We start from the raw sequence: 144,179 nt of genomic DNA, 5'->3' as shown, positions 1-144,179 counted from the left end.
AGAATGGGCGAGGGTGAAAGTACTGGTGGCTTCGACAATTTCTTCGATGTATGCGACCGTTGTTTCTTTGTTCACATGTTTGTACTCAATGCTGAAATTCGTGAGCATAACCGTTGCTTTGCCTCCCCGCAGCTCTGCAATTCCTCTTGCGACGCAAATATTTCGGGTGACCAACAGATACTGACTGCCTTCAACGACGCCTTCCAAGTCAGGTGATTTAGGAGCGGCGATTGAAATAATGACGCTTGAGTGAGGCGGAATGGTGACTTGTTCTTCTAGCACATTCAAGGCATGGTTTCCGGACGGCGTGCGTGGCGGTAGTGCTTCTTCTGTGGATAACGTTATCGACTTTGTTTTTATGTTGATGACAGCACCATGGAGGCATAAGAAGTCCATGCCAAGGATGACATCTCTCGAGCAACGCTGTAGGACTACGAAGTCTGTAGGATAAATACGGCCGTTAATGGTGACTCTCGCTGTGCAGATTACTGCAGGTGTTACGAGTTGACCTCCGGCTGTGCGGATTTCAGGGCCTTCCCAAGCTGTCCTAACTTTCTTTAACTTCGCGGCGAACGACTCACTGATGACGGAATAGTCGGCTCCAGTATCGACGAGAGCGGTCACACTGTGGCCGTCAATAAGAACGTCGAGGTCGCTAGTTCGCCGTCTCGCATTACAGTTAGGGCGTGGTGTCGGGTAACGGCTGCGTCGGCTTGTTCTGCTGCTTCCATGTTGCGTCGTCAGGCCACCTTCCGTAATTGAGCTTTCGCCGTCAGGGCTTTGCCTGGTTGGCGTTGTGTTCAGAAAGCTCCGTCGCGGCGGCGTCGTCGGAGGATCTTCCGTAGTTCGTCGCACAGCAACCGCACCTCCATCGGTTGCTGCCCTTAGTTTCCCGGATACGGGCTAAGAGATCGGCCCTGCGCTAGGCCAGAGTACTGCCGGTGATGCGGTGACGTGTGGCGGCTGGGCGACGGCTAGTGAGAAGGTCTTCGTGGTTTCCATTGAGTTCCTGTTAGGTAGTCGGCGATGTCACGTGGCTGTTCTCCTGGCTGTGGACGCGGTGTATTGACGGCGAAGCCACGCAGTCCCATCTGTCGGTACCGGCAACGGTGGTATGTGTGTCCAGCCTCGCCGCAGTGGTAGCGGAGCGGGCGGTGGTCAGGGGTGCGCCAGACGTCAGTCTTCCTCGGCGCACTGCGCTGGGCCGCTGGCGAACGGTAGGACGTCGGTGGGGGTGGTGGCGGCGGTGGCGTCTGGCGACGGAAGTGCGATGGGGCAGCGTTTTGGCGTGTTTGTGTAGGAAGGGCGTGGCGGCGGGCTGCAGAAGCATAGCTCATGGCTTGAAGCTGAGGCTCTTAAGACTGAGGAACGCTCAGTGATTGCTGGATCTCCTGGCGTACGACGTACGCGATGGATTCCACGTGAGGCTGCGCTGAAGGAAGTAATTTTCGCAGCTCCTCTTGCACGATCGCTCGGATTGTCTCATGCAAGTCAGTGGTTCCTAGCGCTTGAATGCCGGTGTAGCTTGTAGACGAGAAGCTACGGGTATATTGCCGCGTGCGCATCTCGAGCGTCTTCTCTATCGTAGATACTTCTGAAATGAATTCGGCGACCATCTTTGGCGGGTTTCTGATCAGGCCGGCGAAGAGTTCCTGCTTTACTCCTCGCATGAGCAGACGGACCTTCTTCTCCTCGGACATGTCGGAGTTCGCGTGGCGGAAAAGTTTTATCATGTCTTCCGTGAATAGCGCCACGTTTTCTTTTGGCATCTGCATGCGGGTTTCGAGAAGAGCTGCGGCCTTCTCCTTGCGCACCACACTTGCGAAAGTGGTGAGGAACCTGGCACGAAAAACGTCCCACGTTGTAAGGCTTCGCTCTTGATTCTCGAACCAGGTCCGAGCAGCATCTTCTAAGGTGAAATACACATGCCAGAGTTTGTCATCGTCTGTCCAGTCATTGGAGGCGGCGACGCAGTCGAACCTTTCGATCCAGCTTTCCGGGTCTTCCAGTGGCGAACCGCGGAAACTTGGCGGCTCTTTAGGTTGTCGGAGCAGGAGTGCTGCAGGCTGCACGGGGGCGGTCATGGTTGCAGTAGCTGATGTTGCGATCCGGGTCTGCCTGGCTGCTTCAGGAAGGGGCCCGTACTCTGGTTGTAGTCCCCTCTGCCAGCGGCTTGTTCGCTGTTCAGGGTTAGCGTCCGTGTCTTCTTTGCCGCTTGAGCTGGGGTCGCGGCTTGAAGGGGGCGTCCGGAACATCAAAGAAACAGCACCCCCACCAGATGTCACGGGGTCGTGACGTGGCCGAAGACAGGAGACTTTGTGTTGGAATCAACTGTTTACTTGGGCGAACTTGTGTCCGGTAAACGGAAAGTCCGATTACAGTAGCAGTCTTGGACTGATAGCGGCGAACGGAGCGTCGGCCGTGGATCAACTACTGACAAGCGGCGAAGCGCGTCGGCATTTATACTCTTGCCATCGAACGTTCTAGCGTTATCGCTGGCGGTGGCGTAGGTTCCAGAATAATCTGTACAGTTCGCAGAGTGGGCGTGATCTTGTCGAAATGATCTACTACAGTCCGGAAGCTTCTTGAAAACTGCAGGCGCGGTTTGCGCTGAGAATTGTGTAGTGTTTTGGGACGATAACAAAACTTGGGAAATGGAACGTGACATTGCCCCCCTCTGGAAAAGGCATCGTCCCGATGCTTTAACTAAAGATGAAGGTACAACAATAATGCAAGAAAGTACAATGAATAAATTACGATACAATAATACAAAAAACACTGTTTCAGCTTGTTAACGCGCATGAAACGGCTTGAGGCGCGTTAAGATATATATATATATATATATATATATATATATATATATATATATATATATATATATATATATATATATATATATATATATATATATATATATATTCCTTTCAGAATGCTAGACTCGAATTGTGAAATACTAGCATTAGACTTGTGTCTCCCCGGATACCACCCTTTTTTAGTTATAAATTGTTTCTCTCCCTCCGGTGTGCAAAGTACGAGTTATCTTGACGGTGTTTCGGTTGTACTCACAGGAGACCTTAATTCACATCATTTGTTTTGGGGCCTAAGGACAGATTCTTGTGGGCGACTGTGTGAATAGACTATTGATCACAACCTCTCGTGTCTGAATAAAGGTCATGTAACATTTATCCGAGGTCAGACTTGCTCAGTATTAGATTTAATGTTTTGCTCCAATACAATCAAGGTTTCGTCATAAGCTGTTCTGGATTCGGCAACTAACAGCGACCATCTTCCTTTAGTTTTTATATTACGTGTCCAACAATAACTTAAGATCAGCCAAAATGCACATACATCAACCATAGCAAATTTCAAGCCTGCCTCCGTTCTGTTATTTCTAAGTTTGGAAATGCCAGTACTAAGGAGATTGCATCTACCATTGGTTTTATGCTGGAGGGATCTAGAAAAAATTACGAATTTTCTATTCCATTGAATAAACTATCCTCATCTCGTTGGTGGAACGATGAGTGTATGCACGATTATAGAAGACGAAAAGCCGCTTGGAAAAAACTTCTTCATAATTAAAGCCCAACAAACTGGAAGGACTATCTATTCCTTGCTGGCGTATTTAAGCGTACACTCTAAGAAAAAAGGGTGTAGTACTTGCCAACTTTTGGGTAATAATGGTTTGTCACATATGTTACAACCCTGGTAGCAAGCGCAGTTGGTAACGGTGAAGGTGGTAACAGTTACTACCTCTGCTGTTACTACCAGCATTTAGTAATTGTTACTACCCTAGCCATTAACATCCATGGGTAGTAACTTTTAGAGGTTTCAAGAAAAAAGTAGTAACCTATACTACCTTGTTCATACGTTTTGACATATTATTTCTCCACTGATAATGTTGGCCAATCAATGTTTCATTCTGCTAGAACTAGTGAATTATTCGTTAGGGAACGCATGGATACCTCTAAAATATAAACTTGCCAAAATTTTATTGTTGCTCAAAAATAAAAATGGAGCATACATGTTGAATAAACATAAAGCAAATTGCTTTGACAACAAGTTTAGTGAAATTGGTTGAGAGAATCATTAATATACGTATTAATGAACTTATTACCGAGAGGTCATCAATTCCAAGCCCCTGTCAAATTAGGTTCAGGGCTGGTTGTTCAATTTGCAATGCCCACGTTGATTTAGAAAGTAGGCTTCAATCAGCTCGGCTACATAACAACTATGCAGCTTCAGTTACCTTAGGCGTCAGTAAAGCATATGATACCGTGGAGCACTGTATTTTGATGGATCGATTAGAATACCTTGATTTTCCATCAGACATAGTAGCGTGGGTTCACAATTTTCTTGCAGACAGAAAATTTTATTTTCCCGTGGGTTTTCATCATCTACTCATTGTTGTGGCTCTCGGCGCTGTTCGATGGTCATAACATCATACACAAACGAGGGGAGTACCGCAAGGCTCAGTGCTTTCCCTGGTGCTATCCAATTTGCTAATAAGCACCATTCCACGTAAACAAGACATAACAACGTATGTTTATGCTGACAATATCACGTTTTTTGCAATGGCAGATAACATTCAGACCTTATATGAACGGCTGCAGACTTACTCTAATATATTGGAGAGCTGGCTTGATGGCAACTGCTTTCTACTTAATCCGAGTAAATGTGCCCTTCTTGTTTTCCCTCTGCAATATCCCCTTCACATCTACCTGTCTTACCATCATGAGGATATACTACAGGTGGAAACTGTTTAATAGATTGGAGTAATAATATATATCACACATCGCTTAACTGGTGACCTCATATCAAATACATTGCCGGAAAGGGTGCGCGGACCATTGGCATATTACGTATGCCAAGCAACTACCGCGTATATGTATGAGAACAGACACACTGGTAATGATATATCACATGTACGTTCGTCCTATTTTGGAATTTGGTTGCGCACTTTTCTCTGGAGTTCCAGCTTACAAGTGGCTGCCTCTAGTTCTTCTGGAAAGAGAAGATTTGCACTTACGCCTTGGCTTGCCTAAAACAGTTGCTAACAATGTGTTGTATCTCGAATCAAGGGTCCCTCCTCTTTCCTGTACACTTCGCTTTCTGGCTGTTCAGATAATTTTAATAATTTATGAATCATCATTACAACATTCAGAAACAGCCTTTATTTCCACCCGGGAATCATTTTTCAGTACTAGATGGCCGCAATTTCACTCCCCACAAATTATATTTCTACAAAATTTACTGGAGCCTCTGAACGTATGTATATGCGACATTATGCCGAGTCGTGATAATTCATACCCTGTGGAACTTCAATCTGACGATATTTTTAAATAACACCAAATTACTTCCACATAATATTATGAATGATTTACTACAACATTACCTGCGCAGTATTACAACAAACGTTATTATTGCTACAGACGCATCGCAATGTGACGAAAAGTCAGGGGTTAATTTGGTATTTTCAGTCCGATTTCAGATTGATTTTATTCCCTTCGACTACCCGATTTCGTACCCGTTTTTGTGGCTGAATTTCTGGCAGTAGTGCTTGCCTTAGGCAAGTTAGATGCAGCAATCCCATCAGCTGTCATAATAACAGGTTCTCTATCTCTCTGTGCGCGGCACTTTCTGTTGGTGTTGATAATCAACTAACAAAGACATTCTGTGCACTAGTGCCTGCGCATTTAAAAAAAGTCCGATTAGTTTGGGTGCCTGGATGTAAAGGCTTATTTCTAAATGAAAAAAAAACAATTTCTTAGCTAACTTGTCAATTTGCGGACCGATTCTACCGCACTGTCCATCATCCGCTTATGTCCCTGCTGCTCGATTCCGCAGACGTAAGTCTTTAGAGGTACAGCACTAACAAAACTCTACCGAATATCGCCATTTATTATATCTCTGGCGAAGAGACTTTTGCCGCACTCGTAAACAAGAAGTAGCTATCACAAGGCTGCGTTGCCGGGTACCAAATCTAAATTTCTATAAACACAGGTCTGCTCAGGCACCTTCACCACAGTGCGCGTTCTGTGATGAACTTGAAACAATAGATCATTTCCTTTTGACCTGCAGGTGGTGTAACACATTACGAAAAACCCTTTCAGTAATACCTTTACGTATTGTATGAATTTATCTGTGCCTGTAATTTTGTCTTTTGGAGCTTCCCTTTCTGGGTTCTCTGATGCGACAATATGCGCGGACGTCCGGGACTATATTGATGAAACTAATATGTTGTCTAATTAATCTGTTTCATTATCATAACATGTTTACAAAATTACATAAGTACAAAAATCGTATTATTGCTCCATTCAAAGAATAAATTTGTTTCTTTATTTAAATATTTGTATGCATTAGATCAAGCACCACAATATCCTAGGTCATCGGTAATCTTTCTATTATATATCCATTATTCTAAACATGAACAATAATTTTTAAAACCACTCAATTCTTGGCCAATCCCCCATAGTAGGTAGGCGCCACGAACAATAGGTGAACAAGAACAATAACAAGCTGGGAAAGCAGCCTTTCGGAGCCTCTTCTAAACGCTCTTTGGGAAACTGCCACAGGCACACTTGATGGGTGCCCACTAATAGAGCAAAAATCGGCCCAAACTTCCCAAGAACTTCATGCTGCGGCCCGCCCGAGCCCAACCCGGTGTTTTTAAATACGGCCCGTACCCGACCCGGTACCGAAAGGTCTGGGCCCGGCTCGTTTCAGCCAGTTATGACTTGAACATATATGAAGCACCGCCCATTCTTCGGTTATCGCGAATGTACTTGCTCACACAAAATAAATTCTAGTAAGTGTTTTGGAACTTCTTTCTGTGTCACGACTTTATCTGGTGCACTCTGTGTTATTTCAGATAATTACGCCCGTAACACTTTTGCGAAATAATTGCAAAGTAATATATATATAATATATTTGTAGTCATAGCCGGCTGTCTCATGTACGCAGTGCCAACCACAGAATCTTATTTTTGCAGTTCAAAAAACTACTATGAAATATACTATACATAATGTGGGAAGAAATGACAGACACTAATAGTATGAGTCTACATAAATTGCATGAGAGCTGTGTTTGTGGAGTAAAAGTAACACTTCTCCTACAAACGTTATGTATTATGGCTATTTTCGTGCAACATACACGTGGACAAGAAGAGACAGACACCACGGGCACAATTTATTGCACCATGCAATAAAAAAAAAAAATTGGCCCCGCATCTGCATTTTATCTGCAAATGTCGTCGAAAGACGATAGTCTTGCGTGTAGAGAGAGTGAACAAAACATTTATTTGATGCTCTGCGCAAGCAATTTGTGAATGATATTCTGGAGGCGCTGTGTTAGAGCATGCAGCGGAGGCGAACGAGCGCATCAACTCACGTCTCACGTGAGACATGAGCGCTTTCTGGCAGTTTTCCTGAAAAACGTAGCGCATGGCGCACGCCCGCCTCAGAGGTGATAAGGTGTAGAACGCAAGGCGACGGGTAGGTGCCACCACAGTCTTGTCTTAGCAAAGCGTTGGAAACACTCGCCTTTTCGTACAAGCGTTGCATCGTTAGCGCAGCGTGGGGACTCGCTCGCTGGATTCCGTGCCGACTGGTTGTGCCCTCACGATCTCCGACGTCAGCGTAGCTCTGGCCGACTGGGCTGGCCCTACGCCATCTCCTGACGACGACAAGAGCTCTCGCAAGTGGTGCGCCGTCCTCGGACTCCTGTGAACGTGTTTCCATCTTTCCTATCTCTCCTATCCCCTCGATATGTCCTCGGTCGCTGGCTTAGCGCATCTTTCCCTCTCTCTATACCTTTAATCCTATTCTTTTAATCCCTCCTCAACTTCATCCCCTGTGAGCTACTGCTGAGGTGTCGCACTATTATGCAGACAGTTACGGGGCTCACTTTTCTCTTCGTTTCCCTCTTAGAACCACTTGGAGACTGCAGCGTGATAGGCGCTACGGTCCTTATAGAATTACTTATGTATGCCTTTTCTAGTAAAAGACGCACCTACAGAATATATACGTGTTGTTGTGGTGCCTCAGATATGCGCATTAATTGCTTTTTAATTGACAATCGCACAAGTACGAACGCTAAATCTTGAGCGACATTGGTGGGTGCTGCGGATGGGGTTAGCCGTTCGGAGTATCGGCTGGTCCGTTCAGGGTACCCGGTACCGTTAAGCGTGGACAAACAGACAAATGTACAGACAGACAGACAGACAGACAGACAGACAGACAGACAGACAGACCAAATTTTTCGCAACGAAGGTCCCCAAGAAAGACTATCCACGGAGTCACTGATGATGAGTGGGGCGAAGCGTCCGTGCGTTTATTCGTCCATGCGCTCATTGGCCCATCCACCCGGGCATCCATTCGCCCGTCCATTCGTCCATCCGTCTGTCCATGCATGCGTGCGTCCGTCCACCCGTCTGTTCGTCCGTGCGTCCATGCATCCATCCATCCGTTCGTGCGTGCATCCGTCTGTCTATCCATCCCACGCGTCCATGCATCCGTCCATGCATCCGTCTGTCCTATTGCACACAGTTCTATTGGACCAGCGCCATCTAGGAAATGAGTCGAGAAATGGTGATGAGACTGCGTCATCTTTTATACTATTTGGTAGAATGTGCCGGTTACGCCTGACGCAGGACAAGGTTAGACTAAGAGGAGCTTCGCCCCTAAAAACATGCTCTAGCTACTTCTGGGAGGGATACACTAAGCTGGGCAGCGTTACAAAAATTAAAGCTGTCGTGTTGACTCCTTGGCTGTCTCCAAGGTATACTATGTTTTAGAGCTCGAAATAAGAAGGTTATTACCCCACCCTTCTTCCTGAGTAGCCGCCACCACCGTTCCATAACAAGTCAAAGTGAGCTACACCTATTAGTAAGCGTGCCACCGTCCTCGTTTTAGGGACGAAGCTCCTTGGGGTGTGGGTCGTTTCCTCTTCTGTAGTAGTAGTTGTTGTTGTACTAGTCTTAGTAGTAGTGATAGTGATAGTAAACGCAGTAACTGGTATGTAGCCACTTTTAGTTTTTGAATTGCTCAATAGACGGCGTTGTACGTATATGGCCTTGGAAATATTATCACTAGATGGCGTTCGTTAGTGGTTTTCGTATAGTTGACGATTTCGTATAGTTGGCGTACAGACAGACAGACAGACAGACAGACAGACAGACAGACAGACAGACAGACAGACGGACGGACGGACGGACGGACGGACGGACGGACGGACGGATGGACGGACGGACGGACGGACGGACGGATGGATGGATGGATGGATGGATGGATGGATGGATGGATGGATGGATGGATGGATGGATGACGGATGAATGGATGGATGGATGGACGCTTCGCCCAATTTATCATTATTGAACTCCGTGGATATGCTGTCAATTTTTTCCCTGAAGATTCCTATCGCGTCGTCTTCTTGTGACGGCCTTAGATCTTTGAAAGTGTTATGTTTTTGCGGCAAAATGTCTCTGGGGCCTTTAGTGGCGCTCAACACAGTGCCGTCTACAACAGGGCGTACGTTCGAACAGTCCAAGAACAAACAAGCGTCTGCCCACTACCCTTCTTCGTTTCTTCAATCCATGCAACGCGCAATTTTTTCATCCTTCACCCCAATAATTTCGCTATTCTTTTCTTATCCACAGGCAGCTTTTTACAGTCCGTATCTACCTTCCACAAATCCTCCACACAATAAATGACGCTTACATACAATTTTTACATAATTTTCATGAGTGTAGAGAAGTCCTAAAACAATGTTTCTTCAGTATGCAGTTGTCTCAAAAGCAGGACGCAGATGTGACTGCTCGCCTGATGTCCAACTTGTTCCTCGACGGATGATGGTCCTTGCAGAGTCGAATGGCGATTAACGCTCTGTGATCCGACACCTAACGGACTCCGCTGTTCTTTGGCATTACTTTTCCCAATCGACCCGATCCAATCAGAAGACTTGCTTCGAATTCGCAGATGGCGCTTGGGAAAGCAACTGCATCCGACAAGGTTTAGTTTCTGCAATGATTACTTCGCGAAGATTATTCGTCTTTGATGATTCAATAATGTCGCTGCAGATGAAAGGAATGACGACAGCTTCTATCTGCACTAATTACGACAGTAATTACAGAATTTAAAACAATAAATCTTTTATCCACTGGAAATAGCCGGTCGAGTCAAATGGACGAATGAAAGTCCTTCCTACGATCAGTCTATGGCCACTTTAAAATTTTCGAAAGGTGGCCACTGGTAATCACCACGGAGGGATGAAATCTGGCTGATTTAGCTGGTGAAACCAAAACTGGCACACCAGACAGCCCATCTGTCATTCACTTCAAAAGCACCCTCGATGATAATTTAACGGTTTTAAATTGCGCAGAAAGTTGAATGTTCAATTTATTTATTTACTGCCATAAATAATGTTTGTGCACATCTGAATATGCCTTCTGCCAAAGTAAAGGGAATACCGCAGGCAGCATGCGAATGTCTTCTTTCTGTAATTTCTTCAAGCACCCGGTATATGAGACCCGGGCCTAATACGCGCCTGCCTCAGGCCTGGCTCGACCCGAGACTGAAGCTAATAGGCCCGAGCCCGGCCCGGGCCCGATCCAACAATGTATTACCCGGCCCAGCCTGACCCGCGGGCCCGGTCGGGGCCCTGGCTTTCAGGCCGGCCAGGCCCGTGCAGGGCTCTAACCCCTACGCCTTAAATAATCATAAATTATGTGTAGTAGGCCGGCATTCACTATTCTTTCCTTCATAATTCTTCGGAGAAGCGTGGTATCCGCTAAACACTTGTAACGAATTTTGTGCAAACTTTTTACGCAGTGGCTGACCACGATGAAGAATTAGGTCTGAAGTGGGTATGTGCCACAGTTAATAGGTGATCAAGAACAACCTTTTGCAATGCGTTGGAGCATATAGATGGCCCACTCGTTATGCAATTCGTATTTTGTGACGTCTAGTTGTTCCTTTGCTGTTCTAAAACGCTTTATTACTCATACTAACGTGATTCCTTTCGCGACATCAAGCCTGCCTAAGGCAAATTTGCAAACGAGTTTCAACTTCAAGCACCGGCAGCAATAAACGAAAAAAAAAGTGTGGTTGAGGGATGGAATACTGGGCTAAATCTCAGGGGACCCGAGTTCAAGCCCTGCTGCTTTTTTGGTCTTTTTATTTGCTGAGGTTTTTTTTCTTATTTCATGCGATAGTGGTTACGGACGGCAGTGACGGCGGCGGACTACGATGCTGCACGTGACCCTTAATGCGATCTGAAAACTGCTTTCAGTGTAAAACCCGTAAGTTTGCTCATGGGCAAATTGATTGATGGATTGATTGATCGATCGATTGATTGATTGCGACGGGATATGTTTCACACTCTCTCGGCATCCCCTAACACCCCGCCATGTAATCCGGACACCCTCAGAGAATCATCATTCCGGACCAATACACTCTCTTTCCACCTTACCATTCAGGTGACAATTGGCTTAGCCGGCGTGGGTGGAGGGGTGAACTCTTCTCTCTTCTGAATTACTTTTTTTTTCAGTTTAGCATGTCTATATATATATATATGAAAATAAGAGAAAGAAGTGTATACCTAAGGGCTCGTTTTTCCGTGTTTTAACACAATAATAATGAGATCTAACTGACAGTAATGCCAAGTAATGTACAGGGGAAGTTATTAGAACCAATGGAATGTAAATAAGAAGAAAGAAAAGTGGATGAAAAAATTACCAGCTGTGAGCAGGAATCGAACCTACGACCTTCGAATAACGCGTTCGATGCTCTAACCACTGAGCTACCACAGCGGCCTTCCCTCCATCCACTTTTTTGGCTTTATATGTGAATTTAGAAGTAGGAGTGACAGTCAGCGCCATCTATAAGCCAAACGACGAGTGTGAAAACACTCTTATTCGCATGTTTGGCGTCACGTAGCACGTGAACTTATTATGAGCGGGCAGCTAATTAATTGTCCCTCTTATACAACCTAAACATACCAAGTCTGCCAGTACGAGACCCTCGTTCAATGAAATAAGGGAAAGAAGTGTATACCTAAGGGCTCGTTTTTCCGTGTTTTAACACAATAATAATGAGATCTAACTGACAGTAATGCCAAGTAATGTACAGGGGAAGTTATTAGAACCAATGGAATGTAAATAAGAAGAAAGAAAAGTGGATGAAAAAATTACCAGCTGTGAGCAGGAATCGAACCTACGACCTTCGAATAACGCGTTCGATGCTCTAACCACTGAGCTACCACAGCGGCCTTCCCTCCATCCACTTTTTTGGCTTTATATGTGAATTTAGAAGTAGGAGTGACAGTCAGCGCCATCTATAAGCCAAACGACGAGTGTGAAAACACTCTTATTCGCATGTTTGGCGTCACGTAGCACGTGAACTTATTATGAGCGGGCAGCTAATTAATTGTCCCTCTTATACAACCTAAACACACCAAGTCTGCCAGTACGAGACCTTCGTTCAATGAAATAAGGGAAAGAAGTGTATACATAAGGGCTGGTTTTTCCGTGTTTTAACACAATATTATAGAGATCTAACAGACAGTAATGCCAAGGAATGTACAGGGGTAGTTATTAGAACCAATGGAATGTAAATAAGAAGAAAGGAAAGTGGATGAAAAAATTACCAGCTGTGAGCAGGAATCGAACCTACGACCTTCGAATAACGCCTTCGATGCTCTAACCACTGAGCTACCACAGCGGCCTTCCCTCCATCCACTTTTTTGGCGTTATATGTGAATTTAGAAGTGGATAGATGGATGGATATGGCTGTACCCTTTAGATCGGGCGGTGGCTAGCGCCACCAAGCCGTAATACTTAATGAACCCAAAACTATATTTATTTTTTTTCCTTAGAAAGTGAGTTTGAGGATTCGTACTTTGCAGTGAAGAGTTTAATTTTCACTCGTGCCTTGACTTTAGCCACCAATCAGATAACCTCCTTTTAGTTAAGTCTACTTGCTTAAAGTCTATTTTGCCCTCCCGGTCCCTAAACCCCAGTGCTTTGAAAAACTCTGCGCCAAAATCCTGAACTATAGGGTGAAGCCTTTTACAGAACATTATCAAGTGTTCGGCAGTTTCTTCTTCCTCTCCACACGCACTGCATACTGTGTCTACCCCTTCGTATTTGGCCCGATATGTCTTGGTTCGCAGTACTCCCGTCCTTGCCTCAAAAAGTAGAGAACTACCCCGAGTATTATCATAGATCCTTTCCTTGGCAATTTCCTGCTTAAAAGTTCGATAGATCTCTAGTGCGGACTTCTTAATCATGCCAATTCTCCACATGTCAGTCTCCATTTCCTTCACTTTCTTCTTAACCGATAGTTCTTTTTCGTTTAGCCACCTGCTGTTTTCTAAGTATTTACCAGTCAATTTCCTGGTTCGCTTCCTCCATTCTGTATCGACATTATTCATGTACAAGTAGCTGAAAACCTTCCTAGCCCAACGCTCCTCCCCCATTTCTCGCAATCCCTTCTCAAACTTTATCTTGCTGCTAGCTATCCTGCCCTCAAATGATGTCCATCCCATATCACCTTGTACTCCCTGATTTGGTGTATTCCCTTGAGCTCCTAAAGCAAGCCTACCTAATCCACGTTGCTTAATTTCTAATCTTGCTTGAACTTCTGATCTCATGCACAAGACCGCATTGCCGAACGTCAGCCCAGGAACCATGACCCCTTTCCATATTCCTCTCACAACATCATACCTATTGTAATTACACAGTGCTCTATTTTTCATCACTGCTGCATTCCTGTTACCTTTAGTCGTCACGTATATTTCGTGTTCCCTCAGGTACTCGGTCCCATTGCTTATCCATACGCCCAGATATTTGTATTTATCTGTTATCTCTAGCGTGACCTCCTGTATCCTAAGCTCACTACCTTCGTTGTCATTGAAAATCATGACTGCTGATTTTTCCTTACTGAATCTAAAATCTAACCTATCTCCCTCATTACCGCAGATGCCCATCAATCTCTGCAAATCTTCCTTGTTGTTGGCAATTAGCACTATATCATCTGCGTACATTAATGCTGGTAGTGCCTGCAGTGAAAGTAGGAGTGAAAGTCAGCGCCATCTATAAGCCAAACGACGAGTGTGAAAACACTCTTATTCGCATGTTTGGCGTCACGTAGCACGTGAACTTATTATGAGCGGGCAGCTGATTAATTGTCCCTCTTATACAACCTAAACATACCAAGTCTGCCAGTACGAGACCCTCGTTCAATGAAATAAGGGAAAGAAGTGTATACCTAAGGGCTCGTTTTTCCATGTTTTAACACAATATTAATGAGATCTAACAGACAGTAATGCCAAGGAATGTACAGGGGAAGTTATTAGAACCAATGGAATGTAAATAAGAAGAAAGAAAAGTGCATGAAAAAATTACCAGCTGTGAGCAGGAATCGAACCTACGACCTTCGAATAACGCATTCGATGCTCTAACCTCTGAGCTACCACAGCGGCCTTCTCTCCATCCACTTTTTTGGCTTTGTATGTGAATTTAGGAGTGACAGTCAGCGCCATCTATAAGCCAAACGACGAGTGTGAAAACACTCTTATTCGCATGTTTGGCGTCACGTAGCACATGAACTTATTATGAGCGGGCAGCTGATTAATTGTCCCTCTTATACAACCTAAACACACCAAGTCTGCCAGTACGAGACCCTCGTTCAATGAAATATGGGAAAGAAGTGTATACCTAAGGGCTCGTTTTTCCGTGTTTTAACACAATATTAATGAGATCTAACAGACAGTAATGCCAAGGAATGTACAGGGGAAGTTATTAGAACCAATGGAATGTAAATAAGAAGAAAGAAGAAAGAAAAGTGGATGAAAATATTACCAGCTGTGAGCAGGAATCGAACCTACGACCTTCGAATAACGCGTTCGATGCTCTAACCACTGAGCTACCACAGCGGCCTTCCCCCCATCCACTTTTTTAGCTGGTGGTTTGACTGCCATATGGCCAAGGGGCGAAATTGGTTGGGATGCCTTATCTACACTCAGTGGCAGATCTACCGTCGCCCCCCCCCCCCCGTAAATATATTATAGCCACTCCCCCCTATCTTCGCTTCTCACTTGACCCAAAGCCGTTTTCAGAAAGCAGAAAGTAGAATTTTTTTTTTCAGGTGACCACTGTGTCCATCCCATTCCGACACTATACGAAAGCACCCTTCACCACAGCCCAGCATTAGCCGTTTCTTCTGCGTCCTGCATCTTTCAAATACACGCATGAATGTGTGGTTGAAGGAAAGGAAAAAGGCACTATCTTCTGCAGTCCTTGCGGGAGCAAGGCTCAGCACACCGTCTAGCACATGCCTCAACTACTTCGCTCTTCAGCACAGGAAGGGAGGGGGGGGGATCCATTCTCCTTTCCTTTTCTCAGAGGCAGGTACGTGTCTGTACTGTGCCAATCAAACTGGCATATCTTTATTCCCTATGGTACTATCGAGCGCGACTCTAAAAGCTGTTTGACCTTCCTCAAGCTACGGAGAGTAGAAAGGGAATTTTTTGGCATTACGACCGACCGGAAACATTTGCGAGAAAAAAAAAAGAAAAAAAGTGAGAGGTCGAAAGCATTTTATTTCATGCCCTTTGGTGTGACTAAAACGTTGTCACGTTGCGCCTGCACTGCCGTCTCGTCATTTGTGCGTCCCATTCCTTGTGCACATTTTTTCTGTTATGATACCAAGAAACCCGCCATTTCAGTTTCCTAAAGAGAAAAAAAAAAAAGGTAGGGGGGTTGCCTTTTTCTATTTCACTCCCTTCATTCCATAGACATTATTCCTGTTCTCCAATAATGGGTCGTGGACACCACAAAATAATCAGGTGACACTCCCCCTGGAAAATTCTTTTGTTAAGATCTTCGAATCAGGCCAAACTGGCTGCAACATTGACAGTCTTTTGCAATGGTCCGCTAAGTGTAAGTATTCATTTTTAGCTGGTAGCTGTTCATGCTCTTTCAACCAGCTTTAACCGGGTTTCGCCACTAAATGTAACAAATAACTGGTTTCGCAGACGTTATATAAAGTCGACCCGTTTATTGATCATGGAGACCGAAAACTGCTTTCTAGCCCGTGCCTTCTTCCACATCTGTTCTTCTCGATAGTCTTGCATGCGCGTCGATGGTCTGTCCCTGGACATTTAGCAACATCCTCTGGGGTGGCCCAAGATTAATCGGATGCTTCCAGGGCGCAGTTTTTGCACCGGGCGATTCACCGTTGTACCTTAGAGGCGCACTGAGCAAGCGCGCACTACACCGTCCCTTCCTGGCAGTAAAATGATCACTCGGCATAACTTCGAGTTCGTTGCGTGTGTGTTGTCCTCTAATACTAGCACCACATCACCAATCTGTAGCTTCGTTGATGAACGATTTGAGCAGTTATGAGCTGACCGCAGTAGTAGCAGGTAGGCTCGCTTCTATCGTCTCCAAAGTTATTCTGTTAGATGCTGTAGCGATGACGTACCTTCCTCTTCAAGTCAACTGCTGTCGAAAGCTCCGAGACCCAAAAGCGTTGCGGCAGTGAAAGGCTCCGCTTGCCTAACAGGAAATGCGATGAAGTTAATGGCTGGAGTTCGTCGGGCTCGCTCCCAAGATACGTTAGTGGGCTGCTGTTGAACAGTGTTGATCGCTGCTTCGAACTCGCCCAGCATATGCCACGTCGAGACAGCTGCGTCCCAGTCTCTATTTCAAAGAGTTTTTGGTTGAGCGAAATAGCGCTCCCACCATCCACCCCGTGCACCGCGGAGCTCTTCCTATGATGAACTTCCAATGGATCCATAACTCAGCAGCGTACTCCCGAAGCACTTGTAGTGCAGATGCAAATGTTTTAGTGCAGCTACGGAAATTGTGAGCGTTGTCGGAGTATACCATTGTTAGGAATGAAGTGCTGAGACATCCCACCACGTCCATGACTGTGGAGACTCTGCGTGGCGTGGTCCTGACTGGAGCCATCCGAGTCTCAGGAAAAGACGAGTAGAGGAGTTGGTAAAAGGAAGCGTTTATGCACAGTATTTACATAGAGTAACGTGAAACAACATCAAACAGATGAAGCACTCCTGAGCGTCTCTGAGCTCGCGAGTCACGTTTTATATCCTCCATATTCCCATAATTCCTTGCAAGAGAAAACAATTGAGTCTAGGGGGTGGAGTGAAGGACGACGATCCTCCAATAGGATCGTCGTCCTTCACTCCACCCCCGAAGAGGCAGTCAAACCTCGCCTCCTTATTACAGCGTACTGTTGCACTGGATTCAATTCAATTCAGTTCAATTTTATTTCATCCCAAGAATTGAGGGCAGGCTCGGGAGAAAAGTGACGTTTTGTCTCTTGAGGAGAACCTGAGCCTCCCTAATACATGGCAAGCAACGTAGACATGGGTGAAGAAACATAGGCCATGAACATATAGGCAATGAACATAGGCCATGAGATGTTTGGCGCAGTACAAGTCGAAAGATGCACGTACAGTAATGCTATGTACAGAGACTAATATGCTTAAGTAGTTTCTTTCGGCACAAATTCCGAAACACAATGCAAAATATGACAGAATACAAAATACTATATATATGACAACAATGCTATGCATAGAAATTGCGTGATATATATATATATATATATATATATATATATATATATATATATATATATATATATATATATATATATATATATATATATATATATATATATATATATATATATATACAGTTCCATGAATGCCTGGACCACCATCCACCATTTTCTCAATTTTCACGATAAGAGCACTTCCCTAATGTCACGTGCACTGCATTTCTCAAGGATTATTTTTGCTTCCAGTAATTTATTTAATAACAAAGGAACACTCAAACACAACATTTGTCGCCCAAAATTTGTTCTACAGAATGGAAGGTTCCAGTGTTGTTGGTGACGAGTAGGGTACGGAATAGCATGCGTTTCCAGTACAAAGATATCTAAGAAGGCACGATTGTTATGAAAAAGAGATTGCTTATATCTTATTGCTAGGGAATAATCGTAAAGTATGTGAATCGGGACAATATTATAGCGCTGAAACAGTTCATCAGTGTGTGCATAGTAGTCGACATTTGCTCTAAACCTGATCGCTTTTTTTGTAGTCTGTATATTTTACTTGTGTTGGTTGCTGTCGTACTTACTTGCCCATACCAAAAGACAATAATTTACATGCGACAAAAACAAGCTGTTATAAAGTGTTAGTTTAACGGAAACTGGAAGAAAAGAACGCATTCGTGCAAGTATGCCCACACATTTTGATAGGTTGGTAATTAGAATATTAATCTGAGGATTCCACGACATAGTGCAATTAAAAAGTACTCCTAAAGTTTGAACGGTTTCTACAATTTTAACAGCCGCGCTACCTATGCGTAATCTATTGTCTAAGGAAGTCTGTCTTTGTGAATGAAAAACTACAGCTTTTGTTTTTGTTGCATTAATGAGTAATGAATTTCATTCACTTCATGTGTTTAAGCTTTCTAACGTAGTGTTTATAAGTGTGGTCATGGCAGTCATGTCGTTACCTGTAAAGAAAATGCTGGTGTCATCCGCATATATTATGTATTTAGGTTTGTCACTGACCTTAACAATGTCATTTATGTATAGGTTAAAAAGCAGCGTTCCTAGAATGCTACCTTGCGGAGCCCCTGTGGTTATTGCCTGGAGAGAAGAAAATGAATCCTTAATTTTTACACATTGTGAGCGGTACTTAAAGTAAGATTTCAAGAGCGAAAGTGGAATGCCGCGAACACCATATATTTCTAATTTTTCAAATAAAGTATGATGACAGAGACGGTCGAAAGCCTTAGAAAAATCTATGAAAACACCAATGCAAAGTTCTTTACTCTCAAACGATTTAAGGATTATTTCTTTCTGAACTAATAAAGCAGTCTCCGTCGACCTACCCTTCAAAAAACCATGTTGAGATTGGGATATTATGTTAAGCTTCATACAAAAATTCATGAGTCTTTTAAAAATAATTTTCTCCAAGCCTTTTGAAAATATGGGTAATATGGAAATTGGCCGATAGTTCGTCAGATCATTCTTGTCTCCTTTCTTATATAACACACTGACAACGGACGTTTGCATTTGTTTTGGGAAACAGCCTGTTGATAGGGACAAATTATAAATGTGAGAGAGCATGGGAGCTATGATATCGATTGCATGTTTGATCGGGGAAATCTGAATACCATCTATGTCACCAGCGCTGCTCTGTTTTAGCGTGGAAAAAATTGAAACTATTTCTCGATCATCGGTTGGTCGAAGAAAGATGTTCTTTGTCTGTATTGTCATTGCATCCGTTATAGCTGTCTGCGCTGTTTGCGACGGCTGTGCAACGTTTGTGAGAAAATGATTAAATCTTTCTGCGAACTCTAAATCTGTAACCGCTCGACCATCTATATTTATTTCAGTAACCCCAGGAGAGATCGGTGTCCTGTGAAGCAAAGCGTTAAGTTTCTTCCACAGTTCTGCACTCCCTTTGCAGTTGTCTGCATGGAATTGTTGATTTAAGTAATTTCAGTTTTCTTTCTTGATAAAGGCGTTTGCCTTATTGCGGTATTCTTTAAATGCGGTTAAGTCTGACGCATCCTTAGTTTTTAAAAACCTTCTGAATAACTGGTTTCTTTTTGATCATTCTTAAACACTCGCGATTCATCCATGGTTTGCGACTTTTACGGCATTTCTGTAGAACTTTTTCTTTAAAGTGTCTAAAATAGACTTTTTTAAATATAATCAAGAATGTTTCATAGACTAAACCTGCAGTTTCTGAGTGGTATACCGCACTCCAGTCTGTTTGGGAAAGGCTTGTGCTGAATGCTGTTGAAGTGTGAGGTGTGATATTTTGAACTGTTCTAGCGGGCAGTGTTTGGAACTTCTTGATTGCACTCTCCGTAACAAAGTAGAGTGCAAAGTGGTCGCTGACGTCACAACATATTACACCAGTCTCTACGTTATCTTTGTTTACGTTAATAATAAATAGATCGATTCACGTTTCTGAGGTAGGTGCGATACATGTGGGAGTTTCCGTTACTATATCGTAGCCACTCGACTCGACCGCAGACACATAATTGCGAAAGCAGACGACTCCAGTATGTTGATATTAAGGTCACCGCCAAGAATAAGTTTTAAATTGTTGTCATTTACATAATTTAATAATTCTTCAAGGCTACCGATAAATGTATTCACAGATGAATTGGGTGGTCTGTACATGACAGCATATACATAATTACGTGTAGTCAAAGTTAAGCACTCAATGTCAGCACTGACATAAGAAAACTGTGGTATTATTTGAGCGTCTATGCAGTTTTTCACTAGAACCATGAGGCCACTGCCTTTTTTCTTTGTTCGGTTAAGAAAGAAAGTATTATAACCATCTCGCTTGTGAATCTCGTCGTCTGAAGTATACCAAGTTTTCGTAATCATTATTACGTCGAAAGAAAAAGAAAACGTATCTAGAAAAATAGATAGATCATCTTCCTTGTTCCGTGCTGAACGAATGTTTAGATGAAGGCAGCACAGACTATCGCTACACTGATTTCCTACAAGATTATTGACGTCATAAGGTGATACCGCCACGGTGAAACAGAAGCTGCACTGCATTCCGGATAGCGTTTTCAGGCAATCTTTTCAATGTCGCTTGCGTCGCGAATGTGCAATACATGTGAGCCTTCATCTTTTCGCGCGAGAATACGCCCATCATTCGTCCACACGAACCTCCAGTTCGCTGCTTTCTTTTTAGCTATTGCCGCTCCAAGAAGCTGCTTTAGGACTGGGCATAAGTGTTCATTGATGAACACAGGTGTGTTAGAGGCGTGACCGAGGTCCTATGTCGAGATACGCGTCTTCTTTGCTTTCTGCAGCACCAAATTACGTTTTGAATGGCTGCGGAATCGGACTATTATGTTCGGTATTGAACTGGCATTCTTTGCTGGTACACGGTGACATATTTCAACGTCATCTTTAGTTACAGGCACATTCAGCAGTCCGCCGATCCTATGAAGGGTATTTCCAAGATCTTCCTCAGCAAGTTTGGGTATTCCCTTAATCTCAAGGTTACATTTGCGGGAGTATTGCTCAGATGCAGTTATCCTCTGCTCTTGTTGAGACATTTGTTTCTTGAAAGCTTCGCACTCGGTTCTCAACTGCTCATTAGCGCTTCTGAGTGACTTGTTATCCCCCACAAGATCCGCATTCTCTTTCTTTATTTTTTCAACTTCGTCATTCAAAAAGCTCACACTGTTTTTCAGGTCTCTTATTTCCTTTCTTAGCTCTCTTTCAATTGACGATTTGAATTCAATCATCTCCTTTCTCATTTCTTCTCGCAACTCAGTCAATTCACTCATGACTACAGCAATACTTCACACAAGAAATGTATCACCACTTTGGCAGCAGAAAGGCAGCAAAAAGAATAACCTTTGTTTAGTAGGTAAAAAAAATGAATGCAAACCTGAAATAATCGAACACAGGCGTGTGAGGAACAAGCTTTCGCTGCCCCCGCTGCTGCCAAGTGAAGTGCAGGCCTCCGCTGTTACTGGTTTTAAAGACGGTTCCCCTGGTGTTGCTCTACGGCGGTAGCTTTTTCGCTTCGTCAGGGCTTGCCTCCCGAAACGTGTGACGCAGTCAGCGATGCGTGGCAGCACAGCATGTGACGATGAACCGAGGAAATGGGGAAAGGCACGCACAGCTCGTGGTACAGTGAGGGGCAATACAGCACAACTGGCACAGTGCGATGACATGCAACCCCATGCATAGAGTCGACTCATTCGGTTGGCAAGATTCAGGGTTGACTCATCCACAGCTGCTAGCTCCTGGCAGGCCGCGAAGACAAGAATGCACCAAGGATCGTGGAAAACGTTCACGCGGACCAAGCCCAGACGCTTGGCACATTGTCCGGTGTGACTCGAGGCCCGAGCAACGCAGAGGAGGCGACAGCTCAGATTGTAATCGCCCCTTCGGGGCAGTCCATCGGTCAGGCGTGACGAGCGGGCCGACGGCCTCGTGTCTTTCGTGTCCTTCTTGTCTCTGTGTCGTTTTGTTCTCGCGCTATCGTCTTGCCATACCAACTAGCCCAAGCTGCCACACTTCTAAGGCCTAGCAGAATTCGCCGCAGTACTACTGTGTTGAAGCCGCTTCCGAATGTCGCATTACGCAGAACGACAATTTCCGGTAGCAACCGGTAAGGCCGCGGGCCCGCGACACAACACCATCGAAGGAACTCCGCGCCGTGCGACGGAAAGGCGGAAGGCTAGTAATGTTGTGGTGGTCAAGGAGGATACATAAAGCAAGTTTTATGTATCCTCCTTGGTGGTCATGCCTGAGGTGAGCTCTGGATGGATGGCGCGTGTGACGGTGCATGAAAGGACCAGTGGCGCAGCCGAGGTGGGGAGATGCAAACATTTTTTTATCTTTTCGCGCAACCCCCCCCCCCTCCCACCACCTACCTACCTTTTTGTTTTTTTTTAGAGGCAAAGCTCCTTATGGCGTGCCTTGTGCGTCCCCCGTTGTCTTTGTGCGTAAACGCCCGTGGCACATACCCTAGAAGGGGTCCACATGGGATAGACTGGTATGTGCCACGGGGGAAGGAGGGAAGGAGAAAGACGATCGCGCGACTGCGATCGCGATGAAAAGATGCGAGATGGCGGTATTTGGAGTGTTCACTAGGTAGACGGACGGACGAAAGGACGGATGCACGGACGAACGCAGGGACGGATGCACAGACGGGCGGACAGGCGCCCGGACGGACGGAAGCACGGACGGACTGACGGATGCTTCGCCGCACTCATCATCATTCACTCCGTGGATATGCTTTGATCTTTTTTCTTTGTTTATTTCGTCGCTTCGCGCTGACATGATTTAGAAATGAAGTGGTGGTACTATCACAATGTCATTCCTGGGCGCTTTCACAGTGAATAATGTCGGCATACGGAAAAACGTGACGCGGTCTTTGTCAAGGCTTTGGCGCTCTGAAATTTCGGGCAGCAATCTCGGCCGCCAGCGTTTTAAGTTGGCTCGGCGACGGGATTAATGCTGCAGATGTGGTCCTACTTGTACCCGTCGGGACAGACCTTGCCGGAGTCAATCACTACGATAATTTCCACAAGGCGAGGTTCGCTTCAATGGTAAAAGACAGACACAGTTCCACGGTTTGATGGGCCCCGTTCAAGCATATTACAGTGCGACCCTTAGTACGTGTGCTGAGATTTACTCCAGCCAGAGAGAAACATTTATATTGAACCCTCACGCGTTCTACCAACACACACACACACACACACACACACACACACACACACACACACACACACACACACACACACACACACACACACACACACACACACACACACACACACACACACACACACACACACACACACACACACACACACACACGCGCGCGCGCGCGGCAGAATATTTGGCTCATCCACCGAACTTCGCTTGAATGCGAGTGCACAATATAATGATCCACATCTTTACCATGCCATAACGGCTAAAGGCACTACGAAGTGTTGTCTAGTGACGAAGATGGAACACAGGCAAACGTGCAGGCCAATCAAAACTTTAGATGGCCAGCTAAAACACTCATCAAGTAACTTCAGCTGATAAATGAAAAGATGCTGGTCATAAGTCTAAAGCAGCGTAGAGAAATGCTGAGCGGACAAGTGTAGTGAGCGGAAGTTTTATTGTTCATCAGTGAGGCGAACAGCGCAAGAATAAGGTACATAAAACTGTAAAATGCACGACAATTTATATATATATATATATATATATATATATATATATATATATATATATATATATATATATATATATATATATATATATATATATATATATATATATATATATATATATATATATATATATATATATATATATATATATATATATAAATATATATATATATATATATAAATATATATATATATATATACATATATATATGCAAGAAAGAGACGACGAAACTTTCCCGGAAGCGTCTTTACTAAACGTTTTCAGCTGGTGGACCAGCCTTCGTCTGCAGAGTCTGACGAAGGCTGGTCCACCAGCTGAAAACGTTTAGTAAAGACGCTTCCGGGAAGTTTCGTCGCGTCTTTCTTGCATACAATACGTCGGGTCCAGCGTGAATGACGTTCGAAGAATCTGGTATATATATATATATATATATATATATATATATATATAGAGAGAGAGAGAGAGAGAGACAGACAGATTTTTATCATCTGTTCGTCCATTGACATGGTTGGAAGGGTACAACGAGCGGTTTCTCTGCAACTATAACGACACAACGCACAACAAGAAATGCGAAGAAAGAAACATGAGTGGATATGTTTATCATCTAAAATTAAGAACCATATACATAGTAACCTTAACTTTTACAAGGAATGAAATAAAATCTCTGCAAGCAATGTTTCACGCAGCAAACAGAACAGATACCATAGCAGAATACTGTTATCTTTTTCAATTGACGCGAAGATTACCCTGCCCATTGCACGTCATATTATATGTCCCACATGTTAGACAAAATTTGCGAGAATTGTTACATGAAAACTTGGGTTGTTGCATGCCGTTCACACCTTTCGTATCCGCGAACAACGTCGGCAAGTGAAAGGTGCCACCGAAAGGCAAGGAGTAGGCAACGGGTAAAAAGTGGAATCATTCTGCCATGGTGTGAAAGCGATTTTCAGCAATATATCTCGATCGGTTGAACTTGCCGTCTTACAGGTGGACGAAAAGTGGCGCGTATGGGATTTTACCAAAACCGTTTTTTTATTACCCGCCATGGTGATCCAGTGGTTAATGGTGCTTCATTGCTGACCAGCCGGTCGCTAGCATCAAATCCCTGTCGTATTTTCGATGTCGGCGAAAACGTTCGAGGACCAAGCACTTTGATTTAGGTGCAGTTTTAAGACCCAAAGTGGTAAAATTTCCCGAGCACCCCACTACGGCGTCTCTCATAATCATTTTGTGGTTTTGGGATGTTAAACTCTATGAATTGATCGTTAACAACTACGTTTTTTTTACGGCTGTTAAAAAAATCTCATTCCAAGGTAAACTTCTGTTAACTTTTTTCCTTGATTTTCCGCAGTCACCTGCGGTTGATATTACACATTCAGCTGAAGCTGTCTACGTTCCCTTTAAAGAACAGAGAGAATGTCTTCCAGATGGACTTACATTTAACGGTGTATGTTTGAAAGAGCGATGCCAACCTATCTTTCATTTGTTGTTGTATAGCTCTCAGGTACATTTTTGGGCATCTCAGCGATGAAAAAGAGCGTTCCGCTTCAGCTGTGCTCACGGGCATGCAGAATTGCTAGAATCTTTAGAATATTCTAGAATCTAGAATCTTTAGGCAAGATGCGTTCTGTCTTGAGAAGTTTCGGTGGTGCTGGATGCCCTTTTTTTTCTTTGTCTTTTGCCGGTACATGATGGCGGGATCTTCTGGCAGACATGGCATCAGGACACAGTTTAACACCACGGTGTACTGGTCTGGCGAAACCCCGAAGCCGTCTGAGGCGTTGACGTGAAACGACATTGTCGTGCCGGAGACGCCTTAGGATTTGAGCTCTTCACGGGGCTTAGCGCGAGAAGATCATCAACGTGTTGATTCACAAGGAGATGCCGGCGTCCGAAGTGGTCCGTGCGTGTCTTGATCGCAAGGTCGTAGTTCTGTTCGGCTAAGCGGATACCTTCGATAGCGCGCTTCTCGCTACCGGTTAAGTAGGTGAGCAGGTATTTGAATTTTTGAATGCGTGGCAGCTCAGTGTTCTTGTAGATTATGGCATCAAAATGGTACCAAAAAGACTGCCATTCACGGAGACTACCATCGAAAGTTGGCATTTGTAGCTTCGGTAGTTGAACAGAACGCTGACGGTGCTCTCCCTCACCTGACCCGCTGCGTCACCGGAGTTCTAAAATTCGATGTATAGCTAGCTATGCCCGGACTCAGCTGCTTCAGCCGGCGTTCCGGTAGTCCTTTCACGTTCTTGAAGCCTTAACTAGGCGTGTGACCGTGACCGCGTTGAAAATCTCGTATTCCTCGCCGTTCGTATACTTCCTGGTCGACGTTTTCTTCGTCGATGGTCGCAACGATGATGCCATCGAGCTTCGACAGTGCTGCCTCTTTGTCCCCGAGGAAATCAATGTAGCCGTTGATCTGGGAGGCGTCAGAATCCGGTTGCCGCAGCAGGTTCGTTAGAAGCGTCAGCGCTCTCGTGACGCCGGTCCTGGGGGCACCACGCTTCTTGCGTAGATGGCCCAAGTTTGCCATGGCTGTGACGTCAAGGGAAGACTCCGAAGGTGTGGATCCCGGGTTTCGGCACAAAATGTAACGGATAGCTGGTTCCACAGAGTTTAGATAGAGTCCACCCCTTTATTGATCATGGAGACCAAAAACTGCCTTCCAGCTCGTGTTCGTTTGTTTGTTTCCCTGGGATGATGGCTCATACACACTCAGGGGGATTGGCCAAGAAAGTGTAGTGCAGTTTTCTGTGATTGTTTTAACTATGTGTAATGAATTGGTATTATGATAAGACTATTGTAAAAAACATCATAAAAGAGCAATCGAAAAAAAAAAGTCAAGTTGAGCGATTTTGAGATTTGAGGCGTTATGATTACCACTCAGCTGCGTTTACTTCACTCTGCCCTGGGGAGTAATAAATAATAATTTTTTGATTGAAGATCACAAAGGTATACGCTTGGTTGCCTGAATATAATCGCAAACGGCATTGAAAGCATCCCTGTGGCAATGTCCCAAAACTGAGGCACCAAAGCTTAGCGCCGTTTCCGCCATCAATCTAACGCCTATTTTCCGAAACGGCATAACTAGTAACCTTTTTCGAAGTATAGCATAGCGGCGACAATACAAAAAATAATGATCTAGTGATTCCATTTCTCCGCAGAATGCGCAGAGGGGTGATGTTGTCTGACCAGCTCTGTGTAAATACAGGTTTAGGGGGGGGGGGGGGGGGGGGAGGGACACGACATCGAAATTTAGTAATTAAGACTTCGAGCTTTCTGGACTGGCTCCAGTGGGGTTGCCATGGAAACATGAGGTGGTTATATTCTGTCCATGTAGTTACTTTTTCTATCGTATCAGTGGAGATTGAAAATTTTCGATATCTTATTGCTGTGATATATTCAACATCTGGCAGTATGGACAAAACTGGCCCATCAAGTGCGGATCGTGCTAAGGAATCGGCCAATTAATTTAATCTTAATCCACAGTGTCCCGGAACCCATAGAAACCTCAGGAGTCTCAACTGCGGGGGTACTAATGTTTTGAATGTGCTTAGAATTCGAGAGTTCTCTGAAGCTGTCAGAGCTGCACAAACTGAAAGAGAATCCGTCATTATGACTGCGTTGTTTTGATTTGATGGAAGTTTTCGAAGAGCTAAAATAATCGCCACAATCTCCGCTTCAAAAACTGAAGTAAAATCAGGCAGTATCACTGAAAAGGACCAGTCAAGCGAATCAGAGGCAATGCCTACACCTGCCTTTTGATTATTTACGGAAGCATCTGTGGCTATTATATTTTTAGTTTCTGCATGCTCCAAGTAATCTAATAATATGTTATTTAAAAATTTGAGAGATTGTAACTTGTCGTTTTTGGGGAATATATCATCATACTCAATAATAACATGACAATTCGAGTCATTAGTCTCAATTACATTTCTAATGTTCACATTTATACTTTGTAGATTCTTTTGTACAAACATTATCTGAGGTGTGTGAAACCGTGGCTAATGAGCAAGAAAGAAGGCGTCTGGGTTTGCGATAAAGCATATTGAGATCTTCTTGCTGGTAAGCTATAAAATTTTAAAAATGCTTGTACGGTCAAAATTCGAAATCGACAAAGTAGTGTAGGCAGGCGCGCTTCCTGGTACAGTACGTTGATAGCCACAAATCTAGGGAGTCCCAGACACATTCGCAGTGCTTCTCGCTCCAAGACAACTAGAGGTTTCGTTTGATAAGCAGGGCCTTCCGAGAATAATATGCAGCCGAATTCCATGATGGGGCGCATATAAATCTTGTACAACGTTATCAAGGTGTGCCTCCGTAACCCATATTTCCGGTTACGTAGCTTGTGTAGTAAGCCTGAAGCCCGCTGTGGTTTGGTAGTTATATACTCTATGTGTGGACTGCAGTTAAGTTTGTCATTATAAATGATTCCCAAATATTTTATAGAGTCTACTTGCTGGATGGGTTCCTGTTTATATAGAATTGAAATTGAAATTGGTTCTACAAGAGGAAACGCCATGAGCGCACTTTTGTTGACATTTAAAGATAACGAAATCGATTGCAACCAAATTTCTAACATGTTAATATATCTTTGTAATTTAAGTTGTAGTGAGTAAATATCACAGTCAGCAGCAAAGAATGCGATGTCATCAGCATAAATGTAGACAGTAACTTCTTGATCTGTTGGAATTGTGCTCATTAAAGCATTAAATAATACTGGAGATAAGACTGCTCCTTGGGGAACTCCACGCGTTTGTTTAAATCTAGATGAGGAACATCCATCCTTGATGCAGTAGAATTCTCTTGATTTTAAGAATTTTGCCACCCACTCAATAAAATATTGTGGGAAATTCAATCTCTTTAGCGTATTTAACAATATGAAGTGCTCCACACTGTCATACGCCTTAGCTATGTCAAGCGTTACTAAAACAGCGTATTGCCTTCTTTTTCGCGCGAGCTGTATTCGGCTCTCTAAATCAGCATGGGCACACCAAATAGAGAAACCACTACGAAAGCCGATTTGGTTCGGTTTTATTACTAAATTGTCTGCCATCCAGATACTTATTCGGCTATGTAGGACCCTCTCTACTAGTTTGACCATGTTAGATGTTAGAGAGATTGGTCTGATATTATCGACTGTTAATCCTACACCCGTATTTTTTAGTATACATGGGAATCACCTTTGCTATCCTCCAATCCTGCTGCACCCATGAGTTTTTTAAGGAGTAGTTAATAACATTGGCGACGTCTCGAGGCGATAAATTGAACAGAATTTTAATCATGGGTACTGTGATTCCATCTGGGCCAGGAGACGCACGGGGTAAATGTTTAATCACGTTGGATACTTCAGTCTGTGTCACTTCGTCAAAATCAGACTTTGTCGTAGACTCGTGCCAGTTGTTTGGCACTACTGAAGTAAATCTGCTTTCCAGACCTTTACCGATTGCCTCTAAGGTAGTGGTCATTTCTTGCGCCGACAGATTATCACAAGCTGCATTAACTGGTGATGGCAAGATTTTCCGAGCTCTCATATATCGGAACAGTGGTTTCATATGTTTAGGCTTCGACAGGTTTCATAATGTCTTCTGTCATATTCTTGTTTAGCTTGAGCTACCGTTTTCTTAAAGCTCGCAGCAATGAATTTATAATCGGCCCAGTTTTGGGGGGATTGATTATGTAAGAGCTGCTTCCAAGCTGCCTGACGTCGTCGGTGCTCCCTTGTACAATCATCATTCCACCAACGGCAGGCAATATACCCTTTTTGTGGATTCAACAGTAAATTCGGCTCTTTCGTAGGATCCTTTAATGACTGCATTTATCTTCAGTGCTTTTGTATCATCGCTCTCTTCCGAGGGAAAAGCCAATGCTGACTTCAGATCATTCTTAAATTTAGTGTAATTTACAAATACTCTTACATTTGAACAAGATGGAATTATCGGGCAAGAAACTTCAAAACTTATCGGTAAGTGGTCACTGTTGGTGCCACAGCCCAGCGCTTTCCAAGAAGAAGTAGTAATGGCCAAACTGACAAAACTTAAATCTAAGGCCGGCCTGGAGTGATTACGAATAAATGTGGTGGTTCTGACGTTGAGGCACGTCAGGTCATTAGCCATTGTCCACTCCCACAAGCGTTTCCCACTCAGATCAGTTCTAAAACCCCAACCCATGTGGTGGGAATTAAAGTCTCCAACTAACACTTTGTCTTTGCACCACGACTTTGTAGCTAGATCCAAACTTCGTGTGTCTTGAACTCCATCCGGAAAATACATATTAACTAAAGTGAAAGGAGTGCAGTTGGGCAGTGTAATGTCTACTGCCAAAATTTCGCATTCTGGCGACATATGTTTGTATGAGCATTTGACTTTCATACTAATTTTATTATTAATAAAGAAAGCTAGACCCCCACCTCCCGATGGACGGTCCAGTCGAAAAGATCTGAAGTTATTTAAATGAAACAAATTATGTACAGATAGCCATGTCTCTTGTAATGCTATAGTATCAGGAGCGAATTTAGAAGTCAAGTATACCAAATCCGTAGATGCAGAATGAATTGATCGGTAATTCCAATGGAGAATCTTAAGTGATCCTATGGTTTCGAAAGAGCTGCTTCCTCTATAGCTTTCTCTAGAATGCTTTCTTTCAAGAAATCTCTCTTTGAAAGGCTCTCCTTTTCCTTCAGATACGTTTTGTTCTTTGTTTGTTTCGGTGAGTTAGTTTTCCTTGACACAGGGGATCTAGATCGCTTCAGGGACCTAGGGTCCAAATCCATGTCATCGGAATCTATTGTATATGCAGCTTTGTCATCACTTAGACTCTGTATATCTACTGCAGAGGGTGCTGCAGACGGAGAATACGATGGTGTGGTTTCAAATTCCTCATTTTGGCCGTGGACGCCTATTGCAGAGGCTCCTGCGGGCGGATAATACTATGGCGCAGTTTCAGATTCACTCTCAGCTATTGGTCGTGAACTCTCAACATGTTGGGATACTAGGCCTGACTCTCCCGTTGTACCAAATATGCGAGTCATCTGGTTAGCCAAAATTTGAGATAGAGAATCGCAAAGGTTAGAAGTCAGTCATTCCATGGCTTTTTTTCTAGAGCCTTTTCTACGACCTCCGCTATATTCAGGGAAATCGACCCATTTATTTCCGAGAGATGTCGTGCTGCAACACTGGCATACCCCTGAGTTCTAGCCTGTATTTTCGCTATGGCTTCTCGTCGAGAACAGCGCCTACACCCTATAATTTCAAGAATTTGCATTTCTCGAGCCTTAGCTGAGCAATCAGGACTATCTGCACAGTGTTGTTCGTTGCAGAAATAACATTTTTCTTCTTTAGCTTTGCAGTCATTTGTTTTGTGGTTGTCACCACACACCCGGCATCTGAGTTCTGACCTGCATCCTTTAATAGTGTGACCGTATCGCCAGCACTTCGTACACAGGAGTGGTCGCGGTGATAGCGGTTCCACTCTGTATATTAGTGGCCATGCCTTGATTTCGTTTGAGAGATTCGCTCCAGCAAAGGTTACAATTACCGACTCAGTCGGCATCTTCTGCTTCTCTACCAGTCGTGCACACCTATAAACGGAAATAGCACCAGTCACGGCAGACATCTCTAATACCCCAGACGAGGTCAAGTTTACATCGACACCGCGAACAATACCTTTCAAACATGCCAGATGTGGGGGAATAAAGGCGCTCACCGGATTGTTTGCGAAACTCGAGCACTTCAATAGGTCTTGGACACAGAGCTTATCAGATGAAAAACATAGAATACCACCTCTGCCGAACTGGCGGACCTCTGTGATGCTGTGAAAGTGAGACGTCGCCGCTCTAAGCTCCGCCTGGACCACTTTCGGATTCTTCATCCGAATGAAGCCGTCATTGCTAGGGACGAGGGCCACAGGAACTGCGGGAATGCCGTTGCGCAGAAACTGATCCACTGGTATTTCCTGTGGCGGAAGTGAAGCAGACCAGAGGCAAGCCCCTGGTCCAGATGAAGAAAACGGCATCTAAGTGCACTTTCTAGTGCTAAAAGCGCTTACTTAGCTGTAAAAGCACTATAGGAACACCTAATAAAGACAAAGAAACCACAGCCACTACACAAACTTAGACCGAAACCCCAGAGCAAGCACGACCAGCTACTTGCGTGTTCGAGCGGCTTCGAAGCTGATGCTGATGACCTTTGATGGATGGCGCTTACCCACAAAGGGGGATGGGCCAAGAACCGGGCGGCAGGATACTTAAATGAAACTAAACTGGAAATGAAGCCAATCTGAAAGTAGCTTAAAATAATATTACCAAAAAACAAAAATGTGTGCTGAGCAAGCGGTCAAACCATCTTTTGTTTTTGAAAGACATAACTACGAATTATAAACTAAAGATCTGAAAAGGTAGTGGTTCACTAGCATGGTAATCTTTTAGTTGCGTTGATGTAATCAAACACAGCGGAGCATACATCCCTGTGGCAGTAACCAAATGAAGTTCCGCCAAGTGATAAAATTACTGGTAAATTTACTTGTATTCCTAGCTTTTGTAATGGGGCTACTAAGAATCTTTTTCTCTGATAAGAATAACGATGACAGAATAAAAAGAAATGTTCAATTGTTTCAATTTCGTTGCACCAAATGCATAGCGGTGACGTCTTGAGCTGAGCTTTATTAAGGTAACAATTTAGTTGTGGAACTGCACAGCGCAATCTGGTATAAGTGACCTCTAACTGGCGAGATACACACCACTGTTTATTCCAGCAATAGCTCAAATGCTCGAAATCTTTGAATTTATCCAAATTACCTTTTCCCCATTGCAGGCAAGCATTTCGGAACCTTAGCGTGGTTACGTAAGCCGTATCTGGCAAAACTGGGATGGTGGGCCCAGCTGCTGCCACGCTTCTAGCTCGTGCCCGTGCCTTCTTCCACTTTCTCTTCTCGATGGTCTTACACGCGCCTTGATGCCCTGTCTATGGGCATTTAGCGACAAAGCTGTTAATATAGCAGCCGGTCTAAGCGACGTAAGCCTAATCGTAAGTAAGGGCTACATGTAAATTTCACCTACACTGCACTTAAGCTTAATACCTTTTTTTAAAGACATACAATTTTAGTCATTAGCATTTGTAATTATTTTATCGCTCGCATGCCAGACTCGTTTGAAGTATTCGGCAGCATTAAAAAAAACGCTAATGCCGAAATGATTGGTCAAACGGTTATTGTACTCGACCTGCATGTCACGGGATCGAATACCGGCCGCGGCGGCCACATTTTTGAGGAAGGCGAAAATGCTTGTGGCTTTTTTTAATTGATTCTTAAAAGAATGCAAATAAAATAAAAGTGAGCTCCGTAACTGTCTTCATCATTGTGCGGCACCTCATCAGTGGATCACGGGGGGGAGAAGATAAGAAGGAATTAAAAGGGATGGTGATAGGAAAGGCACATGTATAGAGATGAGGACTCTCATGCACAGAAGTAAAGAGAAGATAGGGAAAGATGCATGGGGACACGGTCCAAGGAGTCCGAGGACGGGGCACCCCTCGGCGAGAGCGCTTGTCGGCGTCAGGAGATGGCGTAGAGGGGAGCCCAGTCGGCCAGAGCTGCGCTGTCGTCGGAGATCGCGGGGGCACAACCGGTCGGCACGGAATCCAGTGAGTGACTTCGGTGCACGTTGAAGAACCCCAGGTAGTCGAAATTTTCGGAGCCCTTCCCCGGTGTTGGCGATAGCGCGTTACAAGTAACGTCGTTACTGGTAACGCGTTACTTTTTTCGGTAACTTAGTAACGTACTGATTACAATTTCAGAACTGTAGCAAGTAGCTTACTTACGTTACAATTTTTTGGTAATGTGTAGTGTCACGTTACTCGTTACTTTTTCATTCCGAAGATGCCACAGTCCCAGAACGCGATCGCCCCGACAAATTCCTGTGTTGCAGCGTCGCACCACTGTCGCCTACCAGGCATTGACAAAGAAAGCGTGGACTGAATTTGAGGAGTTTGGGGGGGGGGGGGGTATCGTTAGCAGGCACCAATTCCCTGCGCGGACATAAGACGGTATAGCGCACTGTGGTTCGTCTTGGAAAGGCTGGCTATCCTGAGACGTTGCCGGTTGGTGTGGCCGAAAGCATCTACAGAGCTCAGGGGCACGTACGACGGGTTGCAGATGATGGCGTACAGGAAGGCATGGGGAGACGCGAAAAAGTCATGGTCATTTCTTACAAACATCAGCTTTGTCCACACAGGTTGAAAAAGATCGGCCGGCACGTTGGTGTAAATGCGGTTTTTTTGGCCCCACACAAGTTAGCCTCGCTCTCACAGAGGAGAAGTCTGGTCACGAGACGCGAAGTTGGATGCCTAAGGCATCTTAATTGGTTTCTGGAATGTGTGCGTTGGGTAGTATATACAGAATGGAGCCTGCCACATCGGCCAGACAAGCAGGTGTCTCAATGACCGTCTCCGAGAGCACGACAATAATGTTCGGAACAAGACCGACGGCTTTCTGGCTATTCATTATGATTGCTGCGGCTGCCGCCCAGCGCTCGACAGCACCACAACTCTGTACCGGCACAGAGACGAAAGAAATCGCGTCATCGTAGAAGCTGCTCACAGGAAACGTGAGGGTCGCCCCTGCGTGAGCAAGCCCTCAGCTTCACTAGAGAGTTTGCTGGGTACGCAGGCGGCCTGCGTACCCAGGAGGGGGGCGGTATTGCGCATGCGCGACGCCCCAAGCAGCCTAAAACGAGCTTGCGGACAACAAGACTCTGCGTACAGCGACACGCCTGAGCTCCAGCTCGACGGAAGAGGATTTCTTTGGTAGTGGCTGTACGACGTCGTCACCGACTGACGAAGAACTCTCTCGGTACCATTTAGAAACCCGAGACATCGTGCTGAGTGGACTCAAGGAAAACTTTTCACGCAGCTCTCCCTAAAAGTGAACACAGGAGTTCTATCTAGTGCGTTTGTCGAGCGATGTTGCGCATCTCCGTATTGCGCGCATCACACCCAGACCCACGTGTGGCCACGGGAAACCCCCCACGATCGCTGCCGATATATATATATATATAAGAAGAAAAGAAGAGAAAAGTGCCGACCCGTAACTGTATCTCCTTACAAGGACACCTCAACAGGTGAGCACAGGAATGGGGTATGGAGAATAAAAGATATAGGGAGGGTAAGATTGGAGAAAAAAAAAAGAGAGAGGCGAGGGTCATTTGATCGGCTTCCCGCAACCGACTCACAAGCCCCGGCGCGACATGCGCGGCTGATTAGGAAAGCTCCCAAGGGCCGGAGAGGTATCGTCATCGAGAGGAGGACAACGGGTTGGATTGGCACGTCGTAGAAAGCGCGTGAAGCACTCGCCGAAGCGCGTAATCTCTGTACGGAAAAAAATTGTGGTCCGTAGTACAGGACCGGCATCGGCCGGCGTGCTCGTGCCTTCCTGCTCCTGCTTCGCACTGACTGTTCCCGCTCCGCTGAGAGGCACTTTCGCTTCACCAACAGCGGGAGCCCTTCGTGTGCCGAATGCCCGGCGGTGGAGACCACCGAGCACATCCTGCTGCAGTGCCCTGGCTACGCCGAACAACGCCGGCGGCTCTTCGGCGCCTACGGTCGTCTAGAACTGCCACACGTTAGCCTCGACCACTTGCGGTTTTCTCAGGCCTCTCGCTCAAAGCTCGTGCTGGCCTTCGAGGCCCTGCTTCGGTTCTTCGGCGATCACGCGCCTCTAGCGAGGCCCGTAGGTGGTGGTGGTGGAAACATATTTATTTATTTAATTACATGAAATTTTCTGCGGAGAAGCTCCGAGTAGTCGGACATGCTTGGCTTGCGGTGGGGGGGCCCTTAGTCCAGGGCTCCGCTTGCAGCAGCCGCTCTGCGGGCCCGGTTGATCAGACTCAATTGATCTTCCAGGTTCTCGCTGGCCAGCAGCTCCTCCCATCGCTCCGCTGTTGGATTTTGTACTGGTTGTAAGGCTGTAATGGCCTGACACTCCCACGTGACGTGGTACAGAGTGGCTTTAGCTGAACACCATGGGCAGAGAGGAGAGTATGCCGAGGGGTGCATTTTACTCAGGATGTGCAAATTTGGAAACGTGCCGGTTTGAATTTGCCTCCAGCTGACCGATTCCTCTTTATTTAGTGTTCGGTGTGGTAGCGAATAAGCTTTCCTAAGTCCTCTGTAATGTAGTTCAGTAGGGTTGAGAGCTGGGCTAGTTGGTGAGACATCATTTAACCATATGGTGTAGTAATGGTTAAATGGTTAATGGTTTAACCATATGGTCCTCTGTAATGGTTAGCGAGGCCCGTACTCACGTGTTTGTTTACATCCGTGGTTGCGCCCGCTCCCTCTGACGCTCGTCACGTGGTGCTCCCAGTCCCCGCCCCGTGCACTGCTTTCTCTTTCCCGGCGGCAGCGCGCACCCGCGCGACACAATCAAATGCGCCTTTTCCTATTCTCTTCTCCTCCTTCTTTCACTCCCCCTCCCCGCTCGGAACCGTGAAGGCGACGTCATATTGAAAGACAGCAAGAGTTCCGCGCTTTTTTCTTCATTTTTTCCCTTCAAGAACCTCTACAGCGGCTATTCAGTTTAGGTGCGGACGTATTCACCAAGAAGCGAGGCAAGCCGTCTGATGACAACTTTGAAATGCAGCTGTTGCTTAAATTCAATGTCAAGTTGTAAATATCATGTGTCTTATGAACTTTGTTTAGAAAATAAATTGTGCTTCTTTCTCTCTGCAAGTGGGGCTACGTTTCCAATTAAAAAGCTCTTGAGCGAGCGAGGCTGATTTCGAACACGTTCACATAAACGCGCCCAATGTTTGCGGTAGGTGAACTGGTTAAAAAAAAATGTTTATGCACAAATATATTCCCAGACGACAAGGCCATTTAAACAATTCCTTACTACTACAAATTTCGTGCGTTTGTTTTTCCAGAAGCATGCTGAAAGTATTGCCGTAAATTTGTTGAGAATCCGGTGATGCGTCCTTAGCGGAGCGAGAACAGACAACAGGGCTAGTTTGTGGGAATTCATGTTAAGGCGTTGATGATTGAATCTCGTATTGTGTATGGTGGGACGTTGAGATAAATAGCTTCAGCACGTGCTAGAGTATGAAGCCATCGCATGCAACTATAGAGGCAACTAACGTAAAGCTCTATGGCATTGCTAATGCTCAGTGCATTTGTATAAGCAATTCTAATTAAATCAACATTTTGGTAAAATCATCGTTTGACTTGGAAGTTTTGTGTGAAAAATAAGTGAGACCTTTAAAACATCCTTACCGGGAGTTCCTGCAACAAAAACAAACTGATTATTATTTATTATTGCTGAGTAACGGCAGAGGTAACGTCCGTTACTTTTTTTCGGTAACTGTAACGGTAACGCGTTACATTTATTTGTTGGTAACGTGGGGCGTTAAGGCGTTCCTTTTTTTTTTGTTGGTGCAACGAGTAACGTATGTAGTTACTTTTTTTTTGGTAAGGGATACAACACTGCCCTTCCCTACAGCGTCTCTCATAATCATGTGGTGGTTTATGGACGTTAAGCCCGATGAATTCTAATTATTGCTTTCGCCTTCTCACGTCGCGCATTCAGTGTTGCAGAACGTACTCACGTGAAGGAAAAGCGGTCACCACAATTCGGCTTTTGCCCGAAACAATCTTGCGGATAGATAGCTGCGGCGCGTTTTTTCGAGGCGGTGCGAGAAGGGCCAAGATTTTTAACCATTTCATGCCAATGCTATTGCTTTTTACAGAGCGGCGGCCCTGGCGATCTGGCCGCGTTATCAGTGCGATCAGCCTGCCGCAGCGGCGCAGCACACAGAGCCCGTGTTGTAGTGAACTAGCACTACACCCGTGCCCACCCCCAACCCCGTGAATTTTTTTTTCTCTCGTCATAGCACAGAGAGCAAGAAATGAACTTTTCCAAGGGTGCCCCCCTCCCCCTCCCCATAAAACAACAACAACAAATAAAAAAGATTCTGGCAACCCGCCTGACCTGCCGCGGTAGAAGAATGTCCTGGACGAAATCGCACCACTATCGCGTGTGCATGCTGCTGTTGGAGCTCATTCTGCGTCATAATCATTTTGACGCGCTGTCTCAGGCGGCGAGCGACAGGCAAAGCGGTCGGTTACTTGCAGTCGACTTTGAACACCCGAAAAAAAAAAAAAAAAGACATGAACAGTACGCTATTGAAAGCACTGCCGTTAGATATCTTGCAGACAAAAAAAAGGGGGGGGGGCAAATTTGGGGCGTCTTTTTGCTACACAACCGTGATCTATCTTGCGTGCTTTCCTACCGAGATAACCACGCATCTTGAGGCATACTTCTCGGTCACGATCGGCTCTGAGCGTGGCATAGCACTCTTGATAGGAAAGCGGTGAGCTCCCAATTTCAGAGCAAGGCTAGCGATTCAGATGATTATCGAAGGCGTCCTAAATATTCTCGTTTGCCTTAGAGTGTTAGAAATGGCTAGAGTTGCCGCACCGGGTTATCGATATAAATAGAACCGCGCGTTTCGAGTTGTACAATTTATTATAAATAATTGAACGTCACGAACGGTAAAACTACAGGCGGCAACATCACAGCGAAGGGAAACGAACAGGCGGAATAATTTCAAACGATGGCCACGCTCTACCATGTTGCTCGAGGTAACCGACGTAAAAGAACACTTCAAACGTATGCAGTGTTATGTATTCGCGAAGCCCCAATTTTGTACGGTAGTCGTTGGAAGTCCCGACGGTCTGGCGGGACTGACACCTGAGCGGCCACTCACTCAAAACTACTTGCAACACGGAAGCGCGTGGCCTGACCAGCTCAAAGGTTGAGCATGGCTTCGAGTTTTCATTTCAGCAACTAAATATTATTTTTTTTTATTTGAGATCATACCCAAGTGTGAGAAACGCGTTTACTGATGGGAATAAGAGCTCGTGTAAGCCATGCGCAGTCTTTGACTTCGTGAAGTCTCGCGCACATTTATTTAGCCAACGCATAACCGAGAATGCCAGCAACAAGCGTTTGACCCCCGTATTCTACAACGTCCCTTCACTCAACCTTTTCACTTGAGAAAGCCGATGGGAGCGCCTTCTCTAGGCACGTCACTGCATATCAGCGATAAATTGCTGCAATTCTTGATTTGATTGATTTGTGGGGTTTAACGTCCCAAAACCACCATATGATTATGAGAGACGCCGTAGTGGAGGGCTCCGGAAATTTCGACCACCTGGGGTTCTTTAACGTGCACTCAAATCTGAGCACACGGGCCTACAACATTTCCGCCTCCATCGGAAATGCAGCCGCCACAGCCGGGATTCGATCCCGTGACCTGCGGGTCAGCAGCCGAGTACCTTAGCCACTAGACCACCGCGGCGATGCTTGCTGCGATTCTTAAAAGCGCAGCGTCATTTTCACCCGCGCGGTGGCGCATTGTTGAACTTGGCGCATTGCTGAAGTGAAGGGTGGAAGTCGAGGGGCGTTTGTGAATACGGGGGTGAGACCCCTAGCCCCGACAACGTGGCCTTTGTTAGGCGGCGTATCCTCGATGAGAGAGCGATGGGATACGGAAAGAGGGAGGGAAGAGTGGGGATGGCTCAGCCCCCGCTACTCGCATAGGGCAGCCTAACTAGCGATGATAAAAGCTCCGCGAATCACGACGATCTAAAAGGGCGCCGATGTCTTCAGAATCAGGCCTTTTATTTACTGCGACATGATCATGTATGTACAAGCACACCCAATGTACTTGAAAAGGAAAATTAACGTAGCACACTTTTTTCACGGCAAGAAAAAAAAAATGCCGCGTGTAAGATAGAGGTCACATATGCGGCACTTATACAAGATGTCCAAAAGATTTAATAACGCAGCCTCGAAAACGTTTATTGTTGTCTGAGGCTAACGTAAAAAAAAAAAAAACATCCCCGTAGGCACATACAAAAAAAAAATACAGAATGCATATTTATGTGAAGCCCATGCTTTGAACACAAACGATGTTCTGGAAAGTTTTATATTAGCGACGCTGTGCTGTCACCTTGAAAAAAAAAAAAAAGGATAACCAAGTTTTCACGTTCATATAGTAATCATAATGACTGTGATCGGCAGGCGGGCGGGCAGCTGCGCCTGCGTATGGGCGTTCTAAATTGTGCAAAGCCTCGCACCGCGTCTGCGGGGTTTCTAGTATTGTGCAAACAAATCCATCACTTGCCGACAAATAATACATGATACTATGGCTCGCAACATCGAAGCAATGTGAATACAGCTAAGCATGCTAATCAATGATAGCAGACCCCCCCCCCCCCAAAAAAAAAAAAACAACACACAAAAACCACGCGCTATCATAAAACAAGTGTACACATATGTGTATATAAATGTGCATATAAATGTGCATAATGATGTGGGCCACCAGTATGCCAGCGCGGATGCTCTGGTAACGGCGCCATGCGGGCTAATTTAAACGATAACGACGATTACCAGCAGCGCTGTGGTGTCGCCCGGGGGAATATGCATGCATAAGTAAAAACATAGATCACAAATACAACCTCATTGGAAATAGTACACAGTAGGGAGTTTTAGAATACCGTTTGCAAGCGCTGCGGGGCGTAGCGGGTGTCATACGAGTTTTAGAATAGTGTTTGCCCTGCTGCAAACCGCAACGCACGGTCGCAGGGACACCGTAGCCTCGAAAAGTGCGCTTGCGGGCTACATGCGGGCCGCCAGACTCGCGTTACGACGCGTGCGCAGTGGCAGCGACCGCCCCGCAAGGACTTGCAGTGCGCTATTCTAAAACTCCCTAGTGAAACCACGCGGTCTGGCTTGCTTCTTTAAAGTGAAATAAAAATAAAGCAAGTAATCAGAAAAAGAACAACAAAACAAACTAGATTAATATGCATAAAAATAAGGAGGAGCCACCAGTATCCTAGTACGCTTGCCTAGAGTTACTGTTCATGTTAACAGTAACTCTACGCACGCCCTAGTTACGGCGCTATAAAGACGAAGTATCATACGAACCATAACTCAGCAAAGTTACTAGCCAGCGGCACTCTGCTGTCGCCATGGGACGTAGTACGTTCACTTACTTGTAAATCTTGCAAAATTAAACCGCGCACTCTCGCTCGCAACTTGGAATAACAAAGAAAAAAAAGGGGAGGGGGAAATGCGCCAACGTTATCAAGAAACGAGTAATGAAAAACCCAGCGCGCATGCGGACAAGTGTCACATGCACACGGGACGTTGAATGGTGACGTCTCGAAAGTAGCGATGACTGAGCGCTCTCTTGGCTGGCACACGGGCCTCCGGGTCGGTGACGAGTAGCTGCAGGATGAGGTCTTCCCCGTCGGGGTCTAGGCCATTGATAACGTTCGCCAGCGACTGCGGCTCCCAGCGCGGGAAAGTGGCTTTGTAGTCGGGAAGGTTGGTCACGCCGGGCCAAGAGCTCTCGTCGGGTGTGCCGAGAGTGCGGAAGATGCGGAAAAGCTGGTCTATCTCCGAGTCACCCGCGAATAATGCCTTCAGCGTAAGCATTTCGGCGAAAATGCAGCCGATGCTCCAGACGTCGACAGATGTCGAGTAGAAGCGTGAGCCGAGGAGGATTTCTGGCGCCCGGTACCACAGCGTCACCACTTCGTGCGTATACGCGCGTAGAGGCAGTCCGAAGGCCCGCGCAAGGCCGAAATCGGCTAACTTGATGTTACCCTCGAGATCGATGAGGAGGTTCTGCGGTTTCAAGTCCCTGTGCAAGATGCGATGAGAGTGGCAGTACGCGATGCCTTGCAACAGCTGCCACAGATAGCTTTTCACAAGGTTCACGGCAAGCGAGCTTTTGCACGACGCCGCTCTATCTATGTGTTTCTTGAGGTCCTCCGCCATGTACTCGAATACGAGGTACAGCTTTTGGTCGCATGGGACGACATCGAGGAGGCGCACAACATTTGGGTGGCGAAGCTCTTTCAAAAGGGCGATTTCTCGTATGGCAGTGCTTGGTACACCTTCGACCTCGTTCTCAAGACGGATCTTCTTTAAGGCAATGAATCGTCCGGTGGCCCGGTCGCGGGCTTTGTACACCACACCGTAGGTCCCCTCGCCAATTTTCTCGATTTTCTGGAACTTCGCACTGAGCGCGTCGTCCATGAAGACTCGATCACTTGAATAGAATCACAAGGCTTGACCGCACACGCAACGAACGCAGACGCGCGCGAAACTGGCGGTCTTCGCGGGTCTTTGCCGCCCGCTGCTCATGGTGGCTGCTCAATTTACTGAAATCAAGCCAAAAAACGTGTTTACCAAAAAACATACGTATTTCAATATAAAATCAACTTAAACTATAATAAATAAATAATTTACAAAAAATAACTTATATTTATTAGTAACAAAAACTTTTATATGATTTTTGAACCATATTTAAGTTTTGAAGGATCTATTACATTAGGGCATCTCAGCCAAGCCAAAACAGAGAAGCGGCCACGAAGATGCCACTGCTGTGAGCAGTGCATTTGAATGGTTTCTGATCGCATGCTTCGCGACCACCGCTGTAATTATGCTGCTTCTAGCATCGTCACTGCATCTTGGCAAGAGATCTGCCGCATCTAGATGTGCTGCAATGGCTGCTGTCGGAAAGTGCTAAACCGTTCAGTGCAGGACTCTAGCAGAGATTGTCCGCCGTAGCTCTTGCGGTGATCGTACGTTCGCGTGTCCTTCATTATACTGGTGACCGCTCGCATCGCATTCGCTGTATGGTACAAAGATGTACCGCTCGGTATTATTGACAGTTGCCTTAGGCATTGCTGTATGTGGTGTCTGCCTGTTTTGTTGCGGCTTCCTGCTACAGAGGCAAGCTATCGAAAAGCACAGTGAATGCTCCGACATCGCGGGCTTCTACCGATCCACCAACAAATCCACGGCTGCTCTACCCAGCCCACGGTGCTGGTATCCGGCGAAATTTAAAAAAGTCGTAATTTTGCTAATAGACGCCTTGAAGTTGGAGTTTGCTCAGTATGGACCCCCGTGGGATGAAAACGAGCATTATCGGAACAAGATGCCGGTTTTCTCAGAGTTGTCTGCTAGTACTGGCGCTCAGCGCACTGTGTTGCTCAAGTTTGTCGCGGACGCTCCGACTACAACAGTGCAGAGGTTGAAGGCATTGATGACTGGAGGACTACCGACTTTTATTGACGCTGGTACTAATTTTTATCAGAGTGAGGTGCGGGAAGACAATTTGATCAATCAGATGTTCAAGATGGGCAAGAAGGTTGTGTTCATGGGCGACGACGCCTGGGTCAACCTTTTCCCTGGCAAATTCGCCCGTGCGTACGCGTACCCCTCATTTGTTGTAAAGGTAAGGTATTGGCAGTTTTATGCTTTTGCTGTCAGTGCCGCGAGCTTAGTCTGCAATTATTGCGTATTCTAGGTGTGCCTTAAGTTTCGGTTATCATTCACTGCATATTTGTGGCGGTATTCTTTTTTTTTCTTCGGAGAAAACGTAATTGTCTGAAATGATTCTAGGGTCAAATAACTTGCTTGATCTCCTTTACTTTTGTAATATCGTCGAAGCTTGTACAGAAGCTCGTTCTGAGAATTGTGAGCATTAAAGAGCTGAAATTCAGGTGTGCTGTTAAAGGGCTGTCTAAGTTTGTTAGAAACAAGCTTACTTCCTTTTACACTTTCTGTGGACAGGCCTTATAAGTGTTAGATTTACTAACTAAGCATAATTTGAAGTGTAATTCAAAGATTGACATACACTAGCCGCCAGAAGTTTAAACACGCACACACACACACACACACACACACACACACACACACACACACACACACACACACACACACACACACACACACACACACACACACTGGTTTAGAATAGAACAAAAACAAACAAAACTTGCAGCCTTTGTGCTTAGGTTATTTGCACTCCACTAGGATGGTAAATCTCTCTACTGTGTCTCTGTTTACAGATGGCTGTATTAGGGACTTAAGTATTGTAATATATTTTCAAGAACGAGCTATATAATAAATGTAATAAATAAGAGCACATGCTGGGCAGTGATATACTGCATCAAGCCTGTATGACCACTATCAGCACACGAAAGCATCGTGTGAGTACAGAAATGTGAGCTCACAGTTGCTAGTGGTTTCGTCATTCGTCCTTCATTGGCTGGTATAAAAACAGGGTGAAAAAGGTGTGTGCACACATATGTGACGCATGCTGTGCAAAGCAAAATATTGAAAAATGATATTGCAATAAAGTTGTGTAATACATTTGAAACAGAATGCAGTTAGTGGGCTTTTATTGTGCATAGAGGTCATTGTTTTGGTATGCTGCAGGATTTACACACAGTCGACAGTGCTGTGCTACAACACCTTTATCCAGAGCTGGACAATCCAAATAGATGGGATGTTCTGGTGGCCCACTTCCTCGGCGTTGACCACTGTGGTCATTGGCTTGGCCGTAATCATCCAGCCATGGCTGCCAAGCTCACTCAACTTGACCAGGCGATAAGGTGGGAAGGCAGTAACAGCCTTGCATTCGCATGATGCTTCTCGTATTTTTAAAAAAGTGCACTTCAAGTCATCTGTGACCAGTTGTCTGTAATTGACTGCTGACTAAGCAAAAATTGTCATGAAGTACAGCAACTGATTTCATAATTTCTGTGGAAAAAAAAATCTTAGCTGTCATTGTGCAGTGTTTATATCAAAAGCTTTTTTCTGATATCTTGTTGCCACCATGCCAATATGTGTGGGACTGGTTTATTTTTTACTCTGCCCCTCAACCACATGGATGAGAATTTGTGGTACAATACCTGGACACCAGGGATAGAGCTTGCGATAGCAGAGAGCTTCTTAGATAGTAGTGAGCATCCGTGTTTAGAAGACTGCGCACACAAACACTGACGATAGAGAGAACTCACAACGGCATAAATGCCAGCATTTGTGTTGTCTTTACGTCTTTCTTGTGTTTGTGCTTGCATGCCCACTCCTTTAAATGGGAATAGATGACAGTATAGGCTAGTCTGCACTGCCTGCATATTTGATCACTCATAGAACTGCGGCTTGAAATACCTACATTGGCACACTGAACTCGAATTTGTCTAACTGTGCAGAACTGATGGTACAAGCACGTGCATGTAGGCTTTTGGTGCATAAGTGTCTATTAAGTACCCTTTAATCTTTCATCACAGTGACAAGACTGCTCAGTATTCAGGGGAAAGAATAAAGGATATAGGAAGCACACAAAATGAGCCTCTTGTGCCGATCTTTTTTGGGCTCCAGCGCTCAGTATGACCAACCTTTGTTGTCACATTCAGCAAGGTGTGCCATGTCGCCGCTTTGATATAGTTGTCATGACATCATTGGACAGCATCTGCCAATGTGCATGTACATCTATCCTATCTCGGGGGGGGGGGGGGGGGGGTTGTAATGCATTGCAGAAGAGACAGTGCCATTATACACTAGGTGCTGTACAATATTTGAAAATTCAATGTCAGTTTATTAGGAAACCCTGTTATTAACCTATCACATGTTTTATTTCCTTATTTATCATGGAAATGTTTCTATATACTGCTATTTTTATTTAATTTAAACAATAATCATGCCTTAACCTAAAATACTTATTTCAAGATAGGTTCTTTGAAACTACTACATCTCTGGGAGTTCTTGGCCAAAGACACTTGAAGTGTTTCAGAATACTGGTACAATGTCTGATTAAGCTAGCTTAACGCTGACATTTTTCCATGTCATATCTATTAGTGCTAATTGGTAGAGCATGCTTTTGGAGGTTATTACTGTGGCAGTGGAAAATTGTAATGCTGGCTCTATTGTTGTGAACTTCATTATCTCATCTTTGCACTTCTTCTCTGCCTTGATGTTTGCTAGATCAGTGGTTTCCAAAATCACTGACGACACACTGCTCCTGGTGATGAGTGATCACGGAATGACCATTGATGGTGACCATGGGGGAGAAACAGAAGATGAAGTAGAAGCAGTCTTGTTTCTTCATGCCAAGAAACCTTTTCTGTCACCCCTGAACAACGAAGGTTCGGTGGTAAGCGCTTGGGTAGCCAACCTGATAATACTCACGGTGACAACCCAACTTACAGTTTAGATAACTAGCTCAAGGCACTAATGTACTCCAACAAAATGCATGGTTTTGCGGTGCAGCAAGGTTATGTTGCCTATGTGCCACTCTGTACAGTTTGGCGGCTTCTGACCATTGGCATGAATGGTGGCTCCTGGTTTGCTCACATGTTGTTCAGCTTCATATAGAGCTGTCCGCATATTGCGCAGGCTGTGCCAAACCACACTAAAATCACCTGCTCCAGCCAGCTTGAGGAGCTGCTTCACGGCTTTACGACAGGCTGCATTGCATGCCCTTTGTATTATTACGTATGCGTTTCTGCAACTCCAGCTGCTACGTAATGCTGAAACAAGTTTGACTGTAGGGCAGCTAAGCTTCTGCTCGTTGCTGCATCCCTCATTTGACTTGACAAGAATGCAACCACCGCATGTGCATACTCCAGGAACATCAGAGTATAATGTAGCCTTTAGAGAACATTGTATGCATATGACTAGCCATGGAGCATGTGCACTAAACATGACACATAGTGCTCTTTCAGCTCACTCACATCTATTGGGTGTCCAGTGACTGTGCGATCATTTTTACAACAGTAAAGGCTATTAAATGTCCACTTGTGCCATTTTTGTGTGTCTGTGCTTGTGAACACAAGCATCTTTAGTGTCAGCAGTAAAGATACACAAGATGTAACAAGAGCAGGCAAATGCCAGTGTGCAAATAATGCCCTAAATGGACAATAGTAATATGCATGAAGTACAGTGTAGGGCATTGTAGTGTCCTAGATGTGGTACTAGTGAAATAACAGCGTGTGTTTTAAAAGGCCTCTCAACAGGTGTGGCCACAGCAAACAGAACATTATGGTGTTTAGATTGCATGGTGATAATGTAGTTTGCAAACAATTGTGCCAGTGTGCACTGTGAGTAGGAATTTTTCTCTGGATCCTTCTCAAAGAATATTTTTTTCCCCGCAGCAGATATTCTATGTGTGTCGCACTTACATGTCACTTATTAGCAGCAGTGCAGACAACTTGTACCTTCTGGTGAATTGTACAGCGTGGGGTAGCCTACCGGGGCTCAGCCCTGGTTAACCTCACCTTTCTTTTTATTCTCCCTCTCTTTTGCAGAGAGAAATTTCACATCCACCTTCCATAGCCCAGGTGGATCTTGTGCCTACTTTAGCAATGCTATTTGATGTGCCCATTCCATATTCCAACCTCGGCGCTCTACTGCTAAAAGCTTTTCCGGGCATTGACGGGGACCACGCTGACCCAGGGCAGCTGCTTCCACTTTGGCTGAATGTTCAACAGGTAAATGCTTAAGCTCAGAATAGACATGTTCATTTAGTCTGATATTTACACCATTCTAGCTACTTGCATTCTCATATTTACCTTTCCATCATGATGATGGCCGACTCTTTGAGAGTATTTGTTTATTATGGCTTTGTTTAGCAGGTGAAATTCTGCATGATTGCGGGCCTCTATTTATAGCTTTTAACTGTTCTGAGGTCTAAAAGGCATGTTGCAACTTGGGTATCCATCACCATGCCTCTTTGCTATGAACTAGAATATTACTCTTCAATACACTTTTGTCAATATTGACCCTTGTTGCCAGTTGTCTGTACAGCCCACTCTGAGCTGCCAATTTGATGACAAAGCAGGCCGTGGCAAAGTTATGGTGACTGGACAGTAGTGGCAAGCATGCTCTTAGAACAGGCAGGGCATTGTTGCAATGGTTATTTTTTTCTTTCCACCGGTCCCTAGAGGTTCCAGCAGTGAAAGTTGACTCTCTAGAAATAATGGACATCCTGGTATATGTTCAGCTCTAAAAGTGAAATGCTATGGTTGTTCAATTTATGGCTGCATGTTCCACTCTTAGAAAGGACAGTTTTAATAGAACAAGTGTAGAGTTAAAGTTACTGATTGAATGTTTGCATCTCTATGTACTACAAAAACTTTATTGTCATCACATAAATTACTTTATAACTTTTTCTTGCTGTTTCTTTAGAAGTACAGAACCTGCATTGGCTTATAAGGCTACAGAATTATTCAGTGTGAAAACTCTCGATGTGCAAGTGTGAAACCCAAGACTTACGAAATAGTTGAAAGCAGACACTTCTGTCTGTTACTTTTTATTTGTTTTTCATTTTTGACCTCCTTCTGTTTTTTTTTTTTTTTTCATTGTGAATCATATCTCTCAGGTGTCATCTAGCCCAGTTACTTGTCCTGTTATTATTGAAAAAGCCAAGGGGGTGCAATTAGGGAACATTGCCAGGAGAGGATTGTGTCATGTAACAAACAGAATTGATTCCATGCATGAGTCATCATCATCATCCTGCCTGACTACGTCCACTGCAGGACAAAGGCCTCTCCCATGTTCCGCCAGTTAACCCGGTCCTGTGCTTGCTGCTGCCAATTTAAACCCGTAAATTTCTTAATCTCATCTGCCCACCTAACCTTCTGTCTCCCCCTAACCCGCTTGCGTTCTCTGGGAATCCAGTTAGTTACTCTTAATGGCCAGCGGTTATCCTGTCTATGTGCTACATGCCAGGCCCATCTCCATTTCTTCTTCTTGATTTCAACTATGATATCCTTAACCCCTGTTTGTTCCCTAATCCACTCTGCTCTCTTCTTGTCTCTTAAGGTTACACCTACCATTTTTCCTTCCATTGCTCACTGCATCGTCCTTAATTTAAGCTGAACCCTCTTTGTAAGTCTCCAGGTTTCTGCTCCATAGCTAAGTACCGGCAAGATACAGCTCTTATATACCTTACTCTTGAGGGATAGGGGCAATCTACCTGTCTTGATTTGAGAGTGCTTGCCAAATGTGCTCCATCCCATTTTTATTCTTTTAGTTACTTCAGTCTCGTGGTTCAGCTCCGCGGTTATTACCTGCGCTAAGTAGACATAGTCTTTTACAATTTGAAGTGCACTATTACCTATCTTGAAGTGCTGCTCTCTTCCGAGGTTGTTGTACATTACTTTCGTCTTCTGCAGATTAATTTTAAGACCCACCTTTCTGCTCTCCTTGTCTAACTTCGTAGTCATGAGTTGCAATTCGTCCCCTGAGTTACTCAGCAATGTAATGTCATCGGCGAAGCGAAGGTTACTAAGGTACTCTCCATTAACTCTTATCCCTAACTGTTCCTATTCTAAGCCTCTGAAAACCTCTTGTAAGCATGCGGTAAATAGCGTTGGGGAAATTGTGTCTCTCTGCCTTACACCCTTTTTGATTGGTATTCTGTTGCTTTCTTTATGAAGCACTATGGTAGAAGTTGATCCCCTGTAGATTTCTTCCAGGATGTTTATATATACTTCATCGACGCCCTGATTACGCAGTGTCTGCATGACGGCTGATATTTCTACTGAATCAAACGCCTTCTCGTAATCTATGAAGGCTATGTATAGTGGTTGGTTATATTCTGAGCATTTCTCTATTACCTAATTGATAGTATGAATGTGGTCGATTCTTGAGTAGCCTGTTCGAAATCCTGCTTGTTTCTTTGGTTGATTGAATTCTAATGTTTTCTTTACTCTGTTAGCAATTACCTTTGTAAATAGTTTGTATACTGCAAAGAGCAAGCTGATAGGCCTGTAATTCTTCAAATCCTTGTCATCTCCTTTCTTATGTATTAAAATGATGTTAGCACTCTTCCAAGACTCTGGTACTCTTCCCGTCAGGAGACACCTCGTAAACAGGGTGGCTAGTTTTTCTAACACAATCTGTCCTCCATCTTTCAGCAGATCTGATGTTACCTGATCCTCACCAGCAGCTTTGCCTCTTTGCATGCTTTCCAAAGCTTTTCTGACTTCTTCTATCATTACTGGTAAGGTGTCATCTGGGTTAATGCTAGTTCTTATAGTATTGAGGTCGTGGTTGTCCTGGCTACTGTACAGATTTCTGTAAAACTCCTCCGCTATTTTAACAATCCTATCCATATTTTGCCTTCTTTGTCCCTTAGTGCATACATCCGATTTTTGCCTATCCCAAGTTTCCTCTTCAATGCTTTGACGCTTCCTCCATTTTTCAAAGCGTGTTCAATTCGCTCCATGTTATACCTTCTTACATTGCATACCCTACGCCTATTAATCAACTTTGAAAGCTCTGCCAGTTCTATTTTGTCTGTTGTACTTGAGACTTTCATGATTTGATGCTTCTTAATGAGATTCTTCGTTTCGTGGGAAATCTTGAGTAGTTATGTCTATAGTAAGGGTGATGGCACTCGAAAAAGGTGAATTATTGTCCAGGTTGCACGTTACTTGGACAAGGTTCCTAACACCCCCTTGCATCCGGAACTGAGGATGCAGAAGCTGCAACAGCTGTGGGACCAATGTCTTCATAGACAAGGAAGTGTTGAAGCAGCCAGGAATTTCATTAATGCCTCTGTGGCGTTCCTGCAGGATGCAAGACATGCAGCCCGGGAGGCAAGTTCTCAACACTACATGCACTAATGCTCTCCACAGTTTTTGTACAGTATATAAAAATGTGCAGTTTTTATGTGACTAGGATAATTAATATTAAAAAATAGCAATCTTGATAAGGGGACTGTTTCATTGGTGATATTCCATCTGTGATGACAATCTCACGGGGCCTGGTATGTATAGTAATTAGTCACTAATTAACAAACATAACTACAGCTAACTTGAATTTAACATACTCGCTGTAATTGGTAAGTGAGGCCTTGTAAAAGCCACATCAACTTATGGATCCAAAAAAATGAGATTATTGGCAGAAATGTGGCAAGCTGAATACCAGATTGTGAAGTTCGTTAAACAAAAATTAGGAAAAAAACTTGTAGAGTGTGTGGCTGCAATTCTTGAGGTGATGTTTTTTTTCATACCTTCAATGAACTGTAGATATTGTCATGTGGTGGCTCATTCAGTATCGCTTGGCTCATTCATCACCAGCATAGAGCTGCATGGCTGCTTGCCGGTTCATGTGAGCAGTATTGTCACCTCGATGGAGGTAGCCAGGGAATCCCTTCAGCTGCCTAGTTTTGGTTGTGCATGCTCCAAGAGACTGAATTTGTTACACCATTTTGTGAGTAGTACTCCCATTTTTGCAAATACAAAAGCTGATTTGAATTTTGAAGAGGGCTTGCTACAGTTTCCCAGTGATGAGCCTGCTGAAGTTAATAGTGTAAAAGTTAATTATTTGATTTCGATTGATGACTGCCCAACTTTCCCATATAGTCGAAATACTTGTAAGTTTCAATAAAGTGAAATTCACGTGTTGGCACATTATTGAAACTTTACTTTTGCTGAATCATTAGTTAGAGAGACACTAACAAAAATGGTAAGCTAAACTATAGAAGTTGACGACACACTTTTGAAATGTATGTGACGTCTAGGCGGAGGCTTAGCCTTGTATTGTAAAGTGTTCATTCTCTCAACACTTCACCTTGACTTGAGAAAGTCAATGGCAGCAGCGCTCTTGACAGAAGTGGTCACTGCAGTTCATAGACACACCAGAAAACCATATAAGCCTGTCTTTTCCAGTCATGGAGCGGTGTTGTGCACAGCTTGGTAGAGGAAAGGACAAACTTCAAGTACAGGGTCATATGAGCACACAAGGGTTAGTGTGTTTTAAACAATGCAAAAGTGGAAAAGTGTTACACCGCCTTGACCCTGTACTGCCGAGTGTAGCGAATTCGCTACATACCAAAAAACTTCAAGCCAGCTAGTCATGAAATGTGTGCTGTCTTTAATGTCGGCTGTCAATTACTCACAGTAAATGCAGCTTTCAGCATAAAAAATCAAGCGCCGTCTCGTCAAAGGTATTTTATGCTAGAACCAATTGCTTTATAGCTAATGGTGGAGAGCATGAAGCGCATGAGATAGCTCTCAATTCTTTGTTATTTCTCACCTGTGTGACGTAAATTATGTTTTCAATAATTTTGTTTATTTGGTGTGTACAAACCCAAGAGATGGCACATGACATGTTATGTAGTTCTGAAGTATGTTTTTTTTTGCAAGTTCCTCACTTTTGTGGCATATGGAGAATTCGTGACATAAATAGAAGTATGTATTAAAGTGGCAATTTATATAACTTAACTGCAGAATCACTTAAAGATTGCTATTTAAAGCTGGAAAAGGAAAATAATTTTTATTTTCTTCAGGAGTTTCATAATTCAGGCATTAAAAGGTTAAAGGGGCACCATTTTTTTTACTAGTGGCTTGTGTAGATTGAAGTTTGGACTGGTTAGTGCAGCAAAAACGGCAGCGATAGCAGCACACAGTCTGAAGTTATTTGGTGAAGAATATTCAAAATACAGTATAGACTGCTTATAACGTAAGTCGCTGGAGTCACAAATATCCGCACTATAACCAAAACAACCTTTTTCAAGGGCCGCACTTGCGCAAAACGTGTTTAGCATGCAGCTTCACGTGTCCGAGAATCGAAACATGCTATGCGTGCTTGTTATCATTGAATTTCTGAATGGTAAAAGAATTTAACATCCAAGGACACCAATGAAATGAACGCGAAGGGGGGGTTAACAAATGAAAGCACCATCGCGGAAATTCGCCGACTACCAGACCGCCTCAATTATGCGCATTACACAGAAACGATGTCGAATCACTTCCATATTTCACGCGTTGAAAGATGCCAACCATTCGATTTCACGGGCATGTACAAGAAATCGCAATCGAATCACGAGCCACTATTTAAGCACTACACGTGCCGCCCTCGTTTTTATTAACGATATGTACCTCTTCCCGTCAAGGGCGGCCACCGCAAAGAGTTTCGTTGACTTGGTACCAAACCGCACCTTAGATTCACGCGACCGCTACCGATCAAAGCACAACCAACGCCGATTAGGCCTAGCTTGCCGTTTGGTATGTTGTCGCCGAAAGTTTGTCGAAAACATGAAGATTCAGTGTCAAAAAGATTGCACTAGCAGTGAACCAAGAACAGCGTGAGTGATACGAAGTTCGCGTTCGCGGCTGGGAGATCAGCAACGATGACAACTCGCTAAGGTTGCGTACAACAGGGCACTGGCAGCAAAAATGAAAGCACGCATGATAAAACCGTAAAAGGTTTTCAATTTACGAACGAGGAAGCAAATGCGATATTTGTTGCAAGCTCGATAATGACGATGCCTTTCCCGACTAGAAACTGTTAAGCGCATGCAGTTGATAAGGACGGGATCGCACATGCCACGTTTAGCAGCACGCGGCCGAAGCCACGCTAATGATGTAGTACGCTGTAGCCACCTCAGCGCCGGTGCAAAGGCTTGTCAGTCACCGAGGCAACTGTTCTCCTCTTTTACTTGGCGACCCCGCGCATACATACTACCTCAGGGCTAACGCAGACGAGGAATATCCCACTCACTCCTCAATTGATGATTTGTCGAATTCCAGTACTTTATTCTACAACCGTCCTTCGCTGGGACAGCCCTACTCACTCCGTGTGAGGAGGCTCACTCAGGAAACAGCCGTGCCACTTGTAGAACGCTGTTTGATGGCTCCAACGGTATATCTGCCACCGTGGCAATGGCAGGTTATAGACTCCGTTCTATCTTTCGTGGAGGTGACTAAACAGGCACCTACTGCACATATACTCACGCACTTGCTCAAACTCCAACACAAGTATACTTGCCCAGAATTTTTTACGGATGCTTCGAACTATCACACTGGTGTGTTCTATGCAGCTGTTGGCCAATCTTTTTCAAATTTTGGTATGCTGCACCCCCAAACAAGCATTTTCACCGCAAAAGCCCATGCGGTATCTGTGGCTGTCAGGCATATTAAGGAATTACAACTACTGCACGCGATTGTATACACAGATTCGCTGAGCATTCTGACAGCTTTTAAAACATTAAAAACATAAAAATCCTGTAATTGTGTTGCTTTACTATCTTTTATGCAGTACCTATGCCCTCAAACGACATGTTGTTGTGTGCTGGGTGCCAGGGCACCGTGAGATCGCTGGAAACGTGGCAGCAGATCAGCTAGCTGTGTCCGCGCATGACTACGCACCCGCCAATACACCCATGGCCATCCTTTCACTTGACATGAAACCTTTCTTTCGACGGGAGCTCAGGGCGTGCTGGCAGCGCCTATGAGATAGACAAGCAGACAACAAACTACATGTTATGAAACCGATACTTGGAAATTGGCCACCAGTATCCAGATTACGCTACACACAAGTTACACTTATAAGGCTGAAGATAGGACACACACACACTGTACACATTCATACCTTTTGTCTGATGATGACCAACCTATCTGTGAGAGGTGTGGAGATCCACTTACGGTACTCCACATCCTAGTTCAGTGTAGTGATTTAGATGATTTAAGGAAAAAACACTTTTTATTGCCCTACTGACAGCAGCTACCACTACATCCTGTCATACTCATCGGTAGGGATCCGCTTTTTAAACTTCAATCACTTTTATGTTTTTAAAAGATGTACATAGTTTTCACCCCATATACTGAGGTGATTCGTAGCTCGACTCCTGTACAGAGGTCGCGGCTGCGGTGCCCCTTACCACAACACTGCCATTTATTCCAGCGCCACGCGTTTCACGTCACCACCATGATATTTATATTCTTGAGTTCTAACTTGCCTTTGGCGCGAAATTTCAGGCCTCTTTACAGCAGCGCAACACTATCATTGTTCGTATCCTGTTCATATCACTTCAATAGCTACCATTGTTTTTCGGTCATCATAGTTCATGGCGATCTTTGGCCATCACATAACCTTTGCGCCAATAAACACCATATATCATCATTATCGACGAGCCCGCACAGTTTCCCGCGGTCTTTTTGCATTTTCTTTGTCTTCCCTCTGCCCTTCGTTCATTCACTGCGTGTTCCCTCACCCTCTGCAATGACCTCGTCGTTTGCTCCCCAGCGGCGCACTCAGCGCACTTTCTTTAAGGAGGGCATTCGCTACCGCGTTTGTCACAAACAATTTCCGGCAACTGCATTATAACTGGTCTTTCATTTTGGGGGGACTGCACAATAAGCGGGATGCGTATACATGGGGTTCTATGGGAGGGTAAACGGGAGTAAAAAAATACCGCATTGTAAACGCTTCTGCACTATATAGGTTACGTTATAAGTGTTCTATACTGTAATACAAGAAAAAAATGCCTATTTTTGACTTGATATTCATGGGGTCATGTAACCACACTTCACTTGCCCTGTGAGATTTTAGGTCGCCCTAATGAAACGAGCAGAAAGCTTCTACGTAGGGCAAGCGTGTAAACTATTGTTGCTTCACCTTTCCAATGTATTGTTGACATCATTGCCATATTAACAAACATGGTGCCTATGCATGAATGCTCATAACTTGAGTGGATGCTACTATTTTGAAGCGAAGCCTTGTCTGCTGTTTCTTACAGTTACAATTCATGTCATTTCCTCCTCTCATTCAGAGAAGGAAATTTGTGCAATGGCAAGGGCGGTGAAGCATGGTCTCCCCTATGCGGGTTGTTCAGTAAGCCGCCCGACGTACTATAAGGGTGTAGCGGCATCAGTTCAATGAGGACGACTACCTGCACCACTTATAGTCCAACAATAAGAGTCTATGGCACATGCAGAAGGAGGCAGCTCTCAAATGTACAGAAGGAAAAGGAGGCGAGGGAGAGAAGCCTTGTGAAGGTCCGACTCTTGCAGGCGAAAAATTCAGAGGCGAAGTGGCAGGCAGCGCCTCTGTCGTGCTTTGTGGTTGTGATCTTTTTTTATTGTGACAGTGCTTACTTGGGGTTCAATCGAAATGCACAGAAAAGAATAATGAAACACACGAGTGATCTCAGTTTTGATGCCACGTCATGATCGCTTGTAACGTTGCATTTATCCGATCATAGGCTGGCTCTCTGAGCCGTCATTTTTGCCCGCAGTAGTTCAGGCAAGTGCTACCATGCACTAATGAAGTTGGCATGAATGTAGCGATTTTATCGCTTTATTGAAACACTAAATCATTTTATACTGGTGCTTACACCTATGCTAAAATTACCCCCTGCCATCATTCTACAAAAACTACAAATGAAAAAGATAGGTGCTTCAAAAGTGTTGGTGGGCCCCTTCAAGCAATATCTTTATGTACAGCTATCTCCCTTTGTTTTTTGGATGCCAAAGGCAAAAATGAAACCCTCTTAGAGTTCTTGCATTTGCTCCCCATGGCATATAGATTGGCTAACCTAAACTAGCCAACTATTGAGCAATTAAAAACCGATTAGATTACAAAAAAAAAATTCAGAGACAATTTGTCAAACAATCTGGTAGCTTTTGTGGACCTCTTTATGTGAAATAGGTAGTTAGGACATCGAATTGGAGTGGAGAAATTTAATCATTATTTTTTATAGTAGTGTTTACTAACACAGATTTAGCTTTGTGAAAACATACAGAGTTCTAAAAAAGTATAACTTAATTGTCTGGGCTGGTTTACAGTTACCTTCTGGTTACCATTGACATAAATTCAAATGCAAACAAGTTGGAATGAATCAATATACTATCTTGCATTTTCTAGGTCACCTACACTCATAGCAAGGGCTACACTCATCGTGGCTCTTAAATCTGAATTAGTCACCACAGCATGTCTAGACGCTGGCTATGGATTGATTAAATATTGCTCTCCCACCAAATTATGTGTAAAAGGCATTGTTTTCAGACATTTTGGTGTTCACATTTTGATTTATGGTGATGGTACAACTAACATGTCAACCTTCTTGTTCTTACTTCCAAATAGTTTCTATTGATTTACACTGAAATCAGTTCATAGAATTGGCAAGCAACTCATACTAACTGCCAGAAATGGGATTTTGCTTTTTCTGGAGAATTTTGATCTTGTGCAGGATTGAGTAATGTTATTGTACTTCACTGTTGTCTGAACACTATAAAAGTCTGCTGAGGCCCCTTTTGCTTGCTTTTAAATGGAATACACATTGCATTCTCCAACACGTTTTCTGTACCTCTCTGGCTGACAAGCTGAAGAATGTTTTAGCGGGGCTATTCTTGTGGTGATGTGAAGCAAAAATAAATCGATGCCGGCATCTCCAATAAGTCTACTGTATTGCCTTACTTAGTTTCTGATAACTTATCAATGATAGTGGCAGTTTCCAGGGAGGAATTAGCCCATTAGCCCTCTAGTGATTCTTGGTGACCTCAGTTTTGTTACATCTTGCTATTACTTTTTTGCTTATGATGAGCAAAGGTTTTCAAAGCTCCTTTTTTTTTCATTTAGTACATGGATTTGCATACACAGGTTTATATAATAATGAATAATTATACCTTGCCTCATAATCTTTGCATAGTCAGTCTTGTGTTTTAATCAAGCTATTGAAACATTCTGTCATAAAAACATTAAGCCATATGTTAGGTCTACTTAGAAAAAAAACTTTTTAGGAGTCACAAATTCTTTTAAGGAGAATTCTCAGCAGAGAAGAGCAGGCGGAGCACTGTTGCATGTGTGCCGAAAAAGCTCAACAAAGTTACATTGTCATATGAAATTTTAATCATATGTGAAGAAATCATACATTTTTGGCTGGTGGCTTCAAGCAGCCAACACCAGTTATCGGCAAGCTATTCCAAAATGCTTAGCTTTGTTGATCATAAGTCATGTTTAATGCACATGCATTGCTTTAACATAGCAAATTTTTGTGGTTTTGTGATGTCGTGTGACAGACAGGCAAAGTGGGTACAGCGTGGAAAATTTTGACCAGTGGCATAGGGCCAATGATGAGAAGGGCACAGATTTGAAAATAACTTTTTTATTTTTGCTCTGGTCACGCTAATCATGGGAAAGCAGTGTGTGCATTTTATCTAAAGTTAAGATGCTTTGTTACTATGTCTCACGTTTTTTTTTTCATTAAATTTTTCTTCCAGTTGGCTTTTTTAAATCTAAAACATGCACTTAGGGCATCATTTTATCGATGCTTATTCCTTTATTGGCTTGAGTCGGTGAAACTCTGGTGGCACAGAATTTACCTGAAATTTACTTTTTGTTGTTGCTTCCTCAAGTCAAAGATGGAAGTCTAAAAAAGTATTTTTGTCATATCTTGTGACAGGCAGGTGAAGTGGGCTGATACAAAAAAAAATTTCACTGAACAATGAAGCCCTATTAATACATATGAAATAAAAATCAATTTCAATAGCTTTACATTGTAGTGACCTTGGTCTTAATTTAGGGAGTGATTCCAGTGCATTATATAAACATTTTGGCGAACCACAATAGCCCTAGTACTCTTCTAGCTGCATTAATTTAAACATAATTGATGGTGTTCAGTATCCTGAGCTTCGCTCTCTTTAAAGGGATACTGGCTTTAGATCATTTTTAACCACCTGTCTCCTTTAACCTGTGTCAGTACAAAGGTGCTTTTACACTCTGCTTCTACAGGAGTGTAGCTGCCATGGCCTTAACTTGCCCATTTTATGCACTCACTAAATTTGCGTATTTGTGCTTTAGGTCTGGGCCACATTCGACATCCCTCGTATGTATACTGGCCTAGCAATGGCTGTACTTGGAACACTTTTGCTGCTATGCTGCTGCTGTTATCAGCTTGGAGAAGGAAGTGCATCGGATGTACTGAAGAGTCCTACAAGTGTTTGTGCTGTTTTTTGGCTCCTTATGCCATTCTCTAACAGCTTTTCTGTAGCTGAAAACAAGGTTGGTGATTTTATAAGCTTCGCATGGTTATGGGCAGGAGATGCTGTTATAGTACTTCATGGGCAGCAGTACCATGCTCAAGTCAACATGTAAAATAGCAATCCCAAAAAGTCTGAATTGAAAAATCGCCGCTTTTTAGAACTAGTGAAGGAAGCCGAACTCTGTTTTGTAGTACCCTTAAGTGTCAAAAGAACAAAGCTAGCAGGCTGCATACCCAACTATTTTGGTCTGCTAGCAAGTTACAAGGAGTGAAAATGTTTTTATTTTCTACTCTGCATCTTGGCTGCCAATCCTGCTGTTTAGGAAACCTATTGAGATTCTTGTTCTGTGTGAAAGATTACTTCTTTTTTAGTGCACCAGCACTAGGGCTTTTAATCGGGTGAAAAGCCATTACAGTAAGCTCTCGTTAAATGAGGAAAATGAGTTCCGTTTAACATGTGTTCTGTTTACGGAGAGGGGTACAGGGGGAAGAATTCAAGTGCAAAACCAATCTTGTTAGAGGCAGTTGTTCCATTTAAGCAGCATTTACATTGAAGAGATTTCAGTTTAATGAGAGTCTACTGTACCTGGGTCTTTTCATACTCTGCTTGAGCTTGAAGAGCCAACAGCAACACCCAGTAGAGCGAAAACATGTGGTGGGGACCTCGTGTGTTCGAGGAGACCTTTAGCTAATGATGCGTTCCAGCCTTGCATAGTGCAAGCAGTCAGAATGTGTGCCGTACGGCAGCTGCAGGCAATAAGGAGCCATGCTCAGTAGATGCTGCACACATTTCTCCTTGTCTCAGTGATAGTTTAGCAGCGTGTCATAATGAGTTGTGTTGCAGTTCTTTGAAGATGGGTGCTGCATCAGGTGCTGAATCGATTTGGGTTGGTCGATGCAGAGCACTGGGCTTGGCGGAAAATACATAGCTACAGCTGAACTGACCATTTGAAAATGTGTTGGCCAATTCTGCCATTCTAGGTGAATCTCAGAAGTGGTTGGAGGCAGGCAGGTTGAGGAAATGTCATGAACATGTGAAGGAAACACCTGCACAGAGAGTGCCTTTGGAATGCTCATGCCACTATCACGAGAAACACACAGGCTAGCCTAACTCCCAAACAGACAATGTGACAGATACCAACATTCAAGCTATGAGGACTGAACGGCCAGAGTGCATGCTATGCACTTGGAAGCACACCCTTGATAAACACACAACTAATGTGAAAGTTGGGTTAACTGTGTCAGTGCACAATAGTTCATGCTTAGTCAGAAGTAATCCATTAGTCAGGTTTTCTGTTTCTTCAGCTCTGAATTAACTGTCACACATACTTTTTGTTCAGTAGGTTTAATCAGCAAGGAAAAGAAAACTTTTGAGAAGAGCAGCATGCAAGAAAAGCAATGTTTTATGGTGCCCTTGTTTGACTGAATATTACAAAGCATTTGCTTAACTTGTTGCAGGTGTCTTTATACCTCTTTCAAACATTGCTGGCTGCATCCATCTTTTGCAAGGGCCCCATCACATTGAGCACTAGTCGGGGTTGTGCCTTGATTTTCTGCCTGGTGAGCATACTGACAGCTACAAGGTATGCAGGAGTCACTGCAATTCACATGCTGTGTTTAACAAGATATCATTACAGCAGCATGAATATGATGTTTCTTGGCCTTTGAAGGCTGGCTGAGAAATATGACTCCTTTTTTGCATGCTTGAATAGATTTCATATTTCAATTATTATGATATTATGGTAAAGTCAAAACTCATTAGGAAGTCACGTCTGACACAAACACACACTCGCTATATCTTTATCAGGGATAAGGCATATATGTATTCATTGCTCACATATATCTCTGCAAAACATCTTAAGTTCACTCTGCTATATTTGTCATTACTTTACCAAGGTTTGACTGTATTACAGTAAGATATTTGTTGTACCATAAGAGAAAAGAACTGGGTGTGAAATATCAATTACCACTGCTTTTCTTCTAATATATATCACGAGCTGTTGGATCGAAAATGTGAGAAGGTGCATCTTAATTGCTACTCATGGTGCAATTCCCTTCAGTTCTGTCTGCTATCCTACAACGTCCTTCACTTCTCTTTCTTAGCTTGAACATTATGCTCTGTGGCATGAGGAGTACTTACTCAAAAAGTGTGCACGAGTTTGTCTTCTGTAAAAATGGAAATCATGGCTTTAGAACTTAGTGGACACAAGCCAACACATGTTTGGTCAGTTTGTAACTTTGCAGTGAGAATTTTCTCTTTGTTGTTCACGTTCTTTGGCAGAACTGCAGCAAAGGGTGAATCTGTGCTGTTGTCTTTTGAAAAAAAAAAAGAAACTAGTGCGAGTAACACCTCTTTTTAGCACTCATGGGAGACCAGCACTGGATAGCTGGCGCGCCGAAAAAGAGCATCTGGCCGAGAGTCGCAACACAACTCAGCTGCTCGTGCCCAGACGATCGGCCGCAGTGTACCACTCTGAGAGCACGTGTGTTTGCCGCTGCCGTGCTTCATTTTGGAATGAACAACTCAAAAAGCCAATTATGACAGTAATAGTGCTCTGTGGTTTAGAAAAATAACCTTGTCCGTAGGCTACTCTCACATAAAAGCACTAAAAAATGGAGAAAAGCCCTGCAAAGTCGACTGCGACTATGCTTATAGTATCGAAGGGACAGTACTGTGCCCTGATGGCAACTTCGTCGTCCTGATTTTCTGGTTGCGTGCTGGGTTTTGGGCTTATGCTAGTGCTGGCTGACATGCCCCTATTGGTAAGTCCGTGCTGCGATGATACCACGCTGTCAACATCTGCTGTAAAACAAAACAAAAACAAAAGCAGAGTAAGTGGTAGCTGCGTCAATTTTTTTTTTCTGGCATCGTTTGTACGCCCTGCCCGCATTATGTATGCACAGGGACGTTGATCAAGCAAACCATCGTGGCAGCATAGCACATGTGGTATCGTGCTGCTATTCTTGAGGGCGCGGGATAGATTAGCGACCACGGTGGCCGCATTTCAATGGAAGTGAAATATAACAAGAACAACCGTGAACCAAGATATATGTGCTATTGAAGTTGAGGTCTTACCAACCACTCAGGTCTTCTCGCTGCCAGGCAGGCTGTCACAAACCTTGCCTTCTCGAAGGGCTGCTGTTGGAGGGAACCAGACTGAAGAGCCGAAGAAGAGTACGACAGGTTTACTTACATATTTACAGAAGAGAATTTGAAACATAAATTGACGTCAGGCATTCGCCTGCCGCTTTTTGTCCTTTCACAGTTCCTAGACGCCAGGCCTAGGGAAACGGGGAAAGTCGTTTTCACCCAATCAGGTTACGACTGTTGAGGGTCATTTTGCCGGCACGGCCCCCAATATATACACACACACAGACACACACACACAGACACACACACACAACACAAAACGTGTATTGTTCCGGCCACGCTGTCGCATCCGGGGAAGCATGCCGCCAGCAAACGAGATGCAACGAGTCTGTCGTGTCACTGCTCGGGCCGACCACCCACACTGTCGAATGGTGGTCGCAGGCCAGGCAACTCCAATGGCATGTGTTTGCACATCTGGTGTTGATTTGAGTGCCAGTGACTTCTCAGCCAGAGACACAAAGCGTGGTGGTCCCAGTTTCATCTTTAGCGGAAACTCGGCGTCGCGGCCTCGGTGTACAAAGGCACCACTTGTCGCATTTCCGCACTGGCACAAGCGACTGTATACTGCTGCGTGGAGTAATGGCAACCACGCACCTCCCAGTACATGAGAAACAGCCGGGCGTCTTCATGCTCCTTAACGAGGCGGCTGCCTTCTTCTGTCACGGCGCTCGCCGCGAAGGGTTGGCTCGCCGATTGAAACAGTGTGCATTAGAGAACCCAAGCGGTCACAATCTTGATACGCACACTACAGCGTGCCTCAAAATATTTTTTTTGGCACATGAAAGCATAGGAAATATCGATATTGAACAGGCACCTTCATTTTAGGCCGACACAGACAAGCAGAAAAACTGAAACTGTGTGTTAGGCTAAGTAAACTATGAGTAAAAATCAAAGACATTTGCTATTTCTCTAGCAAGGCATCAATTTCGATGTTACTTAGCCACGGCAGTCAGTGAGAAAAACGCTTATCGCATTGGCTGACTCCAGAAAGCTAAGCTTTGAGTAGTCCGCTCCTTTGTTCTTAACAAGAACCCTGTCTTTTGCCAAAATTAAGTTAAACAGAGGCATCTCGGCATCGAGTGTTCACCACAAGATTATCTTTTATAACAGCTCAGAGGCATAGGCGAACGTGGCCCCGCACAAGTCTTATAGACAAGGCAGCTTTCCTTTACACAACTGTTTAAAAAAAAACGACATTCTGTCTATCGTATTATTTCTTTTACGCGGTGGCATCAGATAGAGTTTGGTCGTGGTGGTCAAATGGATGGACGCATAGAAACTTTGTTAGTCCTGAAGTGCACGACTCAACGCTCAGCGGGTCAGATAAAAAAAAAGTTTACATATATTGTATGTTGCATAATACGCTCGCTTTATTTCCGGCAAAATGCCATTTAAACTCGACTGTTTGGCCCTGGTTTCCACTGGTGGCTGTCTTCACTATCGAATAAATATAGCCGACACGCACCATTCAGTTTAGAAATGAGCCCAACAGGACTAAACAGGAGAGTGAGAGCGAAATTTTGCTCGAATGTAAACATTCGACAGAAATCTGTCTAGTTGGGTATGAAACAGGGAGATGATTTAGACTCCAACCAAAAGTTTTGAAGAAACCCAACGTTTCGAAACCGACTAGGTTCCTTCCTCGCCTGACTGCTTGGATGCAACGCCACCTCCTTTTTCTATCCCCTCCCTTTCCTCAATACGTCCTCCCTCTTTTTATATATTGCTGCACTTGAATACGCAGCAGCACCACCAGTGTCCTTTGGCTTTGTTATGGCCATGCGCGCGTGCACTGCCTCTACCAGTCGCCACTCTCGTCTGCGGGAGCAGCTACGAAGTGCGCGCTTTCACAGCCAGAGTAGTCGTGGAAACTCCAGTGCTGGTTCCCTATAGGGCTGAAGGAAAGCTGAAACAGTTAAGAAAGTTACGCATAACAATTTTTTTGGTTCGGTTGAAAGGAAGATACAATAGCTTCAGCTCTTTTTGGCATGCATTCTTCAGGGTATTTATAATTTGTAATAAAAATGGAGCTAAAGGAACTGTAGACTGGTTAGACGAATTGCTATTGGTGGTCAGCTATTATACTTTGCTAAATGCTATCTTAGAGTATGCCAGAGTAGCAGTAGGTGCCTCTTTTAAGTTTTTGTTATTGCATAAGAGACAACACGTCCACCAAAACAAATGGCGCTGGACGTTCTTGAGCTGTATGCATTAATTTAATCAAAAGTCGAGTATTTCATCACAGCATGCAGGTAGTTACTCTAATGAGTTCACTGATCTTTGTGACGCGTTCTTTCTCTCTTTTTTTTTTTAACTAACAACCTCAGGATATCCTGTAAAATCAGTATTAAAAGGGACACTAAAGGCAAATATTAAGTCGATGTTGATTGCTGAAATAGCGGTTCAGAAACCTGGTAGTGCTATTTTTGTGCCAAGGAAGTGCTTATTTTGAAATAAAACCATGTTTAGTGGTCTGAATCACATTAGTGGACTTCAGATCCCCTGTCTGAAAGTGGCCATCTCGCATCACTGTTGCCGTGCACAACGTTGCCCGGCTTTACTGCGCAGCCTCCAACGCTAGTAGCAGGAGAGCGAAAGTAGCGGGAGCCACAGCATCAACAACAGCCATCGAACAGTTTTTAACCATGGCCTCTGAGATGGTAGGCGTTCTTGGTTCAACTGGGCCCCTCTAGATGGCACAGCCTGTCCAGTTTAACCAGCAAAAATTGAACTTTCAAACAACTCGGGCCATTCCCCATAGAAACGTCCGGCAGTTTTTTTTCCATGAATCAAACAGAAACAAACAAGCAGCATTTTATTACATCCCTTAATGCACGGAAGGTTCATATTTATTTTGGTGCAGCTAGTTAGATTACTAATGATTAATTGTAGGTGGTTAGTCTGATGTCATTGGAATCATTTTGCGAATGTCCTACTCGTGGTGCATGTGTTCTTGTGCATTTACCTTAATTTCTCAATAAGTAGGGCACTGCTGTTGATAATATTGTCATTTTAAACGTACTCCTACATTGAGCTTTCACTCTGACATAAATTGTTATTTGACTTTACTGTTTCTTTAATGTCATCATTTTTGTATTTCTTCTGAGACTACTAGACTTTGTTCTAGAGCTGCGTGAACAGAGTGAGCAAGCCTATGGACTTTTGTGCGCAGGCTTTCAGCACTGTTCTGGCGCTGCCGGGAAGAGCACCTGGGTCAGCCATGTGAGGAGAGCCTGCTACAAAAAAACCCCTCCGACCCGGAGTCGTGGGGCCTTGAGCGAGTTTTGGTTGCAAGTGGCTGTGCCTTACTGCTCACTTGGTGTGCTTGGCCACCACGGTCTTCCAATGGCCTTGCTGGTGCTTTGACAAGGGTGGGCCTAATGGTTGCTACTGGTGCTTTGCTGGCACACTGGTTTGTTCAGCTCAAGCCACCTGCCACCATCCAGAATGTGCTCGGCTCTCACCAGGTACACTTTGCTCTTCAAACATGGCCGTGGGGAAAGAATGTGTGGATGGGTGAACTTAACACTGTCACAACCACATGCGAACATTCTGATACTGTCTTATTTACAGAAGTGTGGAGGGGAGGCCTAAACATTCAGCGCGTCGTGTCACAAAGCACAAGTGTCCACTGCTGTCATTACAAAATCAATAGATGCCATCGTGTTGTTTGGCTCTGATGCTTGGAGCAGTTGTGGCTTTTTGCAACACTACATAGATAAGTTGGTTTCTCTTCCTGTATTTTTCTTGCTCCATGGTCGCTGTGTTCCATGTCAGTAAACGCCTTAACTTTGGACAGTTATAGCAGGATAAAATGTTCAGGAAAGCGGGATACTTGGTGACCATAGTGCTTAGTATGACAGATGTGTTGTGCTGGGGCCATGTTTTGTGAGGCTGCAGGGTTGTGCGCAGTACGTAGTTTCTCAATGTACTACAGTCAAACTCACTTACGATACCAGTTTTATCGCTATGTCAGTTTTAACAATGAGAGACTGCTGCACTGTCAACTTTTATATGTTTTCTATGGTGAAACAACCCACTTACACTAATGCTTGCTTGCTGCGTGATTCATTAGTACTATGAATTCGGGTGGCTGGGTGTCCATGCCGCAAGGTAATACAACGCTAAATCCCGAAAAAGAAACACGAAAATGAAAAATTCATTTTGGTAGAAACAGCACACGCAACAAGACTATAAATATACAGATAACACCTCGTCTAAACTTGTTTTACCACAATGTTCATCCCCGCAAGGGCGCCTGCGCAAGTAGGCGTTTGGTGTGTAGCGACACCACGGACCCGAGCTAATGGGGGAGTTTCTACTCCCTCCTACGCCTAGCCGTGCACGGCTTTGCCGTGTCCGGGGAAAGGGGGATCCTGGGGATTGAGCCGACGCTGGGTGATTGGACCTTTAAGGCCCCCCGGCAGAGGCAACACACCCCTTCGGTCCCGGCTTCACGTAGACGGCACCCCTGGGCTGACCCACCCAGGGGAAATCGGCAGTCGCCTTTTCCTATCTCTCTCTCCCTACATCTTCGTCTTTATCTCTCACTATTTATCTGTCCTGTCTTCTACTCTCTTCTGTCTACTTCCAAACTTCCTGGTGGCTAGGGTTAACCCTGTGAAAATAGCCTACCTTGGTCTAGGTGCATTGGGTTATTGTAGCGTTGTACGGCTGGCGTCTGCAGGTTTTAGCATCCGCAAACTTGTAGCGTCCCCTCGTTGGGCTCCGTGGTGGGTGGCCATCAACGCTTTTGAAGAAAATTAAACTGGCATGCATAGAGCGTTTCCCTTATTAAGTCATCGTACCGCCTTAAAGCGCGTACGCACCGAAGACTTAGGCTTTTTTAACCGATCAAATGAAAACTTCCCCCATTTTCATGTTATGCATAGTGAGATAAGTAGCAAGCAAGCCAGAACTGTATCCCCCTTTGTAGTAGCCAGATGTCTCACAGAAACTCTTGGAGCGGGTACAAAGTTACCAAAATGGCCAACGGAGACCTCCTCCTTGAAGTTCGAGAAAAAGAACAGTTTAAGAAGCTACAGAATCTTTCAACTTTTGGTGACACTCCGATCACTGTAACGCCACACAGATCTATGAACACAACCCGTGGAGTAGTATCTGATGCTGATTTGCTCGGCTTGACCGAAGAGGAACTTCTGGAGGGGTGGAAGAGTCAGAATGTGACCAATGTACAAAGGATCATCATTAGAAGAGACAACAAGGTAACACCAACAAAACACCTAATACTCGCGTTCGCTTCCAGTAATCTGGCAGAAAGTATTCAAACAGGGTACACGAAGACGTCGATCAGACCATACATACCTAATCCACGTCGTTGTTTTAAATGCCAGAGGTATAGCCACGGCTCACAAAGCTGTCGTGGTCACCAAACTTGTGCACAATGTGGAGTGTCGGGCCACAATTCTGACAATTGCGAAGAACCATCACACTGTGTGAACTGTGGCGGAAATCATGCCGCATACTCACGGTCTTGTTCATTTTGGCAAAAAGAAAAAGAAATAATCACATTGAAAATTAAGGAAAATATCACATTCAAAGAAGCAAGACGAAGAGTGTCGCCATTTTATGGCGCTACATATGCTGATGCGGCGCGTCAGGGGGCAACGCCACACCAGCCCTCGCCACTCCTTCGGCCAGCGCAGAGCGAGCCGTCGGCTGTGGCGCCTGCCCCCAAGGCGGCAGTAGTTAAGTCTACTCCGCCTCCTAGCGAATTGAGGCCGGAGACTCCAGGGTCCTCTGGTCTCAAGGCCTCCCCTCACCAGGCGAGGCCTAAAATCCGAACCACCAGCTCGCATGTGCGGGTACCCAGTTCCTCTGAGGAGGCTATGGATACAACGGTACCCTTGGTACCAAAAGTGTGGCGTGGCTCCTTGGAGCGTGCCAAGAAAAATAAAAAACCAATAACGGGGCCGGATGACCGTCCTGCCACCTGAATTAACGAGCTCACTCCAACACAGGATACTCTTTGTACACACAGCAGCATCTCTCTTGTTTAAATATGCAGACAGAAATATTACAGTGGAACATCCGAGGCCTTCTTCGAAACCTCGATGACTTACAAGAACTCCTCCATGAACACAATCTTAGAGTGCTGTGTGTACAAGAGACACACTTAAAACGAACAAACAGAAACTTTTTACGTAACTATGTAATCTTCCGAAAGGATAGAGATGATGCCATGCCACCATCCGGTGGTGTAGCGGTTATAGTTAGTCAAGGTATAGCATGTACACAATTACCCCTTCAAACTTCCCTTGAGGCGGTGGCTGTCCGAGCAGTTATTCTAAACAAACTCGTCACAGTCTGCTCTTTGTACATACCTCCGCACCACCATGTTGAAAAACTTCAATTCCAGTCTTTAATAGATGAACTACCTGAACCTCATCTGGTCCTTGGGGACCTGAACGCACATAATGGTCTGTGGGGTGACTCTCGCTGTGATGCACGAGGTCGTCTCATTGAACAATTCCTCATTTCATCAGGTGCTTGTCTGTTGAATAGGAAAGAGGCAACATACTATAACGTTGCCAACAAAACTTACCCTTCTATAGACCTCTGTATCGCATCTCCTTCATTTGTACCATTACTTCAGTGGAAAGTCATAAATAATCCATACGGAAGTGACTATTTTCCTTTAGTTTTGAGTACACCAATAATATATGAATGTCCTCCACATGTTCCCAAATGGCTGGTAAACAAAGCCGACTGGGAACAATTTCAAAAGATTACTCACTTAAGTTGGACTGACATATGCGGATTAGGCATAGATGAAGCTGTGCAGTACTTCACGGCTTTTTTTATTGACGCAGCAGCCAAGTGCATTCCACAAACATCTGGACTGCCCTGCAAACGACACATCCCATAGTGGAACACTGAGTGTCAGCATGCACGAAAGGAACAGAACAGGGCATGGAGGTTGCTTCGGAACTCGCTGACAGCGGAAAACCTTGAGAGCTTTAACCTAGCAACCTAGCAATGTGTGAGCGGCAGGTTCAGTTAGGTTTAAACAAGGTCTCCAAATGGGCAGAGGAAAACGGATTCCGGCTGAACCCTGAAAAAAGCACGTGTGTCTTGTTCTCCCTAAAGAGAGGCCTGCACTCACAACCTGACATTGAACTGAACGGTCAACGTCTGTCTGTCAATGCGGAGCATAAATTCTTAGGCTTAATCTTGGACAACAAGTTGATCTTCGTACCACACATCAAGTATTTAAAAACAAAATGTTTAAAAGCCATGAATGTTATAAATGTGTTGTCACGTACTACGTGGAGTAGTGACAGGCAATGTCTCATGTACCTGTATAGAAGCCTCATTCGCACCCGCTTAGATTATGGGGCCGTTGTTTATCAGTCTGCAACTCGAAGTGCTTTGAAGATGCTGGATCCCGTGCACCATTTTGGCATCCGCCTTTCCACGGGTGCTTTTCGCACCAGCCCTGTAGAAAGCCTTTACGTTGAGTCAAATAAATGGTCGCTTCATCTACAAAGAACTTACATATCTTTTGTATATTTTCTTAAGGTGAAAGCAGACAAAAAGCACCCCTCATACTCCACTATTAATGATTTGTCGAGCTCTATTCTGTTTCGAAACAGGCCTTCGATGAGGCAGCCCTTCTCAGTTCGCCTGAAGGGTCTAGCTGAGGAAACTGGAGTGTCACTTGAACATAGTTTAATGGCTCCTGTAGTATACCCGCCACCGTGGCAGTGGGAGATTATAGACTGCGATGTGTCTTTCCTAGAAGTTACAAAACATGCACCTATTGCCCATATCCGAAACTACTTCCTGGAACTTCAACACAAATACACACGTCCTGAGTTCTTTACAGATGCCTCCAAGTCTAACTCCTCCGTGTCCTACGCTGCTGTCGGCCCATCCTTTTCAGATGCTGGCCCTCTACATCCAGGCACAAGTATCTTCACAGCGGAAGCTTACGCGATACTTGTGGCGGCTAAACACATCAAGCAATCACAAATACAAAAAGCAGTAATTTATACAGACTCCCTCAGTATGGTTACGGCTCTGCACAGTCTTAAAAAACAAAAAAAAAAACCCCTGTCCTCGTCTCACTTTACTCTATTTTATGCACACTCTACACACTCAAACAACATGTTGTAGTGTGCTGGGTGCCAGGCCACCGTGAGATCCAAGGCAACGTGATGGCGGATCAGCTTGCGGCATCTGTCCACGAAATCAGTGCCACTACACCCATATCGATCCCGCCCCTTGATCTTAAGCCATCTCTCAAACGAAAGCTCAGGGACTACTGGCAGAGCAAGTGGGATAGACACACACAAAACAGGCTACACGTTATCAAGCCACACCTTGGCCAATTGCCACCAGTATCAAAATAACGTCTAACAGAGGTAACACTAACAAGGCTCAGGATAGGACACACATACATGACACACTCATATCTTTTGTCCGGTGGCGATCCACCATTGTGTGACAGATGTGGTGAGGCATTAACAGTTCTTCACGTTTTAATTCAGTGTAAACAATTAGACACTCTAAGAAGACAACACTTTCTATTACCCTACCGACAACATATACCATTACACCCCGCAATGTTTGTCGGTAGGGAACCACTTTTCACCCATAAATCATTGCTAGCTTTTTTAAGAGATGTCGGTTTTTACCATGTAATATACCTAGGCATTGCATAGCGTGATCTCTCAAGAGAAGTTGCTGCTGCAGTGGCTACATTGAGAAGCACTTGCCTCTCGGCCCTTGGACACTAGGGCGCTGATGAGGCATTTGTGCTAGTGCCAAAAAAATTTTACACATGCTTTTATTATCGAAACCTTTTGTCACTCATTTTTACTATCCATATCATGCCATTGTCATGATTTTATTAGTTATGTTTTTACCCGCGTTAGCACGAGGAATTTTAAGGCCCCTATACAGCCACACACCATATCATTGTCCACATATTTAGTCACTGAAATGGCGCTTTTTGGCCACCAATTGGCCCTTGCACCATTAAGCCCTACACATCATCATCATCATCATCATCATCACATCCACAATGTTCGTGAACGAACTAGCCCACCTAAGAACCCTTGAGAAATTCAAGCTGCTTAACCACCGCCGAAAAGCCCCAAAGTCTACTGTGCCTTCATACAGTACAATACAATCTGTTTTGTATTGTAGCCTTCTTTATATTGTCAAGCATGCATGTCCCTTCAAATTCACTTTATCCTTAACCGCATAGCGGTGCAGCATTGAGGCAAAGCTGATTATTAAAATCCGCCATGTCGTGGGAGCGGCGTTAGCTTCTCGTAATGCACTTTTGGACATGCATTATGAGCAAAAAAGCTGATACTTCGAAGAGTTTCAGCATCCTAAACTTTAGACGTTCTCATACATTGACTCTGTCGGACTTGTGGCAGAGCTGTGAAAGCATCCGAATTTTCAAGCAAGTCAGAAAAGTTGTCAGCGTTATCACACTTATCACTGATGTATGTTGGCATATCCCATCCAATATTATAGTTTTCTCACAACAGCTTGCCATCTCCTTATTTCACTTTTTTTGTGCAACCCCTTAATAGTAGGCTTGTGGAAATAGTAAATTTTAGGTACGAAGTGATTAGTGCTTGGTTGAATAATTTGTAAATAATCTCAAATAATATATATTACATATTACAGTTAAACCTGCTTATGATGAACCTCCATATAACGAATTCTTTGATATAACAAAGTTTTTCTATTCCCCGCTGTAGCTCCATAGAAGCACATGTATTTGTGGCCTCTATAAAGCAAAGTAACAGCGGGATACTACCTTGATATAGCGAATTTTCTCCATGGACAATCTAGGAATTTTGCTCCGTGTTTTGTTATTTTGGTACCAGCATGCATCTTCAGCGGCTGCCCCGCTGCCGACAAAGCGCGAAGCGGCGACGGCGCGCACGGTGCACCAGGCGAGAGCGAGTGCTCGTTATTGCGTGCGGGTGGTGCGTGTGAGCGCGAGGCGGGCAGGCGAGCCTGCACACCATGAGCTGGCGTAGCCGCCGTTCTCACCGCTGCAGGCGGCTGCGCGGGAATATCCCTCCCCTCCTACTTCAAACAAACAAAAAAAAAACTACTTTTGCACTTTGGCAGTGCCACGCTTTTAGTTAGCACCACATATGGGGGGGAGGGGGGGATGCTGCTGCATATGGAGGGCGAATGGGGGGAGGGGGGTTTAGATGCTTGCACACGCGCTTATTTCTTCAGTGGGGAGAATCGCACGCCTTCAACTTTGACAAGAACAATTGTGTTTAGTTGCCAGGCTCACAAAGATCACCTCGCTCGCTGGACAGACGCTGTTCGTGAAAAGAGTGCACTTTTCAAACACAGCGAAGTAACAACTAGGGCATTTGTTAGTTCGCACTCATATCTCTACCTGTGATTAGGTTTCGTCCTTGGTTTTTGTTTAAACATCGTGTTAAGTGTCAAGCAATAAACATTATTTCCCTCTCGTATTGTGCATGTTGTTTTCGTGCATTATTTGTGCATGAGCAGCGTGCTGCACGTTACGGTAGCATTATATTCCAAGTTGTTGCTATTGCATTTATTGCTTCGCCTTCGCGGCAAAACTGTGACTTTCTTTTTCTTAATTTTGGACAACTGTGTCATCACCAACAAGGGGATGTCAGATTAGGTGCTGATGAAAACTTTCCGAGACCATGGTGATGAAGGACCTTCAGAGGTTGACTCGTAACTTGCTTCCGTCTTGCGCCGCACTGCGAGTTCACAAGCTGGTTGCGATTAGGTCTGGCAACACGACAGCACATTGATGCAATGCAATGAACGCGATAGCGAAAAATTGAAATGTTATAAGAAGTAAGGCTGGCAGCCAACTCTTTTGGATCCGATATCACGGAACTCGTACTAGCGCTAGCAAAGACAGCCGCTCCAGGGAGAAGTGCGCTTTCAGACAGTCACTTCGCGTTGAAACCGCACTGATACTTACTGACATAGCAAGTGCGCCAGCGATCGCAACCGCTCCTAAAATCTAAATTCACTATTGCTACTCGAGCAATACCCCCCTCCCCCCTTCCCTCCGCGCGTTTCTTTATGCTCGTTCAAGACGGGTTGTTTACTTTCTGTTTAAGCATTCGGTGGCAGTTCTAACATGCAGGAGATGTTATCTTATGCACTTTGCAGGCGATAGAGGTAGGCCGACTCATTTGATCTCTGCTTCAGCAGCGCTCGTGCGCTTTTACCCTCTCCTGAAAGTTACTGTGTGTGGGGGCATGTTATTTATTTAATTATTTTTATTTACAGAATACTGTCAATTCCCCCATGGGGATTATTACAGGGGTGAGCATCACTGTCACAACTTTCGACGTTTGAATCAAGAAAAAGCAAAATAATAAAGAACACATAATCACTGAACACAGCAGTACGGCATAGAACAATCATACATAGTTATTTGAACGATAACCAAGTACGAAGTACACCAATGGTACACCAACAAAAAACAGGAGTTGAGAAGAAATGAAGCACGGAAAGAAGAAAACACAGCTCGAGTATTGATATGAAGGAAACGTATTAAACAATAAATATATGCAGACAAGTGTTTTAGTATGACAATTGGAAACAGGGAGGACTGCGTGAAAAAAAAACAGGTGATCACTGTACATGCTAACTAGGTTAGAATAGATCAGTGCCTTCAATTGGTTTCATAAAGTTCTCTAATTTTGGCTGCTGTGTAATGACTGGATTCAGTGTGTTCCATTCTCGAATTACGCACGGGAAGAACGAAAAGGAAAAAGTATTTTCACTAAATGAGTATTCTTCGAGTTCCCACGCATGGCTTCGCCTCGTCGGTCTGGTATCTCGAAAGCTCAAGTAAAGATCTGTGTTTATGCGGAATGATCTGTGTAAAAGTAGATAAAGAAATTTGAGCCGGAAAACCTTTGCACGACTGTCATGGGTGGCTAGACGGGCACGATGTAGTAGAGCAGTAGGTGAGTCGTTGCGCCCGTATCTGTTGAAGATAAAGCGCACTGCTTTCCGCTGAACCCTTTCCAGTATAGCGATACTATTCACAGTGTGAGGGAACCACACAATATTAGCATATTCTAAGACCGGGCGGACAAATGTGACGTAAGTAAGAAGCTTCGTTTCATGTGTGGCGAATGAAAAGGTCCTTTTAATAAAAAATAATTTGCTCATCGCTTTTTTGGACATTTGACGCATGTGCTCTGTCCAACTAAGATCAGATGAAATTGTGATACCAAGGTATTTGTACTGGTTAACCCTTCGTAGTGGCACATTATTAAAATGGTATTGAAAATCAAACTTAGGTACCTTGTTGGTAATAGACATAAATACAGTTTTGTCAATGTTTATAGTCATTTGCCAATCAGCACACCACTGAGCTATTTTGTTTATTGAATTACTCAACTTCACCTGATCATCGTGATGGCGTTTTTCATTGTAGAGCATACAGTCGTCTGCAAAGAGTCTGAGTTTAACGTCAGCGTAGTTAGTTATATCATTTATATATATTAGGAACAACACTGGAGCTAGTACAGACCCCTGCGGGACGCCTGACAACACCGGAGCTAGGTCAGAAGTGTGGATGCCATGATGTACGTATTGGTGACGGTCAGTTAAGTAATTAGTTATCCATTGAAAGATGGGGCCATCGCCTAACAAGTGATTAAGCTTAAGTTGTAGTTTAGGGTGCGAGACGCGGTCGAATGCCTTCGAGAAGTCGAGAAAAATTACATCAGTTTGAATACGTTCATTTATGCCGAGAGACAGGTTATGAAGTGTTTTGACGAGCTGTGTAACTGTAGATAGTCCTGATCTAAAGCCATGCTGGTTGCAATGCAGAATGTTGTTTGATTCAATAAAGCTAATTAGAAATTTTAACACAATATGTTCATAAATTTTGCTACTAGTGCAGGTGATTGAAATAGGCCTATAATTAGAAGTACTAGCGGCATTACCTGATTTAAATATTGAAGTAATTTTGGCAATTTTCCATTCAGCTTGGATGCAGCCATCTGCCAGTGATTTGGAGTATATTAAATAAACACATTTACTGACTGGTTCTGCATATCGTTTAAGGAAGCCATTTGGGATTCCGTCTGGACCGCTACTTTTTTTTCATTGATGCCTAGAAGCTGTGACATAATGCCAGCCTCTGATAAAGAAGGCGTGCCTAATAATTGGATATCCTGATTATAAAAAGAAGCATTCATGTTCACAGGGCTATTATCGACTGTAAAAACTGAACGAAAATAACAGTTGAAATCGTCAGCTCTTGCTTGGTCTTGACCGTCTGATGAAGGTCGATTAGTCATTTTTGTGTTCATATATTTCCAGGATTTGTGGGGAGAGTTTTTAATAAACTCACTTAATGTGGACCCGCAGAACTTCTGTTTTGCGTTACGCACCTGGTCCTTAAGTGATCTAGTAAGTGAGTTTAGTATAGAACGGTAGCCTGGAACATTCCGGTTTTTGTTAGTTTTACGCAACCTCTTGATTTTGCGTTTAGTATGGATTATTTCACGTGTGATCCACGGATTGTGTTTTTGAGTTGATTTAAAAACCATTGGGACAAAGTTCCGCATACAATGCATGACGTGGAATTTGAATTTCAGCCAGACTGCATCAACGCTAGAGCAAGCATCAGAACAAAGGTAAAAAAATTCAGTGTATTCGTGTACAAGGTACGTCATTATAGCCGCATCATTGGCCTTGTTAAATGCGGGTATTTCTTTTAATTGGCCATGTAATTTCGGTGGGCTAATAAAGGGCAATGTGCATAATATCATTTTGTGATCGGATAATACAACGAATACGTCTACTCGAGATTCATTTGTAGGAAGGCTGTTACTTATAAAAATAAGGTCCAAGAATGAAGAAGACGACCCCCGTACTCGAGTTGGGAATGAAACAACCTGCTCGAGATTGAAGTCAAACATGAGATCTAATAGGATGCTTTGAGGTTTAGATTCAGGTACAAGAGAACACCAATCAATGTCAGGAAGATTAAAGTCCCCGGCTAGTACAATCAAGCCCCCGTGCAAATTCGAATACATGTGTAATCTAATAGAGATTCAAGATATGTACAATCGGCATTGGGGGGCTGGTAGAACATGCCCACTTTAGCGATCCTGTGTTGTAGGTGCACATTGCACCACAAAGCTTCAACATTTTCAACGTCTGGCATAGTTGAAAAATGGACACCTTCCTTGAAAAGAAGCGCAACACCCCCACCACGTGATTCCCTGTCTTTGCACACTATCAGACATCCGGGAGGCACAATTTTCTTATCGGAAATGCCAGAATGTAGCCATGTTTCCGTGATAGCGACAATATCAGGGGAATGGGCGAGGAGTATTGCTTCAAGCTGATCAACTTTATTGACGATGCTGCGAGCATTCAAGTTTATAAGAGTTGCCGACTGCGGCTTCGCGTTGCACGTGCTTCGTTTGGTGCTTGTTTTTGCGTTTCAGTCTCCTTGTCGTTTTTTGAGATAGCTCCCATTTTATTGCTGGCTTCGCTTGGTACTTTTTTTTCGCGTTACCGTCTCCTTGTTTTTTGGGATAGCTACCATTTTATTGCAACTTTCGTCCCATGAAAACAGTCTGCCCTCTACTTCAACCTTATCATATACAAGGTAAACCTTCTCTTTCCGGTCTCGATTCTCCTTCGTGTGTGCCCATAGCTTCCTTCGAATTTCTTGGACAGGCTGGAAGAAGTCTCCACTGACTGATATTGAGGAGCCTTTCAATTTGGAGCAGTTTTTCTAAATGTTGGCTTCGTCTCGGTAGTCAACAAGCTTCAGTATGACAGGCCTAGGTTTTGGCTCGTCACCCTGTTTTGCCCTACCAAGACGATGAATACGTTCAACGCCTGATATTTTGACATCAAGCACATTATTGAAAACTTCCTTGACTACAGCCGTTTCAAGTTTTTCAGGCGACTCGTGTTCTTGTTCGTTGACACCGTACACAATTAAGTTAGAGCGCCGACTTCTATTTTCCAGGTCATCGAGTTTCTTAGCCATAACTGCCATACTGCATTCAAGGTCAGCTATTCTGTTAACGCAGTCAGTTACCTTGATCTCAAGGCTAGCAATTTTCTCAAGCTTTTTATCATTTGCCCTTAGCTTTTCGTTAGTTTCTGCTTTGCCTGCCTTAATTTCTTTGATATCACCTGCAATTCGTTTCAGCTGCTCTACCAACTCGTCGAATTCGGGACCAGGATTGGACTCTACATCTCCAGCCATAAGCAGCAAGAACCTCAAAGTTGCACAGACATTGCAAACCAGGTCGCACAATGGCCGTGGGCACGGCAGCAAAATAAGAAATACATTATTACTGCGGAAGCATTTTCCGAAATGTTTTCTCACCTGCATAAATAATTAAAGCGGATTGTTAGGTGGCATTCTGACGCTGCCCCTGTGCCCACTGCCGAGCGATGCGTGGTGCGCCAGCTTTATACCGAGCAGACGTACTGACGCTGGTGACGTAGTCATCTCTTCCAGGGGAGAGGCTGAGGCTGTCCGGGCGCTGCCAACGACGATTTCAAAGGCCGAGAAATTGGTTGCAACTTCACGAGCTGCGCCGTCGATGTCCGGAAGCCATATCTGCTGCGCATCTGTGACCGGTAGAACCGTCAGTTCTGTTCTTCGAAGCAGCAGAATCAGGAGCGTTGACGCTGGTGGCGTAGTCATATCTTCCAGGGGAGAGGCTGAGGTGGTCTGGGCGCTGCCAACGACGAGTTCAAAGGCCGAGAAGTTGGTTGCAACTTCACGAGCTGCGCCGTCGACGTCCGGAAGCCATATTTGCTGCGCAGCTGTGATCGATAGAACCATCAGTTCTGTTCTTTGAAGCAGCAGAATCAGGAGCGTCTGCATAAAGAATTGAAGCGGATTGTTAGGTGGCATTCTGACGCTGCCGCCGTGCCCACTCATCACCTCAACTAAGACTTGTTACAGAACATGGTGGCGACGGCAAAAGCCCGCCGAGTGGTTCCATATAAATTATATCGCAATAATAATGAAGTTTTTACTGTAAAATAAGTGTTTTGGGTTAGCTTTGCCTTCAGTCTTCTTTTTGTTTAATTTGCGCACTTATTTTTGGAATTTTTGTACTGAAGCTGCAAATAACGAAATCCTCTTCAAAACAAATTTTTCGGGGAATTTATCAATTTTATTATATGCAGGTTTAACTGTATAAAGAAAAATGGGCACATTTGTCATAGCCCAACTAACCTGCTGAATATATATAGATATATAGTTCAATGGTTCTAGTAGGAAGCACAGTCGGAAAAATAAAGAGGACAAACGAACGAAGCACAATCTTTACTAATGTTTTGACAGGAGGGCCTGCTTTCATCAGAGTTAAAATTTACTTGTGTTCATCCATGAAAGATAGCTTTTTGTTTTCCAGAGGGAGAAAGAGAGCTGTGAATTCTGATCAATTTAAGTTATTTTGTACTGAAAAAAACTGTTGCTACTACTCAAAAGTCTCAAAAACAGCTGCTCAAAAGTCTACAGATCGAACAGTTGAATTTGTGCAATAATATTAATTTATTCATCAATGATGCCTCAGCTTCTAGCAGACTGTTGACTCAGTTGAATTAATTCGGGTAATGCTATTCTAACCACATTTGTATCCCTTTATACTGACTTACAATGCTCTCGCATTACACTCTGTCAAACATAGCACAACACATCCATTTAGTAACATGATCTTCCTATATTGTTGCTGTAACTGATGCACCATACATGATATATAGTTGTGAGTGGAATTACGGAAATGAAATACATTTTGCCCCTTTATAAGAGGCATGCTTTGGGCAGCAATTCTTGTCTTTTATATGGGATGTCTTTTATGAGCAGAGGACCTTGTATACATCTTCTTATCAACCCGTATTTTACTGTAGGCACACTGGTGTCTCTTACACCCATTTGTCTCTTATATCAGTTTTTCTTATAATGGGGTTGGATGTAGTAAACATTTATTTTGTCATTTGATCCTCATACTACTTTTGTATTTTATTTGTTTAAGTATAAGAAAATGGTATTTGATAATTGACTGTGAATTTTTATTTAATTTTTTCTCCCGACTATATTGATGTTTGTCATGATGGTAGGTATCACACTAAAAAAATCAGATAAAGAAACCTATAAGTGATCAAGATTTTTTGGTCCCTGACTCATTTAGTGTGCTTGTCACCATCATGACAGCTGTTTCAGCTTGCCCATCTCAGCACCTCGTTAATTGATATCCATGTTTGAGTGGGAATTTTTTCTATTGTAGCAAAGAGTTATGAATTTCTCAAGCGATTTTGTCTTCCAACTCAGGAGCTGCTTCCAAACACAGCCATGCTAGTCAGCATAGCTTTGGCATTACTTGGTTGGGCCATGCCCTGCTCACCTATGGGCATTGTGAGCCTGCTGCCTGCATCTGCTTTGCTGTTCCTTTTGACGCTGGCTGGTGAAAGTTATGCCGTGCCACTTTGCATGATGGTTGCTGCCCTGTGGGGACTTTCACACCTGTGGTGTTCATGGCCTTCGACAGGTAAGAGTACCTTATGGATGCTTTTCAGTGCACTTTTTCTTCCAGGATGTTGATGGGTTCACAACCGGAGATTTGCATTCGTTCAGAGATTAGTGTCATTATGAAAGCAAGGTGTTCTTTTTCTGTCGCACAGTTTATTTCATTGATGTGACAGCGAGGAGCAGTGTGTATCTGTATCGTGTGGGCCTGACCTGCAGATCTGCTTAATCCTTTGATTTGGTTAAAATAAGCTTTTACACTTAATCCTGATAGCTGCTGTGCGGCCCACGAAGAGGTCCATTCAGTAAGAGTGGAGGAGGCTTGCGATGTGCCTCCAGACGTTGATAATCATGCCCACTATGTAGAGGCAAAAAGCGAATTTTTTTATGCATGTTGCATTTTGATATTGTGCTTAGTACATTGGTTCACGCCTTGCAACATTAGAGTTATGAAGAGCTTTTAAATGGTAGATCAAGCTTCAGGTTTTGTTATAGCTCGCAATTCGCATAGTGCTGGTAAAGAACAGGCAAATACTCAATACTTATCTAAGAGTGCATAAACCAATGTTTTTACATCATGCTAATTCACTAAAGGCATCTTTTCATGTCTATCTTTTGGTTTTAATTTTACTCCAGTTACATCAGAATGGGCCACAGATCTTTGAACACTCATCAATATTGGCTATCATTTCTTTTCTTAAACATGTCTTCACCACTCCAATCATTGAGTTTATTTTGATTAGCATACTCAGTATATTCAGGTTTTGTGACATTTTAGATTGTGTATGTGTATCTGTATGTTTGTGTGCGTCCATGCATGCATGTCATGCGTGCACACTTCCATTTAGAACATCATTGATTACTTTACAGATTACATTGTATATGCAGCACATGTTCCAAAATGTTTTTCTAGAAATAATATTGTCTGTAACATGTATGAGTTAACATTTGTTGCTTTTCAATTTAACACTCTCTTTAATTAATCTCTAAATCACCTGCTGCAAAACTAGCATTGTAGATTGGCTTTCTTAGACTGGATTCTTATGGGAAAAGGCTATATCATTAGTGAAACAAATGCATGTTGTTGACTGGATATTCTTTTTGTTTATCTGGCACAAAAGCTATAGCAGTAATGGTGTTATTGTTTGAGGTGGCTAGTTTCATGGCTTCCCTCTTTTTTTTGCAAATATTGGCCCTCTGTCAACAGCATTATGTTGCGAAACTTAGTGCATTCTTTTATATTGTTACAATGAAGTGTACCTGCAAGTGGAAACTGAGGGAAGCTGGAGAAGAAGAGAGGAACCACGATGCTGCTTCGGCGATCACCATGGTCTTTCGTGCCTCCGCTCTCATTAAACTCCCCGTTTAAACCTTTGCTGTGTGTACAGTAACATATTGGTAGAAGGTTCGGGGTACAACCAACTCGACAACGGAGGCACTAGTACCAGGACTTCGCGGCACCCGTCGCCTTGCCAGACTCCCACTGTCGCCTATCGAGATGTCCCAGCACCAGAGCTCCAGTGCTTCGAGGGCGACACCAATTGCTTCTCTGCCATACTAGCAGGTTTTGCTGAACCTTGGCGGGACATCTTCAGAGGATGTGGAGGACTGGCTGAAGAAATATAAGAGGGTGAGCTGAAGCTATGGCTGGGACATGACAGAACAGCTCAGCCATGTTGTGTTTTCACTAACTGACACAGCTCTTGTGTGGTATGAAAACCACGAAGACATGTTTACATCTTGGGATCATTTTGTCGAAGAAGTAAAGGGCTTTGGTGATTCCAACGTGAAAAAGAAGCTGGCAGAGCACACATTGGTTCAGAGGGCACAGCTTCCAGAAGAGACATGTACCACGTACACTGAAAAAATATTGAACCTCTGCTACACAGTGAGTGCCGGGATGCCTGAAGAGGATAGGGTTGGACACGTTTTTAATGGTATAGCGGAAGGTGTGTATAATTTCTTAATTGGAAAAGGGAGCTTGACCTCCATGTTTGATGTGGTGAGGCATTGTTGCACATTTGAAACGCTAAAGATGCAATCGATAGCGCTGAAATTGAGCCGCCTATCCAACGTCCTTACGGTGGCTAATGTCGACACCATGGTGATGGATGACCACGCGTATCCGGCAGATTGTAAGGGAAGAATTGCTTCGTCAGTGAATCTCTCACGTCTCTTGAGGCCCCAGCAGCTTTTAGGACGGCTATGTACGAGACGCACAACCTGCATGACCTCCGGCTTCTATAGCTCCATGACAACTATCGGTTAATTCGGCAGATCCCCACAAATTCTACAGAGGCACACGGCAATCTGGTTTCTCGTATCGGCTGCCCTTCAATGACGAACGCTGCTTGCGTCCACCTCATTTCTCTCAGCAAATCTCAGCTGGCTACAGCGCACGTGAAGACTGCTACTACCATCCTAGGCCTACTCAGACGACTGAGTACTTTGAGCAGCCACGAGCGTCTTAACCTCTCCCTATGTGCTACATCTGTAGTGTCGCAGACCATATATCGCATTTTATCGCATTTTTGCAACTTCCCTTCTTCATACGAGCGAGATCAGTTGCCCGTGGCTACCCAGCCTTTGACTACTGGTACTCAAGCCAGGACCATCAAGCACACCTGCTGGTTCGCGCTACCCATCGCCGGCCTCCGATCAAAGCCTGACTCTGCCACCAGTTTCACGTGCTCCAGAATGCCCATCGCCGTGGCGTCGCACGCAATCATCACGGCTGGAAAACTAGTCAGTGCGGCCAATGGGGGTGAGGCCGCAGGATCCCGGGCACTATTAAAAGATATTCCTCCATCAGTATGCATGCTAAAAAACAAAGTTCACGTGCCTGTTGATGTTATGCTTACCATGGCCCTTGTAGATACAGGTGCAACTATTTGTATGATGAGCTTAAGTTTTAAAAACATTCTTGGGCCAAAGGTGATGTGTTTTTTCAAAAGTGGTGTGACATTCCATGGTGTGAGTGGTGACATGTTGTGTCCTGTGGGAGTTTGTACTGCCAATGTGTCCTTGTGCGACAAAGTTTTTCCCACAGAATTCGCTGTAATCGGGCAATCCACACATGATGTAATTTTGGGCATAGACTTTTTGCGGGGGTGTGGAGCAACAGTTGACTGCAGAAGTGAGCATCTTTCCATACATGTTGGATTTCCTGCTGCACTCTGGAAGAATTCATCCTGTGATAGACTGCACGTGGACACGGTTATTCCTGCCTGCTCTGCCATGTGTGTTCCACTGACTTGCGCTTCTAAAGACCTTGCCATGTTCAATGTCACGCTCGAACCAATTCATTTGGCCTGAGTGAAAAAGAACATTTTAGTTCCCCATTGTGTGGTGTCGGTAGTTAACGGAAGCACATGTGTGTGGGCAATTAACATTTCAATGGAACCTGCAGTGTTTCCTTGAGGCATGAACCTTGCTGTATCTGAACCCGAATCCTCTACGACATTTGTTGCACTTGTTGATGATGCAGGCAAGAACGGACATGTAGCCTCTCAACATTCAGAAGATTCACAACTCCTGCAAATGATCAGCCAGTCACTAAACCAAAGCGAACATAGCGCCCTTCTCGACGTCCTCTTCAAGCACGCTAAGCTGTTCAACTTCACCAAAAGCAGCCAAATGTCTTCAAGCTCAGCTTCTCAAATACGTCATCAGATCAACACCTCGAACACCTTACAAAGGGGCACCATCAGAGTGCAAGATTATCAATGACCTAGTGCAAGAGATGCTAACGAAGGGGGTGATTCGGGAATCCGCGAGTCTCTGGGCTGCACCAGTCATTCTTGCGAAGAAGAAAGATGGTCAGTGAATATTCTGTGTAGACTATTGCTGCCTGAATTTCGTTACCAAGAAAGACGTCTATCCGCTACCACGTATTGATGACACCATAGACTGTTTATGTTCGGCTCCCTATTTTTATTCCGTTAATTTAAGACACAGTTATTGGCATGCACGCAGCTGACAAGGAAGAAACAGCATTTGTTACCCCAGATGGCCTTCACGAATTCAACGTGATGCCATTCGGAATATGTAATGCACCTGCAACATTCGAAATATTCATGGACACTATACTGCGGGGTTTGAAATGGCATATTTGCATGTGCTACCTATATGATGTCCTCATTATTGGGCACTCATTTCATGAGCACAACACTCGTTTGGATACCGTGCTCGGCTGTATTGAAAAGACTGGGCTTGTGTTGAATTCTAAAAAATGGCATTTTGCAGAGCCGAAAATTTTAGTGTTAAGACATCTTGTGAATAAAGATGGCATAAGAACTGACCCAGAGAAGACAGCAGCCATTGCATCATTTGAACGACCTAAGTCTGTGAAACAGCTTCGTAGCTTTGTAGGGCTCTGCTCATATTTCCAGTGGTTTATACCCAGGCTTGCGGATATATGCTACCTCTTGAAAAATCTCCTACGCAAGAGCACTGCCTTTCAGTGGACTCCTAAGTGTCATGCCGCTTTTCGCCAGCTGAAGTTTCTCTTAACTTCTCAGCCAATGCTTCAGCACTTCGACCCTTTGTCTGCAACAGAGATTCACACAGACGTAAGTGGTTTCGTCATTGGGGCCGTTCTCATTCGACGCTCTGGCAACAAAGAACATGTTGTAGCGTACGAAAGCCATTCTCTTAGCAAGCCCTAACGTCATTACACTGTAACCGAGTAGAGCTGTGCGCCGCCGCCGCCTGTTTTTCCTCACGTCGTTTGCGCCGTCACCGAAGTTCTGAGAGAGACCACGTCGCCGCCACTGCCGCACATTAATTTGTGGCGCACCGTCGTTTCTCTTATTTTTACCCGAGCAGAGAATCTGGCCATAAAATGCATCACTTCACCTTCTTTTCTGCAGCATTCAAATTTCTGATAGTGGCATTTGTGGTGTTTTTACTGCTCTCTAGTTTTCGTGCATGCGTGCTCTGTCTAAATAAGGGCCCTAAAACAGCTTGTGAAGATACACACTCGAGCGTGTTGTTCTCTCTTGGCGTTTCTCGTTCCTTTGGTGCCCTTTGGAACGCCCAAACAGTGATTCACGTGACATGATTAGGGCACATACTTAAGAATGGTCCATATGCAAGAAATATCAGTTGTGAATTATTTTCTACCCTGCTTTGCCATGCATTCGCCACCTTCAACCTCCGTTTTTCCTCGCGGTTCGCAGGATTATCATGCACGATTAACTTGTGATTTCGCTGCATTCTGTGTTTTCTATTGCACAGGTGGAAATAAGAAGAGTGTAGCCGAGAATTTCGAAATCCTGACGGTCTCAACGCTTATCGCTCACATTGCACACAGGCTTTATGAAGACATAATGGTCGAAGAGCTTGTAAGAATTGTATTAAAGAGAGTGTAGTGCAGTATAATCAAGATTGAAACCGAAGGAAAAGGCTCCGAAATATTCATTGTCCCAGCGGACGAATTCTTTACAGCAAAGAGAACGCAGCTCTCCATAACTAAGGCCAGTTTACTTTGACGGTTCTTGTATATTTTTTGATTGTGAGAATAATTATATAAACACTCTCTACAGGCTTTCATCATCGCTGTCATGTTGCGTATAAAGTCCAAATAAATTACTTTTGCACACACACTGTATGGTATTGCCGTGGATAAAATCTCGTGAGCCCTATAGAGAGGAACACTGCTGAAGCATAGATGAAACAAGCTGCCTATCTCCATCGCAAGGAGGATGCATACGATAACTTCACTCCGCATGTGATGCTTACCATTGATTGCTCCTCAACCGGAAAAGAAGCGCTGTCGGTCTTTTGCTGGACAAAGGAGGATGAAGGTATACTCAGGTAGGCTCGATCCGCAACTGTGAACATTGAATATAAGGGCATGGTCACGAGTGCTAGCATGTGCTAGCGCGTTCGCTATTTCAGCAGGCATCAGCAAATGGCTTGTTTATTCTTGTACACGCTATGATATCACTGTACAAGCCCTGCTTCTTTTCCCTGGAGCAACCGTATTCCCATACACTAGCGTTATACAGTTTTGCGATATCAGATGAAAAAGACTTAGCTGCAGCCTAAGTTTGTTATAGGGCTGCAAGCTTCTATTGCACGGTGTATAATGTGGAGTTGTCAAACGATTTTCTGACCGTAATACTATTGAAGTTGCCTCAAACTTTGTGTGTTCTCCTCAAAGACCTCAGATCAGAACTGTTTCGAACTTTCTTAAACTTGATGACACTTCTGTATTGGACACTTTAGCCTTATCTTTTGGGGAATTTGAATGTTGTAGTAAATTTTGAAATTTAGAATCGCTCCTTAAGTTTTGTGGTAATGTCTATGAAAGTGTGTGACAGAAAAATATATTAAATGGAACCCACGACACCCATGCTATTATAAAGATATAATCCATCTTACTCGTCGCATAAAGTGCTTACGTAAGAATCGTCATTTCAAGTGTAATGATAATGCTTCTTGAGTTAATGCATTGAAAAGTAAATAGAAGGTAAAATCAAGAGGCTAAAAAAACTTCTACTTTATTTCATTTCATTTCATATCATTTTGACCCTAAAGACACAAGAATGGGCCCTCAGGGTCTGTTCTCGGGCCCTACAGGTCCGAGTATGGCAACAAGCTGGTTGATTAGATAGTGGATTACTTGCGATCACGCTCGCAATTTTTTACCTTTAACTATGGAAAGTCATCTGACATACAGATCTAATCAGGGGTGCCTGAAGGCTGAGTGCTTAGGTCGCTTTTGTTTATATAAATGACATAGCCGAGATTATCAGTAACACCCAATTAAACATAAGGGGAAATACAATACATAAAACAGCGAATGAAGAAAACCAAATAAAAGAAGAAACAAGCATGAAAAAAATTTAAAAAAATGCTATAACAAGCAATGCAAACACACACAAAAAAAGGCAGACACAGTTTAGTAATACAGCATTCAGTAGAGTTAAATAAGGGATCAATGAATATATGACAGAGTACAATATAGCAAAAATTGAAGATGAAGGTCAAACGTTGTCAATATTGTGCTTACAATACATATACTAAATGCAAACTTGGAAACTGACAATTTAGCTAGTATGGCAGGACTGTTCACTTAGGTAAGATAGTAAGGCTGACTGGAAACCAGTCAATTCTTTAATGTTCGAAATGTTGCGCGGAAGGGCGTTCCACTAATTTATTGATAAAACCAAAGAAGAGTGTAAATATTTTACTGTGCGAGCAAATAGTGGACGCACCTTGTGATCGTGATCACATTCGACTGAAATGTTTATGGCTGGATGAATGAATTTCCATGAGAAAGGACTGTTGCTAAAGTAGATGCTGTGAAAGAAAGATAATCTGGAATGTTTTCCACGTGTAATTAGTGGTAATATACCAACAGTTTTTTTATTGATGCTACACTGTGAAACCGAGAATATGAGGAAGCAACGAACCTAGCGGCTTTATTTATGCTTGATGGGGATACCATATGTTAAAAGCATACTCTAAGAATGATTTGATGAGTGAATTAAATCACTGAAGTTTATTATCTGAAGTAGCCAGACGTAGGTGGCGTTTTTTAGCAATATCTTCGCTACACTTACGAAAAAAAAGCCATCCAGGTTCTAGAGGTTGATTAGTCCTGGATTTTCTATGCTCTCATCGTTTATTCTTGATGGCCAATCCTCCTCAAATCCTGAAGCTATAGCAAGTGTCTTTATTAATTACTTCAAATATGCTTTTTATACCAATAAAGGCATTACTCCTTCATTTTTCACGTGCAGCAAACTACGTACCTGCTCATTCTAATCTTGAATTGAGCTCCTCTGAAGTGCATAACCTAATAGTATTTTTGAAGTTAGGAAACACTCTGGCCCAGACGGTATGCCAAATATATTTATAAAGTAGTACTGAGTATGGTATGCTAATTATCTTACCGTAATATTTAAAAAAGTAAATCTCTGCAATAGTTCCCCAACTGTGGAATTTAGCCAACGTCGTGCCCTTAAGTCTCGAAACAAGCAAATACCGAATTATAGGCCAATATCTGCATTTTCTATTCGAGCTCCACACTTTTGGAGTATATAATCAACAAATACTATGTAGAATACCTAAACACACAATATATTTTTCCGATCACAGCACGGCTTTTGTGCTGGCTACACAATTGCGTGAATTTGTACACGACATTGTCGCTTCCATTAACGACAAAAGACAAATTTATGCCATATTTGTTGACTGTTCTAAGGATTTTGACATGGTTTGCCATGCCAAACTTCTAGCGTCTTCACAAATTTCTTGGCGACAACAAGGTGGCTAATTGTATAGCGGATATACTTGCGATCACACTCAAATTTTTTTACCTTTAACCGTGCGAAGTCATCTGACATACAGATCTAATCAGGGCTGCCTCGAGGCTCAGTGCTTGGGTTGATTTTTTTCATTATTTATATAAATGACGTAGCCGAGATTATCAGTAACACCCAAATTGAACTTGAAGTGTATGCAGACTGCGTTATCTGTAAAATAACCTCTAATACTCAATATCAAGATGCGCTGATTACTTTTTTTTTGTCGTTCTGTAATAGGAGCGAAACATGGTGATTGTTTAGTAACTGCAAAAATACTGTTGTCACGACCTTTTCAAATAAGAAATGGCCTCATAATTTTACATATGCTAATGACGGTGCTGAACATATGTATTTGCACCTATGTCTCGAATACTAAAACAGCAGTACTTGTAAATAAATAATATTAATACATGCTGCTGTCATTTCAACTGCTTCGACCTTTGGGGAAGCAGATTTTTTTTTTTTTTTTCAAAATTCAAGGAACAAGTTGCTATCCCCATCAACTCTTAAGTCTTGATCCAACTGCCCCCCCCCCCCCCTCCCCGCACGCTGCCGATCCAATGGACCTTGTGTCGTTGACACGCCGCTGCCGGAGGTGGAAACACCGGCATGCCACTGCTGGCAATCTTGGTACCGGCGCATAGGTCTAAAACCGAGCAGGAATGCCTCGCGGTAGTATTTGCCTTGCAACGGTTTCGCTCCTTGGTTTAAGGTCGCCCGTTTACTATAGTTGCAGACCACCATTCTCTGGGCTGGCTGGTCAACATTTCAAAATTGAGAAGATGCGCTTGTCTTGATCTCTTTCTGTCCCGTGTTTTGTGCGCTCTGTTTTATGAAGAACTATGGTCAACAGTCATGACTCGTCCGAATGCCTCGCTTGATGGGCCCTTCGCCTACAAGAATATGTGTTTGCTATTTCACATAAAAGTGGCCGCCGACATGCTGATCTGGACTGCTTTTCTAGGATGCCGCTACCTACGACACATTGCAAAGCTGATAACTTTGGCCACCTTGTAGCTTTCCTGTCAGCTGACTTTCTCGGTTCCAGCTTGAAATATTTTTTCCCTCCAAGGCAAGGTTCGGTAACCAAAGGCCCGTTTTGCATCAGAGATGGTCTTCTTTACAAGAGAAACTTGTCAACAACGGTTGCTCGCTTCTTTCTGGTGGTTCCCGATTCTCTACACACGTATGTTCTGCGTATTACACACGATGACCCAACGTATGGTTACCTAGAGACCGCGCAAATACTAGGTCACACCAAATACTGAATCTACTGGTTGAAAATGCACAAAACAGTTGAGACCTATGTGGTTAGTTGTACGTCAGAGCCACAAGCCACCTACCTCAGCTCCGGTCAGTTATCTGCAACCAATAACTCCACCTAGCACTTCTTTTGAAAAGGTTGGCATAGACCTCATTGGTCCTATCCCGCATTCTTAGAGAGGCAATAAGTGGATATTAGTGTGTGCTGACTACATGACACGGTATTGCAAGACAGCGGCCTTATCTTTTGCCACGGCAGCCCAGGTTTCCGAGTTTATACTACATTCCATCGTTCTTCAGCATGGGCTCCTTCGAGTGATAATGAAGGACTGTGGTCATCAGTTTACTGCCAATGTTGTCGAAGAATTACTTCGCTCATGTGCCACCGAGTTCCGACACCTGACAGCCACCACCCACGAACTAATGGACTGACCGAGCGCACAAACCGAATATTAATCAACATGTTGTCGATGTACATTGCTTCAGATCATAAAAACTGGGATGAAGTGTTACCATTTGTGAAATACGCCTTGAACTCTGCAAAACATGAAACGACAGGTTACGGCTCTTTCTTTCCCCTCTACTCTCGCTCACCACGCCACATGCTAGACACTATCTTTGCTTTTGTTAGGCAGGACGACTTGACTATTACCGAGACATGTTGCGCTGAAGAGGCTCAGCGATTTGCACGCTTACGTACATTGACTGTGCAAGACAACTCTAAAACACGTTATGATAGTCAACGCCGACACATCACCTATGTTCCCAGTGATTGTATAGCTGTGGACTCCCGTATGCCGATGCGGCTTAAGCCAAAAACTTCTTGCAGACACTGAACAAGGGTGTCTGCAAGAAGTGTCTTCTGAACAAGGGTGTCTAAAAACTTTTTGTAGACTACACCGGACCGTTTGTTATTCTCCATTGTGTAAACGATGTCAATTATGAGACAGCGGCTCTCACTTCAAGTGGCCACCGAATATTCACCCAAGTCAGAAGTGATGCATGTTGCCCGCTTTAAGCCATTTTCACGAAGGATGCAGGATTGACTCACCAGGAGGGCTTCATCTGAGAGAGGATAAATGTTACGAAGAAGAGTACCTGCAAATGGAAACAGAAAGAAGCTGGAGAAGAAGAGAAGAACGACGATGCTGCTTTGGCGATCACCACGGTTTTTCGTGCCTCCACTGTCATTAAACTCCCCCTTTAAACTTTTTATGTGTTTGTAACAATATTCTGAGAGTCTACTTTTTTTATTCTTTTCGTTCTTTCATTTTTGTGTTGTCTGTGATTGGTCATTAATTAGTCACATTAAAGTGATCCTGTAACTGTAATGTTATAGTTACAGCATTTGTTTTTATTAGCATTGCTGCGTATCTGTTACCCCTGATTTCTTAAGTATTTTTTTTCTTTTCTTTCTTTAATATCCAATCTATGGCTTTAAGAGTGGCCTACTGTTTGATACTTGAGGCACTAGTGTAGCCTGAGTTTTTATAGTGTTCTTTGAAGGCCTCGTGAATGCTTTCCTTACCATTGCACTTCTCTTTTATTTTAGACCTGTGGGGACCTTTGCTGTGCTGGTTGCTGATTGGCCAGTTGGGATTCTTTAGCACAGGCCATCAGGCAAGCTTTTCAACAATCCATTGGAAAGCAGCATTTGTGGGAGCACCCATCGACCGGTCACCCATGATCCTTGGTGCTATAAAAGTGCTGTTGAACACTTTTGCTGGCCCATTGGTGGCAGGTGCCAGCCTCCCCCTTCTGCAACACAGCTTTCACACACAAGGCGTGTCTTCTACCAAGAAACAGATTATGCCATTTGTCGCTTACTGCGCACTGCTTCTCCTACAGGTATGGTTTGCTTTCCATGTGTAGTATGTAGTCATGTAAAAAGCTAAATGTCAACAGATTTCTAGACCTCCATTTGGTAGTCTAATGGTTATGATGCTCGACTGCTGACCTGAAGGTCACGGGATCGAATCCCATCTGCCATGGCTATATTTTTAGTGAAGGTCTGTACAAGGTGATGCATAGTATAGATTTGGGTACATACTTAAGAACCCCAGCTGGTCCAAATTTCTGGGTTCTTCTTTCATGGCATCCCTCATAATTAATGCCCTCGTAATTATTGGTAACACATTTGTAATTTCAATTAGCTTGTGCATCTAAACAAACAGTTCGAAGTTTAAGTGTTGAGCACATGACCAAAATGGAGAAACCTGATATGTCAGAGCTTTTATTCTGTTTCTGTTGTCAGTAGTGTCTCTTGCAGTTGCCTAAAAATTGTGGTGGTGTTTGCAGATACTTCTTGGCACCAATTGCACATGGTGCATTGATCAACTGTGCTGCTGAAAATTGCATTTTGAAATTGCAGTTGAAGTTATGCTTAATCATGTGTACATATCTTCAGGGCACCAAAAGGGAGTGTGTACTTGGGTCCTCTCTTTAACCCTCTGAGTGTTTTTGCTGTACATTTATGGTGGCAGTTTCTTTTTCTGCAGTGTTTGTGCCATACAGGTACATTTTTTAACCTCTGCTTGAAATAAAAGGTGTAGTAAAGAGCCTTATGAGTGCACATACACAAACAAAATTGTATAAAAACACTTCTGTTAAGGAAAACGGCCTATTTGTATACGGTAAGCCGTTAATCGTGCGAAAGGTGGCTTGTGCATGGCTTATATAAATTTTCAGCGACTCTAATGGCGTGATGTCAAACACAGCTATTCACAAACTTATCTATTCTTACAGCAATATCAAACAGCTTTAGTTTGTTTGCACACTTCTTAGAGTTGGCATTGTACCTGATCGCAGGAGCCACATTTGAGCCACCTGTACAGGTGGTTCCGTCTAGTGGTGAAATGTGCAACCAAGAGAACACATAACTAAGCAGGTGTGTTCTACTTCATCAAAGAGGAATGGCGATTCTAGTTGGCCTCCCAATGCATTCAAATTGCAGCTGTCATTGTCCGACAGCTTCAAGGAACTTGTGCACATGTCGTCGTCAGTCACAGACTTGGTACGGCTGTTGTGGCTTGATCACCTTTCCACTGAGTGTCTGTTTTTTGCCACTTTCGCATTTTTCATACTTCACGTTTGCGAGACCACTACGCCTTGTATAACTTCTGCTTTTTACCAGCTTTTATGTCATGGGAAGAAATTACTGCTCAGTTAGGTTTCGGTTTCGCCGCTGTTTTTTTTTTGCGTATTTAAAATTATCGTCTAATTTGCTTGGTATCTTTACAATCAGGCCTGTGACATGAGTGTCTCAGGAACATAGAAGCAACACTAGTTTGACATGGTAAAAAATGATTGCAGGAGTTGGCCTTTAAGGCATCGTAGATAGGCTTGTGCCATATGCTGTGGCTGATCAAGTGCCCAAATGAGTGGTAGGCATTTCATTCAACCTGTCTTGTTCAGAAAAATGCTGCATACTTTCTCATGCTCACACATCTGTACCAGCCTAGCTTATGAGAGTCCTGATGATGATAAATGAATACTTGGGAGCCACACAACACAGTTATTAATGTGATAAAATTAATTCGATACCTCATGCAGTTTTTGTTGTGCTGATATCTTGTTGAATCTGCTAAACCCATGGTTGCAGGTTGAATTCCTGCTCGCGGCGGCAAATCCAAAAAAAAATGTCCATGTTTTTGGATTTAGAATTACATTAAAGAACTCCAGTTGCTCAAAATAATCTAGGGTTCCCGAGCATTGCGAGTTTTATAATCATATCATGGTTTTGGCACGCAAAACCCCATGAGAAAAAGTTCTCATTGGAAAAAAAAAAAGAATGGGGAATATCACTGGGGCTGCACATGATTGAAACCATGTCACATAATTTTCTCAAGCACAGCAACCTGATGCTTCAGTGCACTATGCGTGCCTGGAGGAAGGAAAGGAGTAATGCTTTGTATCTTTCTAATCTTTCCCGACTTACTGTGCGGACAATAAATACGTGCGCGCCTGACTGATGAAAGTGGAAATGTTTCCCCTTCCTACATACTCTCACTACTCATAAATTTCTTTATTGGAATGAGTTTAGCTTAGCCCTGTGTGCTTTAGCCTGTGTAAATCACTGATATGGGAGCAAATGTGGATAACTATTTCAGCTGCGGGCATCCCAGAGAATTCGATCTTAGGAGCAGACAACTTCTTAGTACTGTTCAATTACAACTTTTAGTGCTGTCAGTTCAGTGACTTTCATTAGTACTGAGTATTTCAAAAAGGTGCAGCTCTCTGCTACTTAGACTGGAACATGCAGTGCATAATTCATATGACTCAGTATGTTTTTGAGACTATGGGAGCACCATACGTTATGCTGGTAATTTATAGCACGAAGTTTGGTTACCACCTGTGACTGCTTCAGCCTTAGAAGGCCTCGCAGATTGCCATGTCTTTGACCACTGGGGACTGTACTTTTATTTACAGGCAACACATGGGCTAATGGCTATACATATCAATTTTTATATAGATCTTCTGTAGCTTTTGTTTTAAGTGCAACAGTACAGGACCCACAATGCTGTTTGATTGATTGATTGATATGTGGGGTTTAACGTCCCAAAACCACCATATGATTATGAGAGACGCCGTAGTGGAGGGCTCCGGAAATTTCGACCACCTGGGGTTCTTTAACGTGCACCCAAATCTGAGTACACGGGCCTACAACATTTCCGCCTCCATCGGAAATGCAGCCGCCGCAAATGCTGCTTAAAGATTTAGTTTATAAGTCAGCTTATTTTTTGTGGATAGTATGTTGTATGCCTAAATGTCAATACTATTTTAGATGATTAAATTTGAAAGTTGTGATGAAATTCATTAGAAAGGCTTTGTGTCTCAGCTGTGGTGCACTCATCTGTAACATCTAATCAACAGGCACTTTCTTTTATTGCCTTGGTAAATTTACCACTTTTATAAGAATGCGCAAAGGATTTCTAACAATTTGACATCTATTGGGAAGATTATCTTGTCGTGTTGTCTTGTTTTGGGAGTACACATCTGTCCTTGTTGCCAATAGTATTTTTGCTGGGTATTCATTGCGTTCTGGTGATGAGATTTGTCGTAGGATTACTATAAAATGTAGTAATGCTAATCAATTCCAAAAATGGTTAAACAGTGAAAAACCTCACGGAAGTTCATTGAACAAAACAAAAAAAAGAACTTTAACCATTAACTGTTTAGGCATTTCTTTTCCAGCAGATGAATATGGGGTGGTTACTGCAGGGCAGCATCAGTCCAATGGCCCAAAGTTGAACTAGGTCAGTCACCGCGGAGAAGCCCAGGCACAGTTATAGAACAAGTTTGAATGTTTTATTGAACATGATTGCAAAAACAGTAGAAAAAATTAAAAGCCTGCTTGATACAGTGATAAGTGTGTTAGTCTTTTGTATCTTCTCAGGAATACTCTCACCTGAAATCGAGGGAAGTTGCAGTGTAGGCCACTATACTTGACAATGTTAGGAAAGCTATGGGGGCAGAGCTTGCAAAATTGCTCTGGTTTGTTGTGCATTGCGTACAACTGTGGAGAGTGATCACTGCACGGCATAAGTGTTGCTCAACACTTGATTTGTCAGTTTGGACAACCATTTGCAGGTAAATTAAATATTTTCTTTTAGGTGAGTAGATGGAAGAACCAGAGTGCGAGGAGTGCTCACTTGAAGAAACAGACACTAGTATTTACCGTTTGAGCTAGATGTAAAAGGTGCGACTTTCTCACGTGTGCAAAAGCACAAAATGTGGTGTAAGTTTAAAAGCATTTAGAATACCGTATTTACTCGATTCTACTGCGCCCTCGATTGTAACGCGCACCCGGTTTCCACGACGAAAAAAAAAAGTAAGACATCAATTGCAACGCGCACCCATTTTTCTCGTTGGCCCGCACAATCACACCACTCGGGAAAACGACTTCTTTCGAGAGCGTCTTCCGTTGAAATATGAGGTACGGGGGAAGCTTGTGCCTATCTGACGTGCAACGGAGCATTGCCGTCACTCTAGTTTTACCGTGGCCCGATGTCAGCACGCGAACTTGCTTTGCCCCCTTCTTCTCGACGGTTGTGGTGCCAGGCATGTCGAAGTAAAGAGGCGTCTTATCGGCGTTCCCGATTTGCCCAAGCAGGTAGCCGTCATTGTGCCGCAAGTTTAGGACGAACCTCTGAAAACTGTCAACCTTTTCATCGAACTCCTTCGGAAACTTTTCGCATATGCCCGTTCGCCTCCGGAGGGAAAAGCCTTTTCTCTTCATAAAGTTAGTTAGCCTGCACCTGCTCGCTTTAAACTGCCCCGCATTAGCCCTTTTTCTAAGGCTAACTGCATAACCTGCACTTGGAGCAGTTCTGTCGTCACGGGCCGCTGTGCCGCTCACTGCTCAATCACATACTCGCCGAGCAGCTCTTCAGTTTGCGGAAACCGACCCTGCTGTGGTCTAATGAAGCCTTTGCGTGAATCTTTGCTGTCGACAATCTTGTGCTTTTGTTTTCGCCAGTCCTGCACGCACGTTTCGGGAATTCTGAACGACTGCGATGCGGCTCGATTTCCGTCCGTTTCGGCACACGCGATGACTTTTCTTTTAAAAGTGGCATCGTGGTGCACTCGTCGAGTTTTTTGAGTCGGCCATTTCATGCCGTTGATAGTAATGCACTACAAGATGACGAACTTCTCAGCACACGTACGAAGTGCTGCACGTGGGAAACACATAGGCAGAAATGGCCGACGCGCCATGCCGACGCACGTAGGGGTCGGCCATTTTGGAAATGTCGATGGCAATATAATGACCGTATTCATTTTTTTGTACTCGATTCTAACACGCATGCAATTTATGAACTCACTTAACCGGAAAAAATGTGCGCGTTAGATTCGAGTAATTACGGTATTACATAAAAAATAACAAAAGCATAGATGGAATGCTGTGCTTACCGGCTGAATTTATAAAGGCCCAATTCACATGGCATTTTCGTATGCCATGTAACTAATGTTAATTGCTTGATAAGAACTGCAGAAACATGGGGCACCACTATGTTGCAAAACTATGGATGAGGCCAGAAATGACAGCTTATGTTCTAATGCAAGAACCAATGAATCATAGCACTGCCACTGTTGTGAGAGTCTGCTGCAACTGGTCCACTAGCATAGGTCACCGTAATGTGTTGGATTAGTATTTGTAACCTTCATCAAGTGACTCTTGAAACTTGGTTAGCAGAATCCCTGAGAATGTTCCAGTATTGTGGCTGTCAAAGCGCTTGAACCTATCTGCTAAAACGTTCCACAGCTATGTTCTTTTCATGAGATCATGTTGACGTCTACATTGTGTAGTATGTTTTATAAATAGCACAAAAAAAATAAATCTTGCGGTTGTATTTACTTGCAGTTTTTGTACACTTACTATGTTGTAGATCAGGGAGAGAAAAAAGCTCGGGAAAAAGTGTGTCTGCTGCAGTGGTATAGTGGTTACGGTGCTCGACTACTGACCCTAAGGTCACGGGTTCAATCTGAGCTGAGGTGGTCGCATTTTGATGAAGGTGAACTGTTTGAAGGGCCAGCGTAGGGGCTGGTTGGTTGTTAGTGGGAGCTAGTTGGTTGCTTGTCGTACCTGTGCTTTTTTGTGTTTTTCTTTATTTCAAACAGCATGGTGCAAGTATCAACTGCGAAATCTTAGAGGCTTGTGTGCTGTATGCTTGTGCAGGCTTGTGTACAGTCATTGCACATTAAAGATTGTTGAAATTTTTTAGAGTCCCTCACGATGCCGTACCTCACAATTATATCATGGCTTTGGCACATAGAACCTAAAATGTTATTATTATTGTGAAAAAGTATAATTATATTGCTTTAAACTCTAAAGTCTTTTTAGTAGAAGGCTACAAAATGAATTAAATCACCCAAAGAACATTTGAGCAGCGCACATGTTGGTCAGTGGCTAGCCACTGATGTTGGTCAGAAAAAAAAAGTCTTGATCATGCTGCTCACCATGCTGATCACTAATATATTTGTTCCCCTTGTTGTCTTTTTTTTAAAACTATTTAACACTATAAAACTATGGATTGTTCTTGAGTCCATTCTGTTTATTGTTGCCAGTTATCCTCCTTGTCTTGAGTTTAGTTGCATTGAAGTATAAAATAAATTTCCCACTTTATTCATGCATTTCAGGTTTGCAGCACAATGGCATCATGCTTGCTTCTGCGGCGTCACCTAATGGTGTGGACTATATTTGCCCCACGGCTTGTTTTTCAAGTGCTGTCAGCATTCTTCGGCATTGTTGCAGTGTTCATTGGTTGGGTGTCATCACAAAGGATAGTGTCAAGAGCAGAAGTTTTTCATATAGATTGATCGGTTTCATTAGTGAAGATGTGCTAGACCTTAAATATTGACTCAACAGCAGATTGTCATGCCTTCATAAAAAAGTCTTAGGTTTGAGAAGTGAGCAACAGTGTAACTTGTCGCAGTGTTGTTAAGTCGGTGCTTGTGCATAGGGATGGAAAGTCACATGAAGCACTCATGTTGCACAATTTCTCTAAGGTTCAGCACCGTGACAAACCTCATCTTTAGGATGATACTTCACATCTGTACAGACACTTCATGACACATTCCAATGAGAGTTACAATAATGCCCATATTTCACGTTTCTTTTTTCAGCTAAGTAATCTCACTGCCTCAGTGTTCCTTTCAGATGGACTAGTCAGTGATGTGTAGGGCAAGGTTCTGTTGAATCGGACAAGTCTTTTGCTATATTTAGGGGTTAATGTTGCCCGTCTGCCGCCAGATTTGGCAGATAAATTTGCCCCTGCAGCTGTGCCTTTCCCGTGAAGGCTCTGTGTCGTCCACGGTACATTTTGTGAGTGCCTGTGCGACGTCAGTCAATAAACAGAATGACGCGTTCCAGAAGTCAGGGCATGTGTGCAGCTGTGCAATTAAGAGGTCGGACTTGATCGTGTCTCAGAATTATGGTATCTGCGCATAACGACGCGTAGGAGTACATGCTCAAGGAGAACTAAACTTGTGCACCGCGTTTTAATACATCGAACACACCGAAGCATAGAATACGCCAGGCAGGCTGTTTTATAGCCGCTGCTGGAGCGAAGCGCGATTCGCGCATCCAGCCTTGGCACTTTTAATCTGCATTAGGACTTTTGAAAGAAATTTATGTAGCGCGAGGCGAAAAAACGAACACAAGAAAGAATAGACTGAGAGGACAGAGCGCTACTAGCAACAACATGTTTATTTTCGACCTCCGAGCCACTTTTAAGCCATAATCGTTAGGCGAGCAAGCAGATAAGCACGTGTATTCAGATAAATGCACGACAATGTCATCTACCTACAAGAAAAGCGATAAATAGGACAACAAAAAAACTCGCAGATAAAATCACGTATCACTGCGTACGCAGGAATGCCAGTTCCTTGGGTGACAAGGCAATTGAAAGCTTGCTAATACAAACATCTCCAAGAGCATCAATAAGTTCGGCTTATTCCTTCTGGCGGCAGTTTTCTCGCTCTTCACATTCACGCGTGTGGGTGCCCGCCTTTGTTCCAGAGTACAATCATAGTTGGTCGGCATAAGGATGAGATGACCCGGTTGATCATAGAAGCCGAACTTATTGATGCTCTTGGATATGTTTGTATTAGCAAGCCTTCAATTGCCTTGTCACCCAAGGAACTGGCGTTCCTGCGTACGCAGTGATACGTGATTTTGTCTGTGAGGTTTTTTGTTGTCCTATTTATCGCTTTTCTTGTAGGTAAATGACATTGTGCATTTATCTGAATACACGTGCTTACCTGCTTGCTCAACTGACGATTATGGCTTAAAAGCGGCTTGGAGGTCGAAAATAAACATGTTGTTGCTAGTAGCGCTCTGTCCTCTCAGTCTATTCTTTCCTGTGTTCGTTTTTTCGAATCGCGCTACATAAATTTCTTTCAAATGTTTCACCAACAAGCCCACATTGCCACTCTTGCATTAGGACACGAGTCCAAATGATATGCATTGTACTGCCACAGCGAGCGGAAGCATCGTAGCGTCCCAATTGTTGCGTGTGATCGACACGGCACGATCAGCTGTGTTGTGTGGAGACTTCCTACTTCTGAGACACGATCGGACACGATCAGAAAAAGGGAGCGCGCCACCTGCTGTAGCTATGCGCACCTTGTCACTTATGCACAACGGCTCGTCTTCTGGGAAAACTGAATAGAGTCGCAGCAGGCGGCGTGCTTCCTTTTTCTGACGGTGTTTTCTTTTTCTGAACTGCTATGTGAACACTCCTGTTACTATGGCCCAAACAAAGAGCCTCAAGGGAAAAGATGTTTTCAAAATTAAGAATAATGCTTAATTTCTGAATAGAGTTTCTAAATGTTTCTTCCTATGGCTTGTGAAACGCACCTGTCAGTGCCTGTTCTGTTTCTTACTCTTTGTTATCTTCTTGTGTGCATTGCATCAATAAATATGAATGCAATGTTTGTTTTATCTGCACCCAAGTCTTTCTATTAGGTGTAAGATTAGGTCTTCTGCAATCTGTGGCTACTAAGGTCTTCTATATGGAAGCTAGGCTCCCTTCACTTGCTAACTGGTTTAAATTATTAGCAGTGCAGGAATTTATAGGGCTGTATGAATACCCCATCAAGCGTTCAGAAACAGTTTTTATTGCCTGTGTTTTTGGAGTATAATGGCCAAGAATTCATATGCCTCAAATTTTAGATAGATAATGCCTTCATCATCAAATTAACATTTGAATTAATGATCAGTGTATAATCAGTAACAGCAGCAACTCTAATAAATTAGGGTTTGGAAATATTTTTCCAAACAACTAATCACTTCGCTTATCAGATAAGGATTACCTGGAACCAATTAAGAGAGTCATAGCGACGGGTGCTTCACAAAGTGAAGAAAAATGCGGAATTGAGATTTTTCCTCCAGCTCTAGATTGGTCGTTTTCTCTTCACCTTTCAAATTTTGTGCTCATCTTTACAGCAGAAGTTTAGCATTCATTCTAGCTCTGGGAAAAACTAAAGCAGCATAAATAAGCTCAGAAATAATTTTGACGGACTCGCTATCGGTTTGTGCCCTCACTGCAATGAAGATTTGAACATTTTCCGTGCTTTCAAATTATTGGTTTCATTGCACATAAATTTAAACATCGCCCTCTTCATCCATTCCGGGTCATTTTGGCGCCTGCGCCAGAGCTACCTTTCAATACTCGTGACATTATCCCGCTCGGCAAAGCACCGCGCCAATGCCTGTTATAGGTAGAAGGGCATGTCACTGTCGTATAGAGCTTCAGGCGAGAAACACGTACAGTGTCAGCTCTCGATGTAACAGTCAATGAGTTTGTAGTCGGGGAAATCTGATAGGTTACAGGTGCCACCTGATGCAGAACTTTGTAAGGCCGAACATATCGCGATAAATGCCTCTCACAGAGGTCGAGACGATGAAATATGAGCCACAGTAGCACGAATGAGCCCGCAGAAAAATTGGCATCTCTATGCCTACTGTCACAGAGTGACTTTTGAGCACTCTGGGATGACGAGCACCGAGCGTGGACTACTGCACAGGGGACGAGAGCTCGGGAGTTGGAATCTTGAGCGTACAAAGTGATGGATGGAGGGTCAGGTAGAATAAAGGTGTCGAGAGGTAAAAGAGAAGATAGAGTTGTGAGTAGCCGGCAGTTCATGAGGCGAAGAGTTGAAGGTGAAAGTTATGAACACGAGGACGATGACCCATCGGTGTAGTAGTCAGAAACGTATATGAAAAGAATGTTCGTCTGTGCGTTATTAAGACGTTCAGTCAGTCTGTTAGTCAAAGGATGGTAAGAAGTCGTAATGTTGAGTTGCGTAGCACAAGATTGAAGTAGATCCTCAACCACACAAGACAGAAAGCAGCGACCATGGTCCGTGAGTTAGTGAAAGGGAGCACCATGCTGAAGGATGATGTCATAGAAAAGCAAATCTGCAACGTCCGTTGCCAGAACAAAAGCAGGCTGGGGCGTGCTAGTATTTTCTCACTTTCATTCACCAGTAACCAATTATCTTTTCTTTGCTAAGGAATAAAATATAATGGCTACAGTAACCACCTCTGTAATAAACTATGCATATTACAATGTGGATCTTCCTGGGCCACTGCATGTATATTGCCATTGAAGAAGAAGAAGAAAATGAAACCTAAGAGAATAATAGTAATAATATCTCGTGTTTTATGACCCAAAATCAAGAGATGATTATACGAGATGCCGAAGTAGACTGATCTGGAAGTTTTGACCATCTGGTGCTCTTTAACAAGCGCTGACATGTAGTACGTGAGCCTATAGCATTTCCCCTCCATCGATATGCGACCGCCGCGCCCAGTTTCGAACCTCGCGACCAGGGGAGTAGCCAAGGGGAGGGGCTGTGGATTTTCTCATTTTTTTTGTAAGCTCATATATACACACACACATACGAGCGCACACATACAAACGCACACATCAGCATACATTAAATATGGTTGAATACCCCCCCCCCCCCCCCCCCACTACCTTCTGGTCAGCAGCTGAGTCTAATCCACCATGGTCAGCAGCAACCACTAATCCACCATGGCGAAGTTGGGATTTACAGAGCGAAGAAATGGTTGAATTGTTTATAAAAAGCAAGGAGAGCTGAGTTTGTGCGATGAAATAAGAAGAAACAGTGCAGAGTCGGAAATGAACACAAACAAAATAAGCAACTAGATGATGCGCTCGCACATCTGAAATGTACAGAGAACAAGAAACGTTTCTGTTGAACAATAATGCAGTGCCTTGCTGATTGAATGCCCGCATATTCTTCTGCACGCGGTAGAAGTCTTGGGGAGGGCTTGGAGGTGGACATCATAGGTGACAGAGACCAGGGCGAGTTTATTTCTGCCTCTATGAGGTAGGGCCGGCGGCGGCTTTGCGCTTGTTCTAGTGGCGTACAACTATGCGCATAGTGGAAGATATTAGGTGTTCTCAACTTCTGTATCTCGGCAACGCTCGCCTCGCACTAATGTGCACTGGTCAAGAGTTGGGGGTGAGGGCGGCGGTTGCCATTATCGATTGATTGAAAAGCTTAATCAATTAGTTTGATTGATTAGAAGGCAGAAATTGAATATGATATATTGATTAATGGTGTCCCTTTAATCTATTGATTAACTGTTCATTGGTTTTACCGTCCCTAGACCAACGTCAAATCTGACGGCAGTCTGGCAACCCTGACTGCTAAATCTGGCAACGGACTTATGCAATGCCAAACAGAACCTTGTCATGTGTGGAGTGTTCACTGTCATTCTTGGTTGCCTGTGTATTGTTAGCACTGTTACCGTAAAACCAGAAATATAGGTCACCCCCCCCCCCCCCATTTTGAATCTTCGAAAAAGAAAATTTTTAAAAATCACAAAGTATCGCGACGCACCCTAACCTTGCTAAATAGGCGACAAAACCAGCTGTACTGTGGTGATGTTTGTTTTTATTTCGACACTAATCTTGTGTTGTTAAATGCCAGAAGGCCACAAGGTGCTGTCACACAGAGTCGTCCGAACTTGAGTCCGATGACGTCTTTGTCACTGGTTACGTCCCAAAGTGCATCATCCTCCGTTCCATCCAATGCATTGTGATGCAGCATTTGCTGGAAAACTTGGGCACCATCTCTTCCGGGAGAGATATCCTAGCTGACGACACCCAGCCACAAACGGTCACGAGCGGTGGACGTTGTAGGCGGCCAACAGGGGCCTTGGGATTGTCGCCCAGCATCCACTCATTGTTGAGCTTGCGCACATGTTATTTGAAGGGTTTATTGAGCACTACTTCCAGTGGCTAAAGGATTCGCGTTAGTCCCCCAGGGATCACGACAAGGTCCGTCTTACCATCGGACAGAGCTCCCTTTACAGTGGCCCTGAGGTGGCCTGGAAATTAGTCGAGCACCAACATGCTCGTTCCCTGAAAGAGCGCACCGGGTCGCTGATTCCACACGAGCCGGATCCACTCAAGCATGAGGGATTCATTCAAAAACCCTTTTTCCGTTCGCTTTCACGATAACATCCCGAGTAAAGTCTTCTTTTGGTAGCCCTTTTCTCTTGGAAATGATATACGGGAGCAGCTTCTTTCTATCGCCTGTCTGCACGTGCATGACTGTAAATCGCAAATGCTCATTGCTCATTGTCAAGAGTTTCACTTTCTTAGATCCTTTAGCGATCGATCACAGTCCGATTCGAAGGCATATTGAGCCAGATCAGTTTCGTCAGCGTTGCCCATGTGTCCCATCATGTAGCAAAACTGTCGACAAAGCCCGATGATGAAGCACTGATACTTGACCAGCTTGTTATGAAAATCTTCGGGAAGTTTTTGGCACACAAAAGTACGCTGCCTCAGCGCAAAGCCCTTCTGCTTCATTAATCGGTGCACCCACAATGGCGAGCCCTTGAATTGCGCCCTTATGAGCCCAGAGTCGCGTGCTATATCAATAGCTTTCGCATGGATGCACTCCACTGTCATGGGTAGCGACCTTGCACTCCGCTCCCGGACAAATTTGGCGAGTAGCGTTTCGAGTTCGGGGTGCACTACAGTCCGTCTACGAAACGAAGATTTTTTTTTTCGGTTACTACAGGATGTAATATGCTGCTTCTGGCTCCTCCAGTATTGGACGTTTTTTCTCTGATGCACCGAATCGATGGTTTGCGAGAAAGCCACTGCGCATGTGCAGTAATGGCACAGGTAGCGCCCTCTGTAGGCGTTTTGGTTTTGGTTGGAAAACATGAGCTCGGCCGGCCGCCAGTCATACGTTCGTGTGCCGTGGTTTAGCGGCCTTGTTTTTGTAGTTGGGGCATTTCGGACGTTTCAAGGGTCAACTTCAAGTGTCTAACATAGCGTTCTTTCTTGAAGGAGCAGGCACGATGAGTCTGGCGTATAGCCGAGGTAGTGGAGTGCAGGTATCACCTCATTTGGTCGTTGCTCAGGCTGAAACACAAGAAATCCTCATTCCACACCATTTATTTCAATGTAAATAGAATGTTTTTTTCTTGTACCGTGTTCTTTCAATAATAAGCACGTGTATTTGAAACTAAAGCAACGATGCAAGCGCACCTGAACTTCTAAACACTGCCATGGACATACGTATTAGTTGGCGAAGACATCTCCAACCAAAAGCATGAGGGAAGCTTTCCTGTTTACATGATAGGGGTGCTCACTTTTCCTCAAATGGTCAATTCTCATAGAGCTGCCAGGTTGCCCTGCACTTCGGCATACGCAAAAACCTTTTTTTCTTAAAGCCTATCGTAAGCTGCGGTTGATTACCACTCATGTCTGAAGAAAATAGAAAAAGAAAACAGCAGACTGACAAAGATAATCGAAGCAAAATGGCATTGCTTGTACACTGTAGGCCTTGCCCACCGGCGCCGCTGCTGATGCTCATGATGGCAATAAAGGCTTTCGACTTCAGCTGCCCATTGTTGTGAGACTTCCACATTTTTTTCTGCCCATGACCAGTATATAAGACGCAGATTGACTTTTCATCACGTTTTTTTTTTTTTTAAAGAAATATTCAACCTATATTCTGGTTTTTACGGTAGTTGGACTATAAGTAGTGTCTGTTGGCACTTGACATATGTGCCAGATCTGGTGGCATACGCATGATTAATAAGATTATTAAGCTTCATTTTGTAATAGTGTTAATTTGTACTTGTAAAATAAAAAACTAACGCACATTTTTGTGAACTTTGCAGAAAACTGAAGCTGTCTATGCAGCATGATGTGAATTTTAGATATTGGCCACAATTTTGCTCCAGTTTATGTAACTGTAAGATGTAACTGCGTGCCTATTCTCGACCTGTAGATTTATATCCTCACTGCTCATATTTTCCTTTTAGTATACAGTCATATCCACATGTAATGAATTATTGTGTATATCAAAAAGTTTTAAAGGTGCCTCGAATATATTTTCATTGTACTAATTATTTTATGTATCGAGTAACATATGTATAGAACTTTTTTGTGACCCCTTCAGATTTGATAAATTCAAGTGTGACTGTATAGTCAAATGCTGCTTCCCACGAAAGCTATTGACTTAGACCAATAATTACGTCTTTTTAAAATTAAATTATTATTGATTGTCAAGCTTGAATCTTTGGTACATGTGTTGAAGATTGGATGAGTTGGTTTGTCATACTTGAACTGGTCCAGTGCATAACAGAAAAAAAAAAGAAACAGGCAAGCTGGCCAACACAACAGGACAGAGCACTTACTTCCATCTGATTTTTATCCTTGGCCTTATCTGAGCATGAAATGTCCTTTCTTTATCAGAGGAACCATCTATGAAACTTCGGTCTGTAATGTTGCAATGGTGTTGTCATACTTGGGTGTTACGCTCGAGCGTTTTTTTTTTTTTTCATGCTGGTGCAAGACTATACAGTTGATGCAATACCTAAATATCAGTTGGCAGTTGGCACTCTTTCCTCTTGTGTTGGCTGATTCAGCCGTTTTTTCTTTCCTGTTATACACTGATGCATTTCAAGTGCCAGTCCTTAGCTCATCGGGATTTTGCTGAACAGACTTGGACGTTTCTATATGTTATTATATAAAATTATTTGAATCTTCTCCAAGTATGTTTCACTTAGAGGTTGATGTGGGCTCTATTTAAAAAAAAAAGTTTGAAAGCTCCATTCACATTTGTTCATGTCAAAAGAGCAAAGCTAATTCCTAATTAGGTAGTGTTTGTATACAGTCCCTCCTTCTTACACAGTGAATGTTAAGTGCCACTAATTTTAAATATACTACACTGTCACATGTAATGTTTTTTTTTTCCAGGACAAACAAGCCCACATTTTGCAGCCCTCTCAAAGGGGCCTGCAACACTTTTCTTAGTAGTCATAAAATGGGTTCATTAAAAAGAGCTTATTGCCTGGTGAATTGACTGCCTCAATTTGTTTTTTCAGAATCTATGAAGTACTAGTGAAGTTACAGGGATTTGTCACACACTTAAAGTGCTTTCTCCTTTCATATTAGCGAGCATGTTGAAAGCTGTGCGGGAAGGGGGATGACAACGAAGGCAAGAAAATGCATCCCTTCATTAGCACACCTCATGACCTTAAGCAACCTTTTTTTTTCGAATGTTTGACCTAGACCTACTTTCAGTGTGGTCACAACTGTATGTGTAGCATACTTGTACATCTAATAGAATATAAGCAGCCCATTGCAATTACTTTCTTTTAAATGTAATAGATTACAGTGCTCAATTACAACCCCAGTAAGTAACTGAGTAACTACAAAACAAAAATCCAATTGATTGATTTTTTATTACTTTCCTTTATTGCCGTAACACAAGTTTACTCAAACTATAATGAGCTACTGCAGCTTGTATGGGAGAGAGAAGGCTGGAGGTTTGCATGAAGGCTGAGAGGCCTACCGTGGCTTATACAGTGTGATGTAGGGTTACACGTTAACTTTCAACAGGAGTTGTGTTTTAAAGTTACGTCCTTAAATCTAATTTAATATGTAAAAAACCTAATTGATTCCTTTTTAATTGCTTCCCTTTAGAACTTTGTTGCCATAAGACAATAACACAAGTTTATTCTAACTACAATGAGCTACTACAGCTTGTATGGGAGAGAGAGAGAGCTAAAGGTTTATGTCAAGGCTGGGAGGCTTACTGCGGCTTCTACAGTGTGATATAGTTTTACACATTAGCTTTCAACAGAAGTTTTTCAAAGTTGTCCTTGCTGATTTTTCCTACGGGTTTCCTCATCCAGAGGCCAGCTGCTACACTGAACACTCTATTAGTGCATGTGCTGAAGAGAAGGGATGTATTATAATGTAGGAACACCTTGTGCACCAGCTCGCACAGTGCTTCAAGGATAGTGTCCATGTCTTCTATACAGCTTTGCGATTCACTGTTCCTAACGTTCAGGTAACAAATTGCCGGTAATGCAAAGGAAAATGTTAAAAAAATAGGCTCTTCAGCGACACCACCTGTATGACAGGACGGGTTGTTTGTTTTTGGGACTGGAACTGCCGTAGAAGACTGGTCGCAACTTGATTATAGATAGAAAACGTAATTGATTACCGGTAATCAACTACTAGAAAAATTAGTTGAATTACCCAGAACATTCCAGTTTAAAAAAATAATCTATCATATTACAATATCACAAGAAAATGCATAATTGATTACACATAATTGATTGCTTGTGAGGTGTTATCTACAAGTCTGGTGCGTAAACATGTGGGGGCCATGGTTACTATGCAGCTCACAATGCTCACTTTAGCACGTGGCCGTAGACTTTGAGTTCATGACGTGTTTATTTACGTTTATGGCATCATTTAATTTGTCAAGAGGGAATTTTTCCTAGCTGACTTTGACAATTAATTATCAATTCCAGGCCATGTGCTGGGCCGTAATGTTTGGCTCGCGGATTCTCAGAAGCCTCGATTTTAATCCTTGGCCACGAGAGCACGAAGCAGGGGCGGCGCCAGCATTATTTTACTAGAGAGGGGTCGGTGGCGCATCTATCATAAATGAGTTCGTTCAGGGGGGGGGGGGGGGGCATGGAGGTGGGGAACTTAGCCATTGTGTTATGTCTATTGTCCCTCTTGGAGAGGGGGACGGTGGGAGAGGAAATCATTTTGGGGGCTTCAGCCCCCCTGTGCCCTACCTTTGGCGTCGTCCCTGGCACGAAGGAACAAATCACGGGTAGCGCAAGGCGCGAGCCAACCAAACAGCCTACAAACTCGTGACGTAGGTTTGTTTACCCTACCGCCGCGTTGATATCGGCGTCGCAACGCGCTCCGAATCTCACTCAGTCGCAAGGCGTGTACTTTAAAATTTATTTGAAATATGTTCCAGGGTGCATTTGCCCCTGGAAACATATTTCGTAGATGGGTATGTCTTCACATAAATCTGTCTAACTCATTATCTCGCCTCCGAAATTTTGTGTCAGTGCTCCTTTAACAGAGCTTATTGCTTCACCATTCTACCGCCACAAATTTATTTCTTTAGCATCCGCCACGTACGATTGGAATTACAGAGATTTGTCTCGCGCCGTAATTGCTTTTTCTCCTCTAGCGTCCCGATGAGCGCACCGGAAGCTAAGCAAGAAGGGATGTCTCGTGGGTAAAGATCAATTGCGCGCGTCGTGGTGTCGAAAGAGCGGCTTACTTTCAGAATAGTCGCGTGCGAGCGCGCCTGCTAGTGCGCGAGCATGTGGTGACCTCCATCAGCGGGCGCGGTAGCTAAGCAGCTCACTATGCTCAGTCAGCCAGTGACATTTGGTGTATTTTGCAATCACTTCGGTATATGCCACCATTTGTAGAAAGAAAAGGGAACGATTTCTGGCTTACTTTGAGAATTAATTGTTAATTTCAGGCTGCGATATTGCTTGGCTCGCGTATTCTCAGGAACCTCAACGAGTGATCAGGAGAGTTTTCGGATCATGCTGAAAAAGTGTTGTGGAGCTTCTATAAATAGTTTTTTTTATGTAACTCATGTCCCGTCGTAAGTCTGCACACATTAGAGCACAGGAATTGGTTTTATCGAAACGAAATACATGCGGTGAAATGATGCGAATATCATGCACAACATTCGTTAGCGTATTCATCTGGGGTCGATATACGCTTGAACACACACACACGCGTGCGCGCGCACGCACACATGTACAGCTCAGCTCAGTGGTAGAGCATCGAACGCGTTATTCGGAGGTCGTAGGTTCGATTCCTGCTCACGGCAAGGTATTTTTTCACCCACTTTTCTTTCTTCTTATTTACTTTACATTGGTTCTAATAACTTCCCCTATACATTCCTTGGCATTTTTGTCTGTAAGATCTCATTATATTGTGTCAAAACACGTAAAAACGAGCCCTTAGGTATACACTTCTTTCCTTATATATATATATATATATATATATATATATATATATATATATATATATATATATATATATATATATATATATATATATATATATATATATACACACACGTAAGAAGGCAGGCATGGTTAGGAGAAGTAGATGAGGAAAAAGTGAAAAAGTGAGAATGTAAAAAACATGGTGTATGAGCCAGGCCACGTCTCCCATTCAGCATAGCGTCACACGAGTCGACAGGATGGAGACCTGCCAGCCCCTTCATCAGTCGCACATCATCGACAAGGTTCTCCGCAAGACACCCTGACCGTAAGTGAACTACCGAACCAGCACCAGCAGTACACATCGAATCGACGAGCATCATGACGGCATCATCGACTGACCTTCCCATCGCCAAGTACTCTGGAGCAGCGGACGATGGACCTGTACAGGACTGGTTCGACCTGTTCGAGCTCCACGCTGCCACTGCATCATGGTCGGAACGGGAGATGGTCGCCAACTTTACCGCCTACGTCTCCGGTGGGGCCTTCAAATTCTACCTCACCCACATATTTCAAAACGACGAGTCATGGGAACTGATCAAACAAAAAATTATCGTTTGGTTTAAAGAATACAATGACGACTACGGCGAAGACTTGCTTATAACCCACAGTCAAAAGCAGTCTTCGCGCATGAACCCACCACCTGCTTTTCCATCGCGTGGATCTTAGGTCGCTCACAACCACCAGCTCACGTCTCACACGTTCACTATGGTCAGAATAGAGCAGAGGAGCTCGCAGCGTACTCAGTTAAGCCCGGGGCCTACAGTTCAGTTTCATACACCAGAAGAGCACGCATCGTTCGTTGCACAGAAAGGCAGCCATTCTCAACTGGAATTTGACCAAACCACGCCTGTTGCGGTGTCGCCATTGAGAGCGCAGCCATCTGAAAGCCCAAACACAGGAGGCCCGGAAGCGACTCCGACAGGTTGCCAGGTGCCAGAAGCCTACGTAATCAATGCTGTCGAAGGCGCCTCTGATGTTCTTTCAGTCAAATCTGTCCAACCAACTTCGCTGCCTGAAAAGCGTTGCAACAGCTGCCGACTGGACACTACATCAATTTGTAAAGAAAATGGGCATGATGTTCAAGAAGCACTCCAACCTCAGCAGGTTCTAATGCAACCACAGCAACGCCAGCAAAAGCGAGTCCAAAGATTCGAGACACTCCAACGGATACACCAACAAGGACAACAACGCAAAGCGAGCCTCTTAAAGCAAACTCAAGACGTGAGGCGTATACGCATAAGGTATCGGCGCCACAAACGCATTTGGCACAAGAGATGAATACTGCGCCTACGATTACAGCTCCGAAACCACAGAAAACGACGCAAGAGACGAAAAGGCATCATCTGTAGAACGCAGAGACCAAGACACCATTCCGTCAGCCGCGACCATCGCACTCGCAAACTGGAAGCACACCGTCTGTTCCCGCCACGACACACAATTCGACGCATGAGACATCTAGCCTTCCAAGGCTACAAGGACTCCCAAGCTTGTTCGTTTTTCACTACTATCCAGGCTGTGTCATCATTTTCCGCGCTGAAGGCATGGTTATGCTCTCCAGAACGCAACAGCCAACCTTGCCCACCTAAGGTCTCCTAGATGTCACTGGACTGCCTTTCCTGTGAACGTTTTTGTGCAAGTGCATCGAACTGCCGTGTTACATGGAACTACTCCATTTTGTGATATTTTTTTTCCTATGATGAGACACCACTTCTTCATGTTTCATAGTTTGTAGCTCACGCATTCTTTCGGGGGGAGGTGGAATCCTGTGACGTAAGAAGGCAGGGGTGGTTAGGAGAAGTAGATGAGGAAGAAGTGAAAATGGAAAAAACATGGCGTATGAGCCAGGCCACGTCTCCCATTCAGCACAGCGTCACATATATATACAGAAGACGTAACATTTACTACGCTGTTCCAAAGCGGAACCAGCTTTGGAACCACGTAACGTTAAAGGAGCACTGACGCAAAATTTTGAAGGCGAAATAATAGTGAAATAGATGTATGCGGAGACATACTCAACAGCTGCCTAATATCAAGGACAAAATATTTAAAATTAATTTGAATGTGCATGTCGCGTGACTGAGCGAGATGCGGAGTACCTCGCGACGCCGACATCAGCGTGGTGTCAACGTAAACAATCTTGCATCACGAGTTTGTGTTGGCTGGTCAGTGCGGCGCCCGCTCGTACGCGCTCTCGCGCACGACACCTACGTCGCAGTTTTGTGTGGTCGCGGGAGCAGCTGTGCTAGCCTAAGTATATCTAGGGACCATAGACTAACCACCAGAACTGCCCCTGCCTAGCTCGGTGCCCTTTGAATCCGGAACTGCGACTGGGCACTTTAAATAAATAACTGTCACGCACTCACGCAAACGAGGTTTCCTGTCGTGATAAGTGGCAGAGTCATAAGCTAACTATTGAAAAAAAAATGCACACTTTTTGTGTCAGTGCTCTTTTAACCCGACATACACCTCCATCATATGCGTGTTTTGTTTATTGCGGCGTTACAAAAATAGATAACCAACACTAACGTGACGCTTGCATAGAATATTTTTTTCCAAAACTGTTTCGAAACCTACCGGGGCTGTGTGGTAAAATATTCACTTGATTGCCAAAATACGTGGGTTCAATTCAGCATAGGGTCCTGTTTTTACCTTTTCATTAGTCGATCGGGTCAACGTGGTCGATGGTGTTTTTTTCTTCGCTCTCTCGTGTTTACCTTACCAATGTCTGTTCTCAACGTTCCTGGGAAAGAAAGAGAATAACGATAGAGGCGGGGAGGTTAACCAGGGCTGTGCCCGATAGGCTACACTGCACTGGGGAAGTGGGAGGGGGAAGGATATTTAATTATGAAGTAGGAGAGAAAAGTCACTGACTGGACCGACGCGTAACAATTTCAACTTCCACGTTTCACATCACAAACGATGAATCAGAGAGGTGTCCTTGAGGAAACGCAACAGCGCTTTCGTTGCCTTTCGGAAATGGGAATATAGGGCAGCGCCATGCATCCCCTTATTTTCTCAGCAGTGAAACCACTTCCGTCCAGTTGATTTAGAACAGTGTGGAAGTGAAGCCTCTCGTTCTGTATGCTGGGTAGTAATACAAAAGGTGTTCAATAGTCTCATCGATGGCACAGTCGTTGCACACCGCATTGGTGAAGGCTACACCCAGACGCGGGCGGCACAACACTGTACCTTCCTCCCTGGAAAGACCAGGGGCTAGCCGCAGTACATGGTCGAGAGAATACAGTCGATGATGTGCGAACTGTGATGATTGCCACTTCCGGAGTGTCACGTTTTAAGTCAGCCGCAGTGATCCCATAGATTTAACCTGGGAATCACCTGTGGCGCATATTCGCAAACCCCGGCCCGCGGTGTATGGTATGTGCCTCACGTGACTGGAGAAAAGGGTTTCATGACATACACAACAGAATTTTCGCGTTATCCATGTCATGAGCAGGCCGTCATGTTCTTCACGCTATGTCACTTTTAAAGAGGTGATCCATCAGAGCACCAAGACTTGAGCAGACAATAGAGAAAAACACTCTGTTTTTGTCTATTTTTCTCTGTGTTTGTCTGTTTGTTTTGTCTATTTCTGTCTGTGTTTTTGTCTGTGTTTTTGCCCCCCTCCATCCCGCCGAAAAAAATTGCCGCCTACGGCCCTGCCGTCAGCTGGTCGAAGATTATAATCCCGAAGCAGCCATTACGACGGGCCTCACCACAATTATATCCTAGTTTTGACTAGCGAAACCGTGATATTTGATTAATGTAAGATATCTTTAGCGAATAAATATGACGCGAAATTTGTTGCGTGAAGAAAGAGAGAACTGTTTATTGGAAGGCAGAGAATTTAGCCATCCTGTGCTAATAGCTGAATTGTTACTCTGCTTGGGGAAGAGGATTGGGGGCTGAAAGACAGAAAGAGATAAGGATGTGCATTTTTCGAGTGATTGGAGAGCTGCCAAGTTTCCACTTCTGTTGAAGGTAACCATGCATGTGCAAAAATGGTGCTAAGGTTCAATCACTGGTAAGGGGGTTCCAGCGGTTGTGTTTCAGCGCCTTTTGTGCGCTGCATATTTCCAAAGCTTATGAATTTGTTTGTTTTTTAAGCGAAGCAGCTCTTAGATTCACGTGTGTAACGCCGTACGTACTCAATAAGTGTTCCTCGCCTCAGGTGTTGGAGCGGTGCCAAGTAGGTCACGCCGCAGCTGCACGTTGACGTCACTCCCTCACCTGCAGCACGCTCACCGCAGCACCCACAGTTGCCGGCTCCTCCACCCGCTCGCAACACATTTCTATCCCGCTTCACCCTCTCCACCGCCGGACAATGCTCGACCGTACGTCGAGTGGAAACACTCTTTCGGCTTGTTTACCTACGATGAAACTTACATGAAACCTAACCCGCCTCCCGTCTCTGCGTTTCAAATAAACGTGTCTTCCAGCACCCGCGTCGACGCCCGTTTTAACCGGGTCAACTCCGTGCGCACCGCTTCGGCTTCGCATGCCATCAAGGACGTTAAACCCAACATATCGATCAATCAAGGTTTTCTTTGGGGAGACGGTCCATAAGTTTGTTTGTTTGCGAAATTATTGCGGGCTTACAATAGTAACTAAGTGTCACTGGTTATACATGCAGAAAATAACCTTGTATTACAGACAAGCTCGCGTTTATCAAATTAGCAAGAAAAAAAACAGTGGTTAGTTTAATATGTTGAATAATTTGATATATGCCTTTTAATGAAATTATTGCATTTTCGGTGCTGATTTTTGTGCCCAAAGTGACCTTGTGGCAATGTTTTACGGTAATATAAGAAACACGCCTTCGAGGTAACACGCGCGATTTTTATTTGATTTTCAAATTTTCCGCATTTGGTAGTATGGATGGTAGGGTAACACGCGAGAAAATGTGGTATAAATTTAAATAGCGCCTCAAGATTGTCACTACTGTACGAGGCATTCTTCGGGCGCTAGAAGCGACGCCTTAACCTACTCAGTTCTACTCAGCATGCTCTTTGGGGCACTGTACAGAACAGCAACGTTGGACTTCAGTCCTCCACTTTCAACTGTACTGATTATCGTCAGGTTTTCTGGAATTTCACGGCATCAATCGTGCTGACAGAACGAGCACTGAAGGGAACGCGTCGACTTCGCACGACGGACCGGCAGTGCAATGACGAAGAGGGAAGTGCACGATGGGAATTCTCACCGCTCGTAGCAGCTCGTGCTTCAAAATAAACATACAAATCACATTTAGAATGAATACTTCCCAGCTAGTTCAGATATCTCTTATTTTTAGGAATAGTCCCAATCGTACAAGGAAAATCTAAAAGTCTGTGAGGGAAAACCAACCACTTGAAGCGTTTCGGGCTGTCCGATGTTCGATAGATCAAGTGTTTCTGCTATTTTTGTTTGATGTAGCCGTAGAGTTTCCTCTGCACTGACGTTAAACCACTGCTGGGTTTGAAAATAGATCGATATAAAGGATAATTCGATTTACCCGACTTCAGCTTATTTTTCTTTCTCTAATTGTTATGTATTGGAGACCGTGAACTTGTCGTGGATTGGTTTCGCGGGGTCATGGGGCTTGTCTAGTGCAGAATTTCTGGTGCCCTCGAGCTGTCTAAGTGGTTATTAATAGAAGAAGTGAAGAGAAAAGTGCCGACCTGTAACTTTCTCTCCTAACGAGGACACTTCAACAGGTCGACATTTGGATGAGGAGTGGAGAATGAAAGATAGCGTAGCAGTAAAGATATATCCTGGAGCTCCAAAGATTGTGCATGTTATACCGCATAAGAAGGGAGGAGGTAAAAGTACCATCTTCCCTCCCCGCCCTCAAAAAAATGTCACTTTAACTGCTTAACTTATTTTCCAGCGATGCATGAATTTTATCTTGCATATTTTACTGCAACCGCAATATTATTCACAAGAATTACAGAAAGTCTCTTAACGCCTTGTATACCAGTTTCCACGTACGCAGACAAAGCGCGTCAGCGTAGTGGCATCGTGCTACCCAACGCATTCCCTTGAAAATCTATTTGCAATTTTTGTGTTTTGCATCAGCTTTTCAAAAAAACATATACATGTGTCAAGTTCTGTGAACAAACAGCAGTACGTGCGCACAGAAAAATAGCATTCTTCTCAAGTCACTCATAAAGGTCTGTATTTTAGTTCACTCTGAATTCATGAGAATTTTTTTTAACTATTTGGCTTTATTCGAGAAAAGGAATGGTTTACCTTGTTTTTTGTGTGAGTTTTGCTACACTGCGAACGAGCAAAGTTGTGTAAGTTGAGTTGTCGCTGCGGCATTCACGTTTGCGGACGCCAGGCATTCCGAGTTCGTGTTAGAAGCTGGTTGAATGCCGAATGCTAGGATCCGCTTCGCTAACGAGCGCCTCTGCACAAAACATTACGTGTAATATACAGGGTGCCCCAGCTATCTTTAGGCAGAGTTTAAAAATATGCCGACACACGTAATTACGATGCGACCAAATGCATATTGCGGACCATTGCCTGGAGTTATTCAGACTATTTTTGTGTTGTAAACTATTTTTTAATTAGATCTGTTTATTCAACTAAATTTTGAAGAAACGACAGCGGATAAAAAAATAAATGAGAAAGCTGTAGATCGGTTTGCAAAACGTCCGAACAGACAGTTTCGAACTTTATATCTGCTAATTATTACTGTTTCTCTGCTAACTACAAATGTCCGCGAAATACGAAAAAAAAAAGAATACCACGTGACAAACCCACTGGCACGCCTACGCGCGCCGTGATTCTGGTGCTCCTTAACGTTCTGCGTACGAACGATACGCTTCCCTTGCACCGGTTTATGACAGCAATAAGCAGTCGCAGCGGTTGTCGCTTTTGTGGGCGATAGCAAAACCCGTTCATAGAAAAGCCATCACCATTGTTGCGGCCCTGTCGAGACGGAACATTCTGGCAAATGCTGTGGTCATTCGTGCGCGGAACGTCAGGGAGCACTAGAATCATCGTGTGCACTGGCGCGCGGCCGGGTTTGTCACGTGGTATTTTTCATTTCAAGGGCATTTGTAGCTAGCAGAAAAACAATAATAATTAACAGATGTAAAGTTCGAAACTGTCTAATTGGACGTTTTGCAAGCTGATCTACAACTTTCTTATTAAAATTGTTTATCCATGTTTGTTCCTCCAAAAGTTAGCTAATTAAACAGATCTAATTAAACAATATTTTAGAACACAAAAACAACGCCAGGCCTGCGCGGAAGGCGTAGCATGGTTAGTTATGTTAACAATTTATTTGCTTTATTCGGGACGTAGATTGAGTACGTAATGAAGACATATATGCTAGAATTTTCTAGTTGGCTATAGTGGTAGCAAATGTTTGGATTCGGAGAGCGGCGACAATTAGCGCGTTGAAGCAGAGCCATCAGCAAGCAAAGCCCTCTTGAACAATTCTACTGCAAGTGATCGAAGCATTCACATTAAATGTAATCATCAACGCTTTCATACTGTTGATCAATGAGGACAATGTTGAAGACTAGCACGTTGAAGTAGAATTGTGGGCAAGCAAGAATAGGCCTTGAATGGTGATAATGATGGTGATGATGAAAGCGTCGATTATGAGGAATAAGGTGCTGATTACGCGATAGTGATTGATGACGACACAAGCCTTGAGTAAGAGCCGTTAGCAAAGTGGCTGCGATGGTGATGATGATGATGTCAATAAAGAACGCGTTGAACTCATGATGAAGGTGTTGATTATGGCAAATAGTGATGACGCTAATGATTAACGCATTGAAACAGAGTTGTCCGCAGCAAACTTCGCTTGTACAACGAAGAAGGATGATACCATTTTCAAGCACACCAGCGACACCAACGGGCGCGCAAGCGCTCACGGGAAAAATGTGTACGGCGCAGCAGCCGCCGCGACAAGCATGCGGGCTTCCCGCTTTACCTTTCCGCTCGCGCCATTCGAGCACTTCCTAGACACCACAAATTTGGCAAGGTGCAACTACGTAGGTACTTCTATCTCGAACTTCAGTGTTCACCTGCGACGAGGTCTCCACGATTTCAATCGGTCCCACAGTAGGATTAGTTGAGTGGCTCAAAAGCGTCACACTTGTGTTTCTTTTTTTTTTCATTTTGCGCCAGTGTCTTACAAAAAAAGCAAGAAAACGAAAAAATACAACTAGTTCGCCTATGAAGCCCATGAGTGGTTTTAGATTCGCGGATACCTGCTGACCCGCAGGCCGCGGGATCGAATCCCGGCTGCATTTTCGATGGAGGCGAAAATGCTCTAGGCCCGCGTGCTCAGGCTTGGGTGCACGTTAAACAACCCCAGGTAGCCGAAATTTCCGGAGCCCTCCACTGCAGTGTCTCTCCTAATCATATGGTGGGTTTGGGACGTTAAACCCTCCATATCAATCAATCAGATTCGTGGATGCATTTGGAACCGATGTCAATCTACCCTGTTGACAAGTACAATGAAACGTTCTTATTTTTAAAGAGTACTAGTAAGTAGCCTATGGTCAGCATTTCATAAATTAAGATACATATACTAAACCACGTGCGCGTCGTTCGCACAATTTGTGTAACGAACGATACGTATCTATTAACCTTCATTCGCACTACAGGTTGCAATTGTACTTGTAGCGAAAAAAGAACGAAAAAGCAGGACAATGAAGGGAAGGGAATAGACACACCGTCTACCATTAACTCATAGCTGAATGTTTATTACACGCACGAAAAAAAATCTACAAAATGAAGGTGCAGCGCATAGAAAGTCAAACAACAAAGGCGCGTGTTTAGTGTGAATTAATGAAGTCGATTTTCTTGTCTTGTAACAACCGCAAATGTAGAATTACACAAAGTGCGGCATTATTTGTGACATAATATGCCTCCGCGATTTCTCGCGTTGGCTGATCAGATTGATTGTTCAAAATTACTGTGCTTTCGAAGACTGGATTGCATTTGCATGACTGACATAGCGACATGACATCCATTCAATGAATTTCGATGCTTGCTGGGGCACGTGTTATAATGTATTGACCTGTCTGACGATGTACATGCGGACAAAAAAATTTATTTAACTCCTTCACAGCAACTGACAAAACAATTGACATGCTTCTGAATGAATTTTTCGTTGCCCACGGCAGGCTCTTGCAACTTTTAGTGTTCTACGAAGAACAAATGCGACTTATTTTATTTGTGATGGAAAACACAATCCCGCATTCCACGTCACTTCCTTACATTCCTCATACCACACGACTTTTTTTTTTTAATTATTGACGTGAGATGTTGGCGCACAAAGGAGGCGTCGGCTACTCCTTATGCTTCGGAGGTATCTAACATGCATCAGGTAGGGTTCAAGTCTCTAAGCGTAAGAAGTCCACTGCACATACAATATACAATCATAAAACAAAATATACAATATATAAGAAGACATGAGGTTTCAAAAGAACGTATTCAACAATTTCATATATGTGCATATGCGTTGATGTTAACGAACGGAATGGTAACCAATGCACACAGTTACATTATTGTGAACATAATAGTCTAACGTGACATAAATATGGCTGTCAGGTTAAAAAAAGGGAAAAAAAAGCGCTAATATCGGCCAAGAATGCCATCGTCTTCAATAAAAGCTTTCAATGCTTTTACAGCGCTCTTTTTTGTAAAGTTCTTGTTGGCCACGGACCCAAGAGTTTGCTTAAACTAAATGGTCTTCGATGTAAATCAATTAAGCATGACCTAAGTCTGTGTCTTGGTGTTTCGTGTTGTGAAAATTTTAGAAAGAAGTGACATACGCCTCCAACTACAAAACCGAAATCGCATTCGGTAGTTTCAGCGCACCCAATTTTGTGTAAAAAATGCTTGGCGTGGATAGTTCCTAATCTTAAATGGTGGATAAGGGTTTTCGCGTTTCTTTCTAGAGATAACGGAATGTCACATTCAGTTGATGGATCTATATGATATAAATCAGAACTTCTGGAGTTTTGGTCAAACCACGTATTTTTACGCATACTGAAAAGTTTTGTCTTTAAGATGAGGCGCAATCCATGTTTTGATATTCGAATAGAAACAAAAACATCTTTGTGATGTGCTTGTCGTGCTGCTTCGTCAGCTGCTGTGTTACGTGGTATTGACATGCTTTAGCCGCAAATAACACACACACACACAAAGTAAAGTAACACTCAACGGTACATCGGGACTACCAGGCGCTGTATTAATAAAAGAGTTAGGGAGCATGAATTAAATTTAATGAAAGATGGCTTGGCGCATTTGCCTATTTATTATAAAGCCTATGGGTGTGTACCACGTTTTAACGAGTTTTAGATTCTAGGTTGAAGTAGGCATAAAACTGCGCGTGAGTTGATGGAAGCTTATTACATAAAAACAAAGGTGAAAGGTGTATCAGCGAACCGTCGGTGGCATTTTACGTATAGGAGAAGAGATTGTTTGATAGCTGGATAGCGTAAGGCTGTGTGAAGGCTGCGCATGTCTGTATGTTGTTACTTAGGTCTGGATTTGCACCCAGTGTACTTTAGTTGACACCCCACCACTATAGATAGAAGAAGTCAGAGAAGCTTTGGAGAGCATGAAAAAGCTGCTGGTGAGGATCAGGTAACATCAGATCTGCTGAAAGATGGAGGACAGATTGTGTTGGAAAAACTAGCCACCCTGTTTACGAGGTGTCTTCTGACGGGAAGCGCACCAGAGTCTTGGAAGAACGCTAACATCATCTTAATACATAAAAAAGGAGATGAGAAGGACTTGAAGAATTACAGGCCGATCAGCTTGCTCTCTGTAGTATACAAGCTATTTACGAATGTAATTGCTAAAGAGTAAAGAAAACACTAGAATTCAATCAACCAAAGAAACAAGCAGGATTTCAAACAGGCTACTCAACAATCGACCACATTCATACTATCAATCAGGTATTAGAGAAATGCTCAGAATATAACCAACCACTATACATAGCCTTCATAGATTACAATAAAGCGTTTGATTCAGTAGAAATATCTGCCGTCATGTAGACACTGCGGAATCAGGGCATCGATGAAGTATGTATAAACATCCTGGAAGAAATCTACAGGAAATCAACTGCTACCATAATGCTTCATAAAGAAAGCAACAGAATAACAATAAAAAAGGGTGTAAGGCAGAGGGACACAATCTCCCCAATGCTATTTACCGCGTGCTTACAGGAGGTTTTCAGAAGTCTAGAATGGGAACAGTTAGGGATAAGAGTTAATGGAGAGTACCTTAGTAACCTGCGTTTCGCCGATAACATTGCATTGCTGAGTAACTCAGGCGACGAATTGCAACTCATGATTACGGAGTTAGACATGGAGAGCAGAAAGGTGGGTCTTAAAATTTATCTGCAGAAAACGAAGGTAATGTACAACAACCTCGGAAAAGAGCAGCGCTTCGAGATAGGTAATAGTGCACTTCAAGTTGTAAAAGACTATGTCTACTTAGGGCAGGTAATAACCGTGGAGCCAAACCACGAGATTGAAGTCACTAGAAAAATAAGAATGGGGTGGAGCACATTTGGCAAGCACTCTCAAATTATGACAGGTAGATTGCCACGATCCCTCAAGAGGAAGGTATATAACAGCTGTATCTTGCCGGTACTTAGCGATGTGGAGCTGAAACCTGGAGACTTACAAAGAGGGTTCAGCTTAAATTGAGGACGACGCAGCGAGAAATGGAAAGAAAAATGGTAGGTGTAACCTTAAGGGACAAGAAGAGAGCAGAGTGGATGATGGAACAAACGGGGGTTAAGGATATCATAGTTGAAATCAAGAAGAGGAAATGGACATGGGCCGGGCATGTAGCGCGTAGGCAGGATAACTGCTGGTCATTAAAAGTAACTAACTGGATTCACAGAGAAGGCAAGTGGGTTAGGGGAAGACAGAAGGTTAGGTGGGCAGATGAGATTAAGAAGTTTGCGGGTATAAATTGGCCGCAGCAAGCACAGGACCGGGTTAACTGGTGGAACATGGGAGAGGCCTTTGTCCTGCAGTGGACGTAGTCAGGCTGATGATGATGATGATGACTTTAGTTGGAAGTGCCGCTTGTGCTTGTCGTTGAGTGTTTCTTTACTTTGTGTGTGTGTGTGTGTTATTTGCGGCCAGAGCATGTCAGTAAGCAAGTACCAACTAGGCCAACAATCAGTGTCGTTACGTGGTATGTTGGAATGTCCCGGTATCCACTGAAACATTATTTCAAGCTGGTTTTGGCTTGCTTTTGTGAGCTGTTTAAGTGTCTCGTAAATCAGGCTATCTTTTATTGTTTTTGCTTTTGTGCTACAGAGCGACGCTAGTGCCGCTTGTGAATCACTGAAGATTACCCATTTTTGAGCATCTCTGACAGAATGAATAAATTTTAAAGCGCTTGCAATAGCGAGTAGGTCAGCTGCTGCAGACGATGTCACGCAAGATAACTTAAATGAATCTTGTACATTGAGGTGTGGTACAATAAATGCTGAAGTTGACGATGGCGGTATACTGAAGCAATCTGTATATACATGCATGTAGCCCCGATATGGTGTATATATCTGGTAGATGGATAGATGGATAGATAGATAGATAGATAGATAGATAGATAGATAGATAGATAGATAGATAGATAGACCGACAGGCAGACAGACAGACAGACAGACAGACAGACAGACAGAATGATTGATTGATTGATTGATTGATTGATTGATTGATGTGTGGAGGTTTAACGTCTCAAAATCACCATGTGATTATGACAGGTGCCGTAGTGGAGGGCTCCGGAAATTTCAACCGCCTGAGGCTCTTTAAGGTGCACCCAAGTCTGAGCACACAGGCCTACAGCATTCTCGCCTCCATCAAAAATATATATCTGGTAACGGGTTAATTGTTGGGCGGCTACAATGAACATGTCATTTTTTTCTGATTATGCCATCCACCGGCACTTCGATGTTCGGTAGCGTGAGTAGCCATGGAGGATAATGAACGTCTGAGTTGAAAAACTCATTTCTTGGCAATGTACTGGTTCTTCAATTTCTCTATGAACACAGCTTCCATTTCTCTGCAATATCTCTGGAGCAATGGGCTTCTTATACGTACACATATACTTCTTATACAGATTCAAAATACCTGCAATATTTCTAGCTTTTTCATTATTCACGAGTGAAGGGCGTCCATATGTATCTTTCTTTGCTATGCGAACCAATTTTCGCAAACCAATGCAATAATACGTAAGATACGCCGCCTCTTTGAGGTGCTCAATTTGCGACTAGCAACTACTGTTCATCTTATATGCACATTTTTTTCATTTCCGGTGCCGTAGCATGACGTCACTTATTTTCGTATAATAATATTCGAATGAGCCGACGCGAAACTAAACACCGGTTTCACTGAACCCACAGCGTGTGGGTTTGCACCTTCTTGGAGCATACTTTGAAGTTTCAGTGAAACTTGAAAGTATGCTCCAAGAAGGTGCAAATTATAAGTGCAAGGAACCCCACAAAAAAAATTCTAGCCCTATTGATTTTTGTTAAAACACCTTTAGAATGTCCTCACTTCTTTGTACAGCACGTGACTTGTCAATAAAATAATAAAATAATCGCTATACCTAGACCCTGTAAACACTCTCACTAGTTTGCTTACCCCGATCATGGTCAATTAATTGTTCGCCTTGTGAACAAGTAATCGTTGAATAATTATGAATTCGGTGTTCCAGCTCACATATTGCTCACAATAGCACGTTTTGACTCCACGTATTGGTACGTGATAATCTGCATGCCGCTTGACTGCTACATCCTGTATACATCCACCCGGTTATACCTACACTGACGGCATGATTCTTTTCGCATTTCATGCGTTGAGATACACGCAGTGCGTTCAGACATGTATAGTATTTAGGATAGTCAACAAGCGGGGAAACGCCTCTTTTTTGTTTGGTGCTTCCATGGAGTGGAGGACAGAAAACAGCCGGCACGTTCAACCAATTTCACGTACGTGCTTTTCCCATAGCGCTTCGCGCGCCAGTGGTGGGTTCTGGGATCGATCGAAAATGGTTGATTGGTTTTCTCAGCGTCCACATATGTGGAAATTTGTTTTATTCTAAAATTAAACTAAATTATTTTTTAGGTTTTTTGTTTATTTCCACTTTTATATGCATTGTTATAAGTATACGCAAAAGAAGTACTTACTTGCGAAACTGGATTGGCTCTGGAAGTCCACCACAAAGAATCCAGGAACTGTTTCACGGAAAGCTACCAACATGTGAGTACATTTACCGCCTGCGGTATGTATAGCTTGCGAACTTTATTCAAAGCGTTTACGAAGGATCTTGTTCGTTATTTAAACTGCGATATATAAGCATTCATTTCCTCTTCTTGATTTCAACTATGATGTCCTTAACCCCGGTTTGTTCCCCAATCCACTCTGCTCTCTTCTTGTCTCTTAAGGTTACACCTACCATTTTCCTTTCCATTGCTCGCTGCACGGGCATGTAGCACGTAGACAGGACAACCGCTGGTCATTAAGGGTAACTAACCGGACTCCTAGAGAAAGCAAGCGGGTTAGGGGGAGACAGAAGGTTAGGTGGGCAGATGAGATTAAGAAGTTTGCGGGTATAAATTGGCAGCAGCAAGCACAGGACCGAGTCTACTGGCGGAACATGGGAGAGGCCTTTGTCCTGCAGTGGACGTAGCCAGGCTGATGATGATGATAATGATGGTGGTGGTGGTGGTGGTGGTGGTGATGATATAAGTATTCATAAACTGATTGCAAAATATCATTCGCCGATGTGCCTCTCCTGCCCCTGGTATAGCGCGAAATTTGGCTTTTGGCTTGCATGTGCATGCACGCATCGAAGGACTGCACAAAAAAAGCACAACTTTCATTAAGTCGTGCAAGTCTGGATCACAGCAGAGCTGGTGCGCACCTATAGCTGGTCCTGGCTTGGATATGTTTCACCCTCTTCCCAGTCATATCTAAACATGGGTATGTGTGCTGTCTTTTAAATTTTTTTCCGTGTCTCTCCATCTCTCTTTATGCATGTAGGTAAATGGCTGACGTATACGAAAGGGGAAGCCGTCAATCGACAGTGTGATCGATGAAGTACTACGACCGTTGAACGTCAGAAATGATGCCACCAATAGACGGCTGCAGTCTTCTGTGACATCCAAGGGGCTTTCGACAATGTTCTGCGTGACTAGTTGACACTTGCGACGCGCTGTTTGCACACGAAGAAAGACACACGGAAGGCACAGGTAGAGCAAACACGAGTGCGAACAACTTTTTATTTGATAAAAACATGACAAATGTGTACACGGTGAAGGAAAGAAAGAAGAAAAGCGTGAGCCTGCGCACTGCCCATGACAGGAGAGCAACCTTATCCGCGTGAAATTGTCAAATCTGGCCTTGTCAGCTACCTAAATTTGGATGTAAAAAAGAAACTTCATCTTCGGTCAAATGTATCGACGGCGCACTAAGACACATATCTTCGCCAAGCTTGCGCATAGTTACAGCTTCAATAATTTCTATTTTCTCGTGTCTTTAGACCGCGATACAACAGCGATGTTTTCTAGATCTGGTTGACAATGGCAGCTGCTGCAATGGGTAACTGAGTTACCAGGGGACCAACTAGCCCCTACGCTGGCCTTTCTTTTGAGTGACGTAATTCTAAATGATCTTGAAGACTGGACTGACGGCCGTATGCATCAGTGGGTAGCAGGATGTGTGATCCATGGGTAGCAGTATGCATCACTTGGTAGCAGCATCAGGAAAGTACAATATTCGTGACAAGTGTATAGAAAGTGACTGAAACAATCATCCCATCTATCGTGGTATGCTTCAAGAAGGAGTCCTGAGCCCAACTGCATTTATTATCGTACTTGTTGGCCTCGTAAGAAGTTACGAGGCAAAATCTCGGTCTTTGAGTACGCGGACATCTGCATTTGGACCATGAATATAACGCATTTGCAAGTACAAGCAAAGATAGAACATGCGGTATCGGCAATGTCCGCATATCTGAATAGCCATATATATATATATATATATATATATATATATATATATATATATATATATATATATATATATATATATATATATATATATATATATATATATATATATATATATATATATATATATAGAAGTTCCGTCCCTATCACCACGGCCGTCACTTCACAATCGTTACGGACCACCATGCCTTATGCTGGCTTTCTACACTGAAAAACTTGTCCGGACGCTTGGGTCGGTGGATACTACGCTTGCAGGAGTACGACTTTGACATAACTTACAAGTCAGGCAGAAAACATCGAGACGCCGATGCTTTATCTCGTTGCCCGCTTCCAACTACCCATATCAGCGTTGGTGAGAATTCAACCGCCACATCTACCAAAGTTCATACGCTCGCATCAATAACGCAACCCTTTTTGGACGACCAGGCAACATTTATCTCCCACCAGCGGTCCGATTCATACTGCAGACGCATGATGGACCACCTTTCGGGAGTTTCTCATCCACCAAACGCGCGACTCCGTCGCCAACTCCTGCACTTTAAGCTGGACAATGGGGTTCTCTACCGCCACTTCTACCACCCTGACGGTCAGCGCTGGGTTCCTGTACTGCCACGCTCTCTTCGACTTCAGGTGCTCGAAGCCTTCCACGACGACTTGACTGCTGGTCATCTTGGTTTTAAAAAAACTCTTTACCGCATTCGATGTCGTTATTACTGGCCTGGCCTGTCTTCTAGTGTAGCGCGGTACGTCGGTTCCTGCTACCCATGCCAGCGTCGTAAACTCCCCACGTCTGCACCTGCTGGACCTCTACAGCCACTTCCGTGCCCGTCAATGCCTTTCGAGGTTGTAGGTGTTGACCTTTACGGGCCTCTCCCCGTCACATCTGCTGGCAAACGATGGATAGTGACCGCCGTGGACCACCTGACACGATACGCTGAGACTTCCTCTGTTATTACAGGCTCAGCTGTGGAAGTTGCAGACTTTATTCTTCACGCCATAATCCTGCGTCATGGGGCTCCTCGTGTACTGCTTAGTGATCGCGGCAAAGTGTTCCTGTCACAAATGGTAAATGAAGTACTCCGCGCTTCTGGAACTACTCACAAGACAGCTTCAAGCTACCACCCTCAGACAAATGGTCTCACAGAAAGATTTCACCGAACCCTTGCAGACATGATAGCCGTTTACGTCCAACCCGACCACAAAAACTGGGATACTATTTTACCATTCCTGACATTCGCTTACAACACCGCCGTTCAGCGAACAACTTGCTACTCACCGTTTTATCTCGTGTACGGACGCACCCCGACTACCTTTCTCGACGTCTCCTTCTTTAGCAGCCATGGGAATTCATGTCAGTCTTCTAGCGAAGAATACATTTCCCGCCTGGCCCAGTCTCGCCATCAGGCTCGCATCAATACTGAAGCGAGACAGCACGAGCGGAAGATCACCTATGACGAATCCCACCGCGTTGTCTCTTTCCAACCTGGTGACGAGGTGCTGCTTTTGACACCTATTCGCACTCCTGGTCTCTGTGACAAATTCCAACCACGCTTCATCGGGCCATACATTGTTTTAGAACAGACTTCGCCGGTTAATTATTGTGTGACACCACTCGTCGCCCCAACAGACCGCCGCTACCGCCGCACAGAGATTGTCCACGTTTGTCGCATGAAACCTTTCACGCGACGTTCCCCGTCACTTTGACTTACGGCGGCCAGGGTGTCCGCTTCCAAGTGGGGGGAATTAGTGTGGGCATTTGTTACTTGCATCGTCCTCATCCCTGCATGATCACAATCACCATCATCCGCTTGTCTCTTTCTCCTCATTGCCACTCTGGGTCATCATCATCGTCATCGTCTGTGTACTGGCTCTGCCCGTTCGTTTTGCGAGGTCTTTCCTCAATTAAACGCTGTCGCAACCAAGACTACCAAGACTTCATAATATATATATATATATATATATATATATATATATATATATATATATATATATATATATATATATATATATATATATACATATGCTCACAGCTGGTAATTTTTTCATCCACTTTTCTTTATTCTTTCTTCTTATTTACATTCCATTGGTTCTAATAACTTCCCCTGTACATTCCTTGGCATTACTGTCTGTTATATCTCATTAATATTGTGTTAAAACACGGAAATACGAGCCCTTAGGTAAACACTTCTCTTTCTTATTTCATTGAACGAGGGTCTCGTACTGGCAGACTTGGTGTGTTTAGGTTGTATAAGAGGGACAATTAATCAGCTGCCCGCTCATAATAAGTTCACGTGCTACGTGACGCCAAACATGCGAATAAGAGTGTTTTCACACTCGTTGTTTGGCTTATAGATGGCGCTGACTGTCACTCCTATTTCTAAATTCACATATAAACCCCACAAAGTGGATGGAGGGGCGGCCGCTGTGATAGCTCAGTGGTTAGAGCATCGAACGCGTTATTCGAAGGTCGTAGGTTCGTTTCCTGCTCACAGCTGGTAATTTTTTCATCCACTTTTCTTTCTTCTTTCTTCTTATTTACATTCCATTGGTTCTAATAACTTCCCCTGTACATTCCTTGGCATTACTGTCTGTTATATCTCATTAATATTGTGTTAAAACACGGAAATACGAGCCCTTAGGTAAACACTTCTCTTTCTTATTTCATTGAACGAGGGTCTCGTACTGGCAGACTTGGTGTGTTTAGGTTGTATAAGAGGGACAATTAATCAGCTACCCGCTAATAATAAGTTCACGTGCTACGTGACGCCAAACATGCGAATACACTCGTTTTTTGGCTTATAGATGGCGCTGACTGTCACTCCTACTTCTCAATTCACATATAAACCCCAAAAAGTGGATGGAGGGACGGCCGCTGTGATAGCTCAGTGGTTAGAGCATCGAATGCGTTATTCGAAGGTCGTAGGTTCGTTTCCTGCTCACAGCTGGTAATTTTTTCATCCACTCTTCTTTCTTCTTATTTACATTCTATTGGTTCTAATAACTTCCCCTGTACATTCCTTGGCATTACTGTCTGTTATATCTCATTAATATTGTGTTAAAACACGGAAATACGAGCCCTTAGGTAAACACTTCTCTCCCTTATTTCATTGAACGAGGGTCTCGTACTGGCAGACTTGGTGTGTTTAGGTTGTATAAGAGGGACAATTAATCAGCTGCCCGCTCATAATAAGTTCACGTGCTACGTGACGCCAAACATGCGAATAAGAGTGTTTTCACACTCGTTGTTTGGCTTATAGATGGCGCTGACTGTCACTCCAACTTCTAAATTCACATATAAACCGCAAAAAGTGGATGGAGGGACGGCCGCTGTGATAGCTCAGTGGTTAGAGCATCGAACGCGTTATTCGAAGGTCGTAGGTTCGTTTCCTGCTCACAGCTGGTAATTTTTTCATCCACTTTTCTTTCTTCTTTCTTCTTATTTACATTCCATTGGTTCTAATAACTTCCCCTGTACATTCCTTGGCATTACTGTCTGTTATATCTCATTAATATTGTGTTAAAACACGGAAATACGAGCCCTTAGGTAAACACTTCTCTCCCTTATATATAAATATATATATACATATAGTGATTGATGGGAAGGTCATACCTTCCGTAACTCACAAGTTTCTCTCAGTTGTCATCGACCGCGATTTATTGAAGCACATGCCTGCATTAAAGAAAAATAAAGACCCAGAGAGTTTTGTCCAGGTCATTCACCATATGTCTGGGAAATCTCAGGGGCTATCGAAATTCTCTCTTCTACAGCTACACCAGGTATTCTTTGTTGGATACCTCCACTACAGTGCTCCTGTTCCTTCTCGTGTTGTCAAATCTGCTGTCCACACAATCGAGGGTTCTCAGGTTCATACCCTCCAAATTTTCCTAAAATGAACAGTACCTCGATGTACTTCTACATGGGGCCCTATAACAGAAAAATGTACTTGTCTAGCTTGCGTTTATCTTCAACACGAGCCACTGAGAGTATACATCTAAGATTACTGACTAGGCTCCGGGATCATACACTGAGAGACGTTATTAACGCACGTCCCAATGTTGTATACTCGGAAGCTGTCATGTCGCAGCAAGATTTGCTGCTTTTGAATGACAAATAATATTCATAATTCCTTTGTGGACAATGCCTAAGTCGATCGTGTGACTCTGGATCCCTGGGTTAACAAAGAAGTCGAAAATACCAAACGCCGGATTTAAGCATTTCGTTGCGTCGTACATTTCCGATATGTACGGATAGGAACCACATTTTTTGCGGATGGCTCTGTCGCGCAGACCTCCTCAGCAGCAGCTCTCATGGAATGGAATGAAAAAAACATTATTTCTGCAGCTCTCATGATACCACATATAAGCATCGCGAAACGTTTCAAGATAGTGCATCGGACACAGCCTACTGCCGCTGAGCTGACCAGCGTCCGACAAGCTGCCCCTTATGTTGCACAGCAGAGTCCCGCGAAATGGACATTATTTTGCGATTCGAAGCCGGCACTTCAACTAATCCAAAATTACACGGAGTAAGCAAATGCATACAATCCTCTGGTGTACGACACCATAAATCTGTTAAATGACGCGTCTTAATGCGGGCACACCAGTGCATTGCCATGGATGGATTTTCTGTCACTGTTGTAGAACTGCGAACGAACGAGCTGACGCAGAAGTAAGAATGGTGCATACTGTGGGGGTGTTATCACCCTTGGAAATGTCGTTTGCGCCTGCTGCAGTTAGGGTTATTAGCCGCAGAGCTGTAGGTAGCGCAGCGCTCGGACGCGATCTTCACCATCATTATCATTATGGTTAGCGTGGTATAGAGTAACTGTATATGCTCCCATAGGGAGCATAGTAGTACATAGTTCTGCCAACTTGTCTAGTTAGGACCATAGTTACATGGTGGAGCCGCGCTCTGTTTTTGCAGGTGACTTGCTTAAAAAATATCTGTGGCTGAATGACGAAGCGTGTCGCCGATCGCCAGTAGACATGCCTGGCGTGTCAGCAACCGGCAAAGGAAGAAGAAACACCTGCTTTCGGGATTGTGCCAAGTGAGTTCAAAAGCATTTTTTAGTCTGCCCGGTAACGCAAAGGCGTAGCGTAGTGCCGAATAACACGCTATGCCGCTGCTGCATGGTCAAGTGGCGTCAGCTATAGAACATAAGCAACAACTCACAAACACAAAATGTAGGTCATATGAGATTCAAGGAGCACCACACTAAGCTTACAGCATTGATTATATCTTAGTATGTTTTTTAAATGGTACCGAATAGGTAACAAGCTAGAGTGCACGCAAGTCACTTGATAGATTGCAAGTGGATGGCGACCACTTTCGGTGGTGCTGCCTGCGCACCAGCTTCTCCGCAGTGCATGGTTGCACGAAAGTCACTTGATCGATTGCAGGTGAACGGCGACCGCTTTCGGCGGTGCGGCCAGCGCACCAGCTTCTCCGCAGTGCATGGTGGAACGAAAGTCACTTGATAGATTGCAGGTGGACGGCGACCGCTTTCGGCGGTGTGGCCTGCGCACCAGCTTCTCCGCAGTGTATGGTTGCACGAAAGTCACTTGATCGATTGCAGGTGGACGGCGACCGCTTTCGGCGGTGCGGCCTGCGCACCAGCTTCTCCGCAGTGTATGGTTGCACGAAAGTCACTTGATAGATTGGAGGTGGACGGCGACCGCTTGTGGTGGTGCGGCCTGCGAACCAGCTTCTCCGCAGTGCATGGTTGCACGATAGTCACTTGATCGATTGCAGGTGGACGGCGACCGCTTGTGGTGGTGCGGCCTGCGCACCAGCTTCTCCGCAGTGCATGGTTGCACGAAAGTCACTTGATCGATTGCAGGTGGACGGCGACCGCTTTCGGCGGTGCGGCCAGCGCACCAGCTTCTCCGCAGTGCGTCGGGGCACGAAAGTCACTTGATAGATTGCAGGTGCACGGCGACTGCTTTCGGTGGTTCGGCCTGTGCACCAGCTTCTCCGCAGTGTATGATTGCACGAAAGTCACTTGATCGATTGCAGGTGCATGGCGACTGCTTTCGGTGGTGCGGCCTGTGCACCAGCTTCTCTGCAGTGTATGATTGCACGAAAGTCACTTGATCGATTGCAGGTGGACGGCGACCGCTTTCGGCGGTGCGGCCTGCGCACCAGCTTCTCCACACTGTATGGTTGCACGAAAGTCACTTGATAGATTGGAGGTGGACGGCGACCGCTTGTGGTGGTGCGGCCTGCGCACCAGCTTCTCCGCAGTGCATGGTTGCACGAAAGTCACTTGATCGATTGCAGGTGGACGGCGACCGCTTTCGGCGGTGCGGCCAGCGCACCAGCTTCTCCGCAGTGCATCGGGGCACGAAAGTCACTTGATAGATTGCAGGTGCATGGCGACTGCTTTCGGTGGTGCGGCCTGTGCACCAGCTTCTCCGCAGAGTATGATTGCACGAAAGTCACTTAATAGATTGCAGGTGCACGGCCACTGCTTTCGGTGGTGCGGCCTGCGCACCAGCTCCTCCGCAGTGTATGGTTGCACAAAACTCACTTGATAGATTGGAGTAGGACGGCGACCGCTTTCGGTGGTGCGGCCTGCGCGCCAGCTTCTCCGCAGTGTATGGTTGCACGAAAGTCACTTGATAGATTGGAGGTGGACGGCGACCGGTTGCGGTGGGGCGGCCTGTGCACCAGCTTCTCCGCAGTGTATGGTTGCACGAAAGTCACTTGATAGATTACAGGTGAACGGCAACCGCTATCGGCGAAGCGGCCTGCACACCAGCTTCTCCGCAGTGTATGGTTGCACGAAAGTCACTTGATTGATTGGAGGTGGACGGCGACCGCTTTCGGTGGTGCGGCCTGCGCACCAGCTTCTCCGCAGTGCATGGTTGCACGAAAGCCACTTGATAGATTGGAGGTGGACGGCGACCGCTTTCGGTGGTGCGACCTGCGCACCAGCTTCTCCGCAGTGTATGGTTGCACGAAAGTCACTTGACAGATTGGAATAGGACGGCGACCGCTTTCGGTGGTGTGGCCTGTGCATTAGCTTCTCCGCAGTGTATGGTTGCACGAAAGTCACTTGATAGATTGGAGGTGGACGGCGACCGCTTGTGGTGGTGCGGCCTGCGCACCAGCTTCTCCGCAGTGTATGGTTGCACGAAAGTCACTTGATAGATTGGAGGTGGACGGCGACCGCTTGTGGTGGTGCGGCCTGCGCACCAGCTTCTCCTAAGTGCATGGTTGCACGAAAGTCACTTGATCGATTGCAGGTGGACGGCGACTGCTTGTGGTGGTGCGGCCTGCGAACCAGCTTCTCCGCAGTGCATGGTTGCACGAAAGTCACTTGATCGATTGCAGGTGGACGGCGACCGCTTTCGGCGGTGCGGCCTGCGCACCATCTTCTCCGGAGTGTATGGTTGCACGAAAGTCACTTGATAGATTGGAGGTGGACGGCGACCGCTTGTGGTGGTGCGGCCTGCGCACCAGCTTCTCCGCAGTGCATGGTTGCACGAAAGTCACTTGATCGATTGCAGGTGGACGGCGACCGCTTTCGGCGGTGCGGCCAGCGCACCAGCTTCTCCGCAGTGCATCGGGGCACGAAAGTCACTTCATAGATTGCAGGTGCACGGCGACTGCTTTCGGTGGTGCGGCCTGTGCACCAGCTTCTCCGCAGTGTATGATTGCACGAAAGTCACTTGATCGATTGCAGGTGCACGGCGACTGCTTTCGGTGGTGCGGCCTGTGCACCAGCTTCTCCGCAGTGTATGATTGCACGAAAGTCACTTGATCGATTGCAGGTGGACGGCGACCGCTTTCGGCGGTGCGGCCTGCGCACCAGCTTCTCCACAGTGTATGGTTGCACGAAAGTCACTTGATAGATTGGAGGTGGACGGCGACCGGTTGCAGTAGTGCGGCCGGTGCACCAGCTTCTCCGCAGTGTATGATTGCACGAAAGTCACTTGATAGATTAAGGGTGAACGGCAACCGCTATCGGCGGAGCGGCCTGCACACCAGCTTCTGTGCAGTGTATGGTTGCATGAAAGTCACTTGATAGATTGCAGGTGGACAGTGACCGCTTTCAGTGGTGTGGCCTGTGCACCATCTTCTCCACAGAGTATGGTTGCACGAAAGTCACTTGATAGATTACAGGTGGACGGTGACCGCTTTCGGCGGCGCGGCCTGCGCACCAGCTTCTCCGCAGTGCATGGGTGGACGAAAGCCACTTGATAGATTGCAGGTGGACGGCGACCGCTTTCGATGGTGCGGCCTGTGCACTGGCTTCTCCGCAGTGTATGGTTGCACGGTACTTAGATTGCAGGTGGATGGTGACTGTTTTCGGCAGTGTGGCCTGCACATCAGCTTCCCCGCAGTGCATGATTGCACAAAAGTCACTTGATAGATTGCAGGTGGACGGTGACCGCTTTCGGTGGTGCGCCCTGCGTACCAGCTTCTCCACCGTGCATGGTTGCACGAAAGTCACTTGATAGATTGCAGGGGGACGGCGACCGCTTTCGACGGAGTGGCCTGTGCACCATCTTCTCCACAGAGTATGGTTGCACGAAAGTCACTTGATAGATTGCAGGTGGACGGCGACCGCTTTCGGTGGTACGCCCTGCGTACCAGCTTCTCCACCGTGCATGGTTGCACGAAAGTCACTTGATAGATTGCAGGTGGAGGCGACCGCTTTTGGCGGTGTGGCCTGCGCACCAGCTTCTCCACAGTGTATTGTTGCATGAAAGTCACTTGATAGATTGCAGGGGGACGGCGACCGCTTTCGACGGAGTGGCCTGTGCACCAGCTTCTCCGCAGTGTATGGTTGCACGAAAGTCACTTGATAGATTGCAGGTGGACGGCGACCGCTTTCGATGGTGCGACCTGCGCACCAGCTTCTCCGCGGTGCATGGTTGCACGACAGTTACTTGATAGATTGCAGGTGGACGGCGACTGCTTTCGGTGGTGTGGCCTGTGCACTGGCTTCTCCGCAGTGTATGGTTCCACGAAAGTCACTTAGATTGCAGGTGGATGGTGACTGTTTTCGGCAGTGTGGCCTGCACATCAGCTTCCCCGCAGTGCATGGTTGCACAAAAGTCACTTGATAGATTGCAGGTGGTCGGTGACCGCTTTCGGTGGTGCGCCCTGCGTACCAGCTTCTCCGCAGTGCATGGTTGCACGAAAGTCACTTGAAAGACTGCAGGTGGAGGCGACCGGTTTTGGCGGTGCGGCCTGCGCACCAGCTTCTCCACAGTGTATTGTTGCATGAAAGTCACTTGATAGATTGCAGGGGGACGGCGACCGCTTGTAGTGGTGCGGCCTGCGCACCAGCTTCTCCGCAGTGCATGGTTGCACGAAAGTCACTTGATCGATTGCAGGTGGACGGCGACCGCTTTCGGCGGTGCGGCCAGCGCACCAGCTTCTCCGCAGTGCATCGGGGCACGAAAGTCACTTGATAGATTGCAGGTGCATGGCGACTGCTTTCGGTGGTGCGGCCTGTGCGCCAGCTTCTCCGCAGTGTATGATTGCACGAAAGTCACTTGATAGATTGCAGGTGCACGGCAACTGCTTTCGATGGTGCGGCCTGTGCAACAGCTTCTCCGCAGTGTATGATTGCACGAAAGTCACTTGATCGATTGCAGCTGGACAGCGACTGCTTTCGGCGGTGCGGCCTGCGCACCAGGTTCTCCGCAGTGTATGGTTGCACGAAAGTCACTTGATAGATTGGAGGTGGACGGCAACCGCTTGTGGTGGTGCGGCCTGCGCACCAGCTTCTCCGCAGTGCATGGTTGCACGAAAGTCACTTGATCGATTGCAGGTGGACATCGACCGCTTTCGGCGGTGCGGCCTGCGCATCAGCTTCTCCGCAGTGCATGGTGGCACGAAAGTCACTTGATCGATTGCAAGTGAACGGCGACCGCTTTCGGCGGTGCGGCCTGCGCACCAGCTTCTCCGCAGTGTATGGTTGCACAAAACTCACTTGATAGATTGGAGGTGGACGGCGACCGCTTGCGATGGCGCGGCTTGCGCACCAGCTTCTCCGCAGTGCATGGTTGCACGAAAGTCACTTGATAGATTACACGTGGACGGCGACCGCTTTCGGTGGTGTGGCCTGCGCACCAGCTTCTCCACAGTGTATGGTTGCACGAATCTTACTTGATAGATTGGAGGTGGACGGCGACCGCTTGCGGTGGTGCGGCTTGCGCACAAGCTTCTCTGCACTGTATGGTTCCACGAAAGTCACTTGATAGATGGGAGGTGGACGGTGACCACTTTCGGGGGTGAGGCCTGCGCACCAGCTTCTCCGCAGTGTATGGTTGCACGAAAGTCACTTGATAGATTGGAGGTGGACGGCGACCGCTTTCGGTGGTGCGGCCTGCGCACCAGCTTCTCCGCAGTGTATGGTTGCACGAAAGTCACTTGATCGATTGCAGGTGGACGGCGACCGCTTTCGGTGGTGCGGCCTGCGCACCAGCTTCTCCGCAGTGTATGGTTGCACGAAAGTCACTTGATAGATTGGAGGTGGACGGCGACCGCTTTCGGTGGTGCGGTCTGCGCACCAGCTTCTCCGCAGTGCATGGTTGCACGAAAGCCACTTGATAGATTGGAGGTGGACGGCGACCGCTTTCGGTGGTGCGACCTGCGCACCAGCTTCTCCGCAGTGTATGGTTGCACGAAATTCACTTGACAGATTGGAATAGGACGGCGACCGCTTTCGGTGGTGTGGCCTGTGCATTAGCTTCTCCGCAGTGTATGGTTGCACGAAAGTCACTTGATAGATTGGAGGTGGACGGCGACCGCTTGTGGTGGTGCGGCCTGCGCACCAGCTTCTCCGCAGTGTATGGTTGCACGAAAGTCACTTGATAGATTGGAGGTGGACGGCGACCGCTTGTGGTGGTGCGGCCTGCGCACCAGCTTCTCCTAAGTGCATGGTTGCACGAAAGTCACTTGATCGATTGCAGGTGGACGGCGACTGCTTGTGGTGGTGCGGCCTGCGAACCAGCTTCTCCGCAGTGCATGGTTGCACGAAAGTCACTTGATAGATTGGAGGTGGACGGCGACCGCTTGTGGTGGTGCGGCCTGCGCACCAGCTTCTCCGCAGTGCATAGTTGCACGAAAGTCACTTGATCGATTGCAGGTGGATGGCGACCGCTTTCGGCGGTGCGGCCAGCGCACCAGCTTCTCCGCAGTGCATCGGGGCACGAAAGTCACTTCATAGATTGCAGGTGCACGGCGACTGCTTTCGGTGGTGCGGCCTGTGCACCAGCTTCTCCGCAGTGTATGATTGCACGAAAGTCACTTGATCGATTGCAGGTGCACGGCGACTGCTTTCGGTGGTGCGGCCTGTGCACCAGCTTCTCCGCAGTGTATGATTGCACGAAAGTCACTTGATCGATTGCAGGTGGACGGCGACCGCTATCGGCGGTGCCGCCTGCGCACCAGCTTCTCCACAGTGTATGGTTGCACGAAAGTCACTTGATAGATTGGAGGTGGACGGCGACCGGTTGCAGTAGTGCGGCCGGTGCACCAGCTTCTCCGCAGTGTATGATTGCACGAAAGTCACTTGATAGATTAAGGGTGAACGGCAACCGCTATCGGCGGAGCGGCCTGCACACCAGCTTCTGTGCAGTGTATGGTTGCATGAAAGTCGCTTGATAGATTGCAGGTGGACAGTGACCGCTTTCAGTGGTGTGGCCTGTGCACCATCTTCTCCACAGTGTATGGTTGCACGAAAGTCACTTGATAGATTGCAGGTGGACGGCGACCGCATTCAGTGGTGCGACCTGCACACCAGCTTCTCCGCAGTGTATGGGTGCACAAAACTCACTTGATAGATTGGAGGTGGACAGCGACCGCTTTCATTGGTGTGGCCTGTGCACCAGCTTCTCCGCAGTGTATGGTTGCACGAAAGTCACTTGATAGATTGCAGGAGAACGGCAACCGCTATCGGCGGAGCGGCCTGCACACCAGCTTCTGTGCAGTGTATGGTTGCATGAAAGTCACTTGATAGATTGCAGGTGGACAGTGACCGCTTTCAGTGGTGTGGCCTGTGCACCATCTTCTCCACAGAGTATGGTTGCACGAAAGTCACTTGATAGATTACAGGTGGACGGCGACCGCTTTCGGCGGCGCGGCCTGCGCACCAGCTTCTCCGCAGTGCATGGGTGGACGAAAGCCACTTGATAGATTGCAGGTGGACGGTGACCGTTTTCGATGGTGCGGCCTGTGCACTGGCTTCTCCGCAGTGTATGGTTGCACGAAAGGTACTTAGATTGCAGGTGGATGGTGACTGTTTTCGGCAGTGTGGCCTGCACATCAGCTTCCCCGCAGTGCATGATTGCACAAAAGTCACTTGATAGATTGCAGGTGGACGGTGACCGCTTTCGGTGGTGCGCCCTGCGTACCAGCTTCTCCACCGTGCATGGTTGCACGAAAGTCACTTGATAGATTGCAGGTGGAGGCGACGGCTTTTGGCGGTGTGGCCTGCGCACCAGCTTCTCCACAGTGTATTGTTGCATGAAAGTCACTTGATAGATTGCAGGGGGACGGCGACCGCTTTCCACGGAGTGGCCTGTGCACCATCTTCTCCAAAGAGTATGGTTGCACGAAAGTCACTTGATAGATTGCAGGTGGACGGCGACCGCTTTCGGTGGTGCGCCCTGCGTACCAGCTTCTCCACCGTGCATGGTTGCACGAAAGTCACTTGATAGATTGCAGGTGGAGGCGACCGCTTTTGGCGGTGTGGCCTGCGCACCAGCTTCTCCACAGTGTATTGTTGCATGAAAGTCACTTGATAGATTGCAGGGGGACGGCGACCGCTTTCGACGGAGTGGCCTGTGCACCAGCTTCTCCGCAGTGTATGGTTGCACGAAAGTCACTTGATAGATTGCAGGTGGACGGCGACCGCTTTCGATGGTGCGACCTGCGCACCAGCTGGTGCATGGTTGCACGACAGTTACTTGATAGATTGCGGGTTGACGGCGACTGCTTTCGGTGGTGTGGCCTGTGCACTGGCTTCTCCGCAGTGTATGGTTCCACGAAAGTCACTTAGATTGCAGGTGGATGGTGACTGTTTTCGGCAGTGTGGCCTGCACATCAGCTTCCCCGCAGTGCATGGTTGCACAAAAGTCACTTGATAGATTGCAGGTGGTCGGTGACCGCTTTCGGTGGTGCGCCCTGCGTACCAGCTTCTCCGCAGTGCATGGTTGCACGAAAGTCACTTGAAAGATTGCAGGTGGAGGCGACCGGTTTTGGCGGTGCGGCCTGCGCACCAGCTTCTCCACAGTGTATTGTTGCATGAAAGTCACTTGATAGATTGCAGGGGGACGGCGACCGCTTTCGACTGTGTGGCCTGTGCACCAGCTTCTCCGCAGTGTATGGTTGCACGAAAGTCACTTGATAAATTGCAGGGGGACGGCGACCGCTTTCGATGGTGCGGCCTGCGCACCAGCTTCTCCGCAGTGCATGGTTGCACGACCGTTACTTGATAGATTGCAGGTGGACGGCGACTGCTTTCGGTGGTGCGGCCTGTGCACTGGCTTCTCCGCAGTGTATGGTTGCACGACAGTCACTTAGATTGCAGGTGGATGGTGACTGTTTTCGGCAGTGTGGCCTGCACATCAGCTTCCCCGCAGTGTATGGTTGCACGAAAGTTACTTGATAGATTGGAGGTGGACGGCGACCGCTTGCGGTGGTGCGGCCTGCGCACAAGCTTCTCTGCACTGTATGGTTCCACGAAAGTCACTTCATAGATTGGAGGTGGACGGTGACCGCTTTCGGGGGTGAGGCCTGCGCACCAGCTTCTCCACAGTGTATGGTTGCACAAAAGTCACTTGATAGATTGCAGGGGGACGGTGACCGCTTTCGGTGGGGCGCCCTGCGTACCAGCTTCTCCGCAGTGCATGGTTGCACGAAAGTCACTTGAATGATTGCAGGTGGAGGCAACCGCTTTTGGCGGTGTGGCCTGCGCACCAGCTTCTCCACAGTGTATTGTTGCATGAAAGTCACTTGATATATTGCAGGGGGACGGCGACCGCTTTCGACTGTGTGGCCTGTGCACCAACTTTTCCGCAGTGTATGGTTGCACGAAAGTCACTTGATAAATTGCAGGGGGACGGCGACCGCTTTCGATGGTGCGGCCTGCGCACAAGCTTCTCCGCAGTGCATGGTTGCACGACAGTTACTTGATAGATTGCAGGTGGACGGCGACTGCTTTCGGTGGTGCGGCCTGTGCACTGGCTTCTCCGCAGTGTATGGTTGCATGACAGTCAATTAGATTGCAGGTGGATGGTGACTGTTTTCGGCAGTGTGGCCTACACATCAGCTTCCCCGCAGTGCATGGTTGCACAAAAGTCACTTGATAGATTGCAGGTGGTCGGTGACCGCTTTCGGTGGTACGCCCTGCGTACCAGCTTCTCCGCAGTGCATGGTTGCACGAAAGTCACTTGATAGATTGCAGGTGGAGGCGACCGCTTTTGGCGGTGTGGCCTGCGCACCAGCTTCTCCACAGTGTATTGTTGCATGAAAGTCACTTGATAGATTGCAGGGGGACGGCGACCGCTTTCGACGGAGTGGCCTGTGCACCATCTTCTCCACAGAGTATGGTTGCACGAAAGTCACTTGATAGATTGCAGGTGAACGGCGACCGCTTTCGGCGGCGCGGCCTGTGGACCAGCTTCTCCGCAGTGCATGGGTGGACGAAAGGCACTTGATAGATTGCAGGTCGACGGCGACCGCTTTCGATGGTGCGGCCGTTGCACTGGCTCCTCCGCAGTGTATGGTTCCACGAAAGGTACTTAGATTGCAGGTGGATGGTGACTGTTTTCGGCAGTGTGGCCTGCACATCAGCTTCCCCGCAGTGCATGATTGCACAAAAGTCACTTGATAGATTGCAGGTGGTCGGTGACCGCTTTCGGTGGTGCGCCCTGCGTACCAGCTTCTCCGCAGTGCATGGTTGCACGAAAGTCACTTGAAAGATTGCAGGTGGAGGCGACCGGTTTTGGCGGTGCGGCCTGCGCACCAGCTTCTCCACAGTGTATTGTTGCATGAAAGTCACTTGATAGATTGCAGGGGGACGGCGACCGCTTTCGACTGTGTGGCCTGTGCACCGGCTTCTCCGCAGTGTATGGTTGCACGAAAGTCACTTGATAAATTGCAGGGGGACAGCGACCGCTTTCGATGGTGCGGCCTGCGCACCAGCTTCTCCGCAGTGCATGGTTGCACGACAGTTACTTGATAGATTGCAGGTGGACGGCGACTGCTTTCGGTGGTGCGGCCTGTGCACTGGCTTCTCCGCAGTGTATGGTTGCACGACAGTCACTTAGACTGCAGGTGGATGGTGACTGTTTTCGGCAGTGTGGCCTGCACATCAGCTTCCCCGCAGTGCATGGTTGCACAAAAGTCACTTGATAGATTGCAGGTGGACGGTGACCGCTTTCGGTGGGGCGCCCTGCGTACCAGCTTCTCCGCAGTGCATGGTTGCACGAAAGTCACTTGATTGATTGCAGGTGGAGGCAACCGCTTTTGGCGGTGTGGCCTGAGCACCAGCTTCTCCACAGTGTATTGTTGCATGAAAGTCACTTGATAGATTGCAGGGGGACGGCGACCGCTTTCGACTGTGTGGCCTGTGCACCAGCTTCTCCGCAGTGTATGGTTGCACGAAAGTCACTTGATAAATTGCAGGGGGACGGCGACCGCTTTCGATGGTGCGGCCTGCGCACCAGCTTCTCCGCAGTGCATAGTTGCACGACAGTTACTTGATAGATTGCAGGTGGGCGGCGACTGCTTTCGGTGGTGCGGCCTGTGCACTGGCTTCTCCGCAGTGTATGGTTGCACGACAGTCACTTAGATTGCAGGTGGATGGTGACTGTTTTCGGCAGTGTGGCCTGCACATCAGCTTCCCCGCAGTGCATGGTTGCACAAAAGTCACTTGATAGATTGCAGGTGGTCGGTGACTGCTTTCGGTGGTACGCCCTGCGTACCAGCTTCTCCGCAGTGCATGGTTGCACGAAAGTCACTTGAAAGATTGCAGGTGGAGGCGACCGGTTTTGGCGGTGCGGCCTGCGCACCAGCTTCTCCACAGTGTATTGTTGGATGAAAGTCACTTGATAGATTGCAGGGGGACGGCGACCGCTTTCGACTGTGTGGCCTGTGCACCAGCTTCTCCGCAGTGTATGGTTGCACGAAAGTCACTTGATAAATTGCAGGTGGACGGCGACCACTTTCGATGGTGTGGCCTGCGCACCAGCTTCTCCGCAGTGCATGGTTGCACGACAGTTACTTGATAGATTGCAGGTGGACGGCGACTGCTTTCGGTGGTGCGGCCTGTGCACTGGCTTCTCCGCAGTGTATGGTTGCACGACAGTCACTTAGACTGCAGGTGGATGGTGACTGTTTTCGGCAGTGTGGCCTGCACATCAGCTTCCCCGCAGTGCATGGTTGCACAAAAGTCACTAGATAGATTGCAGGTGGACGGTGACCGCTTTCGGTGGGGCGCCCTGCGTACCAGCTTCTCCGCAGTGCATGGTTGCACGAAAGTCACTTGATTGATTGCAGGTGGAGGCAACCGCTTTTGGCGGTGTGGCCTGAGCACCAGCTTCTCCACAGTGTATTGTTGCATGAAAGTCACTTGATAGATTGCAGGGGGACGGCGACCGCTTTCGACTGTGTGGCCTGTGCACCAGCTTCTCCGCAGTGTATGGTTGCACGAAAGTCACTTGATAAATTGCAGGGGGACGGCGACCGCTTTCGATGGTGCGGCCTGCGCACCAGCTTCTCCGCAGTGCATAGTTGCACGACAGTTACTTGATAGATTGCAGGTGGACGGCGACTGCTTTCGGTGGTGCGGCCTGTGCATTGGCTTCTCCGCAGTGTATGGTTGCACGACAGTCACTTAGATTGCAGATGGATGGTGACTGTTTTCGGCAGTGTGGCCTGCACATCAGCTTCCCCGCAGTGCATGGTTGCACAAAAGTCACTTGATAGATTGCAGGTGGTCGGTGACTGCTTTCGGTGGTACGTCCTGCGTACCAGCTTCTCCGCAGTGCATGGTTGCACGAAAGTCACTTGAAAGATTGCAGGTGGAGGCGACCGGTTTTGGCGGTGCGGCCTGCGCACCAGCTTCTCCACAGTGTATTGTTGCATGAAAGTCACTTGATAGATTGCAGGGGGACGGTGACCGCTTTCGACTGTGTGGCCTGTGCACCAGCTTCTCCGCAGTGTATGGTTGCACGAAAGTCACTTGATAAATTGCAGGGGGACGGCGACCACTTTCGATGGTGTGGCCTGCGCACCAGCTTCTCCGCAGTGCATGGTTGCACGACAGTTACTTGATAGATTGCAGGTGGACGGCGACTGCTTTCGGTGGTGCGGCCTGTGCACTGGCTTCTCCGCAGTGTATGGTTGCACGACAGTCACTTAGATTGCAGGTGGATGGTGACTGTTTTCGGCAGTGTGGCCTGCACATCAGCTTCCCCGCAGTGCATGGTTGCACAAAAGTCACTTGATAGATTGGAGGTGGACGGTTACCGCTTTCGGTGGGGCGCCCTGCGTACCAGCTTCTCCGCAGTGCATGGTTGCACGAAAGTCACTTGATTGATTGCAGGTGGAGGCAACCGCTTTTGGCGGTGTGGCCTGCGCACCAGCTTCTCCACAGTGTATTGTTGCATGAAAGTCACTTGATAGATAACAGGTGGACGGCGACTGCTTTCGGTGGTGCGGCCTTTGCACTGGCTTCTCCGCAGTGTATGGTTGCACAAAAGTCACTTAGATTGCAGGTGGATGGTGACTGCTTTCGGCAGTGTGGCCTGTACATCAGCTTCCCCGCAGTGCATGGTTGCATGAAAGTCACTTGATAGAATGCAGGTGGACGGTGACCGCTTTCGGTGGTGCGCCCTGCGTATCAGCTTCTCCGCAGTGCATCGTTGCTTGAAAGTCACTTGATAGATTGCAGGTGGAGGCGACCGCTTTCGGCGGTGCGGCCTGCGCACCAGCTTCTCCGCAGTGTATAGTTGCACGAAAGTGACTTGATAGATATCAGGTGGACGGTGACCGCATTCGATGGTGTGGCCTGCGCACCAGCTTCTCCGCAGTGCATGGTTGCACGAAAGTCCCTTGATAGATTGCAGGTGGACGGCGACCGCTTTCGGTGGTGCGGCCTGTGCACCAGCTTTTCCGCAGTGTATAGTTGCACGAAAGTCACTTGATAGATATCAGGTGGACGGTGACCGCATTCGATGGTGTGGCCTGCGCACCAGCTTCTCCGCAGTGCATGGTTGCACGAAAGTCACTTGATAGATATCAGGTGGACGGTGGCCGCTTTCGATGGTGCGGCCTGCGCACCAGCTTCTCCGCAGTGCATGGTTGCACGAAAGTCACTTGATAGATATCAGGTGGACGGTGGCCGCTTTCGATGGTGCGGCCTGCGCACCAGCTTCTCCGCAGTGCATGGTTGCACGACAGTCATTTGATAGATTGCAGGTGGAGGCGACCGCTTTCGGCGGTGCGGCCTGCGCACCAGCTTCTCCGCAGTGTATAGTTGCACGAAAGTGACTTGATAGATATCAGGTGGACGGTGACCGCATTCGATGGTGTGGCCTGCGCACCAGCTTCTCCGCAGTGCATGGTTGCACGAAAGTCACTTGATAGATATCAGGTGGACGGTGGCCGCTTTCGATGGTGCGGCCTGCGCACCAGCTTCTCCGCAGTGCATGGTTGCACGAAAGTCCCTTGATAGATTGCAGGTGGACGGCGACCACTTTCGGTGGTGCGGCCTGTGCACCAGCTTCTCCGCAGTGTATAGTTGCACGAAAGTCACTTGATAGATATCAGGTGGACGGTGACCGCATTCGATGGTGTGGCCTGCGCACCAGCTTCTCCGCAGTGCATGGTTGCACGAAAATCACTTGATAGATATCAGGTGGACGGTGGCCGCTTTCGATGGTGCGGCCTGCGCACCAGCTTCTCCGCAGTGCATGGTTGCACGACAGTCATTTGATAGATTGCAGGGGGACGGTGACCGCTTTCGGTGGTGCGGCTTGTGCACCGCCTTCTCCGCAGTGCATGGTTGCTAGCGGCGTTGTAAAACAAATACGCTGCTCTTCTACCTAAAGGTAGCATGTACAGTTATTATAGAGGAAGCGGGAGGTATAATGATATAGGTGAGAGTCTGCAAATCCCCGCTGGTTAGGGAAACAAGCAAAAGAAAGAGGAAGAGGGAGGTATAATGATATAGGTGACTATGATATCATAGTCACCTATCATAATACCACCCTCTTCCTCTTTCTTTTGCTTGTTTCCCTAACCAGCGGGGATTTGCAGACTCTAACCGCGCTTTCCAGACTCTCCACTCCGCCTTCTTGTGATTAAACATGTTCTTCTTATTCGACCATAAGAGCTGTGCATTAGAACGTATGCTCCTTTAGCACGGCTGTGCCACAGAAGTCAGGCAAATCCCACTGCTCATAACTTAGGTCAACTAAAAATATATAAAGAAACAAAAAGGCAATGAACATGGATTAGAGTCCACACGTTACAGAACTGTCAACCATCTGTGCATGGGCGGTTTTTGAGCGCTTTCCGTTTCACGATTAGGATTATTTTTTAGCTACCCCGCACAGCAGACGTAACAGTGCTGCTGTAATAATAAAGGTGGTATATAGAGGTCCTTCCGGGCATCTCCAGTGTGCATGCCTTTGCTGGTAACGCTGATTTCTGTGGCACACTACTTCGATTT

At 45.1% G+C, this 144,179-nt stretch overlaps 2 protein-coding genes across 2 annotated transcripts; one reads left to right on the top strand and one right to left on the bottom strand.

Moving 5' to 3' along the window:
* Positions 1–39,404: 39,404 nt before the first annotated feature.
* On the bottom strand, positions 39,405–41,946 carry LOC119176567 (cyclin-dependent kinase 2). The gene has a single exon (XM_037427926.2). It carries the CDS (start codon positions 41,850–41,852, stop codon positions 40,938–40,940), a length of 915 nt encoding a protein of 304 aa, XP_037283823.2. The 5' UTR covers positions 41,853–41,946; the 3' UTR covers positions 39,405–40,937.
* Positions 41,947–42,168: 222 nt separating this feature from the next.
* Positions 42,169–97,365, top strand: PIG-O (phosphatidylinositol glycan anchor biosynthesis class O). The gene is made up of 11 exons (XM_037427925.2): positions 42,169–43,056; positions 44,043–44,218; positions 45,591–45,759; positions 46,913–47,095; positions 50,033–50,209; positions 58,197–58,397; positions 59,836–59,960; positions 64,701–64,995; positions 78,867–79,083; positions 90,195–90,490; positions 96,779–97,365. Exons 1-11 carry the CDS (start codon positions 42,466–42,468, stop codon positions 96,956–96,958), a joined length of 2,610 nt encoding a protein of 869 aa, XP_037283822.1. The 5' UTR covers positions 42,169–42,465; the 3' UTR covers positions 96,959–97,365.
* The last annotated feature ends 46,814 nt before the right edge of the window (positions 97,366–144,179 follow it).

The sequence above is a fragment of the Rhipicephalus microplus genome, chromosome X (assembly GCF_043290135.1).
Source record: "Rhipicephalus microplus isolate Deutch F79 chromosome X, USDA_Rmic, whole genome shotgun sequence".
NCBI lineage: Eukaryota > Metazoa > Arthropoda > Arachnida > Ixodida > Ixodidae > Rhipicephalus > Rhipicephalus microplus.
The sequence above is the reverse complement of the archived record's forward strand: the minus strand, read 5'-3'. Positions and strand labels throughout refer to the sequence as shown.

What these genes read in the sequence shown, in the direction of transcription:
- PIG-O (XM_037427925.2), top strand. Translation starts at nt 42,466, where the DNA reads ATGTACCGCTCGGTATTATTGACAGTTGCCTTAGGCATTGCTGTATGT. An exon ending in TGAACAACGAAGGTTCGGTG is followed by an intron (nt 45,760 to 46,912) that starts GTAAGCGCTTGG and finishes TCTCTTTTGCAG; the next exon opens with AGAGAAATTTCACATCCACC. An exon ending in AGCATACTGACAGCTACAAG is followed by an intron (nt 59,961 to 64,700) that starts GTATGCAGGAGT and finishes TTTTGTGCGCAG; the next exon opens with GCTTTCAGCACTGTTCTGGC.
- LOC119176567 (XM_037427926.2), bottom strand. Translation starts at nt 41,852, where the DNA reads ATGGACGACGCGCTCAGTGCGAAGTTCCAGAAAATCGAGAAAATTGGC.